We start from the raw sequence: 139,018 nt of genomic DNA on the forward strand, positions 1-139,018 counted from the left end.
CGATAAATCTTCATCAGGCGGCGGCGGGGGGGCCATTAGGCGCTAATGGGAAGATGGAGGGGCCTGTCGGCCGCGCGGGCCGGGCCTCATTTGTCCTGCTTCCCGCTCCATTGGCCGCCGCCCCCGCCCCGCCCCTCCCCCGCCGCCGCAGCCGCCGCCCCTCCCCCGCCGCGCGCCCCATTTCCGCTTCCAACCTTTGGAAGCGGTGGGTGGGGAGAGGGGGTGCAGAAAATATGGGGGGAGAGTGGGGTTGAAGAAGGAGGGAGTTGTACTGCAGGGGAAGAGTTAGGAAAGGAGGAGGGGGCGTCGGAGGCGGAGGGGAGGGGGGTTAGGCCGCAGAGGCAGAGTTTAGAAAGTGGGCGACGCGGCTAGAAAGCAGGCGGAGGACGCGGGGAGAAGGTGCCGCGCCCAGGGGTCAGGAGGTGGAGAAAGTAAACAGAATTCCCTGGAGGGAGGGAGAGCTCGGGAGGGGCACAGGGGACTCGAGAGGGGACCTGGATCCCGGGAACCTGGAGGGGCGCGGGGTTGGAATTAGGGGAGGGGTCGGGTCACCGGCTCCAGCCTCCAGGGCGGGGGTCCCCGGGAAGGCGCGCGGGCGGCGTCCCCCGAGGCAGAGGCGCGGCCCCCGCCCGCCGCCGCCGCCGCCGGCTCCCGGACTCGCGCCCCCCGCGCGTCCACTCTGATTTCTCGGCCCATTTTTCTTCCTCTCCTGTCACTCCGGCGCTCGCCCTCCCGCCGCCGGCTGCCCCGCCGCGCTCTGCTTCCCGCGGGAACCCCCGCCGCAGCCAGCCCCCGGGGCCGCAGCCAGGCTCTGCGCCTCAGCGCCCCCACGCCCGCCCGCCCGGGCCGCCTCTGCCGCTCCAGACCCACGTATATCGGGCGTGGGACCCCCAAATCAGTCACCCCAGAAATGGATCAGCCCGCAAGATCCACAGGAGGGGCCCAGCCTTGGGGGCAGCACTGAAGCTGGAGTTCCTCAGACCTGGGGATGGCTGGGATCTTTAGCACTTCTGGGCCCCAGTCTCCAATTCCCCCAAAGGAGGCGGCTGCAAACCCACAAACCAGGCACGAGTCCCCACCATCTCTCAGAAACCCCCAAGCAGACTAGAGACCCCTATGATCAGACCCATACCTTGAGCTGAGTCACCCCAGGCCATGTAAAGTTACTCAAACTCAGACACCCACTCTACTCACAGCCCAGCCCCAGACACCCCTAGACGAGGCTTCTGGACCCCAGCTCCATTCACTCCAAACCTCCATCCCAAGACACTGAGAAGATAAGGGAGCTGGACCTCAGATCATTCACCCACAAATAAGTCAATAACTCCACATGTCACCCCTAAAGTGGACACGTATTCCCTCAGACTCAGTCACCCCAGAGTTAGGCATCAGAGGCCCTAAAGTTGGCACACCTAAACTAGACTTTCCTCACTGAGCCCTAGGCAAACATCAGGACCTTGAGCTAAGTCACCAGGAGCTAGACAAACGGGCCCCCAGCTGCTCTCACCCCACGCAGGGTGTGACTGCTGTTGTCAACACAAACTAGGAAGTGGGGCTGAGACTCAGTCACCCCAGAACTGAGCAACTCCAGTCTTGACAACTGGGGCCCCAGACTCACTCCAAACGGGTTCGGGGCCCCACCCCGCTTAAGATTCCCCCAAACTAGAAAGTTGGCTGGCTCCTCAGTTTCCACTAAGACAAGGTCAGGAACCCCGTAGCAACTTGACATTAGTCATCTAGTTACCCCGACAGACTCAGACACCCACTCTCCCCACAGCCCAGCCTTGCATCTGGACCCAATCACTGGTAACTCTAACTAAGGCATTTGAACAACCAGCTTGACTAACTCCCCAACTTGTCGTATGGAACTCCATCATCAGTTATCCTTAAAATGCACATCTGCGCTCCCTCCCCCATTACCTCCCCTAAGACTTGGGAACTTAATAAGTTAACCCACGAACTAGGCAGCTAGCCTGCCAACCTCAGGCATCCCCAAAGACAGGACTCTGAAGCTTAGTGATCCCCAAATTGGCTCCCCTGGTAGCTCAGCTGGTAAGGAATCTGCCTGCAGTTCAGGAGACCCTGGTTCGATTCCTGGGCTGGGAAGATCCCCCTGGAGAAGGGGATAGGCTACCCACTCCAATATTCTTGGGCTTCCCTGGTGGCTCAGCTGGTAAAGAATCTGCCTGCAATGCAGAAGACCTAGGTTTGATCCCTGGGTTGGGATGATCCCTTGGAGAAGGGAATGGCTACCCACTCCAGTATTCTGGCTTGGAGAATTCCATGGACTGTTATAGTCCATGGGGTTGCAAAGAGTTGGACACGACTGAGCGACTACAAACTACAGTCCCCAAACTATACCTCTGGCCCCCAACCTTCAGTTACTCCTACACTAACTGTTAATATCTCACAGGCTGTTATCCTAAAAGTAGGCACATCAAGCCAGGAACCTCCAAATCAGGTATGTGCAGCTGACCCTCAAGGTCAGTCATCCTAAAATAAATTCTGGGAACGTCATAATCAGAGAAACTCAAACTCAGGATGTAAGGTGCCTTCCTCAAACACCCCTGTGGTGGGTTGCAGTGGTCCCCCAAAGATGCCCATGTCCTAACCTGCTAATGTGACATTATTGGATAAAGAGTCTTTGAAGATGTCATTAAGTGGAAGCTTCCCCGGTGGCTCCATGGTAAAGAATCCACCTGCCAACGCAGGAGACATGGGTTTGATCCCTGGTCCAGGAAGATTCCATATGCGTGGAGCAACTGAGGCCATGCACCACAACTGTTGAGCCTGCACTCCAGAGTTGGGGATCAGCAGCTACTGAAACCCCTATACCCTAGAACCCATGATCTGCAACAAGAGAAGCCACTGCAATGAGAAGCCTGCATGCCGCAATTAAAGAGTAGCCCCTGCTCGCTGCAAACTAGAGAAAAGCCCATGGAGCAACGAAGACCCAGCACAGTAAAAAAAAATTAATAAATAAATTTTAAAAAATATTTAAGTTAAAAAAAAAAAGGATATCATTAAGTGATGGATCTCAGGATGAGACCATCCTGCATTAGCTAGGGAGAGGTCCTAAATCCAATGACAGTGATGATGTCCTTATAAGAGACGGAAGAGAAGCAAACTGCAGATGCAGAGAAGGCCATGTGAGGACCGAGGCAGGAAGAGACCGGGAAGTATCCTCCCCTGGAGACTTTGCAGGGATGGCAGCCCTGCTGACATCTTCATTTGGGGCTTCTGGCCTCCAGAACTGGGAGAGAATAAATTTCCCCTGTTTTAAGCCACTTGGTTTGTTACTGGCCACAGGAGACTAATTCAAGCCCTCCCCAAAGCCAAACCTCTGTATCCCTAAGCTCAGTGATTTCCCCCAGACTAGAAATGTGAACCCCCACAGTCAGGTGCCTCAAACTAGCCTCAATTCCCTGGCTCAGACTTCTGGATCTCAGCCCAGTTACCCACCATCATGACACTGGGGATCCACAGTCACCCCCAAATTTGTTAACTAAGTCCCGAGGCTCATCCAGCCCCCAAGTGTGTACCTGGATTCAGAACCACTGTCACCACTGAAATAAATGATGGGGACTTCCCTGGTGGTCCATTGGTTGGGGCTCCATGTTTCCATTGTGGGGGTTGTGGGTTCAGTCCCTGGTCAGGGAACTGGGATCCCACGTGCCAAGTGTCGTGGCCAAAAAATAAAAATAAAAGAATTTAAAAAGAATTTAAAAAATAAAATAAGCAGTGGGACCCCCACAGGCAGTAATCTCCAACCTCTTCATCACCACAGTCTAAACAACACTTGATGCTGAGACACCTCAAAAAGAGACCGCTGGACCCTTGGTCTCAGCACCCCCAAAGTAAAATAAGCACTAGGAACCCACTAGTTGGCAAACTTAGACTCAGCAGCTGGGCTCGAAGGTCGGCTCACCCCAAACTAGGTATTAAGACCCCCACATTAAGCCACTCCTAAACCAGGCGTCTAGGTCCTCCAAGGTCTAAGCCTCCGTGTGAATCACCCCTTAACTAGGTACCTGGGTGATTAAGTTCAGACACCACCCTGGGCTGTGCTCAGTCGCTCAGGCCTGTCCACCTCTGTGCAACCCCATGGACTATAGCCCACCAGTCTCCTCTGTCCATGGGGATTTTCCAGGCAAGAGTACTAGAGTGGGTTGCCATCTCCTCCAACCCTCACAACAGGCAAATCTAAACTCCATCACCCCTGAACTGGATATAAGGAAGCCCAGTGACAGTCACTTCAAACTTTGGCTACTAGGCCTCAAGGCTCAGTGAACCCCAAATTGTATGTATTAATTGGTAATCCCCAGCTAGTCAAGCATTCCACCCTCTCAAATGCCCCCAAAACTAGTCCTCTGATACACAAGAATGACCCCCCCCCCCGGCAAGGAGGCATTTGAAGACAGAGTCAACTGCAGGTAACAAGGAGGGTCACCGTCAAACTTGATATCTAGGCCCCAGCTGTCATCCTGGCCTGGAACATGGACTCTCTGTTGGTCATCTCAACCTCAGCATCTGGAAAGCCCATGTTCGGCCCCCCAAAACTAGACATTGGGGCTTCCCTGATAGCTCAGCTGGTAAAGAATCCGCCTGCAATGCAAGAGACCCTGGTTCAATCCCTGGGTCGGGAAGATCCCCTGGAGGAGGGCACAGCAAGCCACTCGAGTATTCTTGCCTGGACAATTCCATGGACAGAGCAACCTGGTGGGCCACAGTCCATGGGATTGCAAAGTGTTGGACAAGACTGAGCAACTAAGCACAGCAAAACTAGACATCTGAGCAGCTTGCCTCAGCTATCCCCAAACTAGGGCTCTGGGGTCCCAGAACCTCCCATCTGGACGCCAGGGTAAGTCACCTCTACTTCAGCATTTAGGGCCCCAGCATTAGTCCTCAAATTAGAATGCAAAGACGGGACTGATGAATCTGTTTGCAGGGCAGCAATGGAGACACAGCCACAGAGAACAGACTTGCGGACACAGTGGGGCAGAGACAAGGTAGGGTGATCTGGGAGGAGCATCGAAACATATACATCACCCATGTAAGATAGGCAACTACACATCACCATGTAAGACGGCCAACTACACATCACCATGTAAGACGGGCGACACAGGCATCACCATGTTAGACGGGCAACAATAGACATCACCATGTAAGACAGGCAATATACACATCACCATGTAAGACAGGCAGCTACACATTACCATGTAAGACGGGTGACACACGCATCACCATTTAGACGGGCAACATACACATCACCCATGTGAGATAGGTAACATATGGTTGGACTGTAGCCTACCAGGTCCCTCTGCCCATAGGATTTTCCAGGCAAGAGTACTGGAGTGGCTTGCCATTTCCTTCTCCAGGGGATCTTCCCCACCCAGGGATCGAACCCAGGTCTCACGTTGCAGGCAGATATGCTTTACCACCTGAGCCACCAGGGAAGTTGTAAGATAGATTGCCAGTGGGAACCCCAAACTGGTGCTGTGTGACAACCTAGAGGGGTGGGATGGGGAGGGAGGTGGGAAGGAGGGTCAAGAGGGAGGGTGCATATGTATACTTATGGCTGAGTCATGTTGGTGTATGGCAGACACCATCACAATATTGTACTTATCTTCCAATTAAAAATAAAATTAGAATGCAGACCACAGTCTCACTCACCCCTAAAAATACCAGACTTCAGAGCCCCACAGTCAAGTAAAGCCACAGCAAGCCCCTCTCAGAATACGCAACTGAAACCCATATAGCAGGTCACCCACAAGCTTGGCATCTGGGCGCCCAGGGTCAGATACCCCCTAAACCAGGGTGTGGGACACCTGGGCTTAGCGAGCCCCAAACTTCAGTCAGTCCTAAAGTAATCAATAGGACCCCTAAATGAACTTGTTGTTGTTTAGTCACTAGGTCGTGTCTGACTCTTTTGTGACCTGTGGACTGGAGCCCTCCAGGCTCCTCTGTCCATGGGATTTCCCAGGCAAGAATACTGGAGTGGGTTGCCATTTTCTTTTCCCAGGGATCTTCCCGACCCAGGGATCAAACTCATGTCTCCTGCATTGGCAAGCGGCTTCTTTACCACTGAGCCATCTGGGAAGCTCCCAAATGAGCAAAGGGGCTGCCAAATGTGGTCATCAGTAAACCCCAAGCCAGTCAGTCTCAACTGGGCAGCTGAGTCCCCAGGCTCACCCAGTCTTGACAGGGGAAGCGGCCCAGGAGGCCCCTGCAGTCTTACCATCCAGGCTGTCTCCAGCACTAACGCAAGGCTCAGTGGCCCCCTCCGGTCCTCATGGAAGTCCACTGTCACAGATATAGAACCTAAGCACCCAAACCAGGAACGTGGGCTCATGAGCAGCAAAACTTGGCAGGAGGGACTCCAGTCACCCCAAATTCAGGATTTTCCCCAAGTAGGGATCTGAGTCCCCGGTTTTCATCACCTGCAACAATGCACCTCAACCACCACAGCCGTGTGTCCCCAGACTCGACTTTGACCTTCAGGATGCAGTTGTGTTTGATGAAGGCAGTTGAACCAGCCTGATCCCTGAGCCAGAAAGCTCCACAGCCCCCTGTGCCCCTGCCTCAGAGGCCCGCTCCTCCCCCAAGGCCTGAGTTTGGGTCTCGTCCTCCATCTTCCCCACGCTGGGTATCTCTGCTGTGCCCACCACCTCCACATTCATGTGCGGACGTGTCCCTACCTTGAAAGCCCCCGGCCTTCCGTGTTGTAGACATCCCCAGACCCAATCAAGAACCCCTCAAGTGGATCCTGGGCCCTGGGGTCCCAACCTCTCCTGTTCCACTGTTTTTTTTTTGCCTCATCACACGACATGCGGGATCTTAGTTCCTCAACTGGGGATTGTACCTGAGCCCTCGGCAGTGGAAGCAAAACCACCGGTCTGCCAGGGAATTTCTTCTCTGGTTTCAACAGCCCAGACTCTTCAGCTTCAGTAACCCTCAAACAGGGCTCCACACCTAGGCCACGCTTACTCAGGGACCCCACCCCTGGGTGCAGGAGACCCCTGACTCAGTCCACCCCAGGGATATTCAGGCACCAGCATTCTCAGATTCAGCATTTGGAAGGCACCAGGTCCCCAGGCTCTGCACCCCAAACTGGAGGACTCAAGTGACAGTTTCTGCCTCCTCAGACTAAAACTGATGGTCCTCAGTCTGACCAACTGCACAACCACACCCCCAGTCTCTTCGTCCCAAGCTAGACAGCTGCGGCTAAGTCTCTTCAGTCGTGTCCGACTCTGTGTGACTCCATAGACTGCAGCCCACCAGGCTCCCCCATCCCTGGGACTCTCACGGCAAGAACCCATAAGGAGTGGGTTGCCATTTCCTTCTCCAATGCATGAGAGTGAAAAGTGAAGTGAAGTCGCTCAGTCGTGTCTGACTTTTAGCGACCCCATGGACTGTAGCCCACCAGGCTCCTCCATCCATGGGATTTTCCAGGCAGGAGTACTGGAGTAGGGTGCCATTGCCTTCTCCGCCCCAAACTATACCCTGAACCTTAATCTCTGTCATAAGAAACTAGGTCCCCCCACCAACTGTCACGCCACCCTAAATGGAGCACCAGACCCTTGGTATGGAAACATAACCCGTCTCCACAATGCCATGTGTCATCCTGAATCGGGTCACTGGATCCCCAGGGTGCGTCTCCCCAAGCCAGGCAATTGAGTGCTCATCTGTCACTCCAAAGTCGACTAGCAGAACCCCAGTCTCTGACACCCCAACAGGGTACTTGGTCTCTGTCACCCACAGGAAGCAAGCTAGCCCCCATCTCAGTTCCTCCCAACTCTCCACCGGCACCCCACTCTCAGTCACCCCATCCATCACCCCAGATATACTTTGAGAACCCCAGTTCTATCATTCCAAAGTAAATGATTGGCCTCACAATTTCACCCTCAACTGAACCACTGTTCACAACATACGTGCATGCTGAGTCGCTTCAGTCGTGTCTGACTCTTTGCAACCCCGTGGACTGTAGCCCACCAGGCTCCTCTGTCCAAGGGATTCTCCAGGCAAGGATACTGGAGTGGGTTGCTGTCCCTTCCTCCAGGGGATCTCCCCGACCCAGGGATCGACCTTGGCGTCTCTTACGTCTGTTGCGTTGGTGGGTGGGTTATTTACAGCTAGCACCGTTCTTCACATGAATTGGCTCCTGATCCAGGGACAAGCAGTCACCTGGAAGGGAGAGACGCTGTCCCCCACCTATGCTGCCTTAGACACCTGGTTTCATCACCTCAAACTAGACAGTTGATCTCAGTACCAGTCTCCCCCAAATGGACAACTGAATCCTGATCACTGTCAACCCAAACTAGACAAAAGATGCCAGTCATCATCCCAGATTAGAAAGCAAGACAGTTACCCCCAACACCCTGGATGCCAGTCTCTCAGCCCCACAGCACAGACAGCCACATCCCAGGCTCTCTCACCCCAGATGCTCCCTGGGACCTCAGTCTCTGTCATGTGAAGTTAGACTCTGACCCCAACCTCTGTCACCCCAAATATGCTCTGGGGCCTGAGTGTTTATTCCACAAAACTAGACAGACTTCAACCTCTGCCGCCCCAAATACACTCTGAGATCCCAGTCACTGTCCTAACAAACGAGACAACCAGACCCCATTCTCTGTCTCCTCAAATATACCGTGGGACCCCAGTCTCTGATCCCCCAAATGAGACAACCTTTCTATCACCCCCAATATACCCGGGACCATGGACTCTGTCTCCCCAAAGCCACACAGCCATACCTCTGGTCTCTCACCCCAAATACACCTTGGAACCCAATATTATGATCCCCAAAACTAGATAACAGACCCACAGCCAAACCCCCAAATATTCCTTGGTACCCCCAGTTTGACCCTCAACAGCCAGATTCCATCTGTCACTCCATATACAACCAGGACCCTAAGCTCTGTCCCACAGAAGTAGGCAAACAGACCTCCAGATTCTGTCAACTGAATGTCCTGGAATCCAGTCTAACCCTCAGTCTCTGACACCCCAAATATGCCCCGGGACTCAGTCTCTGTCCCCCCTAAACAAGACAATGGTACCCCCAGGCTCTGTCACTCCACACAGGGCACCTGGTTACATGAATGTCGCCTCCAACTAGAGACCTGGCCCCCAGCCCCTGCAGCCTTCATCATATCAGTCAAACTCTGGTCTGTCATCCTAAACTGGACAACCAGAACCCTGGTCTCACTTCTGCCAAACTAGACAAGCAAACTTCCATTCTACATCACTCTAAATGCAACCCTTAAGTCACAATCATTTCATCCCCAAATGAACAACTGATCCCTAATCTCCAAACTAGGCAACTAACCTGCTAGTCTCTGTTGCCCTAAATCAGGTTCTGAATCCCAGAACCTCTGGTCTCTGACACCTCAGTCTAGACACATGAATCCCCGTTTCTTTCTTTGTTTTTTTTTTTTTCTGGTTGCCCTGGGCCTTCACTGCTCGCGCTGTGTGGGCTTTCTCTAGTTTTGGTGAGCAGGGACTTTCTCTAGTTGCGATGCCCAGGCTTCCCACTGCAGTGGTTTCTCTTCTTGTGGAGCACAGGCTCCTGAGTGCACAGGCTCCTGAGCGCATGGGCTCAATAACTGTGGCGCACTGGCTTAGTTGCCCTGCAGCCTGTGGGATCTTCCAAGACCAGGGATCAGACCCACGTCCCCTGCACTGGCAGGTGGATTCTCAGCCACTGGGCCACCAGGGAAGTCCTGAATTGCCACTTCTCTTTTTTTTTAAAATATATTTTTAATTTATCTGGCTGTGTCAGGTCTTAGTTCCAGCATGCAGATCTTTTTTTTTTTTTTTTAAGTTGCGAAGGATATAGTTACTTGACCAGGGACTGGACCCAGGCCCCCTGCAATGGAAGCATGGCACCTTAGCCACTGGACCACCAGGGAAGCCCCCGAGCCCCCACTTCTGGTGTCCCAAGTCAGACATCTGGACCCCCAGGCTCTGGCACTTCACACTAGACAAAGAAACCCCACAGCCCTCTGAAATCTCATGATGACGGTCATCCTGGTCTCTGCCTCTCAAGACAGACAGGAGGAGTCCAGTTGGTCTGTCACCCCAACGAGGCAACCAGACCTGTAGTGTCTGCCTCTTCATACTATCCAGGGGGTCACCCCAACATCTTTCACCCAAACTAACACCCTTATGCCCAGTGCCATCACCCTAAACTAAATAACCAGACCTTTGGCCTCTATAATCCCGAGTCAGACAACCAGCCTTGTGTCTCTGAACCCCAAAAGGAATAATCAGACTACAAGTCTCAGACACCCCAGTGGAGCCCACTAGACCCCCAGTTTCTAGAGCTCCAAACTAGAAACTGAATCTTCAATTTGGCATCCCAAACCTTAGAAGTTTGGCATCTCAACCTAACAACTAGACTACCATTCTGTCACCCTCAAAAAGATAGACCCCAACTCTGACACCCCCAAAGAAACTCCAGAGCCCAGTCTTGGTCACCAAAACCTAGACAATAAGACCCTCAGTCTGTCACCCCAGACTAAACTAGTCCCCATCACCCCAACCTTGACAAGAACCCCAGTGCCTAACACCTCCCACAACTCTGGTCTCGATCACTCCCAACCAGATAAAAGAGTCCCTAATCTGTCAGTTAAGCTTTGAGAACTAGAGACTTCCCTGGAAGTCCAGTGGTTAAGACTTCACGTCTCCACTGCAAGGGGTGCAGGTTCGATCCCTGGTTGGGGAACTAAGATCCTGCATGCAGCTTGCAGCATGTCAAAAAAGAGAAAAACTTGAGAACAAGATCCAGTGTTTTAATCTCGAACTAGACAAGCAGACATTCTTCAAACTAAAAAAAAAAAAAAAGATCTCCTGGGGAGTTCCCTGGTAATCTAGTGGTTAGGATTCAGCACTTTCACTGCCATGGCCTGAGGGTTCAATCCCTGACTGGGGAACTGATACTCTGCAAGCCATGTGGCAGAGCCAAAAAAAAAAAAAACACGGCAAATGTTGTTTAAAAAAAAATCTCTCATTTGCTGTCCACTTCACACTGGGCAGAGAGCCCCCAACCCCTGGTGTCCTAAATGACACAAGGGCACCCCCATGCTCTGTCACCACCAACCAGACAGTATTGCCTGTCTCTGCCACCTCAAGGAAACAACCAGCCCCCCATCAGGGTGCTCCCAGTGCAGGGGGGCCCCTACCTTGTCATCCCAAGCTAGGGCCCTGGACTCCCAGTGTCATCAGGACTCCCAGTCTGTCACCCCAAGCCAGATAAGTGACCTAAGAGTTGACAACAGATCCTCAGTTTTCGGGGCTTTTCAGGCAGTGCTAGTGGTAAAGAATTCGCCTGATAATGCAAGAGACCTGGGTTCGATCCCTGGGTCAGGAAGATTCCCTGGAGAAGGAGGTGGCAACCCACTACCCACTCCAGTGTTCTTGCCCGGAGAATGGACAGAGGAGCCTGGTGGGCTACAGTCCATGGGGTCACAAAGAGTCAGACACAGCTGAGGAACTAAACACCCCAATTTCTATTACCCCCAAATCAGGGACTGGACTCCAAGCTGTCACCCCAAACAAGACAATCAGATGCCCAGTCTGACACCCCAGGTGAAGGGCAAGCACTCCCTGGTCCTGTCACTCTACACTGGACAAGTAGGTCCACTGACCCTGTCACCCCAAACCTGAGCCCACGAGCTCTTCAATCATGAAATTGACAGCCAGATCCTCAGTCTGTCAACCCAACCAGCCAGCTGGACCCCCAACCTCCATCACCAAAATAGACAACCAGACTTTTGGTTCTTGGTGAGACACCAAGTCCTCCAGTTTCTGTTACCCCAAAACAAACCTTTCAACTCCAATTCAGGAAGGGATAGATGGGGAAGTGACCCCCTACTCATGAACAACCCCGTGGAAGCTGCTGGTCTTAATATCAGAGTTAGGGACCGGGAGTCAGTCACCTCCAGGTTAGGCCTCTGGCCTGAGTCCCATCCTCCCGCTCCCAGACCCAGGCTTTGATCCTTTGCTCCAGTGATCTCAGTCCCCTGGCCTCAGGCCGCGGGCCTCAGTCACCTTCAAGCGAGGCAGTCTGACCACATTCACTCCAGGCCCAGCAACGGAAACTGGGCAGAGTGACCACCCACGCCGATGGCAGTCTCCCCTGGGAATACTGGCATCTGGATTAACAAACGGAAAACTTGCAGCCATCCTCACGCTGGGAACTTGGCCTCTGATTAGACCCAGGAGCCTGACCCGACTCTGCCAGAACAAGCCCATCCCTGGCGCCCTCCGGGGACAAAGGCTGGAGGAAGCGCTTTTCCGCCCTCTAGTGGCAACCACTGGAACTGCGCCCCCAGTGACTGGGAACACTGTGAACCCGGACAAACAAGCCCCCTGGTCTCCCCATTTTGCCAAAAGCCTGGGGGTTCCCCTTGCCTACTCCCTCCCACACAGGCCAGTCACCAAGCCCCCACCTTCATCTTCCTGAATCTGCTTTTCCTGTACGTCCTTTCTATTTCACAGTCCCTGCCTCATCTTCCCCAGCTTGGCTCATCCTCCATGGTCTTACTGCCTTCAGCCCATCTCGCGCAGGACCCCAAAGGATAGTTGTTTGTTTGTTTGTTTGTTTTTGGCCACATTGCGCGGCTTGTGGGATCTTAGTTCCCCACTAGGGATCGAACCTGTGCCCCCTGCAGAGGAAGCACAGAGTCTTAACCACTAGACCTCCAAGGGAAGTTGCCTGGGGATATTTCTGACATTCATACCTGACCTTCTCCGTTCCTTGCTCAAAAGCCTTCCATAGTTTCACATTGCCTCAAGCTATAGTTCAAAACCTCCGCGTGGCTCCCGGGTCCTGCCTGGTCCGGGCCCTGCCGTCCTCCCCACTGTCGTCTCCTTTGTCACCCCCTTCACCCCAGCCACAGCGGGGCCTTGTCGTTGAGCAAGGCCTACCTCAGGGCCTGTGCACTCGCAATTCCCTCCAGCCGGGACACTCTTCCCCGAGACCTCTGAGAGGCAAGCTCCTCCGCATTGCCCAGCAAATCCCTGCCCCTCCACTCTAATCGAGCCCTGCCTTCCACAGTCACCCGCTAGTCATATCCAGCCTCCTGTTTCATAGTCTTGGCTGTCTGAGGCCTTCCTATTCGTTGGTTGGTTGGTTCATGAATATGAGTTCCAAGAAGGCAGGGCCTCAACTGTGGCGCTGTTCTTCCTTCAGCATTTAAGCCAGCATGTCTAGTAGAAACAGGATAGGAGCTACAGATGTAATGTTGTATTATTTACCTAATCATATATATATATATATATATTTGGCTGTGCTGTCTGTGCGGTATGGGGGATCTTAGTTCCTCGACCAGGGATCGAACCCCGGCCGCTGCAGTGAGAGTGCCAAGTCCTAATCACTGGACCACCAGGGAATTCCCTCACATTTTAAAAAGTAAAGAAAAAAGTGAAAATACTAATTTACCCTAACATATCTAACCCTAGCATATTCAACAGATACCCAACATATCCACCAGCTTCCCAGGTGGCTTAGTGGTAAAGAATCCGCCTGCAATGCAGGAGACTCCAGTTCGAACCCTAGGTTGGGAAGATCCCTTGGAGAAGGAAATGGCAACCCACTCTAGTATTCTTACCTGGAGAATCCCATAGATAGAAGAGCCTGGTGGGCTACAGTCCATAGGGATTGCAAGAGTTGGACGTGATTTAGTGACTAAACAACAACATCCAATAGATTATCCTTCCAATACATAACCAATAAAAAAATTATTAATGAGATATTTTATACTCTTTTCCTACTGTCTTTGAAATCTGGTGTGTATTTTATACTTACAGCGCATCTCAATCCAGATCTGCCATGTTTCAAGTAGCTAGTAGCCATATATGGCTATGAAGTCACTCAGTCATGTCTGACTCTCTTGCAGCCCCAGGGGCTGTAGCCCACCAGGCTTCTCCGTCCATGGGATTTCCCAGGCAAGGATACTGGAGTGGGTTGCCATTTCCTTCTCCAGGCGATCTTCCCGACCCAGGAATGGATCTCCCGCATTGTGGGCAGACTCCTTACCGTCTGAGCCACCGGGGAAACCTGCCATGCATGGCTGATGGCCACCATATGTGACAGAATTCCAGAGCAGTACTGGGCACTCAGCGGGCCCTCAATAAACACTTACTGAAAAGAACAGTGAGCGAGTGGATTTTGATGAGACCGGAGGGTGGGGAGGCCAGCCTCCCCTGGCTGAGTGGGGTGCTGTGCCTCTGCCGGGCCACTTTGCCCGCAGGTCTTCCTGGGGCCGGCTGTGTGTTCCTCCGAACTCGCGGAAGCGTCGCCTCCTCAGCGAGCCCCCTCTGCAGGCCCTATCTCTCGCCTCACTGGTCATTACACCTGCCAACTGCTTTCCCTACCACCCGCCTTTCTGTTTAGTCAGTGGCCTTAGCACTACAGCAAAGAGCCAGGGGTGCCTCTCTCACCTCACTCAGGAAAACCAATGCCTCTTCCCCGCCAAAGGGGGGTCTCCCACCCACCCGCCCCATCTGCTCCACCCGCCCACCCCATCTGCTCCAGCTGTCCTGCCTCCAGGCCCACTGCTGTCTCCCGCATTTCACCTACTCTTTCCTCTCACCAGAACATTCTCCCTCTGGGAAGGAGGGATCTGGGGCTGCTCCCACTCTCACGGTATGATTATTTAGGGGCTTCTCTGATAGCTCAGTTGGTAAAGAACCTGCCTGCAATGCAGGAGACCTGGGTTCAATCCCTGGGTTGGGAAGACCTCCTGGAGAAGGGTAAGTCTACCCACTCCAGTATTCTGGCCTGGAGAATTCCATGGGCTATATAGTCCATGGAGTTGCAAAGAGTTGGACATGACTGAGTGGCTTTCACTTGCTTCACAAACTAAAGGTTTGTTAATTAATATCTAAGTGTGAAAGCTAGTAGGTCTTTTTTCAAAAAAAATTTCTTTTCCACACCACATGGCTTATGAGAGCTTAATTCCAGGAATTAAGGAATTTCAGGAATTGAACCTGGATCCCTGGCAGTGAGAGTATGCACTCCTAACCACTGGACCACCAGGGAATTCCCTCCCTCACTCAATTTTTAAAAATTGTTTGGCTGTGCTGGTCTTCCTTGCTGTGCACGGGGCAGGGTCGGGGGGCTTCTCTTGTTTCAGAGTGGGGGCTCTAGGTACGTGGGCTCAGTAGTTGTGGCACATGGGCTTAGCTGGCCCGCAACATGTGGAATCTTTCTGGTGTAGGGATCAAACCCGTGCTCCCTGGATTGGCAGGCAGATTCTTAATCACTGGAACCACCAGGGAAGTCTGCCTCACTCAATTTAAGTCTTCACTGAACATCACCTCAGGGAAGCTTCTTACACCTATCACTCATTTCCAGAACTTTCTCTGTGAGGAGTTGACATGGCGCTGGCCAGCCTTCGAGAGGCGTGCTTGTGCAGTGGCCCTTGTCTGGCCTCTGGAAACCTGGATTTCAGCAGGGTTCTTGCTGCTCCCTGAAAGAATGGCTCTTGTGTCTACACTGTTTGTGCAAACCATGTTGTTTATGCTGAAGACTTGCTTTCTTTCCGGGTACTGAGTCTGTGGTGAACTTCTCTGCAGACAGCATTTCACTGTTGCGTGACTGCACCCAGCTTGGGGGCCCCACTGGGAGAGGGCTCTGGGAAGCTTTCGTCTGGTTTCTTCTGGACTTCGCCCCACGTACCTTTTCTCTTTGCTGATTTTGCTTCATAGGTAACAGTGCCTGCAATGCGGGAGAACTGGGTTCAATCCCTTTATCAGGAAGATTCCCTGGAGAAGGGCATGGCAACCCACTGCAGTGTTCTTGCCTGGAGAATTCCATGGACAGAGGAGCCTGGTGGGCTACAGTCCATGGAGTCACAAAGAGTCAGACACGACTGAGTGACATTTTGCTTCATAACCTTCATGATAATAAATCGCAGCTGGGAATACGGCTGGTGCCCGAGTCCTGAGTCCCCCTAGCAAATCCTGAAACATAGGGGTGATCTCAGGGACCCCGACATACTCTTTTCTCCTCCTTAGAACTTGTCGCCACTGACCATCCTATCGCATTTGCTATTTATCTTGCTTATTGTCCACTCCCCACCCCCACCTCCATCCACCGCCCACCCCAACCTTCTTGGTCTCTGCAGGAGCCCAGCATCAGTGACACAGACCACAGAAAACGGAGAATATTTGCTGAACAACTGTAACAGTTTTATTTCCAAAGCTGGCGTCCCTCCCTGGTCTTGACGTGGGAAGGGGGCCTTTGGCCAGAGCCAAGTAGGACCGGGGTGAACAGGGGAGCTAGCTCAAGAGGCTGGGGGCTCTCACGAAGCCACCTCACACGGGTTCCATCTGCAGCTCCTCCCCGTCCACAGCCTCCATCTGGTGGAAGGCGGCATGGGAGCCGATGACTACGAGAGTGGCTCCTGCAGGAAAATGGGCAGTTCAGGGCCTGGTGGCCTCACCTGGCCCCCACCGCCCACACCGCTGCCCAGACCCTGTACTCACCCAGGACCCAGAAGACAGCAGAGCCCGCGCCAGCCAGCCAGAAGAAGGGAAAGGAGACGCCCCCGGCCAGAGCATACTGATGGGCAGGGCTCACCTCCCGGCCTGCAGGGCAGAGGGCATTGGGACATCTGTTCTGACTCGTGCCTCCTCCCGGAGTAACCCCTGATGCTCTCCCAAACCTCGCAAGCTCTGGGAGCCTCAGGGTCTAATCTAAATTCGTGCCAAGGCCCTCTAGCCCTTGGCCCCACCCACTGACCATGGGAACATAGAGTGCCTTCCTCAGCCCCCTGCCCTCTGCCCTTCAACCCCACTTCTGCTAGGAAGCTCCCAGCCTCCCTCTCCTGACTAGTTCTCCTGCTCCAACCTGCACTTGTGCAGATCTGGAACCTCCGACTGGCAGCCCAAGAGCCAAATCTGACCTGGGGATGTGTCTTTTGAGTCTGCACATTATTCCATCAGAACTTGGTTTGTGGCTGCCTGAAAAACTGTATAATTTCACATAACGATAGGCCGGCCCTCTGCATCCACGGATGGAAACCCGTGGATCGTTGTACTACATCATTTTTCATAAGGGACTCGAGCATCGGTGGACTTTGCCATCCAGGGGGGCTCCTGGAACAATCCCCTATGGACACCAAGGGGCAGCTGTACAGATGTCTGGCTTCTCGTGGTGGATTGGAAGGTCGGATCTGCAGGTACTGGTGGCAGCTGTGGCTGAAGCCAAGTCGTGTCTATACTCCAAGCGCTCCCTCCATGCCCTGGGCTAGCCCGACGCGCCCCTCCACCCAGCCTACCTACATGACTGGCAGGCTTCTGAAGCATTCTGTCTTAGGTCTACCTGTTCATCTGAGCCCAACTCCCCCTTATCCCCACTCCAAAGCCCTTGAGCACCCCCTAGTTGGGAACTCAGGGCCCTCTGTTTTAGTTTTAAATCTTCTGCCAGCACCACACATAATGTGTGACTTAGTTCCCTGATGCGGGATGGAACCCATGCCCGCTGCGTTGGAAACATGGTCTTAACCACTGAACCACCAGGGAAGTCCTCAGGCCTATCTTTCTTCTCAATGGTGTTTCCGGTGCCAGTCTGGGACCACCTGAGCCACAGGGCTCAGCCTCCCTCTCTGAGAAATCCAAGATTTCCACTTCCCCCGCAGGAAGCAGGAAAGGGGGAGCACCTGGTGGCCGATGGGGGTACGTGCAGCTGACGTTAGCAGGAGGTTAGGCAGAAGGGAGAGTGAAGGAGGAGGTTTAAGGAGTCAGGCGGAGGTGGGTTCTGGGGTATCTTCTGGACTTGGGGGATAGCAACTTGGGGGCGCTGAGAGTGGGTGGGAGCATCAGGTGTGTCTGAGACTTTAAGGGACCGAGTTTGGGGGAATCTAGTGTAGATAGAGGGTTGGGCAGACGTGGGTTCGAAAGGACTTGGGTTTGGTTGTCAAAAGGTTTGGGTTCCAAGAGAGCAGGATGTGAACAGTCTGGGCAAGGGATTTCTCACCGAAGAGCACAAACTTGGACTGCAACGTGCGCAGATAGAGGATGTAACAGGCGCCAAAGAAGACAGCCAAGGCCACCAGCAGCATGGGAGACGTCGCCCTGGAAGGGGGCAGGGAGCCATGCGTCAGGGAGCTGGGACTAGGCCCGACAAGGAGGCCCTGACCTTCCCGTTGACGAATGGCAGGAGATCCGCTTGGGGCCGGGGAAGTCTAGGTCACATTTGGTCACACTGTATCCTGGCCAGGTTGATGGGGGGGCTAGGGACCTGGCCCTTCGGTGAAAACTTCCGGCAGAACATCCCATGGGAATGGGGCCCGGGCAGTGAGAGGTGGGGCCGGATGCTGAGGGCGCGGTCGGCCAGCGCGGGCCACGCAGCCTGGAGGGGGTGGGGACCGGGGCGCCGACGGGCCGAAGAGGCACTCACACACAGTACAGGATGAGGCCCAGAAACACGAACACATAGTTGCTCTGGTAGTACTCCACGTTGCGTACGAGGCGCTGGCACAGCTCGCCCAGGTTGCGGGGCCGCGAGAAGCGCCGCTGGTCCACGAAGGAGCCCCAGGACCGGATGGTCGCACGGCGCCGCTCCAGCCACTCGCGGCCCGCGCCAGATGGAATCAGTTTCGGCAGCAGGGTCCTGATGGGTGAGGGGTCACGTCAGCAATCGACCGACCGGGATGGAGTCCGGACCCTCCAGCAAGAAGAGGACCGAGGGGGGCCGGACTCCGGGGTTCTGGGGTGGATAATGGTCCCAGGCTCCTGGATCTCAGGGGAGAAAGGGGCTGAGGGCCCAGGCTCCAGAGTCCTCGAAGAGGACAACAGAGGCCCAAACTCATGTCTAGAGGCCGGGATTCCTAGGACCCCCCAGGGGGGAGGGGTCGGGGGACCAGGACTCCCGGGTCTCGGTTGCTCACGCGGCGCTCAGTCCTTCCGCCTCGGCATCCTTCTGCTGGTCCTTCTCGGCCGCCATGTCTGTGTTGTCTGGGGAAGAACTAAAGAGCCCAGGGCTCTGCAGACCCCGCGGGCCCCGCCCGACAACGGCCTCACCCAGCAGAGCTGGAGCGGACGTGTAGTCGTTCTGGAGCCGCTGGGGAACGGTAGTTCTGCTGCCGAGCATTGTGGGAGTTGTAGTCCTGACGGTGCCGGGAAGACTGGGCACCATGATGGTGGCATGACTCGCGAAGCACCTTGGGAGTTGTAGTCGTGTAAAAAGAACCAAGCGCCCCTCTGGGCATTGTGGGAGTTGTAGTTTCCGAATTAGGACTTGTGGAGTCCTGGAAGGTGGGTTGTCAGGAGTCAGGGCGGTAGGCAAGCTCTAAAGGCAAGAAGACGCTGTGTAGTCCCCCGTGCAGGCTACAATTGGGACCGTGTAGAGCTGTCATTCTGTCTCTAGGAGGTTTAAAAAAACACTTAATAAAACACTCAGATGTTCTGATTCAGCAGATCTAGGGCGAGACCCTTCATCTGTGTTTCTAACAAGTTTCTAGGTGATGTTGATGCTTCTGGTCCATGGCCCACATTTTGAATAGCGAGACGGTAAAGAGTTAGTGGGAGTCTACTCCTTCCTTCTTTAACAGGCTAGTGATGGAGCCATGGTTGCTGGAGGGGGTATCTAAGGTGGGGAGCAAAGCTCCACCCCCACCTTTGGGCTCCCAAGGATGAATGGGTTAGGATTAGGGACCTAGGCATGCCCCTGCCTTGGTTAGGGTGAAGGGAAGTGGGGGGAAAGGTTGAGATTTTATTTTTTCATTTATCATTTTTTTGTCCAATTTTATCGAAGGGGTGAGAATTTTTTTAAAGATGTAGATGTCATAACTGAAAGAGCTGGGATTCTGGGGTCAGAGGTCAAACTTCAAGCTGTGTTGAGCTCATCACCTCCCTGAACCTCAGTGTCTTCATCTGGACAGTGAAGATCCTGGGAGTACCACACTCATGGGATTGAGATTGGGTTGAATGATCCATGTAAAGTGCTTGAAAGAGTCTTGATATTTCATAATTGTTTGATAAACAGTAGTCCATGCTATTGCCACTACATTATCATGGCTGTTATAATTATTTCTAGAGTTCAGCCTTCTAAAAATTTTTTAAAATGTTATTTGTTTATTTTTGGCTATATCAAGTCTTAGTTACAACACATGGTGCTTAGTTACTTTGTGGCATGTGGGATCTTGGTTCCCAGACCAGGGATCGAACCCAGGTCCCCTGCATGCAAGGTGGATTCTTAAGCACTATATCACCAGGGAAGTCCCAGCCTTCTCACTGGCCCCTTGGATGTCCCAAAGAGTGGCTGGTGTCTGAGACATGGGCCTTTCTTTCCCCTGGTTCCCAGAATCTTAGCTCTCTCAATCTGCCCCTGCTGCAGGGTGAGTTGTAGAAAACCAGCTGGAGTTCTAAGGGGATGCACCAGAATGGCCTCAAGAAATGTGTAGAAGTTTTGGGAAGCCTGGGCTCCCTTACACAGACTGAGAACCTCATTTTCCGAGGCTGGATGGGGCTAAAGGAGAATACCCAGTGAGATATTTGGTGGCTCAGATGGTAAAGAATCTGCCTGCAATGCGGGAGACCTGGGTTCGATCCCTGGGTTGGGAAGATCTCCTGGAGATGGGAATGGCTACCCACTCTAGTTTTCTTGCCTGGAGAATTCCATGGACAGAGGATCCTTACAGGCTACAGTCCATGGGGTCAAGTGAGCAACTGACATTTTCACTTTTCCTCTTTGTCAGCCCCAGGCTTTTAGTAGAAGCTTGTTCAGGCTTCCCACTTGGGTCAAGCTGGGCTTCAGGAAATTGGGGTAGGGGGTTTCCTGTGAGTCCACAGTTAGTCCAGAGCATTAATAGGGGAGCAGCCACCTGATTTCAAAGTAACGGGAGCAGTGGAGGTAACTGGAAGAGCCCCCAAGCGAAAGATGAATCTTGAGGAGCAGAGGGTTGGAGGCAGAGACCCAGCTGCCTTCTTCCAGGGCCAACCTTGGGGAAATGGGATTTGACTTTTGTTATGAGAGCTCTGGGGCTTCCTCATACAACACAAATAAAAGTCATTCACTCATAACTCATGTTTGTGTTCCTGTGAGTACTCGCTCTGAGCAGAGGACATAACAAGCAAAGGCCTGGAGGTGTCAAAAAGCACGGGCTGTGGACGGTGGGGTCGAGAGGCGAGGACATTGTGGGTAGGGACCCTCTGAGTGCGGCAGGTGGTGACTTGACATAAGGGCAATGGGAAGGAGGAGCCCCTTGAAACAGGGATTGTGGGAGGAAGCCTTAAGGCAGAGATATTGTGAGAGATGGGCAGATCCCCAAGACAGGGGGATGAGGGGAGACCAGGGAAAACGGGCCTATGGCAAGTGAGCCATGAATTAGGGGGATGGCCGGAGATAAGGGGTCCCTCCAGCCTGAGGCCACCTTCCTGCCTCTTGGATCCCTGGAAGAAATGGAGCTGGGAGGGTAGGAAGACAGACAATCAGAAACCTGGGTTATGTATCTGCTGTGTGACGTCAAGAAGTCCCTGCCTTCTCTGGGCCTCAGATTGCCCACCTGTCTATGGGAGTATTCCTCACCCTGTACCCAATGAATAAAGTAGGCTCTCTGGCCTCCCTAGGGGCCAGACTCTTACCAGGACCAGGCTCTGCCCTGGGCACCACAGGCGGTGTCTGGCATCATGACCCTTGCCCTCTGACTGTCGTCCCCTTCAGATTAAGGCACTCTTCCTCAGCACTGTCTTGCGCAGTGGGCATGCGCACACACTCACGCTCATATGGACTCTCAGCATCCCAGACATTTGAGCTGGGAGGCAGGTAGGCCAAGGACCAGCCCCAGGCCTTCCTCTCACTGCCATCTCTGTTAGAAAGGCTGCCTCAAGGGAAGTGGTAGGGTTGCCCAACCAGAAGGGCTAAAATTCAAAAGACTGACAATAGCAAGTGTTTGCAAGGATGTGGAACAACTGGAAATTTGATACATTGTGGCAATACCAGTGACACAAGAGCTTTGGAAAGGGCCGGGCTATTTCTATGAAAGGTAAACACAGTCTATCCCCAATCAGCAATTCCATTTCTAGGCATGTACCCAGCAGAGATGCCCACATGTGTCATCAGAGGATGTTACTAGAATGTTCCTAGAGGGAAACAACAAATCCATCAACAGGAGAATGGATTGACAAATAGCATAATAGTCACACACTGGAAATCCCTGCAGTGAAAAAGTGTTGGCTACCAATACCTGAGATACCATGGAAGACCCTCATAGACCTGATGTTGAGGATAAGAAGGACCTACGGCAGCACACCATCAGATTTCATTCTACAGAGTCCAAGAACAGGCACAACCAAAAGATGGTAAGAGACAGCAGACCAGTGGTTGCCTGTGGAGGGGCTGCTGAGTGGGAAGGGGCCTGAAGGAACTTTCTGGGTAGATGTAAATGTTCTACAGCTCAATATGGATGGTGGCTACATGGACATAATTATTTAAATCATTGAGCTATGCCTTTGAGATCTGTGCAAGTCTCCGTATGGAAGCTTATCTCAACAAGAGAAGAACATGGTGACTTAGAGCTTGGACATCCTAGGTTTGTCATCCAGATTTGTCCCCTCGCAGCTGTGTGACCTTGAGCAGGTTAGTTTCCCTCTCTATGCTTTGTGAGAATTAAGTGAACTAATAGAGGTAGAATGTTTAGAAGAGGGCAGAGCACAGAGTGGAAGCTCAGTGAACCATTGTATCATCATGGCCCCCCAGAGTCCTCTCCAATATGAGAGGATCCAGAGTCTGACCCCCTCTCCCGTGTTCTGATCCCAGGATCCCATCACCTGGCGAATTCAGTGTTCTCACACTAATCCTTGTTGGGTCTAAAACTCCGTGATTTGATGACTTTGAGATTCCATGACTCCCACGTTTATGCCAGGCTAAATTTCTGGGCTTCTGTGAATCACCCAGTCATGGGTGCCAGCACAGGGAACGCTGTCCCGCCACACACCCCTACTCCCCCTGCCCCTCAATAAAGCAAAGCACGACACACACGGCTTCTCTCTCCCCACTGATATATTTGATAACTGTCCAGAACCAGAGCCGGCATCAGCCAGGGGGCGACGGGGAGTAAAAAAGAGTCCAGGGAGGGGTCTGGGAGGCAGGGGTGAGGAGGAAAGGAACAGACACACACAAAAGAGAGGGAGGGGAGAGAGGCAGAGGGCGGGGGCGGGGCCGGGAAGAGAAGCCAGCCAGGGGGCGGGGCGAGGGGGGAGGGAGGCGGGAGATCACTTGAGGGGGCGGGGCCACGGGGAGAGAGGGCCCCTCCCCCCAGAATACAAAATGAGGGGCACTGGAGTGGGCGGTCCTGGGCTCGCGGGGGCGGGAAAGAGACTCGAGACGTGGTGGGGCTGAGGTCAGTAGTAGGTTTCCTTCTCCACCCAACCTGAAGAGACAAAGGAGGAAAGAGACAGAGACGGGAGAGACGGGCGCGGAGAGACGCACAAGCAGAGACAGAGAGACAACGTCACAGAAAGAAGCCCAAAGGGGCAGAGATACAGGGACAGACACAGAAAGGAGGAGGCCCGGAGAGAAGGGGAGAGGGAAGAGGTGCCAAGGGGATGGAGAGACAGCGCGGAAGGGAGGAGGGGGGATGGGAGGGGCGGGAGGAGGGGGCAGACAGAGAGGTCAGCATCGTCACCAGGCGGCGCTCTCCCGCCTCCCCCTCCAGCTGCCCGGCCCCGTTCCCCGCAGCCTCCCACCTCTACCCCCGTTAGCCCCTCACCCCCGGGGTTCCTGCGCAGGATGAGTTTGCGGATTTCGTCGTAGACGAAGATGAGGAAACTGTAGGGGAAGGCACAGAACCACCAGCTGGGCCTGCGGAGAAGCGAGAGGAGGAGCGAGTCAGCGCCGGGCAACTCGGAGGAAAGGAGGCGCCACGCCCAGCGCACTGCCCCCTGATCCTTCGTGCCCAGGGTGACGGGGGCTCTGGCCATGGCTCTGGGCCGGGGTCTGCACAGCCCCACCCCACCCCCGACCCATGACGGTGTTCCACTGCAAAGGCTCCTGGGAGGGCCCTGGAGCAGGTGGTACCTGGAGGGGGAAAGGCACTCACTTGAGAGGGTACATGCGAAGGGCCACGTCCATGCCTGGGCAGTAGGACAGGAAGGCTGCCAGGGCCGTCTCCTCAAACAAGCCAAAGATCAGGATCTTGTTCCTGCAGGCACAGTCAGGGCTGGACCCAGAGAAGCCCACCCAGCATCTCCACCCCATAGACACAGAGGCACAGACGGGTCCAAGGAGATGGCGACGGTGAAATATGAAGACACAGACACACAGAGAGGCCGGGGTATAAAAAGGTAAAACAGATCTGGAGAGGGACGCAGGAACGTCCCAGCAGTGCACGCACACACACAGGCAGACAGGGAATCCAAGATAGATGTGACCACTGGAGAGAAAATCAACTCAGAGGCAAAACCAGAACAGACAGACATGGGGCGGGACGGAAAACAGCCACAGCGACACGACCCTCACTTCATGCCCTGCTGGAAGACAGAGTTCCTCCGGGTCTTGCAGATGATCAGGTCAGCCCACTGCACGACCACTATGCTCACGAAGAAAGCTGTGTGGCACGTGAACTCCACCACCTTCCTCTGCTCGTAGGTCTGCGAGGGTGACGATGCACGTGTCAATCAGTGGTCAGTGTGGCCGCAGCCCTGGCCCCCACTCCTTGCCCACGTGCTCCTTGCATGCAGGTAGATCCCCAGGCAAAGCGGGGACTCTGTCCAGATGGGGTCCCCTGGGGGGACATGTCTGCCCTCTGTAGCTCAGAGCCCCTCGGGAAGAGTCAGGAAATGGACAAGGAAGGAGAGGGCATACTGGTGACCTTAGTTGTGGACCAGAGGACCTGGGGGCCTCCTGGGGGGACACTGGCTGGGCTGTGAAGGGAAGACAGAGACTGGGAAGGGGGTCACAAAGCCTCCCCGCCTGGCTGGGCAGAGAGCCTGGCCAGTGGACAGGACCACGATGGGTTGGGGCAGCAGCTCCAGGAGACCCCTTGTGTCTGAGGGAGGGTCTTGCTGACCCCCAGGGCAGTGGGGCCATCACAGGAAGCCACCCGTGCATGGATAGGACAGCTCACCGTGGCCCAGGATGCTGTGGGCAGAGACCCCGCCTGGGAGGCCCACGGCCACGCTGTGGGACCCGGCCCTACGCACCCACTGCTGTCCGTAACTGTCCTCCAGGTCGTTAACCGTGCGGTCATCCCAGTTCAGCCGGATGCCCACCAGGTTGCTAGGCAAGAAGCCATTTTCTGCCAGGATCACGAAGTAGGAGAAGAAGCCACCGAGAGCCTGGATCATTCCTGGGGGAGGAGAGTAGGGAGATGAGGAGAGGCTCAGGTGGGGCGGGCAGCCAGCCCAGGGCACCTCTAGGGCCCCTTGAGACTCGGTCCTCTGCCTGAGCATCCTCCTGGCTGGGCTCCCGGAGGACGACCTGAGGGCGCCACCTGGTGGCGAGCACCTGAAATGGGCTCCCTGGAGCAGCAGACTTGGGGAGGGGGCTCCCAGAGATGGAGAACCTGGAGTCCCTCCCACTTGACCCAGGCCACCTGGACATCAGGAAGTCCCTGAGGACCCCCATGCAAGAATGACTTTCCCAGGCCTCTGACCACCACCACCAGGCCTCTGCTGGGACACCTGTAAAGCTCTGCACCCTCCCCTCCAGCAGCAGAGGAGGAGGCAGGAAGGGGTGGGGCTCGCCCCTGGAGGTGGAGCAGTGGCATGGCCCTCCTGGGGCCGCTCAGTATCCCACACGCACCCCGGGGAGGCCTTTCCTCCACCCTCGATCTCTAAGTCACTCCTTCCAAACTTGTGGAGTCCCACACCAAGGTCACAGGTGTGAGACCTGGCACCCAGGCCACAGAAGGGGAGCCCAGAACCAAGGTCACCTCTGGAATGACTGAACCGCACTGTAACTGTTGCCAACCCCCCCCCCCCCCCACACACTGCAATCCTTCCTGGCCAGCTTCCTGACCCCATATTAGGTAAAAATGCCCACCCCAGTACTCACCCTCTAGCGCCCTAACCAGTCACCTAATGCCACCCTTCTAGCAGTTTTCTTCATCTTGAGGCTAAAAAACTGGCTACTAACCCATAAAAAGCATTGACTCTCCCCCACCCACTACGTTTGCAGTATCTTCATTATCTCTGCTCCTTGCTCTCAATACACTCACTCCTTTCTGAAATGCTCTGTGTCTGGAGATTCTTCAGCCCACGTTTGGACTGCCACAACTAGACCTATGGCAGCATGTCCTGCTTTTCACTCCACTCATTCAACACGAGGTTCCCGAGTGCCCAGGGTGGGCTAGGCGCTGGGCATTCAGTCGTAAGCCAGGCGGGGGCCCCAGGTCCTCACCGATCTGTCCGTAGGCCATACTGATGAGTCTCTCATTGACCAGCTTGTCGGTGCGTGGGTTCCTGGGCTGTCTCTTCATGATGTCACTCTCGGCAGCCTCGTATGCCAATGAGATGGCAGGGACCTGGGCAGGAGAAGCCAGTGAATTGGGGTGGTGGTGGGGTACCCTGCCCTTCTGGAGCCTGGGGGTGGCCGGGGCTCACCATGTCGGTGCCCAGGTCGATGCAGAGGATGGTGATGGTGCCCAGAGGCAGTGGGATGTTGGCCATGATGAACAGCAGGAAGGGTGTGATCTCTGGGATGTTGCTGGTCAGGGTGTATGCAATGGACTTCTTCAGGTTGTCGAAGATCAGGCGGCCTGTTGGCAGGGTGGGCTCAGACCTCAGCACCCACGCCAGGGCACCCTAGTCCCGCTGCTCCTTCCTACCCAGTCTAGGTGTCCTTCCTAATCCATCCCTTCACCACCCGTCTTTCCATTCAGACATCCAACCAGGTTGCCTCTGTTCAAACAGTCTCAAAATACAACCACTTAGGAAGACTGCGTAGCAGTTTCTTTTCTTTTTTTCCCCCCTTTTTGGGCCATGCTGCATGGCTTGCGGGATCTTAGTTGCCCCAACCAGTGATTGAACCCGTGCCCCCAGCAGCGAAAGTGCAGTCTTAACCACTAGACCGCCAGGGAATTCCCAGTCTTTTTTGTTAAAGTTAAGCATCCCTGCCTTATTGACCCAGCAATCCTCATCATAGGTTTATAGGATGAGTATTTATGTCCACCAAAATGCAAGTACAAGAATGTTCACCATCGCATTGAAAGTCAAAGTCACTCAGTTGCATCCGACTCTTTGCAACCTCATGGACTATATATTTCATGGAACTTTCCAGGCAGAATACTGGACTGGGTAGCCTCTCCCTTCTCCAGCAGATCTTCTCAACCCAAGAATCAAACCAGGGTCTCTTGCATTGCAGGTGGATTCTTTACCAACTTTATCTTTATCAGGGAAGCCTCACCATAGCATTATAATAGCCGAAAAAGAAGAACTTCCCTGGTTGCCTATTGGTTAAGACTCCCTGCTTCCACTGCAGGGGCGTAAGTTTGATCCCTGGTCAAAGAACTAAGATTCCACAAGCCAAATGGCACAGCAAAATAAATAAATAAATAAGGGAATTGCCATACTTATTTTTTTAAAAGGCACAGACAGGCAGGCTGTTCTGTGGGAGATGGCATAGATGGTATGATCCCCTTTGTGTAAAAAATAAGGCACCTAGTTGCTCACACCTGCTGTTGCCTATCCCCGCAAGGTGTGGCTCTCCACAAACTACCGGGGTCTTACCCTAAGCACTTATGGGTGCTGATTTAAGTGTACTTCAGCATAGCCCATTGTGTGTGCTGAGCCGGGCGATGTGACGTGGGGGCTCACTGTGCCACTTGCTCTGCTTGGGGGTGTATCCGGACTTCCCCCTGCTGAAGGTTAAACTGCGCTGCTTCTTTCACTTCAGAGAGGCCTTCCTTGCCCCTCCTTATCTAGGTAGGACCCCTGCTTGGACTTCCCTGGGGGTCCAGTGGTTAGGACTCCGTGGTTCCAAGGCAGGAGGCGCGAGCTCAGTCCCTGGTGGGGAGCTAGGATCCCCAACTCCATGCAGTGCAGCCAAAAAAATTTTTTAAAAGGTAGGTCCCCTGTTGTCATCTGTCATAGCACCCTGCTGGTTTTCTTCTTAGCACTTGTCACCATAAGTAATTATGTTTGGGTTTTTTGTTTTGGCTGTGCTGCATGAAATGTGGGATCTTAGTTCTCCGACCAGGAATAGAACCCAGGCCTCCTGCATTGGAAGCATGGAGTCTTAACTACTGGACTTCCAGGCAAGTCCCTGTAATTACGTTTGTTATGTTAGAATTTGTTAACTTGGGGAAGGCCCCCCACTTCCTGGAGGGCAGGGACCCTCCAGGGCTGCAGCAGGTACATGACGGAGACCCTCCAGGAGTCTGCTTTGCTCATAGCTGATTCTCCAGTCCCCAGTGTGATGCACAAGGTAGGAGCCCAGGAAGTATCTGGGAGGCGTGAACTAGAGCATCCGTGAGTGTGTGCCCTGCACATGCGTGGAACATGTTTTGGGGGGGGCAGTGAGAAAGGGTTAACCATGTGTCCACTGGGCCATAGGAGACAAGGGCTCAGGGCATTTAACCTGAGGCTATAGGCTCAGCTCTACTGTTTGAATTCTCTCTTATCACGGGTTATTTTTTACACTGGGCGCTTTTGAAATGTGAGAGAGAGACTGGAAGAAAATGCAACCATAGTGTGAACTGTGAATATTTCTGGATGGTGAGGTTGTGGGCGATGCCAATGTGCTTCTTAATGCTTTTCTGCATTTTCTATAATTATCATGCATTACTTGGATGATCAGAATAAAACTGAACATGAACAAGCCCCATCTGTGGCCGAATCCAGGCCCTTCAGGAAGTGGTGCCCAGGGGACCCTGAGGTCTGGGCTCTTGGCTGCCCAGCCTCACCAGCCAGCGCCCCCACACGGCCGTGCCTCTGCCTGCAACTCCCTTCGCTGGCATTTCTCTGTGTGAAAATTTCCAGTGGCCCTGGGGACTTGGCACAGTGACTGCTGCCCACTCGGGGAAGCTTCCTTGGCCCCCAAATGCAGGCTGGGGGAGAGGCTTCCTCAGGGCCCCTCTGCTGGACCCTCTGCCTCCCTGAGGTTGTACTTCTGAGTATCTTTTAAATATTTCCACCTCTGCCTTACCCAACAGACTGGGTCCTCGCTGGGCAACACGGGGACCCTCAAGTGTATCAGCTCAGTCCTGCCCCCAGGGAGCCCCCAACACTGTGGGGGGAAGAAAATTGAAAAGGAAAAGCTCAGGCTGTACTGGGGGCCTGGTGGGATTCCATGATATCCCTGTCGTGTACCTGCTGCAGCCCTGGCCTAGTCCCCTTGCCCTTCTCAGGCTTCACACAGGGACCCCAGTCTCCAGGGCCACCTGGGCCGACTCACTCACCCTCCTCCACACCCGTGACAATGGAGGCAAAGTTGTCGTCCAGAAGAATCATGTCAGCTGCCTGTTTGGAGACGTCAGAGCCGGCAATGCCCATGGCCACCCCGATGTCGGCCTTCTTCAGGGCCGGGGAGTCGTTCACGCCGTCCCCGGTCACGGCCACAATGGCGCCCTGGAGGGGGAGAGGGTGAGCGCGGCACCCAGAGGGCTGGCACCAACCCTCTGCTCATCCCGGACCCCGGAGTCCTGGCCCCCAGCCCCCTTCCCCCGAGGGACCCCAGCCTCAGCCCACCTGTCTCTGACAGCCCTCCACGATGATGAGCTTCTGCTGGGGGGAGGTGCGGGCGAAGACGATCTCGGTGTGGTTCTGCAGGATCTCATCAATTTGCTCGGAGGTGAAGTCCTTGAGGTCAGTGCCATGGATCACGCAGGCCTTGGCGTCCCTGCAGAGAGCGGAGAGTGGTCAGGGCATGCGGACAGACCCACAGACAGGGGGAATGGACCAGGCTCTGAGAGAGGGACAAAGGGCTTTGCGGGGGTGGGGGTGGGGGCATCAGAGATGAAGGGAAATGGGGGGCAGGGGCTGCCGGAGGGATGGAGGGCAGACCTCAGGAAGAACTTTGGGACCCTGGACTCAGAGGAACAGAGATATGCAGACAAGCAGGAAATGGAAACAGACACAGAGAGAGACATGAGGATGGGAAAGCTGAGGGAGTCAGAACAGAGATGAGAGAGACAACAACGTAAAGGACAGGCAGGAAGAGAGACTGATGGACACAGGAATGAGGGACATCATAGAATCCTCTCAGATGGGAATTACTAGCAGCCCATTTTAGAGAGGAGGAAACTGGGGCTCAGAGAGGCTAAATGACTCACCCAAGGCCACACAGCTCACGCGTGGCCAAGCTGGGATGTGAGCCTACCCCTTGCCAGCCTCACGCAGCTGGAACACCAGGCTGCCCATCATTAAGACAGAAGAGGAACGGGGCCCAGATGCTGAGTCAACAGAGGAGACCCTGGAGGAAGGGGACCCACTGTCCCAGAGGGACCTGAGTCGGGCTGGGCGGGGCTCACCGGGGGTTGACCTGGCTGACGGGAATGTTGAGCCGCGCAGCGATGTCCTCCACAGTCTCGTTGCCCTCGGAGATGATGCCCACGCCCTTGGCAATGGCCTTGGCCGTGATGGGGTGGTCGCCGGTGACCATGATGACCTGCGGGCATTGTGTGCAAATGGTCCAGCCTCACCACTGGCCCCTGGAGCCCTGGCCCTGCCTCCCCCGCTGCCCCCCGGGCCACACCTTGATGCCTGCACTGCGGCACTTGCCCACCGCGTCGGGGACAGCTGCTCGGGGCGGGTCGATCATGGACATGAGGCCCACAAAGCAGAGGCTGTCGGTGGTGAAGTTTACATCGTCACAGTCGAAGGCAAAGCCCTTGGGGAACTGCTCCTCGGGCAGGTAGTAGTGGCAGAAACCTGGTGCGGGGAGAAAGGAGGAGGGGCTCCAGCCTCAGTCCCCCCTGCCTCCTGCCCACAGCTCCCGTGGCAGCAGTCAAACTCCCCAGCTGGCCACAGTCAGTCCACGCTCATTTCTGAAAGATGGCTTCCCCTGTCATTCATTCAATCAATCACGGTGCATTCTGGGAGATCCTATTCTGAGCCAGGCTCTGGGCAGCACCACACCCCTCCTTACCCTCCGGCCCCTGCCCCGACTTGGCCCCACCCCTGGTGCCCACCAAGCACGCGCTCGCCCAGGCCGCCGAGCTCGAGGTAGGCGTTCTGGAAGGCCTCCTTCATCTCTTCATCCAGTGGCTGCTCCTTGCCGTGCAGCAGGATGGTGGAGCATCGGTCCAGGATACGCTCGGGGGCGCCCTTCATCACCAGCAGGTACCGGTTGTCATTGGGGTCCTCGGTCTCGTGGATGGAGAGCTGCAGACAGAGCAGAGGGTGGCCGTGCCTGGGCCTCGCAGGGACCTGGAGGCTATCTGCACCCAGCCGGGGGGAAGAGGACTCCCCGCCATCCCCTCGGGTGCCAGGATGCCACGGATGCCAGGACAGACCTCAGCCGGGCTCGCCAGAGGGCACTGCCTGAATCTCTCTACCTGTTGTCATCTGTTTCTCAGACTCTCTCACAGAGATCTCTGCTCATCCCTGCCCGTTTCTGTCTCTTTGACGAATATTTCTTCTCCTCTGTGTCTCTCTCACAGAAATCTCAAGGGTCCTGAGGATACATGCATTTCTCTCTGCCTCGCCCGATGATCTCTCATCTCACATTAGACCCCATTACCCAATCTGTTCAGCTCACCTCTGAAGTACCCAGATTCTGACCTCTTCTCACCCCCACTGCCTTCCCATTCAGCCACCAGCATCTCTCATATGAAATGTCACAGCAGCACCCCCACATCAAATCCCTGAGTCTGTCCTCCCCTCCCGACTGTATTTTATTTTCTCCCCATGGTAGGCAGAAGGAGACTTTAAAATATGAGAGTCAGTGAAAAATGGTGCAGCCACTTTGGAAAACAGCCTGGCTATCCCCACAAAGCTTAAACATAGGGTTATGACGTAAGCCTGCAGTCCCCGGGTACACACCCGAGAGGCGTGCGGACGATGTCCACACAGAAACTTGTAGGCGGATGTTCACAGCAGTATTATTCATAGTAGCCAAAGGGTGCAAATAACCCAAATGTCCGTTGACAGATGAATGGATCAACAAAATGTGATCTCGCTATATAACGCAAAGCCATTCAGCCGTAAAAAGGAATGGAGTGCTGATATGTGCTACAACGTGGAAGGGAAGGGAAGTGAGAGTCACTCAGCCGTGTCCGACCCTGTGACCCCATGGACTCCACAGGCCATGGGATTCTCCAGGCCAGAATACTGGAGTGGGTAGCCGTTCCCTTCTCCAGGGGATCTTCCCAACCCAGGGATCAAAACCAGGTCTCCCGCATTGCAGGTGGATTCTTTACTGTCTGAGCTGCCAGGGGAGCCCTGAGGAGCCTGGAAAACACGATGCTGAGTGAGAGAACTCAGACACTCAAAAACACGTATTGTAGGATTCTCTTTACATGGAGGGTCAAGAATAAGCAAGGGCATAGAGACAGGACGTAGATTAGTAGTTGCTTAGGGCATGAGGAGACGGGGGAGGTAGGGGAATAAAGCCAGAGAGTGTGAGGGTGTTTTTTGAGATGATGGAAATTCTCTAAAACTGACTGAGTAGATGCTAGCTATACTATGTTGTATATACTATACTATATACTGTGTGTGACTATACTGAAACTCTTGAATTATGTACTACGTGGGTGATCTATGATGGTGTATGAACTAGATCTCAATAAAACAGTTTTTAAAAATGTGAGTCAGGTCCTGTCTCTACCCTGCTCCTTGGCTCATGCCCCCTGCCAGGGTCACACCCAAGTTGTGTCCACAGCCCATGAGGCCTGATGGGACCTGGCCCAGCACACACAGCCCTCATCTCCCACCATGCTTCCTGGCTCCACAACCCCTGACTATTGATCAGACACCTCAACACATTCCTGCCTCAGGACCTTTGCACATACTATGCCCACTGCCCCCAGATACCCACAGGGCTTCCTCCCTCAGCACGGTGACTTCCTGACATATTCCAAATTTCCTCCAGTCCTCATGCCTCTGTCATCGTCTGTCTCCTGGCACAGGAGCATAAGTTCCCCAAGAGGAGGAACTTCACTGTTTCACTCACTGCTGTTACGTCTTCCCAGCACCTAACACGAGCGTCCCAGACATATGGTGGCTGCTTAAAAATATCTGCTGAATGAATGAATGAGATCGCTGGCTGGTTCCCACTCTGCTGCAGGAAATCTTTACTCCTCTGCCTCCCACTCACTCTCACTCCCATCTCTGTTCCTCTCTCCACTATCAGTCCCATTTTACAGATGGGGAAACTGAGGCTCCGGGAAAGTTAATAGCTTGCCCAAAGCAGGAGGGCAGTGGGGCAGAGCTGACTGCTTTTGGGGCATCACAAAGAAAGTGGAGAGCCCCACGGTACCTGGTACTTGTTAGTGGAGTTGAAGGGGATCTCGGCCACTTTCTTATTACGTTCACGCATCAGCTTCACAGAGCCAGAGGACAATTCGATGCACTTGAGCAGAGCAGATTCGGAAGCATCCCCAGCCACATCCCGCTGTAGGGCGGAGAGAGGGCTGTCAGAGCAGAGAAGCACGGGGTGGGCAAGAGCCAGGCTGAGGCCAGTGGGGGGTGGGACCCACCTTGAGCACGGGGACATTGTCCTGACCCCCCTTGAAGACAGCACGGTTGCAGAGTCCAGCGATGTGGGACAGGGCCACCCAGGTGTGCGAGCTCTTGTCGAATGAAGTCCCTGAAAAAGCCACCAGTCAGGGCAAGGGGTAGCCGGGGGGCAGGGCGGGCACCTGGGGGGCGGGGCAAGCACCCTCCTGTCTGGGCTCCACCGTCACCTGACTGGTCCTCAGTGGTGTCAGCCTCGTGGATCTGGTTGTCAAACCACATGTGGGCGACTGTCATGCGGTTCTGGGTGAGGGTCCCTGTCTTGTCTGAGCAGATGGTGGATGTGGAGCCCAGGGTCTCTACAGCCTCTAGATTTTTCACAAGGCAGTTCTTCCGAGCCATGCGCTTGGCAGTCAGTGTCAGACACACCTGGGTCATGTGCAAGGACAGGTGAGTTACAGCTCGAGTCAGTGGCGGGGCTGGGCCGGCAACACGACTGTCCAACAACCTGACTGCTTAGCCCAAAGAGAATCCTGAGCAAAGAATCACCCAGAGACTCCACCCAAGGCACAGACTCATAGAAATGGGCTCAGATGTACCCCCCAAAATATACTAGAATGTTCACGGCAGCAACATAATAGTCCCAAACTGAAACAACCAAAATGTTCTCTAACAGCAAAAGAGAAAATTGGAGAAATAAAAGACGGGAATACTATACAGAGATGAAAAAGTAAAAGAGATCAGTGCCTACAACATCGTGGGTGAAGCTCAAAAACAATGTTCAGCAAAGAAGAGCCAGAAACGAGTTGCTGCTGAATGATTCCACTGATGTGAAGTGAAAAACTACAGTTGGAAACCAGGCTATCCTAGGGGTAATCCTGGGGTTGCGGGGGAAGGGCTGAACAAGGTCTTGAGAGGGCCTCTAGGGAGCTCCGTCTGGGTGCAGCTAACCTAGGGTGTGTTCAACCGACTCCAGCTAATCAGGTTGTATGTTCATACGTGTGTACAGTGTAGGTCAATAAAAGGCCTTGACCTTGACCTAGAGTAGCTTTGAGTATGCTAATATGGAAAAGTTTGCAGGATCTATTGATTCTAAAAGAATCAAGGAGCAGAACAGTATTCCCAGGATGGTCCCTTCTGTGTACGCTGAAAACAGTTACTACATATGTGTGAATATGCCCATCTTTGCTGGGAATAGTGCAGTGAGCCTGCTTCTGAAGGGAGGTTGATGGCTAGGCTAGGCAGTGGGTCCAGACCGTTATTTTACTATTTAACTATTTTAATGTATTCTTTTGATTTTTTACCACGAGGGTGTGCTTCTTAATTTTGTAAGTTAACTTCAAAAATGATGGGGTGGTTAGCTTGCGGGATCTTAGTTCCCCGACCAGGGATCAAACCCAGGCCCTTGGCAGTGAAAAAACGAAGTCCTAACCACTGGACAGCCAGGGAAATCCCTGTTGGTTTGTTTTGCTCATGAGGCCTGCTGAGTCCCAGGACCCTCCTTCTTCAATGTCTGGGAGGATTTGGCCCTTGATGTCTTGATTGCAATTCGGTCCCCCAAGTTGCAATCAAGATCATTGCCATTGGTCTTCAGTGGTTAAGAATTCGCCTTCTAATGCAGGGGGCACAAGTTTGACTCCTGGTCTGGGCACTAAGATCCCACATGCTGTGTGGTGCAGCCAAAAAATAAACAAGTAAATAAAATAAGATCATTGCCTAAGGGTTCTGTATGCGACAACTAAGACCCAGTGCAGCCAAATAAACTTTTTAAAAGAAAAGATGTTTGCCATCAGGCCGCCAGCCCCCTCCTCCCTCAGACCCAGGGGTCTGGGCCTTACGGTGACAGTGGCCAGCAGGCCCTCTGGGACATTGGCCACGATGATGCCGATGAGGAAGATGACAGCCTCGAGCCAGGTGTACCCAAGAATGAGGGACAGGATGAAGAAGGAGACGCCCAGGAAGACAGCCACGCCGGTGATGAGCTGGATGAAGTGCTCGATTTCGATGGCGATGGGTGTCTTGCCCACCTCCAGCCCCGAAGCCAGAGTGGCGATGCGGCCCATGACGGTGCGGTCACCCGTGGCCACGACCACGCCCCGAGCAGTGCCTGTGCGGCCAGAGGGGACGGGGCTAAGGCTCAGCGAGGTGCAGAGGGACCCCGAGCCCCTGAGGTGCGTCTGTCTGTCTGGACCAGCCTGGCCCCACCCGGGTGCCCGCCCCACCCTGACCGTCTCACCTTCCACGCAGTTGGTGGAAAAGAAGGTGATGTTCCGGGTCTCCAGGGGGTTGTCGTGCGTGCAGTCGGGGGAGCGGGTCTGGGGCTCTGATTCGCCGGTCAGGGAAGAGTTGTCCACCTGGGGTGGGGCACAGGGGACAGAGCTCAACCCCAGGTGTGGGGTCAACTGGCATTTGCTCAGAGGAGATTTCAAGATTTTTGTTTGTTCATTTGTTTTGTTAATGAGGCAGAAATCTCATTAATTAAGGAAACCTGTGTCTCTGGAGGTCACAGCTAGAGACCTAGAAGTCTGGGTGTCTGTCTGGAGGACAGAGGTTGGGCTCTTGAAGGTGGAGAGGGTGCAACTTCTAGGCAAGGTCAAAGGTACTTGCAGGTCTGATGGAGGAGGAGGGGGCCTGAACTCCTGGGTCTGAGGGAGGAGGGGCTGGGGGTCTGGACTCCTGGGCTGCTCCAGGAAGGGCAGAGCTGGGCCCCACGCGCACCTTGCAGCCGTGGGCTGAGATGATGCGCAGGTCGGCTGGGACTCGGTCTCCACCCTTGATCTCCACCAGGTCCCCGACCACCACCTCCTCAGCGTTCACCTGCATCTTCTCACCTTCCCGGATGACCAGGGCTTGCTGCGAGTGGGATGGAGAGGCGTCACCTCCCTGACGCTCTCTGCCTGAGGTCACTGGGCACAGCCTCGGCAGCTGTCCATGCCCCACCTGGCCCCTTCCTGGGCACCCCTCACCTGAGGAACCATGTTTTTGAAGGATTCCATGATCTTGGAGCTCTTGGCTTCCTGGTAGTAGGAGAAGCAGCCAGTGATGATGACCACAGCCGCCAGCACGATGCCCAGGTACAGCTGTGGGGAGACTCAAGGTCACAGCCCGCCCACAGCGACTCCCACCAGCCCTACCCTGAGATGTGTGCGTCTGGGGAGAGAGCTTTGAGTAAATGGGCTTCTGCAATTGTATGTCTGACCTCAGGTTGTATCTATTTGAGGGTCTGTGTCTCTCTGGCTGTCCATGTTTGAGTCTCTCTTTCTTTCTCTTTTTTAAAAAAATGTTTGCTCTATTTATTTATTGGCCTCGCCATACAGCTTATGGGATCTTAGTTCTCTGACCAGGGATCAAACCCAGGCCCTGAGCAGTGAAAGCACGGAGTTCTAACCATTGGACCACCAGGGAATTCGCTTGAATCTCTCTTCCTGAACAAAAGTGTGTCTGAGCCCCTGCTCTGTCCATCTCTCTATTTTGTGGGTCTTTCAGCCTGTGTTAGAGAATCAGTGTGTATGCTGTTGTCCATGTGCCTGTCTGTCTGACTGAATGCCTGACTTTACATGTAGGAGACTGTGTTTGACTCTCTCTAGGTGGATCTCTGTCTCTGTCTCCCTCTGCTGGCCTGCATAGGTCTGAGACTCTGGGTCTGCTCACCTGTTCGGGTTTTAATTTCTGAGCATCCTGCCTGCGCTCGACTCTCACACCGCTCTGTCCGCCACCAGGTTATGCCTGCCACTCTGTGTTTGGGTGCTTGTGTCTGTCTATCTATCAGTCCATGTCTGTGCCTGTGCCTGTGTGTCTGAACTAGGTGGCCGCGCTTGAATCTACGTGTTAGTGTGACTGCCTGCACTGACTCTCTGCACTGGTGTGTGCATGCGCATGTGTGGCTGCGTGCGTGCAAGGCTCTCCATGTAGTCAGAATACAGGTCTATGTTTGTGAGTATCGTGTCTGTTGAGACTGTGTGTGTGTGTGTCCCCTGTGCTGAGTGAAGAGGACCTGATAAATCAGCGTGTGGGTGTGCCTGGGTCTCTACGTGAGCCCATTCACCGAGCATCTTTCAGGCCATGACCACCTGCTTGTGTCTACCCTCAAGGCCAGTGGTGTCACAACACAGCTTTGGGATGGAGCCCCGGCTCATACTTCCTACTGTGTGACCTTGAACAAGCAACTTGGTCTTTTTTTTTTTTTTCTTTGACTGTACCATGTGGCTTGCAGGATCTTAGTTCCCAAGCAGGAATCGAACCCAGGCCCCCTGCAGTGGAAGCACCAAGCCTTAACCACTGGATCGCCAAGAAGTCCCATCTTTGTCCTTTCTGAGCCCGTTTTCCTCCTTGCATCTCTGGTTCTCTCACTGAGTGATTGTGAAAGTTAGATGGGAAGAAGTCGGAGGCGGGGCTTTGAAAAGTCCAAGGGGAGAAGTGAGACACGCATGTCTCTCTGCAGAGGAGCTCCTGGGCGGGGCCGGGTGGAGGGCACTCACATTGTCTCCAGAAGGGTCGTCCTCTGTGCCCGCCTGGATGCCGTAGGCCAGGAAGCAGAGGATGGCCCCAATCCACAGCAGGATCGAGAAGCCCCCGAAGAGCTGGCGGCAGAACTTGACCCACTCTGGGGTGGTTGGCGGTGGTGTGAGTGCGTTGGGCCCATCTCGGGCCAGGATCTCCTGGGCTTTGCTGTGGGTCAGACCCTGGGGGACACAGGACTCACATAGGACCCTCCCGGAGAAACCCTGGCACCCCAACACTACATAGTACCCTCAGGCATTGGGGGGTCGCGCCTCCCCCACCCCCACCCCGGGCACCCCTGTCCCTCCAGCCCAGCCGCACCTGCACACAGTCGGTGTTATATTTCCGGCAGACCTCTTCCACGGACATCTTGTGCTCTGTCTAAGGAACAGGAGTTTGGGGAACATCGGGTGAGCGTGGTGGCCTGGCGGTGGGGGGGTCGTTGGGGGAGGGGCCTGCTCTGGGCGGGCGCAGAGGGTGGGACTCACCATAGCCACCTCCTTCTTGAGGTCGTCCAGGTCCCGGCGGTCTTTGGTGCCCTTGGCCTTCTTGGGCGAGCCCTTGTCATCTTTCTTGTCCTGCGAGGTGGCGACACGATAGCTGTCAGAACCACCAGACTGCGGGCGAGAAGGGGTTACAGGGGGGCACCGGCCCTGCGGCTGTGCAGCTGCGTCTCCGGACAGGGCCTGCTCTGGGGGCTTCGTCTGTCCCTGCCCTGCGGCCTGGGTGTCTCTCAGAACTCCCGAGGCTTGTCCCCTCCTATTGCTTCCAACCCCCTACCCCCACCCCCCACCTCTGGCTCCTTGGATCTCTGTGCCAGCGAGTCTCCATCTGGGTCTGTCTATGCCTCTGTCTCTCTCTGTGTCTAGGTCTCTCCCCTTCAGTCTCCATGTGCCCTTTTCCCCCTCTGTGTGTCTCTTTCTGTCTCTTACTCCCTCTCCCTGGGCTTGCCCAAGCCCCCCACCCCTCCAGGTGTCTGTCTCCCGCTGTGCCTGTTGGTCTGTCTCTCTTGATCTGCCTCTCCGGGTCTCTGTTTGTGCCGCCTTATTCCCTTTTGTCTCTCTGTCTCCTGCTGCCGCTTTGCCTCTCCACCTCTCCATCTGTGGCTGTCTCCATCTCTCTGCAGTTCTTTCTCTGATCTCACTCTCTGTCTCTGCATCTTTATGCGTGTCTCTCTGAGACTTATGTCTCTCTCTGATCTCCGGCTCTTTACGTTTTCCGTCTCAGACAATATCTGTCACCATCTCTTGAACTCTCTCCCTGAGTCTGGCTGAGTCAGTCTGTGTTCTCCCTGGGTTTCTATCTCTTTCCAAGGTGGTGTATGGGGATCTTAGATTGTCCCTGAGTGTCAGTATTTTCTGTCCATCCTCATCTCTCCTTCTTTCTGTCTTCATCTCTCAAGGCACCTGCTTTTCTGTAACGCTCGGTGCGTCTCTCCCTGTCTCAACTGTTCCAACCATCTTGTCTGTCTGTGTCTCACTGTCTCGCTCTGCTGTCTTCCTCTCTACCCCCGTATCTTTCACTCTCTCTCTTTCGTCCATCTTGGCATCTCTGTGCTTCCAGCTCCAGGCCTCCCCCATAGAACTCCCCCAGGTCTCTCTCTGTCTTTTATTCTTGGCTCTTTTCTTGGGTCTCTTCCCCCAACTCCGTGGATGTCTCTTTCAGAGGACCCAGTTGGGACAAATGCCCAGGAGGTCGCCTGTTGGGCCCAGGGACGGTGGCCTGGCTGGACGTGCAGTTGGTCCTGAGGGGCTTGACTGAAAAGCTGAGGCCTAGCCTCTCTCCTGGGGGCTGGCGGGAGCCATGAATATGTTTGAACAGGGGTGGGCATGTTTAGGTCTCTGAAGGACAGACTAGCTGCTGGCTGGGATTCGGGGTGCAGAAGAGCAAGAGGCAGAAGTCCCCCAGGGCTGGCGTGAACTGGATGTAGTGTGGGGGGAGTGACGGAAGTTCTAGTTTGGGGGCTTGGGCTCATGGGGAAGCCAGCGTCCTCAGAGGCTGGCAGGAGGTGTGGGGTGAGGCTGGGTGCTGATACAGGACCGCTGACAGATCTTACGGGCCCAGAGCCAAGCTGGGATCCCAGGCTCAGCGCGGCTCAGCGCTAATCCCCTCGTGACCTTGTAGAGGGTTGAGCTGCCTGCTGTCTGCCCCCAGACCCAGAGGCTGAGCCCGGGGGGCTACTGTATCCTAGAGGCCTGGGAGCCTGGATTTCAGGGGGCAGGAGGGTGGCTTGGCCCTGCGCCAGCCCTGCAGCAGCGCTGCGTCTGACACGGAGCATGGAGATTCAGGCGGGCAGGGAGGACCCTCCTCCGCTCCCGCTTCAGGAGGGGTCTCAGCCTCCACAAGGGGCAGACCCAAGGACGGAGAGAGTGGAGATACAAGGTCGTGGGCACAAGTTAGAGAAATGAGGGGCAGGCAAGAGAGGAGAGAGAGGGGCCTGGGGGGAGGTGGGCGGAAAACTAGCTACCCACCCCTGAAGCCTTAGGGAAGGCCAGGGAGCTGATGTTTGGGTCCCTGTGAGACCCAGGGGTAGAGTCCCAGACTCCCCCATCTGAGAGAGGAGAGGCTGGGGGTCTGGACTCCTGGGTCTGGGGGAGGAGGGGCTGGGGGCCTGGATCCTGGGTCTGGGGGAGGAGGGGCTGGGGGTCTGGACTCCTGGGTCTGAGGGAGGAGGGGCTGGGGTACCCCAGTCCCTGGCAGGCGAGCCTTGGCTCCTGGTTGCCCTTGCCATGACCAGACTCCCTTGGGGGCGGGCTTCCATCTGTTGGAGAGGGAGCCGAGGCTTTCCCAGTCAAGGCAGGAGGCCCAGATGGGCGCACTGCGGGGCGGGAGCACCTCGGAGGGTGGGGGACACGCTTGTCTGGCCGCTGCAGCCGCCTCTGCAGCTCCTTGCCATTTTCCATGCCAGCCGAGCTCAGGCAGGCTCTGCCCCTAGGCCCGCCCCTTCCTCTCCTTTTCAAGGTGTCTGAGGCCTCATCTCCCCGTCTCTCGGTTGACCTCCCATTGTGCCTCTGTCCCCTTTTCCTGTCATCCAGGCTGCCTCTGGCTGTCTCTGGATGGGATATGTCTGTCCTTGGGTCTCCTCATCTCAGCCTCAGTTTCTCTCTTTGTCTCTCCATGTCTATCTGTATCTTGTCTGTATCTCTCTCTCTTTCCATATCCTCCTGCCCGCGTCTGTCTCTTTCTTTGTCTCTATGTCTCTTTTTCTCTGTCTCTTTGTCTCTATGTCTCTTTTTCTCTCTTTGTCTCTCTCTTTGTCTCTTTCAGAGCATCTCTCTCTGTGTCCGCCCATTTCTCTCTGTCTTTCCATGTCTCTGTCTCCCATGTCTAAAGCGCTCACTTCTCCTGTCCCAGGTCTTTTCCTAAGACCCGCCCCCAATTTCTTATCTAAGGCATTTAGCCTCAGTCCTCTCTTCCAATCTGCCCATGGCTTCCCTTCCGTTCCCACTTACCTGGAAGCCATCACTGACTCCCACCTGCCCCTTCTCTCTCCCAGTCCTCTCCCCATCCAATTCTTCCTCCCCTCCTGCCTCGCCCACCCCCATCCACCCATCTGCAGCCCCATCCCCCACCTCTGTCCCTGGACCCACAGCCTTCCTCCGCCATCTTTCTCCCCATCCCCCTCATATTTGCTCTCCCATCCCAACCCCCTCTCTCTTCACCCACCCAGCCCAGCCCACCAGCCTCCTTCCCCCCACCCCCTCCCTGTGGCCCCGCCCCAGACACTCAGGGAGGGATCCAGGGCTGCAGCTGGGGGGTCAGGTGGTCAGCCAGGGAAAGAGGCGGCATCTGCTGGAGAAACTCACAGACAAGGACACACGGACACGGAGGAAAGGGCATAGCCGGGCATGCACAATACCTCCACAACACGCATTTGCACACATAGCCCTCAGCAAGGCACTCAGTCTCCCTGCCGTGGCTCTCCTGCTCTCCCCAGCCCCCACGTCTGCTCCCCCAGATTAGGAGGTAGACACACGCTGCAGACCCAGGCTGCTCCGCAGTGCGGAGCAACCCCATGAGGGCCTGGAAGGAGAAAGGGAGGTCACTGGGTGTGCATCTCATAGTCTGGACCTATGCCCGCCTGGCCACGGAAGCAGACGGGCTTCAACACCCCCAGACACAAACACTGGCGTTCAGACACACCCAGACACGGGTGCAGGCATTCAGACACGACCCGGGCCACACAATCGCAGGCGAACGGTGCTGCCAGGCCTGACAGAACCAGGAACGCATACACGCACACGCACATCTTCGGCTGAGCAGGGAACCACACCAGGTCAGACAGAGAGGCCGAAGGCCGGTCCGTGCCCCGCGGACCCCGCACACAAAGGACACGCCAACATGCGCCACAGACTCCCGCCGACCCAGGTGGCCCCGGGGCACACACTCAACCAGCGACACAACCACACGGACGGGCAGGGTCAGCTGGCTCCCAGGGTCCTGCACCCGGGTCTCGGAAAGCAGAGGTCCCAGAGTCCTCGTCCCCCCCTCTCCGCAGACACCCAATGTCACTGGACCCACAATGTCACACACACAGGCACACACACACACACACACACACACACACGCACGCACACAGGCATTGCCTGGCTGGCCGGAGCACCTACCCCCATCTTGGCGACTCCGGGGGACAGGGGCACGCGGGCGGGGCAGGGGCCGAGACAGGGGGCCTCAGGGTGGGCTCAGGCGCGGGCTCGGGCTGGGGGCCTCTGCAGCGCCCGCGCCTCGGTCCGCGCGTGGGTCCGGCGGTCAGCCCTACCGCACAGAGTCTGCGGCGCCCGCCGCCTCCTCCGCCTCCTCATATGCCCGCGCCCGCGGGGGGGCCAGCGCCGGCCAATCAGGGGCGCCGCCGCCCTGATGGATGGCCCGCGGCCCCGCCCCCGGTACTGCAGCTGTTCTCCCCGCCCCCCAGCCTCCGCAAAGTGGCGGCTCGGCGGCGAAGGGGGAGCGCTGCGGGAAGCGGAGAACCCGGAGACGACCCCCGCAATGAGGGACCTAAAAACCCCCGCAGTGTGGGGTGTCGCCTCCAAGGAGGGGGCGCTGAGGGTGGGAGAGCCCCGGAATCCCCCCTCATTGTGTGCCACCAGAGGGAGGGGTGCGCTGTGGAAGGTGAACACGGGGCGGGGGGTTGGCGGGGGAAGCCCCGTAAGCCACTGCAATAAGGCACAAGGGCCAGAGCACCCTTCTCTGCAATGAGGCAGGGGGAGCCCTGGAGACTGTGGGGTGCTGTTCAGGAGGGGAGAGGGAGGGAACCCAAGAGGCGAGAAAGACACCCCCCAATGAGCAGGGACGCTGGAAGGGGGGGCGGGGCCCTGAGGCCCCGCACTGTGTGACCTCCCCCCACCCACTATGGCATGGCAGTTATCCAAGGAGACACAACTGCACAGGTACACAGGAGACACATCACAGCCAGAGAATCCCACCAAGCATCGGGCGCACACCCGACCACCCAGAGAGCAAAGATGCTGGGGACGCCCACCAACACCACAGCACACACCGCAAATTCACAACCACACTCCGTCACACACCAGCTTATCACCTCCCACACATCCCAGAGGACCCCATCAAAACAAGCCCAGAGACTCACAAACACACAGCAAGGAAAACACACGGAACACACACACACACTGCACACCCCATCACACCACAACAGAATCACACAGGCATGAAATGCCATGCAGAGGAACACACACCTTTAAAACACCACCTCACAGACACACATGTCATAACCGGCCTTAAACCGTCTCTCACAGGACCAGTAAACATTTCACCCATGGGCCCATGAACCAGTACACATCCACACTCAGCAGCATCACACAGACACAGGCCTCACACTGCCCCAGACCCCACTTGAACCTTTGTGGGCTCTGCTGTGTAGTCACACAACATCACACACGCTCCTCCCCAATGTATCTGGGCACAAGCAAAGACCCTCCATGCCAAACTGCCAAAGTATTGCTAATTGTGAATGACAGACAAAGGGTGCACTCGGACTCATGCACGGCACAATGATTCACAGACACAGATCACACAACACCATCCCACACACCTCACACACTACACTCATCATGTAATGCAGTGCTCTCCTATACAGTTGTATTGTAGCTGCAAACACCCCCAAGGCCCACACCCCCACGCCGTGCACATCCCAGCTTGGTGTATATTGATACACACACACAGACGCACAGCTGGCACTCACACCCCAGGCCTGCCACAATACACACGACACCCCATCGGCCACCCACTGGAGCCTGAGGAGTTACAGCCTCCCACCCATACCTCTCTGCTCTATGAGGAACACTCCCAGACTCTGTGGGGATGGCAGAAAGGGCAGGGAGCAGGCAAGAGCCTGTCTCTGTAGCTTTTTCAGAATGTGGGTATCCTCCCACCTATGGAAGTTGAGATGTGGGAGACAGGCAAGGGGCATGAAGGTTAAGGACCAGGTCACTGATATGTATGAAACACTGAAGGCTGGAGTGAGACACACAAAAATGGGAGATTCAAAATCACAGAACCACAAGGACAGGGAGACTGGGCCAGAGAGTAAAAGGCGGCAGGCAGGTGGGCTCCTTCCTTCCTCCAGCACCCAGAGCCTCAGCCCAATCCTGTACTCTGACCCGTCCCCATCCTTCCCTGCTGTCCTTTGTTGCCATAGTAACAGGGAGGCAGCGAATGCAGCAAAGGAGGCTGGGCTTACAGATCTGGCCTGTCTCCATGGAGACTGGGGGGGGGGGCACATCTTCTAGCCCTGGTAGTTGGCCCCTCTGCGGAACTCTGTCCCCTTCCAAGAGGAGGATGGGAGAGAAGGAGGGAGGCTCTGTCAACATACTATCTTTTTCCTCTCCACCTTATCCTGCAGGGATGAGCCTGGACCATGGCAGAGAGATTGGGGGGATGGAGAAGCCTGGGGGGTTTCAGGATCCCAGGAGATTTCTGGCCTTCTCTCCTCCTGCTCACCAGCTGGGCTGGGGGAGACTGCACCCCAGACAGGCTCCTGTCCCCCCTCATGCACGCCCTCCTCAGTCTGGGGAGACTGATGACTGTGCATAGTGTTCCCAGCGTGAGGCTTTGCGGAAGTTGGGTGGGGGAGGAGGAAGATTTACGAAGGTCACAGGGATGGATGGGGACAAGGGAACTCGGCAAGAGAGATGGAAGGAGAGACTAAGCGGAGGAATGGACACATAGAGTTCAAAACCAGAGAGATGCAAATAGGAAAGGAAAAACAGAAAGACAGACAAAGACAGACAGACTGGCAAAGACAGAAATGAGGAAACAGATGGAGGAGACAGATCAACTACATTACTTAGTGAAGATGACAGAGAGACACGGGGCCACAGAGAGCCAGGCAGACATGTTTGGCAAACTGGGGAGACAGAGATAAGACTGATGAGACAGAGCAGAAATGGGGGTGGGGGAGACTCAGAAGTGGGAGACCTGATGCTTGGCATTGGGACAGAGAATGGGAGAGACCACAAATGTCTGCAGCCAGATTCTATCACCTTGACGGACTGACATTCCCGCTCAAGGGCAGAGACATTGATTAGTCTCTGAGATGTGGAAACAAGAAACATCCTGAGACACAAGCTCGCCCCCACACCCGCCTCTAAAGGGCACACATGTGGCAAGTGTCTGAGACACGGAAAAGGCCAGGTTGAGACGGAGTGCTGCGTGACAGGCGGGGTCCCCCGGATGTAGCGTGCCCAAGCACTGCGAGGGCTGGCAGGTCCTGTCGGGGAGACAGGGCGATGCCGCGCGCCAGGCCGGTGCTGAACGGACAGCTCCCGAGCTCTGGGCCGCCTGCCCGAGGGGCGGGGCCCAGCCTCGCTCCTTTCCCTCGCTTGATCTCTAGCATTTCCACGGCTCGGCCCCGTAACGTCTACATCTAGTTTTCCAAGGCTTCTTGTTTCTCACCTATCTCTGCTCCACTTCAGTCTCTGCTTCTCTCAGCCCCAACAACCCCAAGTCTCTTAACCTGTTTTCTCTGTCTACCCCTCCTCTCTCCCATTCTGTCTCACCCTTCTCCCAACTCATTATGGCTTGTCTCCCTGCGTCTTCCTCTTTGGCCTATTTCCCCATCCCTCTCTGCTCCCCTCCGTGGTCTCTCCCTATCGTTACTCCATTTGTCTCTTCCTCATTCCTGTCCCATCTCTTTCTCTCCACCTCTCCATATCTCCCCTTTCCAACTCGGCCTCGTTTTGGCTCTGGCTGTGTGACCTTCACTCGTCCTTTCTCAGCGGCAGTTTCCACAGAAACCTCCAGCGGGGCGGGGGAGGGCGGGTACAGAAAGCAGACCCACCCTTTTCCCTGCTCCACCGGCCCTTCGGCCTCCCCCCGCCCCCCCCCCGCACCTCCCCCTCCACCGGGATTTCTCACTTCCTCTCTTGGGGGCTGGGGAGTTACGTTTTCAGCAGAAACACAGGGTCAGGGACACAGACAACTGAAGGTGGTCTCAGGGAAGTACACACATGCACACGATTACAAAGCCAACAAATCACCCTGGCCCAGGCACACACCTGTCCCCGTCGGGCCAGCCGGGGCACCACCACGCTGAACTGTTCACTCGCCCTCCCCTCCCCCAGCCCCATCTGCTTTCTGTCATTCTATGTCTCCTTTTCCTGGTGTCTCCGCCTCTCCAGATCCCTGCATCTCTCCATCTGTCTTAGGGAGAGCTGCCTCCTTCTGTCCTGGGAGAAGGTCAGTGGAGAAGGGCCAGCTGCCCGGACCTGCTGTCTGAGGGCAGGGAGGAGACTCGAGAGAGTGAAGGGGTGACCATCCAGTCTGTGGTTAAGCAGACTCCCTGGGGGGTGGGGAGGGGAAGCCCAAGCCTTTGGTGCCCTCACACCTCCAGGAAATGAGACCCGCGTATCCCCAGCTTTGGGGTTTTGTTCTTTTTTTTATTCCAACAGGGACTGGGCTGTGGCAGGGGGAGGGATGGAGGCCCAACTGACCCTCTCCCTGTGGGGGTCTCATAGAAATTCGGAGGTTTCTCCCCAAAAAAAAGAGAGAAAGAGAAGAGTCGAGGGGCGCCAGGGGACACCCATCTGCCCAGAGGCTTCCCACTTCTCCAGAAGTGGGGAGGGCTGCGTCAAGTCTTGGGGAGCCTGAGCAGTCCCAGGAAAGTGTTCTCCCCGCGGACTGCTTTCCGCTTCCGGGAACGACCCCTGCAGTCCCGGCCCCCGGAGTTCTCGGTCCCTGCGCTCCTCTTTGTCCGCAGTCGGGGGCGAAGTGCGGGCGTCCGCGGCTCCCTCCGCCGAGTCCACTAGGGGGCGCAGGCGGGCTCTGGAGCCGAGCCTCGGACTTCACCCGGAACCGAAGGCAAAATCGCGGCGTCCGGCGCGCGGCGGGCGCAAGTCCCGTCCCTCGCCCACTGGGGAAGGGAGGGCGACCGGGGCCTGGGGCGGGCCCGGCCCCTGCGTCAGTCCGGGCGCCCGCCCCTGGTCACTCGTGCTCGGCCAGCTCGCGGGGGCCGGCGGGGCGGGGCCGGGGCGGGCTGGTGGCTTCGGCAGGGGCGCCCAGGCCCCGCGGGGGCGCGCCGGCCCCGGACGCCCGCAGCGCCTGGATGCGCCGGCACTCCTGGCAGACGCGCACGTGGGTACAGGGCGTGGGGGCGGGGGGCCGGGCCCCGCCTGGCGGCCCGGGATCGTCCAGGAGACGCTGGGGGCCCCCGTGCGCGCTGCCCGCATCCGCGCCAGCAGAGTAGAGCTTGCCGTTGCTAAGGCGCATCTCACGGACGGCGCGCAGCGAGAGCAGGGCCCGGCTGGGGCCGCCGGGCCGCCGGCGCCGGCGGGAACGCGACGTCTTGCGGCAGGACACGGCGTGGCGCAGCTCCTGCAGCATCTCCTGGCACACCGACACCTGGGGGCGGCGCGGGGCGGCGGTCACGGTCTGCGCCCTCCCTGCCGCGCGCCTCCTCCCTCTCTGCCCCCTGGTCCTCCAGGCCACGCTCTTCACATCCTCCTGCTCTCCCCGCCCTACCGCTGTGTTCACCTCTCTTCCTCTTTCCCACCTGCGCTCTCGCCCTCTCCCTTCCTTCCATCCTCTCCTCACTTCCTGGTCTCTTCCCTCGCAGGTCCCTTTTCTCCGCGTGCTCTTCCTTCTCGCCTCTCAACTCCTGTCTGTCCTCCACTTCTCTCTCCCGTCTTCCTCATTCTCTGGATTTATTCTTAAATCGGCCCTTCACCTCCGAGCCATGCTCCTCTCTTCCTACTATCCCGCCTCTTGTCTTTTCACTGTGAACTTTCTAACTGCTTCTAGTCCTTCCCTCCTACTTGTTCTCCATCCTGTCACTGATTCCTGTGCTCAGTACTGACCGCCTACTGGTGGCTCAGATGGTAAAGAATCTGCCTGCATAGCAGGAGACACAGGTTTGATCCCTGCGTGGGGAAGATCCCTGGGGAAGGCAATGGCTACTTACTCCAGTACTCTTGCCTAGAAAATCCCACGGACAGAGGAACCTGGAGAGCTACAGCCCATGGGGTCGCAAAGAGTAGGACACAACTGAGTGACTAACACTTTCACAACATACTGGCAGACCACCTACAGTGTCCCAGGCACTGTCTTGGAGCATTAGGGCCACATCGAGAACAGGTGGAAGGCCCTGCCCTCCTGGAGGTTATATGCCAGCATACAGAGACAAAACCTAAAGACATAGTATGTTCGATGGTGATGAGTGCTTTGGAGAAAAATTAAATTCGGAAAAGAGATAGGGGTGTGGGTGGGGAGCAAGGTTGAATGTTGAGATGAGACCTTAGGGGAGACTCGTTGAGAAAAGGGCCTGCAAGTAGACAAAGGCAGGGCGGGATGCTCTGCAGGGGACCCGGCAGGAGGGAGGGCAGACAGTTCAGCTGGATACAGGTGTGGAGCTGCTGGAAGGGTGGTTGGGGTGGGTAGGCCAGGGGGCATGGGAGGAGATGAGGTCATAGGAGCAATTCTGGCTGGCTTGTTTAAGGCCCAGAGTCCACTGTAAGCATTTGGCTTTTCAGTTCAGTTCAGTTCAGTCGCTCAGTCGTGTCCGACTCTTTGCGACCCCATGAATCACAGCACACCAGGCCTCCTTGTCCATCACCAACTCCCGGAGTTCACTCAGACTCACACCCATCGAGTCAGTAATGCCATCCAGCCATCTCATCCTCTGTCGTCCCCTTTTCCTCCTGCCCCCAATCCCTCCCAGCATCAGTCTTTTCCAAAGTCAACTCTTCACATGAGGTGGCCAAAGTATTGGAGTTTCAGCTTTAGCATCATTCCCTCCAAGAAATCCCTTCTGATCTCCTTCAGAATGGACTGGTTGGATCTCCTTGCAGTCCAAGGGACTCTCAAGAGTCTTCTCCAACACCACAGTTCAAAAGCATCAATTCTTCGGCGCTCAGCCTTCTTCACAGTCCAACTCTCACATCCATACATGACCACAGGAAAAACCACAGCCTTGATTAGATGGACCTTAGTCGGCAAAGTAATATTTCTGCTTTTGAATATACTATCTAGGTTGGTCATAACTTTTCTTCCAAGGAGTAAGCGTCTTTTAATTTCATGGCTGCAGTCACCATCTGCAGTGATTTTGGAGCCCCCAAAAATAAAGTCTGACACTGTTTCTACTGTTTCCCCATCTATTTCCCATGAAGTGATGGGACTGGATGCCATGATCTTCATTTTCTGAATGTTGAGCTTTAGGCCTCTGAGTCAGATGAGCCAACTCACTGGAAAAGACCCTGATGCTGGGAAAGATTGAAGGCAGAAGGGGACGACAGAGGACGAGATGGTTGGATGGCATCACTGACTCAACGGACATGAGTTTGAGCAAGCTCCAGGAGATGGTGAAGGATAGGCAAGCCTGGCGTGGTGCAGTCCATAGGGTCCCAAAGAGTCGGACACAACTGAGCGCCTGAACAACAACTGAGGCAGAAGAGTTTTAGATATAGGACTGCTGTGCTTCAGATCACTCTGAAGCTGTGCTGAGAAGACTGTAGGGAGGCCAAGGGCAAGAGCAGAGAGCCCCCTAGGAAACCACTCTGATCACCAGGCAAGAGATGGCAGTGCCTGGACCAGTGTGGTGGTGGCCAAGGAGGTGAGAAGAATTTGAATTCTGGGTGTGTTTCAAAGGTGGAGCCCACAGTTTTTGCTGAGATCAGGTAGAGGGTGTGAGGAAGAGGGAGGGGTGAAGGGTGACTCCACATATTTTGGCCCTAGCAACTGGAATGACAGTGTTGCCTGACGGGTGGGCAGAGCTCCGTGTTGGCCATATGACGTCATGCACCGCCTGGTGGACATCCACGTGGAGGTGCAGAGTACAGGGAGCTGAATTTACAAACCGTGGGTTCAGGGAGAGGTCCCTGGAAGGGATACACACCTGGGGGTTATGGTAGTCAGCCTCCAAGATCCTGCCCCCAGGATGTTCACACCCTTGTGTAATCCCCTTTGCCTGTGTAGGAGAGTCACTGTGTGATCCACAGAATAAGGCTAGGTCGGCTGACATTTCAGCTCTCTCTTGGATCCCTTGCTCTGGGACAAGTCGGCTGCCACGGCCTGAGGACACTCAAGCAGCCCTATGGAGAAGTCTCTGAGTGAGGAACTGAGGCCTCCTGCCTGCTGCCATGTCAATGAGTGTATTTTTATTCTATCTCAGGATGTTTTGACATCTTAAACATCTTGCTAGCCAGGGAGAGACCACCCTCCCAGAGCTAGCCGATTCTTAGGGACAGCGAAGGGTTGGGAACCTGCCTTTCATACGAAAACCCAACCAGTTCTGAATCTATACTCCCTCTTTATCTGACTCACACACCAAACCCTAAAACAACCCAGGGCAGGTACCAGCCAAGTAGAGACGACCCCTCTAGCCCACAGCCTGCTAACAGCGTTCACATCAGTTCAGTTCAGTTGCTCAGCTGTGTCCGACTCTTTGCAACCCCATGAATCGCAGCACACCAGGCCTCCCTGTTCATCACCAACTCCCGGAGTTCACTCAAACTCACGCCCATTGAGTCAGTGATGCCATCCAGCCATCTCATCCTCTGTCGTCCCCTTCTCCTCCTGCCCCCAATCCCTCCCAGCATCAGAGTCTTTTCCAATGAGTCAACTCTTCGCATGAGGTGGCCAAAGTACTGGAGCTTCATCTTTAGCATCATTCCCTCCAAAGAAATCCCTTCTGATCTCCTTCAGAATGGACTGGTTGGATCTCCTTGCAGTCCAAGGGACTCTCAAGAGTCTTCTCCAACACCACAGTTCAAACGCATCAATTCTTCAGCACTCAGCTTTCTTCACAGTCCAACTCTCACATCCATACATGACCACAGGAAAAACCACAGCCTTGACTAGATGGACCTTAGTCGGCAAAGTAATGTTTCTGCTTTTGTATATGCTATCTAGGTTGGTCATAACTTTTCTTCCAAGGAATAAGCGTCTTTTAATTTCATGGTTGCAGTCATCATCTGCAGTGATTTTGGAGCCCCCCAAAATAAAGTCTGACACTGTTTCCACTGTTTCCCCATCTATTTCCCATGAAGTGATGGCGTTCACATGGCCGAGTACTAAGCCATTTCCCCACGTGCCTTGCCTTTCCCAATGAAGCCTCTGCCCTAGGTTTCTCTCTCCCTTCTGCTTCCTGACCAAAGCTGGTGCATTCCTTGTGGCCCTAGTGGCGTTGGTGATGGGGGGAGCATGGGCTTCTGTTAGGTGATGTAAGTACTAAATTCTTCTTTCCCTGGCACTGGCATCTCGTGTCATCACCCAGGCACTCTCATAAATTAAAACCCCAAGTACACCCTGAGACAGGGAGCCACCCTGGAAGTAGATCCTCTAGCCGCAGTGGGGCCTCTGTGCGTGTGTGCCAAGTTGCTTCAGTCGTGTCCGACTCTGTGTGACCCTATGGACTGTAGCTGCCAGGCTCTTCTGTTCATGGGATTCTCCAGGCAAGAATACTGGAGTGGGTTGCCATGCCCCCTCCTCCAGGGGATCTTCCTGACCCAGGAATCGAACCCACATCTCTTACATATCCTGGATTGGCAGGCAGGTTCTTTACCACTAGCGCCACCTGGGAAGCCCCCAGACAACAGCAACTCCCCATGACATCATGCACGTGACCTTAGCAGAGACGCTGAGCTGCCAGGACCACCCAGCTAAGCTGCTCCCAGATTCCTGACGTATGCAAACTATGAACTGCTATCTGTTGTTGGAAGTTGCTAAAATGGGGGATAGCTTGTTACGTGGCACAAGATGAATAATGCAGGAGTCATCAGCATACAGTCTTGCAAACCATTTGGCTAGAAGAGATCACCGAGGGAGGGGAGGAAGAGAAGAGAAGTCCTAGGCCCGAGCCCTAGGGCCTCCCAACGAGAATGTCAGAGAGGTAGGAGGAAGATGACACAGGAGCAGGGACCAGAGAGGGCTGAGGAGATGGTGACCGGCTGTGTGGGAGCCCTGGGCTACCTCACCGTGATGAGGCTGGAGACTCAGGCACTGGATTTCAGATGTGAAGGTCATGGATGGCGAGACTGGCTTCAGCAGAGGGGCGGGGACAGAAGGTGGATGGGAGTGTGTCCAAGAATGAATGGAAGGACAGAAACTAGAAACACCCTGTCAAGGCTGCCGCAGAAGGGGAGGAATGGGCTGGTGACCAGGAGGGGAATCTGGGTCGAGAGAGAGGATTCCTTGAAGACGGGAGAAACGATAGTGAATCTGCCAGCCACCGGCTTGATCCAACAGAGAGGAAAACTGATGGTGCCGGAGGGAAGGAAGGCTGAGGAATGTCCTTGGGAAGGCGAGAGGGTACTGGGGACAGGTGGAGTGTCCGCGAGGAGGAGTGTGGATGCGCATTTGGAATAACTAACGGGGCGAGTGGGGAAGGCAGGCGGGTGGCGGGATGTGGAGGTGAGGGCTGGCAGGCTCTCAGACTCCTCTGCTTTTCTCAGGCGAGCAGAAGCAAGGTCAAGGGCTCACAGCAGGAGGGGGAGGAGGGGCTGGAGGCTGGCAGAGGGAAGGTGGGAATTGCGGAGGAGGAGCGAGGGGGCGGGCCGCGGGGTTATGATGGAGTGTGGGTGGGCAGCTGGCGCCGGCACAGGGCTGAGAGCCACCAGCACGCCTGCTCCCTTGCTGCCGCATACAGCTGCATTCTCCTTGCCCCACTGTCTCTCCTGCTATTTCTTCCTTATCCACCACCTCGTCCTCTCCCCGAGCCTTCCCTCGGTGCCCCTCCTCACTCCTTTCCCGCATCCTCACCGCTGCCTGCGCCCTCTTCCTGCTCTATCCTTCCTCACGTCCGTGGACCCTCTCTCTCCTCTTCCTTCTGCCCTCGCCTCTTTTTTTAAAATTTGGCTGCCCTGCAGCTTGTGGGATCTTAGTTCCCCGACCAGGGATTGAACCAGGACCCTCTGCCTTGAGACCACCAAGTCCTAACCACTGGACCACCAGCGAAATCCCTGCTCTCACGTCTTTGTGGAGCTCTGGGACCCCTGGAGGATCGTCTCTTCCCTCCCTGGCTCCCACCCCTTTCCCCGCATTCCTCCAGGAATGGCCCCCAATACCACAGTCGTCACAAGCCCCCACCACCGCCGGGGTCCCACTTCTCCCCTCACGCCCTTCATCAGCTTCCTTACCTCTTCCGACTCTGCCGACCTCCGCGTGGACCATATGAACTCCATGACTGCCACGAAGACAGCGATGATGAGGCCACAGATGAGCACGACAAAAATGCCCCCGATGTTCTCCATGCCCAAGCCTGGGGTGGAGGGGGAGAGCCAGGGGTCGGGCCTTGCGGGCGGGGGAGGAGCGGGCCAGTGAGGGGCCTCCGGGAAGGGCAGGGCACATGGGGGCAGCTGACCTTTGGCTCGGTGGTCCTCCTCCTTGGGGCAGCGGCCCCCCTCCCACCACTTGCGCTTCAGGATCTCCAGCCGATTGTTCTCCTGAAGCTGAAGGATGGCCAGCGTGATCTCATCCCGGAACGGGGAGCCTGGACCAGGCACACAGCAGGGGCAGGTCATCGGGACCCTGGAGCCCTGCCCCCCAAGGCCCTCCTCTCCTCCCGGTTCTGCCGTGTGCCCAGCATCTTCCCTGTCCACCCTCTGTCCGACTACTGCTCACCAGCCCCCCTTAACCACCCTTGGGCCAAGCCCCCAACCGGTCACATCTGTCACCATTTCCCCCTCCTTGGACAGCAAGGAGATCAAACCAGTCAATCCTAAAGGAAATCAACCCTGAATAGTCATTGGAAAAACTGGTGCTGAAGCTGAAGCTCCAATGCTTTGGCCACCTGATGCAAAGAGCTGACTCATTGGAAAAGACCCCTGATGTTGAGAAAGACTGAAGGCAGGAGGAGAAGAGGGGTACAGAGGATGAGATGGTTGGATGGCATCATCATCCCAATGGACGGGAGTCTGAGCAGACTCCGGGAGATAGTGAAGGACAGTGAAGCCTGGCGTGCTGCAGTCCATGGGACTGCAAAGAGTCAGACACAACTGAGCGACTGAACACCACCACTGCCTTCCTTGTGGCCCCTCCCTCACTCCTCACTGAAGCTCTTCGCAACACAGCAGCCAGAGAGACAATTTCAGAAACACAGCCATAGATCACACCTCTCTGGTGCTTAAAACTCTCCAGTGACTTCTGTTTGCAGCTAGAAAAAAAATGTTCACAGGTTCAACAAGATCCTGCAGTCACTGGCCCTGCCACCTGGGGCTCCCTTAGGACCTTGGCTTCTGCCTGGAGTGTTCGCTTCCTTACTTCACCCATGGTGCAGCTCACATGGTGCCTCAGAAAGGTCTTTGCTAACTCTGTTTAAAATGCCAGGGACTTCCCCAGCAGTCCTGTGGTTAGGGGTCTGTGCTTTCACTATGGGGGGCCTGGGTTCAATCCCTGGTTGGTAAACTAAGATATGAAGCAGCTAGCTCCCTGCTGTGGCCTCTGAGTACCCAGCACAGTCCTGGCACACAGTAGGGCGTCAGACCTGCCACATGAATGAGTCCCCAGCCACACCTCTCTTCTGTCAGACCTGGACCACCTCTCTCTTCCCTGCCCTCAGATCCTTCCCTTAAACTATCCTTGGGTCCCACCCACATCCTACCCTGTACTAATTATGGTCATTCTTTTTTAAAAAATATTTTTTTCGTGGACCACTTTTAAGGTCTTTATTGAATCTGTTACAATATTGCTTCAGTTTTATGTTGCGGTTTTTTGACTGTAAGGCATCTTAGCTTCCCGACCAGGGATCAAACCTGCGCCCCCCTGCACTGAAAGGTGGAGTCTTTACCGCTGGACCACCAGAGGAGTCCTCACTGGGATGATTCTTGAGCATCTCCCAGGTGCCAGAAACTAGGGCTAGTGTGGTGATGGGTATTTAGCAGACACCTACTGTGTGCTAGACCCTTGGTCTACAGAAATGTATTCAGGTCTCACAGTGATCCTGTGAGGCACGTACTGTGGCTGTTCAGTTGCTAAGTTGTGTCCGACCCTTTGGGACCCCATGGACTGTAATCACCAGGCACCCCCATCCAAGGGGTTTTCCCGGCAAGAATACTGGAGTGGGTTGCCATTCCTTCTCCAGGGCATCTTCCCCACTCAGGGGCTGAACCCGCATCTCCTGAGTTGGCAGGTGGATTCTTTACCACTGAGCCACCAGGGAAGCCCGAGGTAGGTATTACCACCCTCGTTATCTGAAGGAGGCAGATGACATTGTCGCCTGAGTCAGGGAGGAAGCTGGGATTGCAATCCAGGTTGGTGTGACTCCGGATCCTGTCTCTCAGAGCACCAGGCGCCACAGTTTCCCCGATAACAGCACTGACCCTACTGCAAAGCTGCTAAAATTTGGGCTCGTTTGTTATGCAGTCACAGGGAAGTGGTGCAGCAATCATCAGAACAGAGGTAGGTTTAAAAGCCAAAACTGGGTGACAAAATAGGTGGTGAGTTTCCAGCACCAGCCCTGGAAAAACACGTCCAGGTCTCCCTGGCAGATCCATCCATCATTCTTCCTCCCTTCCACCCATCCAACAACATCCACTGTCATTTCCTGAGCACCTGCACTGAGCCAGGCTGTGGGTTTGGTGCAGAGAATGTGAAGTCAGCAAAACCATGCCCTCCCCCTGGGGGGCCCCTGGGGCCAATGGGAGAAGGTGGCGAGCCTCACAGGGTTCTCCCAGCCGCCCTGCAGGGCTGGAGTGGATGGCTTCTAGGCCTGTGTATCTGGGTGGAGGGGGCAGAGGCTCAGGGAGGTGGCGACACCTGCCCAAGGCCACACAGGCAGGAAGCCACACACAGCACACCCAGCCTGCTCAGGGAGGGTCTAGCCCACCGCGTGGCCTGCTCACACGGCTTGGTTCCGGCTGCCCGGGGCCCCAGGGCCGCCATACCCAGCGGCATGCCGATGCCGTAGCCCTTGGTGTCGAGGAGGCCCCCGATCTGGGTGAGGTTGCAGTTGAGGCGCCGGTGGTACTCGTTCATGGTGGACTCGAGCAGGAAGGCGTAGCGGGAGTTGAGGACGCGGGCGATGCCCTCCTCCGTGCTCTTGACAAACACGCTGGGCTGCTTGGACTGCATGTAGTTCCACATCCGCTGGTACGTCTGGTACCGTGAATTCTGGGCCAGGGGAGCGTGGGGGGCACGGGTGAGGGTCTTTCCACTCCCGCCTTTCCCCGTGCCCTCTGCCCTCCAGGAGGTCCCCCTCAAGCCGAGAGAGAGAGGAGACCAGAGGAAGGCAGAGCCAAGGACAGAGAGAGACGAGACAGACAGACTGCTCAAGGCCAGGTCCAAACCTTCCCCACACCCACCAGCCCAGCGAGGACCCCGAGGACTGAAGGCTTGGGAAGGAGGGGGCATGACCTGTTTTCTAACCCTTTTTCTCTCTCCCACCCTTGGGTCTTGGCACAGCTTAATGCTCAGCCGTCTTCCCAGTGTTCCCAGGGTATATCCAGAGAAGCAGAGGCTCCACCCCCATTATCTCTCCTGGGCCCAGCCTGTTCCAGGGAGACCTCCAATCCAGGCCAAACAGGACAGCTTTCCTCCTCCAGGCCCTGCGGGGACCTTCTGAGGAATGCCCTGCCCTACCCTAAGCTGCTGTGCATGGCGGTGACCCCGACCCCAAGCCAGGGTGGCGCCGGGGGCCCCACCTGAAAGAAGGTCATGGTGGAGCCGGCGTGGATGGTGCCGTACTCGATGTTGGTCTGGTCTGCCAGGTCATCGGCCGACTCCACGGGCACCTCCATGCGCTGCACGGTGAGGAAGGCGGCCAGGTTGGCCGTGTAGGAGGAGATGATGATCAAGGTGAAGGCCCACCTGAGGGGTGGGAGGGGTGAGCTACGGGCTGGAGCCATCCCTGCCACTTTGCCCCTGTGGCCATGCACCCCCTTGGTGGTGCCCCCCTCAGTGACCCCAGCATCTAGAAGGCTGACTGCTGACTGGGATAATGGAATCTGGGATCACAGAATCCCATGGACAGAAGAGCCTGGCCGCCTACAGTCCAGGGCATCACAAAGAGTTGGGAGGGGCTGGGATCATAGAATCTGGAGTCCAGATCCCTGGGTTTACAGTTTTTAAAAGATTTTATTTATTTATTTGGCCGCACCAGGTCTTAGTTGAGCATGTGGGATCTAGTTCCCTGAGCAGGGATTGAACAAGGGTCCCCTCCATTGGGAGCACAGAGTTGAAGCCATTGGACCACCAGGAAAGTCCCTTCCCTGGGTTTAAGTATTATTTCCAGAGACTTCCTGGTAGCTCAGACAGTAAAGACTCCATCTGCAATGCAGAAGACCCGGATTTGATCCCAGGGTTGGGAAGATCCCCTGGAGGAGGGCATGGCAACGCACTCCAGTATTCTTTGCTGGAGAATCCCATGGACAGAGGAGCCTGGTGCCCTACAGTCCATGGTGTCACAAAGAGTTGGACACAACTGAGCAACTAACACTTTATTTCCAGTGACTTCCACTGTCAGAAACACAAGAGAATAAGATGGTCTGGAAATACCCTCTCACTGTGAACTACTAATAGAAAACTGGACAGGGTATAGGAAATGACCTTAGACAAAGGACAACAGGCATTACAGGCCCAGGATCCCTGAGGAAAGAGAAATCATGAAGTAAGACTTGCTTGCCATTACCCAGCTGGACTTAATTTATAGACGGCTGTGCCAGGAAGGAAAACCCAGAGTCTGGCAAACTCACTGAGCTGTAGAGATGGAGATCAGAGATCAAGAAGGCCAAGAGATGGCTGGCATTCATGAGACAGAATGCCCAAGAGGAAGAAGCAGAATGCTCAGAGTTCTAGTAATCTGCATAGCTTCTCTTTTGAATCTTTGGCTGAATGTCAGCCTGTGTATGCACTGGATAAAACTCCAAGGGGTCAGATAAGAACGTTCAAAGGGAGAACAATTTCCAGGGCTCATACAGGGATGAGAATCTTTTGAGCTCCTAACCAGAGTAGAGAGATTTCTTTGAATGCATAAGACATTCAAAGAGATAAAGGATAACATTAGAATTAGAGTTAAGTTAGCCCAAGAATATGTTATGCTAGACCTACCCTGCTGCTGCTAAGTCACTTCAGTCATGTCCGACTCTATGCGACCCCATAGATAGCAGCCCACCAAGCTCCCCCGTCCCTGGGATTCTCCAGGCAAGAACACTGGAGTGGGTTGCCATTTCCTTCTCCAATGCATGAAACTGAAAAGTGAAAGTGAAGTCGCTCAGTCGTGTCTGACTCTTAGCGACCCCATGGACTGCAGCCCACCAGGCTCCTCCATCCATGGGATTTTCCAGGCAAGATTACTGGAGTGGGGTGCCATTGCCTTCTCTGAGACCTACTCTAAAAGAACTTAAAAACAGGCCTGGAAAGACTCAAGAGAATCCACAAGTAACAGTCTTGCAGGGAAAAAACACAACAACAAACCCAGAGATTCTTTAATACATGCGACAATGTAAAGAACATAAAATCCACAATGTCTCGTCATCCAATAAAAAAAACCAGATACACAACGTGCAGGAAACGGACTTACAGCTAGGAAAGAAAGTTGCTCAATGGAAGCGGAACTAGAATTGGCAGAGATGAGGGAATTAGCAGCAAGGACATTAAGCAGCGAAGACATTCAGAATGATCAAGGATGTAAAGAAAAACATGAACACATTGCAGACAGAAATGGAAGAAAGGACTAGAAAGCTCTATATGAAATACACAGCATCAAAAAGGAAATTTTTACTGGAAGGATCTACACAGATTAGACACTGCACAGAAAAGAAAACAGATTTTACACCAAGTTTATAAAGTCTGAATTTTTTCTGAATGAATGCAACTAATTTTTATAAGTATATGCTAGGTTTTCTGAGCTTTCCAGGTGGCTCAGTGGTGAAGAATCCATCTGCAATGCAGGAGACATGGAGACTCAGGTTTGATCCCTGGGTCAGGAAGATCCCCTAGAGAAGGAAATGGCAACCCAGTCTAGTATTCCTGCCTGGGGAATCCCACAGACAGGGAAGTCTGGTGGGCTACAGTCCATGGGGACGAAAAAATATTAGCAATTAAACAACATCAAACAAATACCAATAATTATACTGCAGGTAACTGGTCTCAGCCTGGGGTTGGCAAACTATGGCCCACAGGCAAGATCTGACTTACTGTTTTTGTGCAGCCCACAGGCTAAGAATGGCTTTCACATTTTAAAATGCTTAAGAAGAAACTGAAGGAAGAGTAACAGCTCATGACACGCGACACATAAAATTCAAATTTCACTGTCAGTGTCCATAAAGTTTTATTGGGGGAATTCCCTGGCGATGCAGCGGTTAGGACTCTGAGCTTCCAATGTGGGGGGTAGGGCGTGGGATGGATCCCTGGTTGGGGAACTAAGATCCCACGTGCCCTGCTGTGCAGCCAAAAAAAAAGTTTAATTGGAACACAATCACACTCATTCAATCAAGGCTGCTTCTGTACCATAATCAGGGTTAAGTAGATGCAACAGATACCATATGACCAGCAAAGCCTGAAATATTTATAATTTGGCCCAATACTCAAAAAAGAAGTTTGCCAATCCCTGGTCCAAGGCCTAAGTACATGCTGTCTATAAGAAAACCACTTTAAATATAACAGTGTAGGTAAGCTGACAATGAAAGGATAGGGAAAAGATATACTATGAAACACTGCACTAAAAAAGTTGGGGATGGCCCTGGTTGGTCCAGTGGCTAAGACTCCATGATACAGTGATTGAACAGGGGGCCCTGGTTCAATCCCTGGTCAGGGAAATAGATCCCACACATTGCAACTAAGACGCAGTGCAGCCAAATAAATAAATACTTTTTTTAAAAAGCTGGGATGGCTATATGAATATCAAAAAAGGTAACCCCAAAACAAGGAATTTATCAGGAATAAAGAGGAAGTGAAAGTGAAAGTCACTTAGTCATGTCCGACTCTGAGACCCCATGGACTATATAGTCCATGGAATTCTCTAGGCCAGAATACTGTAGTAGGTAGCCTTTCCCTTCTCCAGGGGATCTTCCCAACCCAGAGACTGAACCCAGGTCTCCTGCATTGCAGGTGGGTTCTTTACCAACTGAGCTACATAATAGCAAAGGGGTCAATTCATCAAAAAGACACAACAGTCCCAAACATTGATGCACCTAATTACACGGCTTCCAAATTCATAAAGCAAAACCTGATAGAACTGAAAAGAGAAACATGAAATTTCTCCACAATTACAAGTGGTGATCTCAACACTCTCTTCTCAGTAACTGACAGAATCAGTAAACAGAAAGTCAGTAACCATATGAAGACAAGAGTAGCCTACTGGTCCTAGTTGCCATTTACAAAACATTGCACCCACCAACAGCAAAACACACATTCTATGCATGTGGATGTAGAATATTTACCAGGATAGACTCTACACTGAGTCATAAAACAAGTGTCAATAAATGACACAGGATTAAAATCCTACAGAGAATATTCACTGACCACAGTGGAAATAAAGTAGAAATCGAGGTCCCTGGAAAATCCCCAAATCCTGGCTCCGTCACTGATGAGCTGTGAGACCATGGATTCACCCGTGAGGTTAAGTATAATCGTAGGCCCCCATAGGAACTCCCTCACAGGCCAATGGTTAGGACTCCATGCTTTCAATGTCAAGCAGGTGGGTTCAATCCCTGGTGGAGGAACTAAGATCCCATAAGCCTCAGAGTGTGGCCAAAATAACAGTATTTATAATAATAGTAATAATGATGATAATAATTGTAGGTCGCTCCTCACAGGGCTGTTCTAAGAGTGAGTTACAACACAGACCAAGGGCCATGCACGTGTGTGCTTTCGTGGTCCTGTGACTCAGGACGGACTTGGGAAAAGAAGCACCCACTGGCCTGGCTCTAGACCCAAAGGCAGTCACCTGCCTTGGCCCGGCCCTCTGTCCTCCCACCAGGCAGATGAGAGGGGCTAGGCTCCCTGCCGAAGTACATATACAGATCTGCGGGGCCTGAAGACAGGAAAGATGCTGAGAGGTCCTTCCAGAGCACCCCCTCCTCCAGCAGATAATGAAGAAAAGGGCAGCTGTCCTCTGCTGAGCACGCATGCACACTCCTGTGCTGGGTGCTGGGATGCTGGTGGAGCGTAGGATAAACGGATGAATAATACGCCTTTTCCAAAAGCAACCCAAACTCAACTCATACAAAGATCCCCGGTCCCCCATAATCTTTCTGGAAGCCAAGTCTCTTCAAACCTACCCCACGGATCAATGCTGTCATTCACTCAAGACAAAACTATTCAGTGCCTGATACACCCCAGGCACCCCGAAACCCCAGGGACACCATGGCAGAGGGGCGGTGGCAATGGCGGGGGTGATGGGGCCATTCACCAAGACAGAACCTGGGGACCAATTTGGGAGTAAGGATGTGAGCTCCATTTTGGGCAAGCTGAGTTTGAGGGTGCCTCGTGGAGGGATCTGCAGTTGAGGACTTGGGAAGTATACAGAGTGGTGGTTCCTGGGCAGGGCGTGGGCCCAGGGTTGTTTGAGGAAAGTGCTTGGTGAGGTGTGGGGCACTCTGGTGACCAAAGTAATCGTGTGGGGTCCTGATGTCAGTGGGTGGGGACAGGTGTCGACCAGACAGCCCAGTCTAAACATGGAAAATCCTGTACTTGATTATCTGACTCTTAACTCTCTGATACATAAAAACCAGGGCTTCCCAGGTGGCGCTAGTGGTAAAGAATCTGCTTGCCAACACAGGAGACTCAGGTTCAGTCCTTGGGTCAGGAAGATCCCCTGGAGGCGGAAACGGCAACCCACCCCAGTGTTCCCGCCTGGAGAATCCCATGGACCGAGGAGCCTGGTGGGCGACAGTCCGTGGGGTTGCAAAGAGTCGGACATGACTGAGCATGCACGGACATAAAAACAGAAATATTTTTGGCATGGCTAGAATAGAAACCAACATTTCTAGAAAGGTACCTATTGTCCATGGGGTCACTAAGAGTCAGACATGACTGAGCGACTTCACTTTCACTTTTCACTTTTATGCATTGGAGAAGGAAATGGCAACCCACTCCAGTGTTCTTGCCTGGAGAATCCCAGGGACCGGGGAGGCTGGTGGGCTGCCGTCTATGGGGTCTATTAGAGTCAGACACGACTGAAGCGACTTAGCAACAACAACCTATTGTTTAGATTGAGGAACAAAGCTGGATGCTGTTTTGTTTGAAACCGTGCCAAGAACTGCTCACGATTTGGGGAAATCACGTCTCTGACAGCAGTCCTGCTTGTGGTATTTGAGTCACTATGTGAAGAAACTTGGACCGGCTGTGTTGATGAGTCTCACATTCATGGTGATTTGTATTTGTACAGATACACTTATCTGCCAATGATTTCAAAGCGTCATGCCTCAGGTATTGACATCATTCTATTAAACGGTCTGTCTTCTCATAATTGCAATGGTATCTACTACCTGTAGGTGTGGCCACCTGACTGCTGCAATCTGTCTTGGAGCACAGTCCCGCCCAAGCATTTAAGTATTGCTTTCCTACCGTTTCATCGTCAATCACTTCTCCTTTTCTCCTTTGTATTGAAATCAGGGCATTATATTGATTTGTTCTGAATCATGAGTGTAGGCTGATGTATTACCTTTGAATTTCATTAGGGCGGAAAAGAGATGTTACCACATATTTGTTGTAAAAACAGGGCACTGGGTTCCTTGGTGGCTAAGTGGTAAAGAATCTGCTTGCCAATGCAGAAGACACATGTTTGATCCCTGATCCGGGAAGATCCTACATGCTACAGAGCAACTGAGCCCGTGTACCACGACTATCGATCCTGCGCTCCAGAGCCTATGAACTGCGACTACTGAAGCCCAGGCACGCTAGGGCCCGTGCTCCGCCACTGGAGAGGCCACTGCAGTGCGAAGCCTGTGCACTCCAGCTCGAGAGCAGCCTCCACTCGCCACAACTAGAGGGAAGGCCATGCAGCAACGAAGAGCCGGCACAGCCACAAATAAATAATTTTTTTTTTAAAAGAAGGCATTGAAGGAGTTCCCTAGTGGTCCAGTGGTTAAGGGAGGCTTCCCAGGTGGCACCAGTGGTAAAGAACCCACCTGCCAATGCAGGAGGCTTAAGAGACATGGGTTCGATCCCTGGGTCGGGAAGATCCCCTGGAGAAGGGCATGGCAACCCACTCCAGTATTCTTGCCTGGAGAATCCCATGGACAGAGAAGCCTGCTGGGCTCGCAAAGGGTCAGACAAGACTGAAGTGACTTAGCATGTGCACAGGCTAGTGGTTAGGAGTCTGCATTTTCACTGCTGTGGCCTGCATTCAAGCGCTGGTCAGGGACTGAGATCCCACACACTGTGTGGAGTGGTCAAAATAAACAAGTAAATAGCGTTTTGTTTGTTTTTTAAAGAGCGCATTGAGTCTGTGAGCACTGAAGAGTCACTGGTGTGGAGTGAGAGAACAAGGGCCAAAGGAGCCCATGATGAAATGGGACAGAGGATCCAGAGGTCGTAGGGAACCAGGAAGACACAGCAGCCTAGGAGCAAAGGGTTTCTAGAAAGAGGATGGCTGACAGGGGGTGCTGGCCATATCAATAAAGGCGGCCATGTGACCCTGGTGGAGCGTGGGGAAGGGAGCAGAGCGAGACCCGAGGTTGGGGGGCTTTCTTTACCAGGAGGGCGTGACAAGAGGGTGACCTGGCCCGAGATGTGGACAACGGCAAAGGAGGTGTAAGGACTGATTTCAAGGGAGTGATGGGGAGCCCAGGAGGGACAGGGCTGGGGTCAGAGTGTGAACTCGGATATACTGATTTTCAAGGCAGAACTGGGGCCTCCCTGGCGGTCCAGTGGCTAAGACTCGGGGCTTCCAGTGCAGGGGGTTCAAGTTCAATCCCTGTTTGGGGAACTAAGATCCCACAGGCCACGGGGCATGGCCAAAAATAATAAAGAATCAAGGCAGAACTGTCCCAAATGAAGATGCGCTCTTGGGTGTGGCTGCAGGAGGCTGTGGCCCGGGTGGACATGAGATGAGGGGCCCAGGAGGTGGGCTCTGGGTGGGGGCAGCTGCTGCTGTTCCTGTGGCAACCAGGTCTCTGGGGCATAGAACACCCACCTGGGGAAGAGGGTCCCTGACTGAGGAGCAGAAGGGATGGCGACAGAGAGGTGGTCACTGGTCCCCCACCTGACTTGGGGACTCAGCCAGATTTGTCACGGCGCGTCCCTCCCTGCCCTTGCAGCCACCTCCTCACACAGGCCGCCCTCTCCTGCCTGGCTGAATGCGCCTCCCTCTCCTTGGCAGGCCTGCCTCTGTTTGCACCTCCCTCAGAGGTGCCTTTCCTAAGCATCTTCATTCTCCACTGTTCTTTTTCACTGCACCCTGTTGGGTTCTTCAGTAGCTCAGCTTATGTACATCTGATACATCATTACATTTAAAATGCTAATAAAATTCACTTCGGATGTGTGGTGGGCAGAAAAAAGCCTTGCCCCTAAGACATCTATATACACATCCCTGGAACTTGTATGTTCCTTCATAGAGTAAGAGGCTCTTTACAGGGGACTTCCCTAGTGGTCCAGTGGCTTAAGACTCTGCCCTCCCAGTGCAGGGGGCCCAGATTCGATCCTTGATCAAGAAGCTTGATTTCATACGCCGTAACTAGGATTTAGCATGCTGCAACTGAAGACCCAGCATGTCACAATGAAGATCAAAGATTCTGAGTGTCAGAACTAAAACCCAGTGCAGCCAAATAAATAATTTTTTTTTTCTTACAAAAAGTCTTTGAAGATAAAATTAAGTTAAGCATCCTGAGATTGGGAGATTGACCTGGAGTACCCAGGTGGGCCCATAGAATCACAGGGGTCCTTATAAGGGAAAGAAGGAGATCAGAGTCAGAGAGAGATTTGAAGATACTGTGCTGCTGGCTCTGAAGCTGGAGGCAGCGGCCACGAGCCCAGGAATACAGGAAGCTTCTAAAAGCTGGAAAAGGCAAAGAAATGGATTCTCCCCTAGAGCCTTCAGAATTGGCCCTGCCAACACCTTGACTTTAGCCCAGTGATATCTATCCTGCACTTCTGACTTCCAGAGCTATAAGAGAATAAACTTACATTGTTTTTAAACCACTAAGTTTATGGTAATTTGTTGCAACAGCAACAGAAAACGAAGGCAGGGTGTAACTCCTGAAATGATGCCAATTCCAAAATGTTTAAAAGAAATCATTGAGATTCAAAAGTTTCAAAGCCAGTGGGCCAAGCAAATTGCAAACAACTGCCAGATGGTAGGTAGTCCCACTTAGTTGAGAGAGAGAAAAACCTGCCACCATTATGGTTGGTCTTGAATGAACAAGTTTTGAATCAGACAATATCACTGGGATACATTCCTGGCATAAAATATGACCTCCTTGTGTTTATTTATCTGTTTACTTATTTATTCTCAACTCCTTTGCCTCTTAATTTTTCACCTGAGTACTTGGCACATGGAAAGGGCTCAGAAGCACTTTGTGCTGAATGACTATTGATGCATTGACTGTAACAGACGGGGACGAGGCCCAACCTCTTGGGCTGCCCTGGAGAGGTCACCAAGGGCCTGGGGAGCAGAGCCAGGCTCAGGCAGCACCCAGGGACTTGGGGGGTGGGTGGCACTGGGACGGGAAGCTGGCTCAGCCCCACCCTGCCTCTAGCCAAATGCACTCTCTCTAGGAAACCACTTCCTCTCTCTGGGTCTCGGCCTCCTAATCCATAAAACTGGGAGACTGTTCCTTGTTCTAGGCATGCTCCTCAGCTTTCTGTGGTTCTAAGGAGGAAAAGGAGCTGAGAAGAGTTACACGAGCTGCAACCGAGCCCATCTGCTATTTAAAAGACAGGATGGGGACTTCCCTGGCGGTCCAGTGGTTAAGACTCTGCACTCCTAATCAGGGGGCACAGGCTCCATCCCTGGTTGGAGAACTAAGGTCCCACATGCCACGGGGCTAAATGAATCAAAGACAGAGTGGCAGACATGAGCGCTTACGGAAGCGAGGCCAGAAAGGGGCCGGAGGAGGCAGAGGGCCTGGGGCCAACAGAGCGGCGTTGACACCAGGTGGGAGTGCCAGCTGCGCAATACCTGAGCTCCCAAAGCTTGGAGAAAAGTGAGAACTCTGAATGTGGGGAGTTCCCTGGTGGCCTCGTGGTTAGGACAGCGGGCTCTCACTGCCGAGGCCCGGGGTTCAATCCCTGGTTGGGAAACAGATTTCTGCAAGCCGTGTGGCATAGCCAAAACAAAACAGAAAAAGACAGAAGCCTGGCACTCCCCTGGTAGTCCAGTGGTTAAGAATATCCGAGCTCCTAGTGCCGGGGCCATGGCTTCGATCCCTATAGAATCTGGGGAACTAAGCTTCTACATGCCATTAAACTAATTTAATTAAGTATTTTTCTTTTAAGAAGAAATAAATCTGAATTTGTAAGTAAATTTGCCCAATTTTTAAATGCCAACTAATCCAAAAAATGTAAAGCTATGAGCCAGACACCACCGGTTGTCAGTGTCTGCTCTCTGGCATGAAGCTTCTCAGAGCTTGTCTCAGGGTCAAAATAAGCTCTGTTCAAGGTACTGGGTCCCCGTGGGGCTCTGAGGGAGCAGGTCTCTGACTGGGCCTCAGCCCTGGCCTCTGGACAGTGAAGGCTGTCGTGGCTCAAGGATTCTAGTCTCTATGATTGCCTGGGGCAATGTCTCGGACAATGACTACCACACCCATGCTGTCCTGATTATATGAGACGTGGGCATTTTAACTCCCATTTCTCGGATGAGGAGACTGAGGCATGGAGAGGGTTGTACAGCCAGTGAGCTGCAGAGCTGGGGCTCAGCTCACCCTACCCTGTGTCCCATCACATGGCTGGCGTGGGGAATAGGAATGGGCCCAGGTCTCAGGAGGGTCCCCCCAAAAAGTCCCACCCACCCCGATTGGGGCGGGCAGACAGCCTCTCACCAGACTCCGCTGACGCAGCGCGTGGACAGCGCCCGGGGCATGATCTCCGAGCCCTGCTGCATGAAGCCCCCCACGGGGAACCAGAGGCTGTTGCCCAGCGTGTACTGGTTCTCCAGGATGTGGGGGCGCGCCCGCAGGCACGGGTGCGGGTTGTACCACTCGTAGGGGCTCAGCCTGTGGAGAGACACAGCGGGTGGGAAGAAAGAAAACAGGAGAGAGAGAGAGTCACGGTGATCAGAAGGGACGGGGAGACACACATGGAGAGGAAGAGAGACACAGATGAACAGGGAGAGGCACACATACACACACACAGAGACAGTGGAAGAGGAAGGGGACAGAAGAACGAGAAGGGGAGAGGCCTGGAGAGGACCACCGAGCAGAAGCCAGAGACACAGGGAGGAAACACAGAGACAGGGCCAGAAAGGGAGAAGGGAGGGCGGCTGCAGGGAACCCAAGGCTCCGAGCGGAGCCGAGACAGCCAGGACAGACAGCCGTGGAGAGCCCGGCTCCTGCCTCTGCCCTGCCCCCTCCCTCCCAGGCAGCAGGTAGTGGGCTCACCTGGCGGCCAGGAACAGGACGCAACTGACGGCCAGATAGGCAAGAAGCATGAAGAGCCACACGGCCGGAGAGAAAGGGTCCAGGAAGGAAAAGTAGCCGGGCTTGCGGCCCTGGTGGGGGAGGGAGTGAGAGCAGAGTCCCCGCCAGCCCCTCCCAAAGCCCCGGGGCCCACAGGCCCCACCGTGGCAGGCAAGGTCCAGCCCGCAGCCTCCGTCTCCCTCGGGCCTCAGTGCCCCTCCCGCCCCAGCCCCAGCCAGGTCTCCAGGGGAAACGTACCATATGCACCCGGTAGAGGATGCTGATCCCCAGGGTCATGAAGGGCTTGGAGAAGTCGATGACCTTCTCCCGCTCGGCTGTGATGGTGAACGCAGCCACAGCCAGGTCTGCCTTCTGCTGGAGGGGAGGCGGGGCGGGGGCAGAGGGGTGGGCCGGGGAGACAGACGCGCAGTTAGAGAGAGCTGTGCCGAGGGAGCGATTTGGAGTATCAGAAGCCAAGAGAGAGATACACACGGAGCAGGACGGCAGGAGGAGCCAGGGGACTAGACTGGCTCCAGGAGTGTTCCCTGGGCCCCGTATTGGACCCCTGTCATCTCATGTCCTCCTTCCTCCCAGCGGCCCCACCTCATCCAATCTCTCCCGCTCCTCTCCCCCGATGTCAAGCTCATCATTTAAGCTCCTGCTTTATAAAACCTACCACTGACCCCCTGCCACTCCCACCACGCTGGGGTCCTGAGATTGGAGTCAAGATGCCCGGACACTGACCCACTCAGGACCCTCCGGGAGCCTTGGTTTCTCTTTGGTATGAACAGTTAACAACAGGTAACATTTATCAAGCTTACTACGTGCCAGGCTTCGAGCTAGATGCCACTTTATAGGGTTTATCTTGTATAATCTTCTCAACAGCTCCCTGGGGCTACTACTAGCCCCATTATACAGCTGGGGAGACTGAGTCTCAGAGACATCAAGGCACTGGGGAATAAAGGCACAACAGCTGGGGATCATAACACAGATGTGTGACCTCCACTCTCTTGCCCCTGGCAGGTGCTAGGGACCTGGGTGTATGCACCCAGGCATCCCAAGACACAGGACTACGCCCAGCTCCGTTGAGAGAATAACCTTGAGAGGAGCTGCATGTGGTCTTGAGTCAGGGAGGGGTGGATGGCTGGGGTCCAGGTCTGACGGGGTGAAGGGTGGGGAGGGAGAAAAGGGTGTGCTGGGTCTGGCTGGCACACCAGGATGCCTGATCCAAAGAGGCCATCTTGCTCAAGTGGACATCAGTCAGTCATTAGCTGTGGGCAGGACCCAGGCTGGGGAAAAACCTGGCACTTCACACACACATATACACACCCTGGAGACACACACACACACACATACACTGCACATGTGAGCACTATACACAGTTAAGTCTATACCAGCAACATGTGTGTACCACGCCAAATCCACACACAAGTGCCCAGACACAAGCTACCCACGTGGACTCAGGCAGACAGACACGTGCCCAGTACACGAGTGCAGGGCGGAGCGGTGATGCGGTGTTGGGGGGCATCCCCTAGAGGCACAGGGCACACACGTGAACACGTGGCCTCACACGCACACATACATGACAGAGGAGGCAGGGAGCTGGTAAGGGCCGGGTGCGGGAGGAGGGAGCCCTGGCTCTGACCAGCTCGCTGGGTAACTGGGGACAGGGGCTTCCATGTCTCTGAGCCTCAGGCTGCTGCTGCTGCTGCTGCTGCTAAGTCACTTCAGTCATGTCCAACTCTGTGCGACCCCACAGATGGAAGCCCACCAGGCTCTGCTGTGCCTGGGATTCTCCAGGCAGGAACACTGGAGTGGGCTGCCATTTCCTTCTCCAATGCATGAAACTGAAAAGTGAAAGTGAAGTCTCTCAGTCGTGTCTGACTCTGTTTGACCCCATGGACTGCAGCCTACCAGGCTCCTCTGTCCATGGGATTTTCCAGGCAAGAGTACTGGAGTGGGTTGCCATTGCCTTTTTGGGAGCCTCAGTTTGCTCCTCTGTAAAATGGGGGCAATATGTGTGGGCGAGACGTCTCCTGGGTTGGGACCCGGCTCCCAGGGTGCCTCTCCATGAATACCGGCTCCGCCCCAACGGCCTCAACTGGACCCAGCATTGACTCCCAATTCAAGCATAGACCTTCAACCCTGGGGCTGAAACAGAAGAGTCAAGGTCCTAGCTCACTGGCCTGGGAGGAGGGACATGCTCACCTCCCCGGGGCACTGAGACTGACAGCATGGGAAGTAACAGAGGCTGGGGCAGAACTGGGGAAAGGGAGAGAGGGCTCAGGCCTCAAAGGAGAGAGGGGTGGCACAGGCTGAAAACAGAACCAGGGCCGCAGAGAGATCACGTGGGGCCCAAATGAAACCCATGATCGGGGGAGAAGAGACAAATCTGAAAGATAACTCGATGTCAGGGAAAGAGGACAGACCCGAAAGACAAACCAAGAGAAGAGGGAGATGACTCAGGCGAAACGATTCCTGCAAGGTGGGGGACAGATGACATGGCCCCGTGAGACTTGGGAGCAGCGATGGTGAAGCCAGAGGCTTCGACGTGTGGCAAGGGCCCAGAACACACTGGGTTCACAGCCCACCCTCGGGAATTTCTGCATGCTGAGAGTAAGGAGTGGTTCCCTCTGTTTTTTTTTTTTTTTGGCTCACAACTTGCAGATTCTCAGTTCTGTGACCAGGGATGGAACCTGTGCCCCCAGCAGTGAAAGCACCAAGTCTTAACCACTGGACCACCAGGGAATTCTGGTTTTCTCCTTTGTTGTGCACTTGCCCCTCTTATGACTAATATGTGAATTGCCAGGAACAATGCCAGCAAATACAGGAATCTTTATTATATTTTACGCACCCCAGGAGGTCTGTCTTGGCAAAGGTCCTCTGTGATAACCCATCAGCCTCCTCATTGCCACACCCCCCGCCTCCACTAGTAACACCCCCAATCCAAAGTGATAATCATCACCTGTTTAAAACCCAGGGGTGGGTGGCTTCCCCACTGCACCCAAGACAGTGTCCGGGGTGGCTGGAGCAGAAAGGGAGGGGTAGGGGACCTCCCTGGTGGTCCAGTGGCTAAGACTGTGCTCCCAAAGCAGGGATCCAGGTTCGACCCCTGGTCTTGCCACAACTGAGATTGAAGATCCTGTGTGTTCCAACTAAAGCTGGTGCAGCCAAATAAATAAATATTAAAAAAAAAGAAGAAAAAGAAAGCGAGGGGTGGGAAATCCAGTGGAGTGGGGACCAGAGCCCTGCAGGGTCTTGCAGGCCTGGGTGAGGCGGCCAGTTCTGCTCCAAGGACAGTGGAGGACATCACATCAGAGGGTGTGAGCAGGAGGTGACTGATCTGGTTGCCTTGAGAACAGACCACAGGGGCAAGAGTGGAAGCAGGCATAGGGGTGAGATGGGCAGGGAGAAGGCTGACTAAAGGTGTCCATGCAGATGCCGGGGGTGGGCAAAGTGGTGGCGGTCAGATTCAGGTTTCATTCTGAACAGAGGACAGATAGATCCTTAGAGGCTGAAAGTTCCTTCTAGACTCCTCTCAGAGACTTAAAACTCCCCCTCCCTTTCCACCTCCTCCTCCCCACCTCTTCATTTCCCCAAAGAGACACCTATTCCTTCGAGAAGACTTCCCTCCCCAAGGGGACCCTGACAGTTTCATCCCTGGGATGAAATCGAGAAGAAGCCTAATGATAAGCCACCTGTAGAAATGACGGAGGTGGGGGTTGTCTAAATGCCTAAAAACCAACCGTTTGTGACTGTCCTGCTGCCCCCAACCCGCCCTGTGCACCAGCTCTGCGCAAACCACCGGTGCTGTGCCATCGGCTCCCTGGCAGGCTCTGCCAATAGGGGGCGCCAGAGGAAGGCTGCAGGCTGCAGGAATGCAAGTAACCTGCACTTCCCAGTGGGCTCTCAGGTCCCCAGCCTTCTTTCTGCAACAAAGGCAGCCACGGTTCTTCCCAGGACAGCAGACAAATCCAGTCTGCAGCTTCCTAGCACTTGCAGCAGGCTTCCCCGATTCTTCCCCTAAAGAATCCGCCTGCCAATGCAGGAGACAGGGATTCGATCCCTGGGCCGGGACGATCCCCTGGGTACGGAAATGGCAACCCACTCCAGCATTCTTGCCTGGAAAATCCCATGGACAGAGGAGCCTGGCAGGCTAAAATGACTTAGCGACTAAGAACAAAAAGCACTTGCAAAACGAGCCTCACAGAGCCCTTCCTCAAAGTTTCCAATAGGGTCAGCTCCTCTCTGTTCCTTCGGAACTTGAGACAGAGTGGCTTCCTGACTTGCTGCCTCCGTGCCTGAGAGGAAGGGTGTGTGAACCACGGCCAGGTCTAGTGCATCTGCCCAATTTTGTAAATAAAGTTTTATTGGAACCCAGCCAGCCTCATTTGTTTAGCTATCATTTGCAACTGCTTTCCAGACAAAAGAAGAGTTGAGTAGTGACAGGATGACCTGGAAGCCAGGACTATTTACATCCTGCCCCTTGCAGAAAAAGTTGACCTCGGACTTCAACTTTTACCCTCCCAGTTACCTAGTTAGCAACTTCATTCCTAGTGAATACGTCTCTTCATTCAGATATTTGGAGTGACCTGTTTCCTGGTAGGACCCTGAATGGTGCACAAATGACAATACTCAGATCACACGAGTGCTCAGGTCACATGGTCACTACTCATGGGCAGGTGTTCAAACTCTGTGGGGGCCCAGTAATGAGCAGTTTCTCAAACTGAAAAAAATAGTATCTGCCAAAAAGAGCCTGATTTGCTTCAAAACCCTGGCGGTCTGCAGTGAGTGACCTCCTGCTGCCTGCATCCCTATTTGCCGCCAGCACTCTGCACATCCCTGGATCCTCCGGGTCATCAGGTCTGGGTGTCAGTCAGGTCAGATTACATGAAGCCAGCACCTGCTTCAGAGTCCTTGTACTCTGGGCCTCCCTCAAAATGAAAAGTCTTACGAATTGTTTGGTAAAAGCCTAAAGCAGCACACACAGTGAGACTCAGGGACAAGTTGCTGCTCAAATCCAAAAGTCCCACCAAACATCCGCAGTACCAGACCAACAGCATCTCCACCTCAAAGGTCTGAGTCTCAGCTCTATTGGGCCTCTCGAGTTTCTAAGTTTCAGTCTTTCCAACTTCTTCTCCTTTTCCCTTAGCCCTCAGGGTGGTGGGTGCTTCCTGCAGCTGCTACCCTCAGGATCCCTTACTTTCTTTTTTACTCTTTTCATTAGCAGGTTCACAATTTTCATTTTGTTATTTAGTTGTTAAATTGTGCCCCAACTTTTTTGCAGCCCCATGGACTGTAGCCCGCCAGGCTCCTTTGTTTGTGGGGTTCTCCTGGCAGGAATACCGGAGTGGGTTGCCATTCCCTTCTCCAGGGGATCTTCCCGATCCAGGGATAGAATCCTTGTCTCTGCATTGGCAGGTGGTTTCTTTCCCACTGAGACAACAGGGAAGCCCTCTAACAACTTTACATCTAATTAACAATTCTTTTTTTTGGGGGGGGGGTGCTACACCGTGAAGCCTGCAGGATCTGCCCGGACACTGAGTAGAGGAAGCATGGAGTCTCAACGCTGGACTGCCAGGGATTTCCCAAGCTAACAATTATTTTTTAAAGAGATTTGTCTATTTTTGGCTATGCTGGGTCTTTGTTGCTGCACAAGGACTTTCTGTAGTTGTGGTAAGCAGGGACTCCTCTCTAGTTGTGGCTCACAGGCTCCAGAGCAGGGGCTCAGTAGTTGTGGCACAGACTCAGTTGCCTCAAGCACATAGGATCTTCCCAGAACAGGGATCAAATCCATGTCCCCTGCATTGGCAGGTGGATTCTTAACCACTGGACTACCAAGGAAGCGCAACAAATAGCTATATTAAATTATCTCTGTTCCAATAGCTGATAGGAAGAAAAATCCCTGGCGGTCCAGTGGTTAAGACTGATATGGATGGGACTTCCCTGGTGGCCCCAAGGGTTAAGAATCCACCCTGCAATGCAGAGGATGTGGGTTCGATCCCTGGTCAAGGAACTAAGATCCCACATACCTCGGGGCAACTAAGCCCGCGGCTCACAATGAGAAAGTCCAGGCATCACAAGGAAAGATCCCGCAAGATTCAGTGAAGATATCACATGTTCTAACTAAGAACTGATGCGGCCAAATAAATATTTAAAAATAAAATTTAAAAAACTGATAGGGATAAAAATAGATAGTTACACAGATGGCTGTAGAAGTCCCAGTAGGGGATTGTAGATAAGAGGAAAACCTAGGGAACTTCAAGAGACCATTCTAAGATAAAGTGAAGTCGCTTAGTCATGTCCAACTCTTTGTGATCGCGTGGACTGTAGCCTACAAGGCTCCTCTGTCCATGGTGCTTTCCAGGCAAGAACACTGGAGTGGGTTGCCATTTCCTTCTCCAGGTGATCTTCCCATCCCAGGGATCAAACCCAGGTCTCCGGCACTGCAGGCAGCCTCATTACCATCTGAGCCACCAGGGAAGCCCTACTCTAAGGTAAGGGTCACTCAAGAAAGTTATTACAACATCCTGGGATGAAGCAGGTTTGCTTAACTACAAAGCCATGAGTAAAAGCATGAGATATGCCCCAGGTCATTAAGTGAAAGGAAAAAAAAAAAATGCAGCTTGCATTGTGCTGGTCGAGATCAGCAAAATAGTAATCCTTAGGATTAAGGACAGATTTAAGGGAAAGGTTGACATTTCAAAGGAGGAGACTGTCATTACATGGAAACTGAGATGATTCAACATATTTTAGGACATGTTACCACCCTTCTGCTGATTTCAATAAGCTCTGTGACAGTCCTAGTTTGACCTCATAGGGTCAAACACTCTCCTATCCAAAAGAAAAGAGAAACTAGAGATGTAAGCCTGACATCAACTGGAAGAAAAAGGAAGAAGGCCGTCCTTTCCCCCCTCCTCCACTTTCCTTTGATTATAAGCGTTAGTGTTCAGTCAACTGATAAGGGTATAAGTTGCTCGGTCGTGTCCTCTTTGTAACCCCATAGACTGTAGCCCACCAGGCTCCTCTGTCCATGGGATTTCCCAGCCAAAAATACTGGAGCAGGTAGCCATTTCCCCTTCCAGGGAATCTTCCCAACCCAGGGATCGAACCTAGGTCTCCTGCATTGCAGGCAGATTCTTTCCCTTCTGAGATACCAGTTAAGCCCAAAATGTAGTTTTGGGACACAGCCCCCTCACCTGCCCACTTGCATCCCACACAAGCAAGTAGAATATTAGTAATTCTACTTCTTGCCTATCACTTTGCCTCTCCCTGAATTCCTTCTGTGCTGAGACTCAAAGAACCCAAGTTCAGACACCAGGTGAGTGATTCTAATTAAGAGACAGTCGATTCAGAACTTTCCTGGTGGTCCAGTGGTTATGAATCCACCTTGCAGTGCAGAGAACTCGGGTTCGATCCCTGGTGGGGGAACTGAGATCCTACAAGCTGCAGAGCAACGATGCCCATGTGCTGCAGCCACGGAGCCTGCCTGCGAGCTCTGGAGCCGGTACACTGCAACTAGAGAGTCCGTATGCTACAACAAAAGATCCCCTATGATGCAATGAAGATGCTTCAAGCCACAGCTAAGATCCGACGCAGCCGAAGAAATAAATATTAACAAATAAAATAAAAAGGACCGTGGGTTCAAGTCCCAATCTGAGTTTTGGTTGGCTTTGAATCCTCACACATGGGTTCATCAGAGGTGCACAGTTTTAGCACTCAGAGCTTCCAATGCAGTGGGCACAGGTCCAACCCTGGTCAGGGAACTAAGATCCTGCATGCACACTGCAACCAAAAATAAAATAAAAACAAACATACAAAAATAGCTGATATGATTCTGCAAGGAGATCAAACCAGTCAATCCTAAAGGAAACCAACCCTGAGTATTTATTGGAAGGACTGAAGCTGAAGCTGAAGCGCCAATACTTTGGCCACCTGATGCGAACAGACAACTCATTAGAGAAGACCCTGATGCTGGGAAAGACTGAAGGTAAAAGAAGAGGGCGGGAGAGGATGAGATGGTTAGATAGCATCACCGACTCAACGAACGTGACTTTGAATAAACTGCGGGAGATAGTGGAGGACAGAGGAGCCTGGCATGCTGCAGTCCGTAGGGTTGCAAAGAGTCAGACACAACTGAGTGACATAATTCTGTTTAAGTAACTGGCGTTGTTTTGTCTCCAGATTGGACCATAACTGACTGATACCAGCAGTAGGTTTACTGCCAACCTCCTTACTAAATCCTATTTCCTCCTCTTAAGATCGGATCAGCAGAATGTTGCCAATGTGACGGACGAGTGCAACACTGTCTCAGTGGCCTGCTGCTGCTGCTGCTAAGTCACTTGAGGCGTGTCCGACTCTGTGCGACCCCATAGATGGCAGCCCACCAGGCTCCCCCTTCCCTGGGATTCTCCAGGCAAGAATACTTGAGTGGGTTGCCATTTCCTTCTCCAATGCATGAAAGTGAAAAGTGAAGTCGCTCAGTCATGTCCGACTCTTAGCGACCCCATGGACTGCAGCCCACCAGGCTCCTCCATCTATGGGATTTTCCAGGCAAGAGTGCTGGAGTGGGGTGCCACTGCCTTCTCAGTGGTCTAGATGATGGCAAAACGCAACAGAGTTGATGTCAGCCTTCAGCAAGACTGAAGGTTTGTACTCCTGGCTTCTGGTGCTCCTTGGAAAGTGGTATGGAGACAAAAGCATTTGCCAGGTCAGTCAGTAGCTCACAACAGCTGCCAAGGGCTGTGCTGACGTGCTCCAGTAAAGACACTTCATTTGGGCCAGCAACTGCAACTGCAATCACCACCTGACTGCATTTACAGTAATCCACAGTCATTCTCCGAGATCCATCTGCCTTCCACACAAGCCAAACAGGTCAGTCATTTTTTATCCATTTGTTTTGTGGCTGTGCCTCGTGGCATGCAGGATCTTAGTTCCCTGACCAGGGATCAAACTCATGTCCCCTGCACTGGAAGCACAGTCTTAGCCACTGGACTGCTAGGGAAGTCCCCAAACAGATCAGTGGAACAAAGATGAGATCACCACCCCAGCTTCTTTTGAGCCATTAGTGGCGGCACTAATCTGCAGTTCCTCCAAAGGCAGTAGAATTGCTTTTGGATTTCCATCCTGGGAAATGTGGGGCATTCTGGGGGCTTCCACTGGCTCTTGCTACAACAATGATCCTGACTCTATGGGTCAAAACACCAGTGTGGGATTCTGCCAGCTGCCACATACATCTGTCCCAATTATACAACCCAGACCTGGGGAAACACAGAGGGAGTCCACAGATCCATCGGGCCCTCCTGAGTGGAACTTGGGCTCAGACTGCATCGATCACATGGCCACAGAACCCTTATGGTGGTCCACCAGTAAAAGCAGGAAAACCCAAAATGCCTTGCCATCTATGAAAATGATAGGAGGTTGTCTGAAAATCTAAAAACCCATCAAATCCTCACTGCTGAACAAAGCTGGTGTTAAAAGAAACTGGGCTTAAAAAAAGAGAAAAGAAGGGATTTCGTTAGTGGTCCAGTGTTTCAGACTTCGAGCTTGTACCGCAAGAGTCATGGGTTTGATCCCTGGTCAGGGTATTAAGGGGCTTTCCAAGTGGCTCAGTGGTAAAGAACCTGCCTGCCAATGCAGGAGATTCGGGTTCCATCCCTGGTCCACTGGAGAAGGAAATGGCAACCCACTCCAGTATTCTTGGCAGGGAAATCCTAGGGACAGAGGAGCCTGGTGGGCTACAGTCCACCGAGTCGCAAAGAGTCAGACACAATTTAGTGACTGACCAAGCGTGCACACAGGGAACTAAGATATTTTATGCCATGTGGCACAGCCAAAAAAAAAAAAAAGAAAAGAAAGAAGAACCTGGTACAGTCTTTCCAGAAAGCAGTTCCACAATATATAACAAAAGCCATACAAAGGGTTTTCCTCTTTCAGCTGGTAATTCTATTGAGAGTCAATTCTAAGCAGCTACAATGCAGGCTAAGCTTTGTGCATGAAGATGTTTGCTTATGGTTGTTTATAACAGCACAAACAAATGGATAAAAATACCTGGAAACAACTAAAAAACGCTTCAGTAAAGTACAGTACATCCACATGGGGGTTAATGTGCAGCTGTGTGACATTGTGTTTAGGTTAAAACGCTAAGATTATTTTTAGCCTTTCGGGTTGGCAAAGATTTTTTAAAAAGATTGATAATACCCATTGTTGGCAAGAGTGTGGGAAATTTGACATTCTCGTGCACTTTGGGTGGGAATATAAATTGGTGGAACCTTTTTGAAGGGCCATTTGGCAGTATGTACTTAAAAAATATTCATACCCTTTGACCCAATGCTTCCACTGCTTGGAATTTATCCCTCAGGAACACCCCCACCAGTCCACAGGCCCAGTTGATGGTAGCATTGTCTATGCCTGCAAAAACTGGAAACCATCCAAATATCCATCAATAGGGGATGAGTTAAATAATTCATGCTCAGTCGCACAAGGAAATCCTTTTGTCTCCACTTGAATTTCAAGTAGGCATCTCCAATGATCCACGCCCAGAGATAACTCTCATCCTCCCCACTCAGAGACTGCCCCTCCTATATCCTCCCCACCATGGAAACTGGCTTTACCAGTTTTGCCCAGCTGTTTAGCCAAACCCTGCAATTACTTGACTCCTCTTGGCCTCTGGCACACACCCTACCTGGCGGTACAGCTGACATAGCTACCACCCCAGCACAAGGCGGCATCTTCTCTCTTCCACACCTTCCAACGACCTCTGAAGTGGACCGGCCTGCCTCTACTCTTGGACCATTACAGTTACTTCTCAGCCACCAATGCACGCATGCTCAGTCATTCAGTCACGTCCGACTCTTTGCCACCCTGTGGACTGTAGCCCGCCAGGCTCCTCTGTCCAGGGGATTCTCCGGGCAGGAATAACTGAAGTCGGTTGCCATTCCCTTCAGCAGGTGGGTTCTTTACCACTAGCGACACCAGAGAAGCCCTGCCCAGAGTAATCATTTTCAAATGTTTTTGAAATTAAATCAAGGCCCTATATCCATGTAATGGAATATTATTCAGCCGAAAAAAGGAAGGGAGGGGACTTCCCTGGTGGTGCAGCAGTTAAGACTCCACACTTGCAATGCAGGGGGTGCAGGTTGCATCCCTGGTCAGGGAACTAAGATCCCGCATGCTGCACGGGGTAGCCTAATAATAATAATAATAGTAATAACGTGTATGTGTGTGTGTGTGTGCACGCTCAGTAGCTCAGTGGTGTCAGACTCTTTGTGACCCCATGGACTGTAGCCGGCCAGGCGCCTCCGTCCATGGGATTTTCCAGGCAAGAATATTGGAGTGGGTTGCCATCCCCTCCTCCAGAATAATAATAATACTTTTTTAAAAAGGAAGGCAGTACTCATCACGCTATAATGTGGATGAACCTCAAGCACACTGTGCTGTGTGAAAGAAGCCAGGCTCAAAAGGCCACATATTGGCTGGTTCCATTTACACAAAATGTCTAGAATAAGTAAATCACGGAGACAGAGAGCAGAGTGGTAACTGCCAGATGCTGGGGAAAGGGGCAGATGGCAGTGACTGCTGTTGGGTTTGGGTTTTCTTTGGGGGTCATGAAAATGTCTTGAAACCAGAGAGAGGCAATGGTTATACAATATTGTGAATATACTAAATGCCACTGAATTGTATACTTTAAAATGGTTAATTTTATATGAACTTCACCTCAATAAAAAAAGAATAAAGAAATTAGATCATGCCACCTTCCCTGCTTGAAACCTTCCAGTGGCTCCACAACACAGTAAAAATAAAATCCAAAAAGAGAGAGAGAGGAAAAAAAAAAGGAATTCCCTGGTGGTCCAGTGGTTGGGAATCAAGTGCTTTCACTCACGGGGCCCGGGTTCCATCCCTGTTTGGGGAACTAGGATCCTCAAGCCATGTATTGAGGTCAAAAAGAATAACAAAAAACAAACAAAAACACACCCAAATTTCATACCTGCAAGATCCCAGTGACCCAGGCTCTGTCCTGGGACCTTGAATCCCCCCTTGCCCACTCCCCCAAATCTGTGACAGAGGGAACATCATTCCCATTTCAAGAGGGGAAACTGAGATCAGAGGGATGAAGTGGCTTGTCAGAGATCACGTGGGAACACTTCCAATCTGAGGCCGGCTCCATCTGGGGTCTGACCAGCTCACAGCTGTGGACACAGTGGTGGCCGCCTGGACCCTTCTTCAGGATGGGATACTCATGGCCCTAGGTGTTGGTGGCTGTTTGCTCTGTAGGTGGAAGAAGCCCCTTGACGTCCCCTGAGGACAGCCCCTCTCCAGTGATTTGTCCGTGGGGGGCATAAAAGCCTGGCCCCTTCCTTCAGGGGGACATCTTTAATGGCCACCCCAGCTCCAGAGCTGCCCGCAGGATGGTCATGACTGCCTCACAGCTCAACTCCTCTCTGCCCAAGCCTGCTCCTCCCCTCCCTCGTGCCAAGTCACTTCAGTCATGTCTGACTCTTTGCGACCCCATGGACTGTAGCCAACCAGGCTCCTCTGTCCATGCAGCTCTCCAGGCAAGAATCCTGGAGTGGGTTGCCATGCCCTCCTCCAGGGGACCTTCCCCACCCGGGGATGGCACCTGGGCCTCCTGTGTCTCCTGCACTGGCAGATGGGTTCTTTCCCACACGCCACCTCACAAGGCAGGTTTCTAAGGGCGCCCCCACACACCTCCTGCCTGCTAATTTCCACCTGGAAATTCGCTTCCTGATCTCTTAAGTGCCAGACCAAAGTGCACAGAGTTTACCCTGCAGGCCTGGGGAGGTGACAACTAAAGTGTGTTACTCGCTCGGTTGTGTCTGACTCTGCCACCCCATGGACTGTAGCCTGCCAAGCTCCTCTGTCCATGGGATTCTCCAGGCAAGAATACTGGAGTGGGTTGCCATTTCCTCCTCCAGGGGATCTTCCCAACCCAGGGATTAAACCCAGGTCTCCGGCACTGCAGGCAGCCTCATTACCATCTGAGCCACCAGGGAAGCCCCTAGAAAGATCCTGCTGCTGCTGCTAAGTTGCTTCAGTAGTGTCTGACTCTAGAGGACAAACTGGAATGGAGAGAGATGGGAAGCCCAGAGGAGGCGGGTGAGGGGCGGGGCTGAGTTCACAGCGTGGCAGTGACAGCAGGGATAAACCCAATTCCAGCAGTGGCCACTGGGTGGAATAAATGGACCATAACTGGAGCCTGGTGTCTGAGCCCTGCACCTGGCCCAGGGGTGGTTGGGGGGCTGCTGGTGCCCCGGGCTGTTTTCCCTCTGGAAGTCAGTCGTCAGCTCTGGGCCAGCCTGCCAGCGTGCCAGCCCTGGCTCTGCCTGTCACCAGCCATGTGCCCTGGGCATGGTATCTGAGTGCCTCACTCTGTCCATTATAGAAATCTGAGCTAACACCAGTCCTTCCTCAAAGGGGTGGCTGGCCGTGAGGAGTCAAGGAGTTGTGTTAAGTTCATAAAGTTCAGACAAGGGCCTGGCATGGCGTGAGCTTCACCCTGACCACTCCAGGCTTCCCAAGGACCTGCCAGGTGTCTGGAAAGGCCTCGGGTCAGACATACCCATCTGCAGCCTTGCGTGTTGGGGGCCAGTCCCTTCACTGTTGAGCCCCTGATCTCGCATCAGCAGGAGGGCAGTGATCATCTGGGCCAGGAAGGATTGTCAGAAGTAAGTGACACTTGCAAGGTTCCTGACACGTGGTGTGAAGTTCACTAACATCAGCTGCCACCGCCAGGAAGACAGTGGGAAGTGTCTGTGTGAGGCTTGGTGTGCTTGGCCTCCCACAGCAGGCAGATGAGCCTTGGCGAGGCCAAATCCTGCCCATCCTTTGCACAGTCTGCTGCTCCAGTGTTCTTCCCCTAAATGTCGTCGCTGGTGCCCAGTTGCCCAAATCAGAAACAGGAGGAGTGCTCATGTCCTCTCTCCTCCGTCTCTCACCCCAGGCAGTCACAAAGTCCAGGCCCTGTCCAGCCTCCCCTTCCATCCCTACACACCCTCTGGCAGCCCCTGCCACTCCCCACCCCACGACCGTCTCCTCATTTAAGCCAGCTCAACCCTTTGTGTGCAGGGGGTGCATCCCATGGGCCGCCAGCTGAGGACCAAAGTCTTTAACCCTAAGAGCAAAGCCAGGCCACTGAATCCCCAGGGTGTACCACAGGACCTGGTATACAGTTGCTGTTGTTGTTCAGTTGCTAAGTCATGTCTGACTCTTTGCAACCCCGTGGACTGGAGCCCACCAGGCTTCCCTGTCCCCCACTATCTCCCACTCAAGTTCACGTCCATAGAGTCAATGAGGCTATCTAACCATCTCATCCTCTGCCGCCCTCTTTTCCTTTTGCCTTCAATCTTTGCCAGCATCAGGGGATTTTTCCTACTGGTATACAGCAGGCACTCAATAAATGCTAGCTGGTTGGAGGGCAGATGAATGCATGAATGGATGTCCATGCTGGCAGGAATGACACTAACAACGATAGAAAGAGCGCTCAGCACACAGCACCCACTACTTGCAGGGCCCTGTTCCAAGCCCCTACACGGATTAACTCATTTTACACTCACAACGACCCTAATGTGCCAGCAGCTGTTATTTCTTCAGTTTTACAGGGAGATTAAATAACTCACCCAATGTCACACAACAAATACTCTGCAGAGATTCAAACAAGACCCAGGACCCAGGAGCATAAACTTTTCTGATTAGCAGCCACCAATCAGCAAAGTTTCCAGTCCTGCTCCGCTCACTCCAGGCACCTTCACACCAAGTCCTAAGGCACAGGGAGTTAAACTCTTGCCCAAGGTCATACAGTTATAAATAGGACTTCTTCCTTGATGAATGGACAGGCGTCCAGTTGACGGTGACTTTGGTTCGGGGGTGGAGGGTGGGGGGCGGTTGTTACTCTCCTGGAATCTTATTTCTGGGGGCCCTGATGAACAGAAAGTTCTGAGTTTACATGACTGGGGACCAGGCTATGGCAATGAGGTCACAGGTAAGGCTGCCAGTGAGGTGAGCATTAAGGCACCAGCTTCTGCCTCTGGGCTCCTCAGGTCCTGGCTTCAGACTTTCAACCAGCTGGTGCCTGCAGAACAGTGCCTCGGGCCTGCCAGTTGGAATTGGTGGGAGTTGGTGGGGGAGACTGAGTCACCAGGACCCCGAGGGACACCCCCACCTCCTTCTCCACCAGAGCAGCTGTTTTGTCCAGGGTTCTGAGGGCCCTTTCAATTGGAAAAAAGGTTCTGCAGTCAAAACAACTTTTGAAAATCAGTGCCCTAAGGGATCAACGTCCTTGTCAAGCAAAGTGGCCTTTTTGAGTTTACCCTGGTGACTTTCAGGGGCTTGCATGCAATGAATTCTGGATGAGAGAGACATGAAAATGACAGTCTCCAATGCCCTCCGGCAAGCCCAATGTCAAGGCCACCCTGACTGTTTATGGCCAAAGGTCCCTGCTCCACACACCTGCCCTGGGCATGCCCTAAGCCAGGGGCCTGTTTGTCTTTTCTGGGCATTTGCCCATGCAGCTTCTAGTGTCTGGGAGAAAAAGGAACTACAGGGTAGTCCCAGTAGTTCCCTGGTGTTCCAGTGATTAGGACTCCACACCTTCACTGCTGGGGCCCTGGGTTCAATCCCTGATTGAGGAACCCGGATCGTTCAAGCCTCACAGGGCAACCAGAAACAAAGAGGAACTCAGGAATCACACATGACCAGCAACATGCGTGGTGTGTCTGTAACCCCCATTACAGACCTGTCAGCTATCATTAGCCCCCCTCCTAGGAAGGGGAAACTGAGGTGCGGAGGACAGAAATGACTCACCACAGCACTCACAACCAGGGTTGGCCTGACTCCAAAATAGTCTTTCCACTGCACCCTCGCCTACCACCTCCCACCTGCCCTTCCTCTCCCCTCCTCACCTACCCTCACATCCTGCCCACACTCAGGTCCCAGCTGCTCTTCTGATAACATCCCTCTCTCTTACACACACCCCACCCAGCTGTTTGTAAATGCCATTTCTTCTCCTTCGAATAAGTTCTCCTCCTCACAAATCCCACTTCACCCAGCTGACTATTTCACACTCTTTGGGAATCTGCTAGGGTGTCACCTCTTCCAGGAAGCCCTCCCTGGATCCTCAGCTGGGTCAGGAGCCTCTAGATCCCTCCTCTGAGTTTTTCCCCTCGAAGTATGGAAGGTTCTGTCTTGTGGTCATTTGTTTTTCTACATCTCAATGGGGCCCTGAGCTCTCGGAAGCAGGGTCCAGGTCCCCTAGGCTCCTCACTATACCCTAGGCCTAGCAAGGTGCAAGGCACACACTAGATGTTCAATAAACATCTACTGGAAGAGTGGACTTGTGAGAGCAACGGGCAGCCTCGAAGCCCACCTCCCGGCAAGTGCTGGGGCACAGTGCACCTGAGGTGCAGTCCCCGGCTGCCCCTCCGAGCTCCGCCTCCCACAGGAAGCCTTCTCCACCTCCTCCAGTTGTCCAGTCCCTCCGGTTCCGATTCCTTGTCTCCTTCATTCACTCAAGTCTTTGTTAGTCGCTCAATCCTGTCCGACTCTTCGAAACCCCATGGACTGTAGCCTCTGTCCATGGGGTTTTCCAGGCAAGAATATTGGAGTGGATAGCCATTCCCTTCTCCAGGGGATCTCCCATATCGCGGGTAGATTCTTTCCCGTCTGAGCTTTGAGCAAAGACAAAGCCGAGGCGGCATGAGGGAAGCATCTGGAAGCCGGACACAGGAAGTGATGTGCATGGCCTTTGACACCGGAAATGATGCACTGTCCCCTTCCCGTCTGGGCTGGCCCCGTGGTGCTCACCAGCCACAAAGGCACAGCACACCATGGGCTGGCGCCTAGTGTACATGCCACGCTGGTCCTGAGGCCCCATTGGCTGCCCTCCCTCCCTCCTCACCCGGTCCACGCCCCTTACACAGCCCCAGCCCCACCGTACCCGGTTGATGAGCTCGCCCACCATGCCCGTCCAGGAGCCGTTGGGCTCGGGCGCCCCGTACAGCCCGTCCTCCACCAACCGCAGGCGGTACCGGAAGCGCAGCAGCTCGGCCAGCTCCCGCAGCATGTCCACGCAGAAGCCCTCGAAGCGCTCGTTCCCGGACAGAGCCTGGAAGTTGGGCCGGCGCATGACGTACGGGTTCTCCTGGGGAAGCAGGAGAGAAGAGGGGGTGGGGTCAGAGACTGGGCATCGAGAGGACGTCTGGGTCCCGGAGTCCACGCCAGGCAGCTAGCTCCAGAACCTGCTCGCACAGCAGGGATGACGGAGTCCTGGCCTACCTACATCCCCTGTTTACTAATGCTCAGAGCTGGGGCAGGGCTGGGGAGGGGTGGGATAAATTAGGAGGTTGGGATTAACATGTTGTTGTTTAGTCACTAAGTGGTGTCCAACTCTTTGCCACCCCATGGACTGCAGTACTCCAGGCTCCTATGTCCTTCACCGTCTCCTGGAGTTTGCTCAAACTCAATGTTACTGAGTCCATAATGCCATCCAACCATCTCATCCTCTGTCGCCCCCTTCTCCTTTGGCCTTCAGTCTTTCCCAGCATCAGGGCAGGGTCTTTTCCAGTGAGTCAGCTCTTCCCATCAGGTGACCAAAGTATTGGAGTTTCAGCTTCAGCATCAGTCTGCTCAATAAATATTCAGGGTTGATTTCCTTTAGGATTGACTAATTTGATTTCCTTGCAGTCCAAGGGACTCTGAAGAGTCTTCTCCAGCACCACAAATGGATAATCAACAAGGACCTACTGTGCAGCCCAGGGAACTATACTCATATTTTGTAATAACCTATAAGGGAGAAGAAGCTGAAAAAAAGAATATATATGTGTGTGTGTGTGTGTGTAAAACGTGATCACCGAATTATAGACCTGAAACTTAACAACACTGTAGATCAACTATACCTCAAAAAAATATAAATAACTACTAAAAAACATAAATACTCAGAGCCAAGGAAAAAACACAGGGAACCTGCCAGCCCCTAGCAGATCCCAGGGAGCTGGTTTGATCTCCAACAGCCAAGTTAACATTCACTCATCTCAAGTTCAAATGGGAACTTCCCTGGCAGTCTGGTGGTTAGGACTCAGCACCTTCACTGCTATAGCCCTGGGTTCAATCCCTGGTCAAGGAAATAAGATTCCACAAGCCAAGGAATAAAAGGAATAAAAGGAGTTATGACTTAGGAACCAGCCAGAAGCTCAAATGGCTATGAGGAAGGCAGGTAACCCGAGTGAATCAGTCTGCATGGCGTGCACGCATGCTCAGTTGTTGCGACCTCATGGATTGTAGCCCACCAGGCTCCTCTGTTCATGGGATTCTCCAGGCAAGAATACTGGAGTGGGTTGCCATGCCCTCCTCCAGGGATCTTCCTGACCCAGGGATGGAACCCACATTTCTTGTGTCCCCTAGGTTCTTTACCACTAGTGCCACGTGGGATGCCCCTTGAGATATATTACTTGTAATCCAAGTCATACACATATACGCCTGTGTGACTGCAGCTGCATGTGGGTCACTACACTTAGTTCCACAAAGCAGTCCTTCTTACAACTATGGCAAAATATCCTGATATTTTCTGTCCTGCTCTGTTTCATTTGTCTACACAATTGGTAGCGACCCACTAAACTGACTTCACGAGCCACCAAGGGATCCAAGAGGATCTGCCCCACCGGGATTTAGCTCCAGCCCAATGCTGTCATGAGAGTAGCAGGCCTGAGATGCCAGATGGTCCAATGTTAAGAGAATTTGGAAACCCAGGTTGTTTTGTAAAATCTCCTGATTATAAAGGTTAGCAACAATTCAAATGCTAATACCATCTTTTTTTTATGCTTTGCAAGCTAAACAAACACCTAACAGTTTGCAATCTTTGGCCTACAGCCCATTTGCTATGCTGATGCTTATTTCTGAGGGGTTTGAGCAGACTTTACTGACTCTTATTGTGCCAAATGAGACAAAAGCAGAGAGAATATTCCAAGTGTTACTAAGATGAGGTATAGGAAGATGATGGTAACAAAAGGGAAATTTATCTGTGCAGTTATTGTCTAAATGGTTGTACAGTGTCACCTTGGACTTAGGAATAAAAGGAGTTATGACTTAGGAACCAGCCAGAAGAACCTTGGCCAATAATATCCACAATGGTTACCATATGGACTGAACACCTGCTGAGTACCAGCTCCTGCACTGAGTGTGTTCTCTGGATTTTATCACTTTATTTCCTCACAGCGACCTGACATGGGTGGTATTCTTAGACTCACTCTACATATGTGGAAACTAGGGCTTGGACTTCCCTGGTGGTCTAATGGTCAGGAATCCACCTGCCAATGCAGTGGACTAGGGTTCGATCCCTGGTCCAGGAAGATCCCACATGCCCTGGGGCAACGAAGCCTGTGCTCTGCAACTACTGACCCGTACTCTAGAGCCCGTGCTCTGTAACAAGAAAAGTCGCCACAATGAGAAGCCTGTGCACTGCAACTAGAGAGTAGCCCTGGCTCGCTGCAGCTAGAGAAAGCCCACATATGTGCAGCAGTGAAGACCCAGCACAGCCAAAAAGTAATGAATGAATGAATTTTTTTAAAAAAGAAAGAAACTGAGGTTCACAGAGGTCATCCTGCTGCCTCTCATCCAACACAGAATTCCTGAGCTCTGGGGTAGACGCATAGTATTCTGCAGCTCCTCCCGTCAAGAGGTAGAGTGGATTTCCTCACTTCTTGGGTCTGAGCTGGCCTCAAGACTTGCTTTGACCAACAGAGTGTGGTGGAAGTAGTGCTGTGTGACTTTCAGCGCCTGGGTCCTCAGACAGACCTCTTGGGACCTCAGTGTGAGGAAGCCTGGGCCAGCCTGCTGAAGGATGAGTAGGGATGAATGGACCGAGGTATGCTGGCCAACAGCCCAGCCTAGACACCAGTTGCACGCAACCGCAGTGAGCGCAGCGGAACTGCTCAGGGAATTCCCTGGTGGTCCAGTGGTTAGGGCTCTGCACTCTCCCTGCCAAGGGTCTGGGTTCGATCCCTGGTTGGGGAACAAAGATGCCACAAGCGTTGAGATGCAGTCAAAAATAATTAAGTAAATCAATACATCACTTTTAGGGACTCCACTGGGGGTCAAGTGCTTAGGATTCTGTGTTTTCACCACCGAGGGTGCTGGCTCAATTCCTGGTCGGAAAACTAATATCCCACAAGCTGCATGCTGTGGCCACATTAGAAAAACAAAACTGTTCAGTTGACCCATAGCATTGTGAGAAATAATAATCATTATTGTTGGAAGCCTCCAGGTTTGGGGGCAGTTTGTTATACAGTAGTAGATACTATAGTGTTAGTCACTCAGTCACGCCTGACTCTTCTTGACCCAAAGGACTGTAGCCCACCAGGCTCCTCTGTCTATGGGATTCTCCAGGCAAGAATACTGGAGTGTGTAGCCATTTCCTTCTCCAGGGGATCTTCCCTACCCAGAGATCGAACCTGCGTCTTCTGCATCGCAGGCGGACTCTTTACCATCTGAACCACCGGGGAAGCCCGACAGGTACTAGAAGGTACCTATAAGATACTACAGACTGGATTCCTGGACCCCAGCAAAGCCCCTGAGCTGAGGGGAGATGGGGTGGAGGGAAGTCAGTACTTTTCTCTCTCCAAAGCCACATTTCTAAATCCAAACTTGTGGAACTGAGAGTAGGGATAAGATAATGCTAATAATAGCAGCGGCAGCTAGCATTTCTTGTGGGCTTGCTGTATGACAGCTATTCTGTCAGCGTAGGAGGTCGGTATTATTACCTCTATTTGAGAGATGAGGACACAGGTCCCTAGAAGTGAAGTAGTAAGTGGTTGAGATGGACAAGTCAGGCTGAGTCCACAGCTCTGCTCTTAAGCTCTGTGCCAGACTAAACTCAAGTGGACAGAATCAGAGAGGAGACCTGTGAGTAGCCAGATACAGAGACGGGGGTGAGGGAAGGGAAGGCCAGGTATCGAAGCCAGAGAATCAGAAATTAGGAATTCTCTAGACAAGCAAGTGTTAGAGCTGGAAGGCTCTGGTACAGACCTCTTGACATACAGAGGAGAAAACTGAAGTTCAGAGAAGTCAAGTGCCTTGCCCAAGGTCACATAGCTGAAGCAGGGCAGTGGCAAGGGGAGATGGGGCAGAGGCTGGATTTGAAACCCACTGCTGTACTAGCCAAAGCCCTCATTCCTTCCATCAGGCCACTCTCCCAATTCAAGACTGGGGCATCTGGGCTGTAGATCTGGGTTCAAAGCCTCAGGATCAGGGTGGGAACTGACAGAGCCAAAAATAAGGGCTGAGGCCTGGGAACAGAACTCAGGGTCAGAAAACAGTGATCCAGCATTCAAGCTGCAGTCCCAGACCATCAGAGCTAGGGGCCTGAAGGAGCCTCTAATCCAAGGCTTTCAGACTCCTTCAAAAAAGAACCTGCAGAAAACCCAGCATTGCAGACAGTGGGATGTTGCTAAGTCCGATTCTAAGAATTCATCCGAGTGGCTATGCACGTGCACACAAAAATGCAGGTCCAGGGGAGTCATGGCAGCGTTTCTTGTAGCGGGAACAAAGACTGAGACAGCCTAATTTGGAACAGGTTAAAAAGATTATTGATGTCATCAAAGAATCCCAGGCAACTACTGAAATAACAAGTTCTATAAGATATATTAAGAGGAAAAAAACAAGCTACAGAACAACGTGTACAATATGCTATTCTCTGTGAAGGCAAAGTGGGGATGTGCTTGTATATGCTCAGATATTTCTGGGAGGATGGGGGGAAAATGGGGACTGGAGAGGGAAAGAGACAGATTTTTTTCACTCTTTACCCACCCTGCAAGCCTTGAATTCAATTTAATGGAGAATTAAATTGAATGCTATTTAATTCTATTTAATTAACTTCTGTCCCGCCCCCAGTTTAACATTTTTAATTTTAAAATATTTAAAACATCTTAAAGATGATATGTAAATGTATATGGAAATGCAAAAGATCAAAAGAACCAAAGCAATCCTAAAGTAGAATATGAGGACTGAAGGATTTACCACAGCTTTAACACAACTTAAAGCTGTGGTGTTTTAAGGCAATGTGGTAGTAGAGCAAAGACAAACAGACAGTAGAATGAAGAATTTGTACATCCACAGGTAAATGTATACTTGATTTAGGTGGCGCTAGTGGTAACGTGCCTGCCAGTGCAGGAGACCTAAGAGTCGTGGGTTCAATCCCCAGGTCTGGAAGATGCCCTGGAGGAAGGCATGGCAACCCACTCCCCTATTCTTGCCTGGAGAATCTCATGGACAGAGGAGCCTGGCGGGTTACAGTCCATAGGGTCACACAGAGTCAGACGCAACTGAAGCAACTTAGCATGCAAGCATGCATGATTTATGACAAGGGTAAGACTGTAGCAAAAAGAGAAAGAATGAACATTTTGATAAATGATGCCTTTGAATAAAACATCCATATGGAAAAAAAGTATTCTGATCACTCCTCCTCACTTGATACATAAAAATCAATTCTAGGTGGACTGTAGATCTAAATGTAAAAGACAAAATTATTACAAAGAAACATGCAGGAAAATAGCTTTATGATCTTGGGGTAGGCAGAGAATTCTTTTTTTTTTTTGCCCATGCCTTACCACATGTTGGCTCTTAGTTCCCCAGGGATCAAACCCACACCCTCTACAGTGGAAATGCAGGGTCTTAATCACTGGACCACCAGGGAAGTCCCAAGAATTCTTAAACTCTAAAAGCATTAAGCAGAAAAGGGGAAAAAATGGATAAAATGGACTTTAGGAAAATTAAAAATCTTTTCCTCAAAAGATACCATTGAGGAGAATTTCCTGGTGGTTGAGTGGTTAGGACTCCACGCTTTCACTGCCAAGGGCCCAGGTTTGATCTCTGGTCAGGGAACTAAGATTCCAAAAGCCACACAAGTGCGGCTGAAAAAAAGAAAAAACAAACCTCTGAGAGTGAAAAGGAAAGTCACAAAGTGGGAGAAGGTCTCTGCAATGCATCTTCCGACAAAGAACTTATATCCAGAATACACAAATACATTACAAATCAATAAAAAGGTCAGATATCTCAAATTTCTGAATATACAGAAAGCTTTGAGCAGGGACCTCCCAAAAGGAGATTCCAAATAGGCAGTAAATGAAAAGTGGTCAACTTCCCTGACCATTAAGGAAATGTACATGAAAATCACAATAGGGTCCGCAGCTTTCTGCAGTCAGCACCGGCAGAAGAGAGTAGCGACTGGAATCCTCCTTCATACACCATGGGTCGGAATGGAGATGGGTACCATGGCTTAGGAAGATGCTTTGTTAGTATCTGTAGAAGCTACAAACCCCAACAACTCTTCTGCCTATACACTCAACAGGAATCCCCATCCGTTCACCAAAAGGCATGTGGCAGAGTATCCACAGCAAGACTATTCACAGCAGCTAGAACTAGAAACAGCTCCAACACCCATCAATTCGGGGGGTAACTAAATCGAGGTTTGTTCATGTAACACAACATGTAACAACACTAGGCTTCCCTGGTGGTTCAGCGGTAAAGAATGTGCCTGCCAAGCAGGAGACATTGTTCCCTGGTCCAGGAAGATCCCCTGGAGAAGAAAATGGCAACCCACTCCAGTATTCTTGCCTGGAGAATCCCATGGACAGAGGAGCCTGGCGGGCTGCAGTCCATGGGGTCGCAATGAGTCGGACATGACTTTGCAACTGGACCACAACGAGACTAAGCCATCTGCAGCAAAGTTGGTGAATCTCACCAACGTATGCACAAGAGAGAATATAGAATATGATGCCATTTATGTGAAATTCAAAGCAGGCAAATCTACTCTGTGGTGATGAAAGCTGAGGCCGTGGCAGCAGTTAGAGACGATGGGGCATGTGGAAGGCTGGCCCCACAATGTGCTCAGTTATTGAAAATTCACTGATCAGTACACTCATGATTTGTGAAAGTTTCTGTACACATGTTACACTGCTAGGGGAAAAAATCCCTTGAAACTAAAACCAAAAATGTTAAAGTAGGATGGGTTCTGGAAAATTCTTCACAAGCTGCTTGCCTCGACCCTTTCATGAAGCCAGGACCCAACTCCATATCCATGACTTCCTGGAGCTCAGTTTAAAGAACCTTGATCTAGTCCACCACCCTTCACTCTGTCATGAATATTTTAATTCCCTCATTTTACAAGAGGAAGCTGAGAACAGAGAGAAGAGACCCACCCTGGTCACCAAGTGTAGAGACAGCTGGGCCAGATCTAGAACAGAAGTGAAGGCTTGGAAAGAAGCAGAAATCGACGTGTTGTGGTTCAAGGTAGAGACACATGGGCCCTGCCATCTTCTAGTTGGGCCACTCATGTCCCCTAACCCTCCTGTGCCTTATTTTTGTCTGAAAATTGGGAGTCACCATGGTACCAGCCTCAGGACTGCCATGAACACAGAGGAACACCAGCAAAGGACTCAGCACACAGCTCAAAGAGTCTGGGCACGATGATTGCTACCCTTTTTTGGGGAGGAGCCATGCCATGTGGCTTGTTTGAGCTGGGATCCTAGTTCCCTCACTAGGGATTGAACCCATGCCTCTTGCAATGGAAGTTTGGAGTCATAACCACTGAACCGCCAGGGAAGTCTCAGTTGCTATTCTTATTGAGGATACCAGATCAGGAGAAAAAAGGGATTCCCACGTGCTCAGCACGTTTTGCCAGCAGGACACTCTGCCAGGGGGTCCTCTGATCTCACGCAATCCTCCCATAGCCTTTCAAGGTGGGACTATTAGACCCATTTACTGATGAAGGTATGGAACCTAGAGAATCGGACACTGAGGTCCAGGTGAAGTCAGGAATGCAAGTGAGACCTGTCTGACCCCAGAAAACCAAAGAGCAAGATAAGATGTCATGCCTTAATGAAAAGGAACGCCAGGAAAGGAGAAAACTCTCTGGGATGGCCCAGCACGGCATCATCCCCTGGGACCTGTCCCACACCCCCAGCTTCCCTGTGGGACCTCCTTCAGTCTTGGCACCAGCCTGATCTCTCAGCTTCAGACATGTGGGCCCCACCTTGGGGATAACCCCAGCCTCCACCCCCATCGAGGACCTCCTCCTGCTCCTTCCCTCAGCCCAGCCCATCAGCACCCCACATCAGGTCCCTCCCTCTCCACAGCCCCAGCCCAGCTCAAGCCTCATCCTCCCATCTGACCTGGATCATCTCTCTCCTGCAGTCTCCCTCAGGGCCCAGCTTTTCCGAACATCCAGATCTGGCCCCGTCCCTTCCAGTTTAACAGTCTCTAAGGTCCATGCCAGCCACTTCAGTCACATTGGACTCTGTAGCCTGCCAGGCTCCTCTGTCCATGGGATTCTCCAAGCAAGAATCCTGGAGTGGGTTACTGTGCCCTCCTCAAGGGGATCTTCCCAACCCAGGAATCAAACCTGCATCTCCTGCATTACAGGCGGATTCTTGACCGCTGAGCCACCAGGGCAACCCCTCCAAGGTACAGAATGAGCATGACTAAGCTCTTCAGAGGCCCCTCCCCACCTGTCAGTGTTCACCACTCCTCCATGTCCATCCCAAGCCCTGGGGACCAGAGCGGGAAATAAGACAGGTCCTGACAACTTCGTGCCCCTCCTGCCGGCACCCAAGCTGACTCATGTCTGTGTTGCCAAGTGCCCGGCACAGGCCCTGCCCAGAAACATAAGTCTGAGAAAGTTCGTGAATGAAGGGGCACACTGAGGCTGCTGCCTCCACATCCAACCTGGCAAACACTTCCTGAGGCCCCTCCTCCTGGGAGTTCCTGCTGCCTGGGAGGCCAGGCCCCCTCCTCTGTGCACCCAACTCCTACACAGCTTCTAAAGCCCCATCTAATGCCAGCTCCTCTGTGAAGCCTTCCTTCCTCAGGCTTTTGAAAGTTCAGGCAGCCCCTCCTTTCTGTGGGGCCCCCTTAGCACCCTGGCTGGGAATGATTGTGTCCAGGTTCACCTCCTTCATCAGACTGGGATCCCCACCCCGGGGCCACTTGAGGACAGAGAGACCACGAGACCACCTGTGACTCATCCCAGTGCCTCCGGGATTTGTATCAGATCTGGTGCAGCTTCAGTAAATATTTGTAGAATGAATGAGTGAATGAATGACTCCATCACAAGAAAAATGAAGGTTAGGGAGAGGGCAACACGGGCTCAGGGGGCCTGGGGAAAAGGGGAGACAAGTGTGGGAAGAGGCCGGAAGCCCCCCAGGTCATGGCTGCGCTCTCCTGACATCCCCGCCCTGACGTCTGCCCTTGCTGCCCACCCAGAACCCCAGGCAGCCTCTGGAGTGCATTCTGCTTCCACGTGTGCAAGGAAGTGCTCCTTCTCCCAGTCAGCCTGGCCTGGCCCTCAGGGCCCCTCGGTGAGGCTGTTAGGAAGCGTCTGGTTTCCCGTCTGCAGGCCATCTGTCCCTCCCCAGCAGGCTCTCTGGCCCTTCTCCAGAGGGACGCAAGGCCCACACTAGGTCAGGAGTTCCCCAGGGACCAAGGGAATGGCTCAGCATGCGACGCACTGCTTTAGGGGCCTCTGCCATCCTGTGGAACCCGTGTAATCCTCCCAAGCACAGCGTCCCTAGCTATCGGCCGGCCCAGCTCACAGTGATTGGGGGGCTCCCCCGAGACAACAGATACCACCCGGCCAGGGACCCGGATGCTCCAAAGCCCAGCGGCTCGGGGCACCCTCCTGCTCCCCAGGACCTGAGCATCTCCCCTCCCTGACCTCCTGGCAGGAGGCAGAGGGTTCAGGGGACAGGGCAGGGATTCCAAGTATGTCCCTCAGCTCCAGCCAGGACCCAGCCTGTAAACTGCTTCCTGACTGTCAAAAGGAGAAAGACAGGACAGACCTCACCGAGCAGCTGAGAGGTTTAAAGAGTGACACCTGCCAGGGCCTAGCATGGTGCCTGATGTGAAAGCAGGTTCAGAAACCCTCACTGACACACAAAGGCTCCCTGGTCTGTGTCTCCCTGGTCTCTGACCTGGCAAAACATAGGACTAGCACCCCAGGGGCTACAGGACCATGATCGTGCCAGGGCTCAGGAAGGGGAGGACTGGACCCTCAGAGTACAGTGCTTAAGACCCAGGCTGCGGAGATTCAGAGACGTGGCATCCGTCTTTGCCATGCCTTACACTTGCTGTGTGACCTGGCCAAGTTGCTTCACCTCTCTGAGCCTCTTAAAGATGGATATCAAATAAGCTGGTGTGTGTCAATATGCTCAGAAGGCAAATGTGGCAAAATGACCTCTCCTGCGATGGTGATTCACGGGGACCCACCCTGGGCCGGGCACCGTGCGAGGCCCTGCCTGTGGTGCCAGTGGAATGCTCGTGCTGACAGCGGTTCCCGTCTTCGCCAGGCATTGGCAGGCTGGCAGCTCCTGGGGCTGGACCTGGCTCTAAGGTCAAAGTCTGTGCCTGCTGAGGCTCCAGCAGCAATTAGGAGGGTGACATCTTGTCCACAATCAGGGGTCATCGGGTGCCCGGCTGACACCTCCCCTGTTCTGGGTGCTGGGCCAGCCCTGGCAATGCATCCCGCCTCCTCACTAGGACTGGGCGGGGGCACCGCTCAGCAGAGGCTGCTGTATCCACGGCCCACCCCCACAAGGGCCACTCACCAGGATGGTCGTAACCACCAGCGTCTTGTTGGCCAGTGTCTGCGACAGGTTGATGTCCAGGGTGGTAGCGTTCATGGCCAGCGTCCGGTTAGAGTACCACACCCCGATCTGAGGCAGAGAGGGCGCTGTCAGCACGGGCACCCCCCTCCTGAGGATGCCTCAGCCCTCAGGCCCTGCCCTACCCTCGCCCCTGACCCCATTGAGGCCCCCCAGCATTGCCCTGGGGAAGCTCACCTCCCGGTGGCCCTGCCGAGACTTCTCCAAGATGCGCAGCGTGTAGTTGGTCCTCTGCCCTTTGCTGTTGAACTCGACCCGCCCGGTCAGCCCGTCATACTCTACCTAGCAGGGCGGGAGGAGGGCAGAGGGAGGGGTGGCAGGGGCCCAGAGGGAGGAGACGACAGAGAGATAGAGAGGGAGAGGGACCAGGAAGGACCACAGGTGAACGGAGAGGAGGCGGGACAGAGAGACAGGGCAAGAACGAGAAAGAGAACAGCACAGAGGGAGGAAGGCGGGGCCAGAGGGAGCAAGGAGGTGGGGCGCGGGTTGGAGGCGCAGGGAGCGGGGCGCGGGGGGACACAGTAAGTGCCCCCGCGCCCGAGGCAGGCTGCCGCCCCCGCGGCCCACCCCGCTCCGGGCTCACCATGCGCAGGTAGTTCATGAGGCTGGTCCCGTGGGGCCAAATGTTGGCCGATGTACAGGCCAGCGGCTTCACGCCGATCTCCTGGCTGCGGTTCAGCTCCCGGACGGCGCTCACCACCACATGCACGGCGTCAAACATCAGGGCAGCCGATAGCTGGGGAACAGAGGGATGGGAAAGACGGAGTTCAGCCAAGGGAGGCGCGAAGCTCCGTGGTGTTTATCCCCAAGCCCTCAGACATTGCTCTCTCCAGGAATGTAAAATCAATGAGGTCAGGAGCGAGGAGGGGTTTCTCGGGGGTCGGAGATTGCAGGGGGAAGGGCAAGCAGGCTGCCCAAGCCGTTGTCAGGGCGGCTTGTCCTGTGTGGCATGTGTCTTGGGAAGGGCACATCCAAGAGGGTTTGCCTGGACGGCCAGCTGTCACCCCCACAGCGGGGAGGTTCGTGGGCACAGGAATCCATCCATCTGTGTGGCTGACACGGGGTCATGGAGGAGGGGAAGGGAGACAGCCACAGCCCCTGTCTGAGTGTGTCCAGGGACACACTTATGTGGGCGGGGCTGGACAAACGTGCATATCTGTCTATAGGTGAGGGGAGGGGCGTCATGTGCAGGAAAACAGGAGGGCATAAAGGTCATGAGCCCGGGGCCGGGTGGCAGGCGCTCCGAGCTAGAGGTCTGGCTCTGCTATTAACATTTCCTGCAGAGAGCTGAGTCCATACCCCTCCCCAAATCTCCACTTCCTCCCTGGTAAAAGTAAAGGTAACCAGTGCTTATGTGGGGTTCCAGGGAGAGAACGCATGCAAAGAGCTCAAAACAGTGCCTGGCACTCAGTGAGGGCTCGACACGCAGAGGCCGCTGAGCTGTGTCCGTGAGCTCAGGGGGTGTGTCTGGGAGAACCTGGGAGAATGTGTCTCAGCGGGCTGGGTGTGACGGTCTGAGCAGCCGTGTGGTGTCGGTAGGTGCAGGGTGCGGACGGATGCGCGTCTGTCCATGTATGTGCGTGAGGGCCCTGCATGCACATGTCTGAACGCGTGGCTTGGGGTCTGTGTGAGTTTCTGTGCACAGAGGTGTGTCTTCTCGGCACCCTGGTGTCTGACTAGATGTCTGCGAACAAACACACGTTAAGTATGCATCTTTTGTGTGTCTGCATTTATTCAGCACGTTTTCGGACATCTACCCTGAACCTGGTTTTACGTGTGGGGATACAATAATGAACAAAACAGACAGAAACCCCTGCCCTCATAGAACTTACAATCTAAATCCCTATAAATACATCTAAGCACAACATACAGCAAGCCACAGGGTGGTTAGATAAGCAAAGACAGGTGCTATGGAGAAAAACCCAGCAGGGAAGGGGGCTAAACAATGGGTGTGTGTTAGTCACTCAGTCGTGTCCGACTCTCTGCGACCCCATGGAATGTAGCCCTCCAGGCTCTTCTGTCCATGGGATTCTCCAGGCAAGAATACTGGAGTGGGTTGCCATTTCCTTCTCCAGGGGATCTTCCCAACCCAGAGATGGAACCCAGGTCTCTCGCATTGCAAATAGCGGGTAGTTGGCCATTTTTAAAATCGGGGAGCATTTGAGCAGTAACTTGGTGATGAGGGAGTGAATCACTAGCTCCCTGAGGATGTGCACGCAGAGCAGCAGGAAGAGCAAGTGCAAAGGCCCTGGGGTGTGTGTATGCTGGGGCACCTGGAGGTGTGGCTGGAGCAGGTGGAGAGGAAGAAATGTGTCAGACCTAACCCCAGGGCTGCACCGTGAGGCCTCCTGAATAAACTCAGAAAGCAAGAGGGGTACTGGGGGTTCTGAGCATGATCAGCCAAAGCCTGAAGGGGCCCCAGAAGTGTCTGTGTGCTGAGAGGAAGGTGCGAGCTCACCGCAGGGCCAGGGTAGGTGCTGGCTTCACAGTTCTCCCTCCAGGACATGTTGAGGCTGCGTACGAACTCAGGATAGAAGGGGTGCGAGGTGTTGAACATGGAGAAGCCCAGGATGTTGGAGGAGTCCTCCACGACCCCGTCCAAGTGCAGGATGGGGAAGTCCTGGGGCCAAGAAAAGGGCGTGAGGCTGGAGCGGGCCCGCCTGGGGCAGAGGCAGGTGGGGGCTGCAGGGGATACGCACCATGGTGGTGAGGATGTACTTGTAAAATGCTGAGGTCATTCCCAGCTCTGAGGCCTGGAGAACAGAGGAGGCAGAAATGGGAAGAAGCTGAGAGACACCCCGTGGGAAACAGTAAGAGACACCCAGGGACAGAGACAGACAGGAAAAGGGTGGAGGCGGGGTAGGTAACCTTAACTTTAACCCCCAGGTTGCCCCAAAGCCAAGTTTGGGGCTGCTAAAGTGTAGGGCTCAGCCTGGTCACAGGTCAGAAAAACTACACCTTGCCATCTTTAGGAGCACTTTGCCATGAAAGGATGCCCATTTAAATCTCAAGATTTGGGGGAATTCCCTAGAGGTCCAGTGGTCGGGACTTTGCGCTTCCACTGCAGGGGCGCATCTAAGAGCCCCCCTGCCTCGCAGCCTGGCCAAAAAAGAAAAAAATTAGAAAATAAAAAATAAATAAGTAACTCTCAAGAGTCACGTTGTGAGCCCCCTTTCTCACAGTCCTCAAGCAGAACAAAGTTAGAAGACATCTCAAGCCAGCAGTGCCCAGTTCTGTCCCGCTCCGATCATTAGAACAGGAAATGGCACCAGCCTGCATTTCCTGCATGGCAGGAGCTGTTAGCGCGTGGTTACAGCCCCTTCCAGGACAGGAAAGTGCGGGCCGGAGAGGAAGGTGATCACTGGTCACCTGGCTCACACAGGAGGGGCTGGGACCCCGGACCAGGCCTGCCCTGCCTGCCTTGAGAACCCAAAATCTTTTCTCTCAGACGCCTGCCTCAAGAGCCCCCTGGATTCTGTCACACTTCTTTCCTAGAAGCTACACTCAGCAATGACATATGGTTTTAATTTTTTAAAAGCTGGAGAAAAATAAATAATACAGATTAGATTATAAGGAAAATTAAGAGCAGGGAACAATGAATGATTAATGAATGTGGGTCACTGGTGGGTGGAACGTGGAGGGCCCTGGGGTAGGAGGGGAAGGTCCTGGGGCTGGCCCATCCTGGGTGGCCTTGAGCCAGTCCATCTCTGCCCCCGAACCCCTGCTTCTTCATTCACAAAATGGTATCATACTTGCCCTGCAGGGTACGACGAGAGCCGGATATATATATATATATATGTTGTGCTATGCTAAGTCCCTTCAGTCATGTTCATCTCCGTGTGACCCCATGGACTGTAGCCCATCAGGCTCCTCTGTTCATGGGTTTCTCCAGGCAAGAATACTGGACTGGGTTGCCATACCCTCCTCCAGGGGATCTTCCTGACCCAGGGATTAAACCCACCTTTCTTACACCTCTTGCATTGCCAGGGGGGTTCTTTACCACTAGTGCCACCTAGGAAACCTACGTAATTTTTTTTTTTTGGCTGAGCTGTGCAGCTGGTGGCATACTAATTCTCCGACCAGAGATCGAACCCATGTTCCATACGGTGGAAGTGTGGAACCTTAACCACTGGACCACCAGCTAATTCCCAAGAGCCAAATTAAAGAAGACATGCAAACACCCCAACACAGAGCAGGACAAGCACTCAGTAAAGACCACAGGGCACTGCCAGTATGCCAACATCTACCCTGGGCCAGGGGCCATCCGGGTGCCTCCCCACCATTCCCTCATTAACCCTAGTGGCAACCCATTGAGGTAGGAAGTACTCTCAAAAAGGGGAGGCAACTGTCCAGGATCCAACCAGGGGTGCAAGCGGGAAGAGACAGAACTTCCTGGTTGGTGTTTGCACGTGGGAAGCGGGGCTCCGGACCACCGCGCAACCACCGAGAGCCTCAGCTGACTTCCTCTGTCACCCCGTTTCTGCTCCTGACCCTGCAGGGAATCAGAGATGGGGCAGGGAGGGACCCACCTTACGGAGAATGAGGTGGGAGATGGATGCATTGGCGTCGATGATGATGGTGGACACTTTGTCGTCACGGATCTCCTTGAGCAGCGGCGTGGGGTCCCGGCTGTCATCCAGCATCCTCACAGACAGTGTCTCCTTGGAAATGAGGAAGCCACGCACCAGCTCCTCCAATCGCAGCAGGCCTGAGGGAGGGAAGGGGCCCTGGGTTAGAGCCTCTCCATGCGCCCAGATGGGAGCGGCTGCTCCCTCCTCCCTGGCACGGGATAGCTAGGAAAAGGACGCAGGGCAGCTGTCCAGAGCGCAGCTGGCTCTCTTGGGGCACTGGGCCAGGACCTCCCCTGACCTCCACATGCCCGTCTCCTGCCACCTTTCTGCCCCCAAGGGGCTGCGTCCCAGGCACGCACACTTCACACGTGCGGAGCCGCAATCTGCTCTTCTCGCCAAACCACCAGTCTCTCGGGGTCAGCGCACAAACTCCAGCAGGCCAGGCGCTCAGGCCAAAACGTTTGATGGCAGCCTGGCTTCCTCTCCGTCTCACGTCAGCGCCCAATCCACCCAGGCTCAAGTTTCAAAGCATACCCCGTGGCGCCGAGCCACCATCACCGCTCTGGCCCAGGCCGCTGCCATCTCCTGCCTGTTACAAAGGCCGCACCCGGTCCGCACCCCCGGGAGAGCCTGTTCCCCTGGCAGCAGCCAGAACTGCTGTGAGCAGGTGTGTCCCCGTCTGTTCCAAACCCTCTGACGCCTTCTCATGTGTTCAGAGTGAAGGCCAAAGTCCTCACCGCCTCCAAGGCCCCACTCCATCTGCCCACGTGCCTCATCTCCCTGACCTCAGCTCCTCTCACTCACTCTCAGCCATGCTGGCCTCCTTGTTCACACGCACACGCACACACACGTGCACACACACACACACACCCACCCACCCAGTGGCCTCCTTGCTTGCTGTCCCCTCTGCATGGAATGCTCTTCTCCAGATCCCCACTCAGCTCCCTCCCTCACCACCTTCAGATCTCTACTCAAATGTCATCTCCTCAACAAGGCCCAAGCCCACCAGCCCATTTCAAATACCACCCCCTGCCCCAGCTCTCCCAGTTCCTGTCATCTTCCTCTATTTATCCACAGGACTTTATATACACACACACATATACTTTTTTTTTGGCTCTGCTGTGCAACATGGGGTCCCAGTTCCCCAATCAGGGATCGAACCCACAGATGCTGTATTGGAAACTCGAGTCTTAGCCACTGGACCGCCAGGGAAGCTCCTGTCCACAGGACTCAACACTGCTGACTGGACTACGTCTTCTCTAAGTTCACCGCCTGGCTCCTCTCATTAGCTCTGACAAGGGTGGGGACCCCTGGCCTGGCTCATGCACAGCCTGATCCCTAAGACCAAGAAGAATGTCTGGACCACGGCAAGTGTGCAGGAAATACTTTACGAAAGAGGACTTCCTGGAGGTGACTGAGTGTGGTCCTCTCTCTCCAGCTGCACACCCACAGGCCCACCAGCCCCCTAGACATCCGCACTTGACTGTCTCAAGAACACCTCAAACCCACCGTGTGCCCCAGAACTGACCGTCCCTTCCTCCTCGGGCAGGACCTGGTCACCGTCCATGACCCCTCTGGCCTTCCCTCACGATGCTCCTCAGATCCATTCTGGCCCCTTCAGCCCCTGCCACCACCTGAGCGTAAACAAGACCATCCCTCCCCACCTCTGGGGGGTCTCCCTGCCACATCTCCTGTCACTCTCCAAGTCTGCTCTCTAGGCAGCCAAAGGGCCCAGAGCACCCTTCCTGTGACATACTCCCCTGCCTGGCATGGGTCCTTTCCCCACTCTCCATCACTGGGCTTCCCTGATGTCTCAACGGGTGAAGAATCCACCTGCAATGCAGGAGACACGTCTGTGCTCCATCCCTGGGTGGGGATGATCCCCCGGAGGAGGAAATGGCAACCCACTCCGGTATTCTTGCCTGGGAAATCCCATGGACAGAGGAGCCTGGCGGGCTACAGCCCATGGGGTCACAAAAGAGTCAGACACGACTGAGCGATTTAGCACATCATCTTCAGGATAAAACACAGGCCCGGAGCGACAGAGCCCCACCTCCGGGTCCTGCTTCATTACTTCCGCACAGGAGGCATCTTTGAGCCTCTCTGGGCCTTGCCTCTGCCTTGCTTTCTACTCAGTACCCATGCCTTCCCTCCTCTCCCACCTCAACTCATCCCCACCCTTCAGGTCCAGCATAGAGGTCACTTTCTCTGGGAGGAGGACTCTGAGGCTCTCAGACCAGGGTAGGATCACTGCCCGCTCAACTCCTGAGAGCTCGCATCACTCTGAATCACAACCGCTCGACCACCGTGCGGCCCAGTGGCCCCGGAGCTCCGGGAAGTCAGGGACGGAGCCTAGCACTGCTCACCGAGGAAACACTGGGACCTACAGGGGCCCTGCTCTGAGCCATGCCTAGTGATTATCTGCGCATTAGATGGTCTCTTTGGGGGTGGGGGAGTGAGAAGCTCTATGGAACCAGAGATCTGGGTTCCTAAAGGGAAAGGGATGCAAGGACAAGGAGAGACTGTGTCTGACTCCCCCAGACCTTACAACCAGGGGGCACCAATGACTGTGAGATACTAGATCTCTTGGGAAGAGGAGTATGGGGAAACAGAAAACAAAGCCTCCCGTCCTCCTCCCTCGTGGGAATTCCCTGGCAGTCCAGCAGCTAGGGCTCCGCATTCTCACCGCCAAGGGCCCAGGTTTGACCCCTGGTCGGGGAACTAAGATCCCTCAAGGCTCAAGGCGTGGCCAACAAAATCAAATAAGTGAAAATGAAATAAAAAAAAAACGTTCTCCCTCACACTCGGCCTTGGCGCAGATGAGGCTGGCCGAGGGGTAGTTGAAGGACTTGAGGATCCGGGAGACAGCCAGGCTGACGTCCTCGTTACTGGGGTACAAGCTGACAGACGCGAAGCGGAGGTACTGAAGGCGGGGCGTCTCCTCGGGACCCACCTTGATGTGGGGGATCTAAAGAGAGAAGAGCTTGTGCTTCCATCCTGCTCCCCCTTCCAGGCCCTCAGCCTCCAGGGACCCGCCCCCCACCCCAGGCTCGCCTCTCACCTCCTTCTCTCCACAGATATGGCTCACAGTGGAGGCAGACGCAGGGCTGGAGGAGGGTCCCAGGACAGACACAACCCCCTTGGGCAGGATCTGACACACTGTGAGGGGCAGGAGGAGATCGCAGATTCAGGCACTTGCTTCCTCCTCTCTGTTCCCACCCTTGGGGACCCTTTCCTGGCCCAGGAGAGAACCCCACACTCCACATAGGGCTGCCTGATCCTCCTCCTCGTGCCAGGCACCCAGAGGCCCGATCCCTGACCTGGCCCATCACAGGGGAAAAATATCAGAGGGACCACGAGACAGAGGGAGACACGGAGACATGGCAACTGAGGGCCAGGCCAGAGCAAGAGAGAAATAAAGAGGGGAAGAGAAGACACCAAGGACCTCCTTCTGGCTGCAAATCCAGTGTCTGGTTTCTCAGCCTTTGGCTTTCTCAATCTTTTTAACCACACAAAACCTAAGGTACGGGGCTCCCCAGGCGACTCAGTGGTAAAAGAATCCACCTGCAATGCAGGTGACACAGGAGCCACGTCTGTGTTCCATCCCCGGGTGGGGAAGATCCCCTGGAGAAGGAAATGGTAACCTGCTCTAGTGTTCTTGCCCGGAGGATCCCATGGACAGAGGACGCTGGTGGGCTGCAGCGCATAGGGGCGACAGCCAAGGTCCCCTCTACACTCTACACCCCAAACACCATTCCTCTGTTGCATTTACTGGCTCTCTTTCTTTCCTTTTCTTTCTCCTTATACACATGTGCGTCTCTAGGCTGGGAGGCAGGCAGAGTCTTGTTTTCACCTGCCCAGTGCCCATCCCCATGGCAGAACTTGAACTTTCCCTCGGGGAACCACATGGTTCCCAGAACTGATTGATTCCTGACCCAGGATCAAAGAACCACATCATCCTGGCCACAGGGATCGGTTCAGAGATGGGGACGGGCTCAAACTAGGCCATTGAGAGCCTTCCCCAGGTCCCCTGCTAAAATTATCCCTGGCTTTGCTAAACTGGAGAGATGTAAGGTTTTGACCAGTTGTGGCCATCCTGACACCAGCTGGGGAGGGCATTCCGGAAAACAAAACCAACTGAGAGGAAAGTAGGGCCCAGAGATGAAGACACAGAGCTCCCTGGAACATCACTTGAGTATCTGTATTAAGCCATGCCAGAAACAATCCAGGGATATCATTCAAGTACCTGGATCCAAGCAAGCCCCAAATTAATTTTTAGGTTATTTTGCTGCTGTTCAGTCACCAAGTCGTGTCTGACTCTTTGCAACCCCATGGACTGCACCATGCCAGGCTCCCTTGTCCTCCACTGTCTCCCAGAGGTTTGCTCAGATTCATGTCCATTGAGTCAGTGATGCTATCTGACCATCTCATCTTCTGCTGCCCCCTTCTCCTTTTGCCTTCATTCTTTCCCAGCATCAGGACCTTTAGTGACATGACCTGATAAGTTGTTTTTCTTAAGTCAGCCTGAGTTGGGTTTCTGCCACCCAACAAAGAGCATTGTAACTAAACATCTCGTTTTCCTCCAAATGTACTTCCCTGCACGCCTTCCGTGTTGGTGAGGGGGGCAGGGTCACCACTCACATCCCTGGAGATGATCCTCAGCTTTGATCTCTCTCCGAATGGTCAAGTCACCAAGTCCTGTCTCTTTTTTGTCCTCAGATTTTCTCACATTTTCCCCCCTCTCTTCAACTCCTCCTTCCCTGTCCTATCTCAGGGCTGTCAACTCAGGCACTCACCGGCCTCCTTATCAGCCACCCAAGTCTAGCCTCTACATTCTACTTTCACCAGCTCCCTGCTCCAAATCCATCAATGACTCCCTGCTGCCTGCAAGTGAAGATGGCATCTTTCAGCCTCCTCGAGCTGACCTGTCAACCTGCCCAGCCTCACCGCCCATCACCCAGCTATACTCTAGTCTCTCACGATCCCTGCAAACAGGTCCTGAGCCCAGGTGGTCAGGCTGAGTGCAACCCCACATCATGTTCCTTGGCTCCAAACACTCAGTCGTCCCCTTTGCCCCAGCTCCAGACTACAGGCACATGCCTGGAACACCATCTGCCTCCACACCCTCCAATCCAGTCTCTCAATTTGTGTTCTGTGCTACTCCAGCCAAAAAAGTCCAGGAGTCACTGGAACCCATTTGGCTTCTCAAAGATCTGAAACAAACGTGAACAAAATAAAGGTTCTGATGAGGTCTGCAAGGAAGAAATCTAAAACTCGTTTGAAGGCCACATCTCCCACATGTCTGTGTCCCCAGCACGTCTGTTCAAGGGACATTCGCTCAGTCTGTGAGTATTCAATAGACTCGTGCACCCCTACTAGAGGGCTGGTTGTGTTTCACAGCTGGATCTTGAGCAATGCCTCTCCTTCTAGATCCTGCTCATGTTTCAGAGCTCAGCTTCAGGTTAGTCTCCTCCAGAACACCTTTGCTGTCCCTGCCCGTGAGGCCCCCAGCCCCACTGTCTCGGCCCCTCATTACTTAGCTCTGGGGGTTAAGCATCCCCAGCTAGTCATGAAGCTTGTCTTTCAAATGAGGCCCTCGGGTCCTCCAGGGTAACACCCAGAATAGGGCAGGCTGAGGGAGGGATGGAGGCAGCAGCCCAGCCTGCCTCACCCCCACCCCCCCGTGGCCCTGCTCACTGGTGTCCGTGGTCTCGTACTGGCTGTCCCGCTGCAGCTCAAAGATGTCCACTTCCACGCGGGCCTTGGCTGGGACCTCGATGATCCCGTTGATCTGCTCCCGGGCCAGGGCCAGGGCCAGACGTTCGCCACGGCCACACACGGTTTGGTCGTCCAGAATGGCAGCTGAGGGAACACAGGAGTCGGGGACCGTACTCTTGGGTCCTGAGGGAGGAGGGGCTGTGCTCCTGGACTCCTTGGCTCTGAGGTAGGGCTGGAGGTGAGGTGAAGGGGTCCAGATTCCTGAATCTGAGCTTGGAGAGACCTGGGATGCCGACTCCTAGGCTCAGGGGGAGGAAGGAGCTGGGCAGGGGCTGCCAGACTGCGGCCCAGATCCTGGGGTTCCTGAGGGACCGGCATGGTCAGAGAAGAGCCCCAGGGCCCAGTGGGAGGGTCTGTGGGGAGGCAGGGCGGAGGGGGGCTTCAGGGCCTCACCCATGCGCAGTGATGAGAGCACCTGGCGGCTGGGGCTGGCGAAGGCGACAATCAGCAGCAGCAGCAGCTCAGCCGGCATCTTCCTCCCCTCCTCATGGGGACGCAGCTGCCGCGGCCCCCACTTGCCACCTGCAGGGAGACCCCCCCCGCCCACGGGGAGATTGCCAAAATGGGGGCTTCTGAGCCCCTCTGTGGACTGCCAGATGGGGGGGTGACCACAGAGCCTGGGACGCAGTTGCTGAGCTCTGAAGGACCCTGCCCTCATTAGAGCTGACAGTGCTGAAGCCATCGCTGAGGGCGCCGAGCCTCAGGAGACTAGCAGTGGTGGGGAGCGAGGCTCACAGCACCCTGGCACCGAGGGGGAGAAGCACTGATGGAGGATGTTCACAGCTACCCAAGCAGGAGGGAGATATGAAGAGGATCTCAGGTAAGAGCAGATTCCAGGGACTATCTCCACCCCAAGAGGAAACCAGGAAGTGCCACCCCCCACCCAGTTCCGCCCCTGTCTCTGGGCAGGCAGCCGTTACTAGGCAACAGAAACCGGCTGGAGAGGATGCAGTGGTTGCTAGGCAACCCCATCCCAGGCCTCTCTTGCCACCTTCCTGACGTCCCTGGTTCCCACAATCCCATGGGGAGAGGGGCCTGGACATCCGGGGTCTGGAGGGGAAAGTATCCGGGAGTTAAGAAACTTGGGAAGAGAAAGACACATGGAGACACACAGATGGAGACAGATGGGAAGATCCAAGGCACCTAAGGGGCTAAAAAAGAAAAAAGGATTAAAAAAAAAGGAGTAATGAGAGAGAAAGACAAAAATGGACAGAGAGAAAGAAGAGAGGCTGGGGGTGGCAGAGATATGAAGAAACTCAGGAAAGGAAAGAGGGAAAATGGGCCAAAATATGAGGGAACAGAGATGATGCGAAGACAAGAGAATTGGGAGAAACAATGGAGAGAAACATCTCTCTCACAAAGGGGAGAAACAGAGAAGGAGAGTTGTAGGGAGAAGAGGATAGGACTAGGAAAGAGAAAGAAGGAGAAGCCAGAAGACAGGGAGACGTGGAGACAGAGAGAGAAAGGGCAGGGCAGGGAGAGGAAGAGAGTGGGCAGGTAGAAGAGAGGGAAATCAAGACACAGGAGGGGACTTCCCTGGTGGTCCAGTGGTTAGGACTCCAGGCTCCCAGTGTAAGGGGCGCAGGTTCAATCCCTGGCAGGGGAACTAAGATTCCACATGCCAAGCAGTGTGACACACACACAAAAAGACACAGGAGGGACACAGCATAGAACACGAAGACAGAATGGAGAGAAGACACAAATCTACTCGAGACGCCACCAGTAAGCTGGATGGAAGCAGTGAATAAAGCTGGGGGGGCACTATCTGCTGAATCGGATGCCAAACTACGGCCCCCCCCACCCTGCTCTAGGGAGCTGAAGACGAGTGGGAGCCAGTGAGCCTCTGCTTCCCACAATTACTCCCAGTGCCCTCTGCAGGGGGACCACTGGGCAGGGATGAGTCTGGCCAACTGCATGGCTCCCCCTGGTCAAGGGCCGGGCCCCATGGGAAGGGACACTTGGGTTTCCATGGGAAAGGGTTCCTAAGAGGCCTGGAGTGGGGTGATGTGAGCCTGGGGGACTCGCCACACCCCACTCATTCCCATGGGAGGAGGGCTTAGGCTGGGGAGATGACAGAATGAGACCCACCGATGGAGGAGGCAGAAGCACACGGCAACACTTCACATCATCCCTTGTAGCCAGAAAAACCTAGGCCAGGGCCGCCAGAGACTCCCGGGGTCCCTGCTCTGCCGCCACCTCCCAGGTGACCTTGAACAGGTCCCTCTCTCCCAGGACCTCTGGGAAAGACAGGCTGGGGGTAGGAGGGCCTGCTGGACTGCCTGGGGCCTCTGGACTGTAATCTGCATCGAAGGTGAAGGCCTATCAAGGGTGCAGGACGGAAGGAGGCAGGGCGAACCCAGAAGGAGAACTCACAGGGACAGGGGTGTGCAGGGCGGGGCTAGGAGAGCGGTGCGAGTGAGGGGTCATCCTGAGCTCCAGGGGCTTCTGGGGACAAATCAGGGAGGAGACTAGAAACATAAAGACCAAGAAAGAGACAGGGGCTGGAAGGGCGGGGACCCGCAGGTGGCAGATACCGGTGCCAGCTGAAAGAGACAGTCCAGGGACTGGGCTGGGGTACCAGATGGACACAGAGGCACAGGAAGGCACAGACAGAAAGACAGACAAACCAAAGGGAAGTAAGTGGGGCTCAATGAGCGAGAAGGACACACAGACATTACCTAGAAGTGAGACACCAAAAGGGACAGAGACAAGAGAGAGAGCGCAGAGAGGAGGGCAGGGAATCAGGCCCAGAGACTTAAGCAGAGCCAGATAAAGATGGAAACACAGCAGCTGAGTGAGCGGAACGGGCCCTGCCAGGAGAGGAAGACAGACAAGTGGGCAAGTGAGAAATATCGCAAAGGAGAGAGGGCAAATGGGGTGAGGGATAGAGAGAAAAGATGAACAGATACAGGAACGGAGGGGAGGAGAGAAATCACCAAACTTTGACAAGGAGGGCTAGTCGGAAAGAGAGAGATGGAGAGAAAAGGTCTATGAGCCACACAGCTTCTCTAGAGAGGAGGAAAGACCAAGCGGGAGAGATAGACACAAGATTGAGAGACAGACTCCCCAACATGGAGAGAGGAGAAAGGAGAGTCAAGGAGGGAAACTGATGGAAGGAAAGAAGAGTGAGTGGCCTGGAGGGGCACAGGCAGGAGACAAGCAGCCACACACAGAAGCATCCATCCATCCATCCATCTGCACAGAGCAGCATCTTGGAAGCAGGTCAACCCTAGAGACTGCAAGCCCCAAGGCAAGGGGAGGAATGGGAACCAGAAGCCAGGAGGGGGGACACAGAAGAGGAAGAGAGAATAGGGGGCCCAGGAGATCACCACGGAAAAGACAAAGCAGGGCAGTGGTTAAGGAGTGAGGGATGGAGGAGACAGGATGAGGAGTGGATCTGGGGGAAGAAAGCAGAAGTAAGAGAAGGAAGACGGCCTCCAAGCCCAGAGGTGGACAGAGAGGCAGACAGGTGAGCAGAGGCCCAGGCAAAGTGAACAGTGGACAGAGGGCAGTGGGGAGAGGGTGAGACCAGGCAGAGGATCCTCCCAGACAGAGAGGAGACAGGAGAGTTTTGAGAGACGGCGAGAGGGGAGGGAGACCGGGAGATCCATAGGGACACACCAAGAAAGGGCTGGGCTCACCGCAAAGAGAAAGAAGTTGGACAGAGTCAGACAGAGGTCCAACAGACACATGAAATGGGAGATTCAAAAACGGAGAAAAGACACTTCCAGGAGACAGACCGGCTGGGATGGGGCCCACGGTAGGTGGCGAGGATGAGGCTCAGGGGAAAGGAGAGAGACTGGAACAGAGTGAGAGAGCACAGCCAGCCGCCGAGGACCCAGGCTGGAGCTAGCAGGGGCGGAGACCAGCCAGGAGTCCCGGAGGCGGAGTGAGGCCGCAAGTCAGAGCCAAATCAGCCCCTCAGGAGCCCAGCAGCTGGGGCTGGGGGGCACGGCTGAGCTGGGTAATGAGAAGAAGGGGTGAGGAAAGGCTGAGGGGAAAGGAGGTGGGGAGATGGAGGGTGCAGGGCAGGCCCTTGGTGGGGGAGGGTGTCTGCCGGTCCGGGGCAATCAGGGGGATGTGGGCCCCCCACCAGCCGGCAGTGAGCCCAGCCTTCCAGGCCCAGGCCCAACCCGCACCCTGCAGACACTCACGGATCCTGGTGGGACGGAGGGCTGGGCTCCCTCGAGGCCCGAGGATCGGATCGACAAGGGGGAGATGCTCCGGCGCTGGGCGGTGTGGCTGGGGCGGGGGGAGAGGGCAGTCCACAGGGCCCCCTCCCCCGCCTCCGGCGGTGGCCCCCAACTAATCCCAAACAGGGGGCTCCCCGGGGGGCAGGGAGGAAGGACAGGTGGAAGAGAAGAGGGCGGGCCAGGGAAAGGAGGAAGGGGAAAGGAGAAAATGGAGGAGGGAAGGGGAGAGAGGAGAGGGGGAGGAGGAAGGTGAAAACGCAAGGGAGGGGGCACAGGCAGAGCCGGGGGAGGGGGAAGCCGGCCCAGGCAAGGGCCCCCGCCCCCTCCCCTAGCCAGGCCGGCCTGGGGGGGCCACGGGGGGCGAGGACTGGGTGGCGACAAGGAAGCCGGCCATCAGGAGAGGTGGGGGAGGGGAGGGCTGAATGGGGGGGGAGGGGGCCACCCCTTCCCCCCTCCCCCCTGGAGCCCGGGCCGGCCCTGGATGAGGAGGCTGGGGCCTGGAGTCCTCAAGCCCTCAGCCCGCGCCGGGAATGCATGCTGGGGGCGGGGAGAGGCGGACAAGTGGCGGGGCTGGGGGAGGAGGGGGTGCTGGAAGACCCCGAGAAGAGCCGCCGCCGACGAGCAGGGCCGGAGAGGTGGAGAGATGAAGAGGGAGAGGAGGAGGGAGGGGAGGATGGAGAGGAGCAGGTGGAAGAGGAAGGCGGAGGAGGGTGGGGTGTCCCAGGGCGCCCAGCGCAGGGCCTCGGGCGGGAGGGCCTGGCCACGGACTCCTGGTCCCTTGCGAGGAGCAGCCGCCGGCTCCGGGCTCCCAGCTGGGCCTCCCTCCCCGCCGCCACCGCCGCCGCCGCCACTTCTCCCCTCTGAGGCCGCCGCCTGCCTGCCCGCCTGCCGCCCGCGCTGGGTCCTGGAGCGCAGGGGGGCGGGGGGAGAGAGGAGCGAGGGAGGGAGACAGGGAGGAGAGCGGGCAGGAGGAAGGGAGGGAGGCAGGCGGAGATAGAGAGAGAGGAAGACAGAGAGAGAGGGAGAGATCGGAGGGAGGGGAGTCGGGGGAGGGGGAGCCCGTTGGTCCGGCTGGGGGGCCCCCGCGAGGAGAATGCTGATGAGGGCAAGGAGCTGCATTGGACAGAGGGCCCACCCCTCGGGCCACCTCCTCCACCACACCATGCCACCGCCCTGCCCGGGCAGCCCTTGGGCACAGGCGCCCACAGGAGACAGAGACTGAGAGGCAGGGAGACCTGGGGAGAAGGCCGTGCAGCTGGGGGAGAGGGAGAAAAATGCAGAGAAACGGCAAGACAGCCATCAAGAGCCACAGAGGTGGACCAGGGTCCACAAAGCCCACAAGGACAAGGACAGGAAGAAGCCCAGCGCAAGAAAGGGCCGTCGAGACAAGGGAGCAGACCACAGAGAAAAGCTAAGGACCTCAGAGGCGAGGGCAGCTGGTGGACCCAGAGAGCCCCTCGTGAAGAGGGGACAGAGGGAAGCTGGTGGACTGAGGCCCTCGGGCACAGAAGACATGGGGAGCGGTCTGGGGTGACCGGAGGAGAGGCCCACAGAGACTGGAACAAGGGTGCACATCACGGAGACTGGGAGGAGGGCCAGGGAAAGGGGGAGCCGGCCATGAACCTGGAGGGGGCCCCACAGAGGCCAGAAAATCCAGAGAGGCAGAATGAGGACCCAAAGGACCCGCTGAGGCAGGCACAGTGGCCCTGTGGGAAAGAGGGAGTAGCCCCGAGAAACAGAAATAGCCCCCATAGAGATGCAGGAATGGGTGGTGAGTAGGGGAATTCTCCATGAAGCAGAGCAATCCCGGGGACCTGAGTGGGTGGGGAGGAGAGTCACCCACCCGAGCATAGAGGCAGTGGGAAAGGGCAGGGAGCTGGAGGGCAGAGCCCACAGAAGTGGGAGACTCCCTCCCTCCCGGAGAGAGCTGAGCAGGGCAGGGGGATGGCAGAGAGAAGCAGGAGTGGGGGTGGGTGGTGCACGGCTGGGTGGGGGGTGAAATTTGGGGGGAAGGAACATGACAGTTGGTGCTGAAGGCTGAGTCCGTGACTCACCACCACCCCCAATGCTCGTGATGGGGAGGAGACACTAAAGCACTCACGTGCAGCCCCCAGCACACGTGACTGCATGCCTCGCAAGAAGGCACACAGTTGGCACGTGGCAACTCTCACACCGGCCTGGCACATAAGTCCCTCTGCAGCTGGCATATGGGGTGACCCCAACATACATCTGACACGTATATTTGACCCTGAAGGACCTCTGACTTTGCATACCCCTCCCCACAGGATTTAAGGAAGCCCCAACACCCACTCTCAGCTCCAGCTAGGTCTGAAAGCCCGGATTTACAGTGGCCTCCAGGCCGTTGCTTATGCAGGGATCCCAGCACAGAATGGTATTCTCTTTAAGCTGATCCTGTCCCAGACACCCTAGTCCTGTGCCACCACCTCCAGAAGAACTGATGCGGGCCTCAGCTTACTCCTGCATCATCTGAAGTGAAGGGACCTAGTCAATCCAGATAAACTGGGAATTCCAAGCTGAAGGTATAAGCAGAAAGATAAGTCAAGCTGGACCCTTCCGTTTTCAAGTGGGGAAAGGAGGCCTCTGCAAGAGTGAGAATCTGCCCAAGAGCATGGAACCCCAAAGGCTGAGTCTAGCTTCCAGGTTATCTGGTTCCTGCCCCTGATGATTTCACCCTGAAGGCAATAATGCATTCATCTGGACTTTCCAGATGGCGCTAGTGGTAAAGAACTCACCTGCCAATGCAGGAGATGTAAGAGACGTTGGTTCGAGTCCTGGTTCGGGATGATCCCCTGGAGGAGGTGCATGGCAACCCACTCCAGTATCTTGCCTGGGAAATGCCATGGACAGAGGAGCCTGGTGGGCTACAGTCCATAGGATCACAAGAGTCTGATACGACTTAGTGTCTAAACAACCACCACCTAGGGTTCATCCAACATCCCTTCTACCCTGAATCCACAGCCAAGGTTCCCTCTACGCTCTACACCCCAAACACTGTTCCTCTGTTGCATTAACTGGCTCTCTTTATTCCCTTTTCTTTCTCCTTATACATGCATGTATCTCCAGGCTGGGAGGCGGACAGAGTCTTGTTTTCACCTGGCCAGTGCCCATCCCCAAGGCAGAACTTGAACTTTCCCTCAGAGAACCATATGGTTCCCAGGACTGATTGATTCCTGACCCAGGATCAAAGAACCACATCATCCTGGCCACAGGGATTGGTTCAGAGATGGGGATGGGCTCAAATAGGGTGGCAGAGTCAGACACAACTGAAGTGACTTAGCATGCGTGCAATGCATTCATCCATTTGGTATGATGCTTTGGATGTCCCACCTGAGTGGGAGCTAAGAGTGTAGATCTTGGAGTGAACTCCTGGGTTAGAATTCTGGTTGGGTCTCTTCCTAATGATGAGACATGTTATTTAATTTCTCCGAGCCTCGCTTTCTCTCTAGAGTGAGAACATTAGTTCCTCCTTTCTAGAGTTATTGAGAGGATTATGTCGGAAAATGCACGGAAAGCACGGAGCATAGGGACTTCCCTAGTGGTCTAGTGGTTAAGGCTCAATGCTTCTAATGCATGGGGTATTAGTTCTATCCCTACGTTGATAACTAAGTTCCTGCATGCTGCACAGCCAAAATTGTTTTAAAAAGGAAGCACTTGAGATCCTAATAAAAATAACTCTTAGACTAACTTTTTTGAAGTTGATTTACAATGTTAATTTTTTCTGTACAGCAAAGTGATTCAGATATACATATATATGCTTTAATATCCTTAACATTTTATTATTATATATTTGGCTATGTTGGGTTTTAGTTGCAGCATGCAGGATCTTTCATTTGCAGTGTATGGACTCTATAGTTGTGGTGCATGGGCTTAGATGCCCCAAGGTGTGTGGGATCTTAACTCCCTGACCAGGGATTGAACCTGCATCCCCTGCATTGGAAGGCAGATCTTAACCCCTGGCCTACCAGGGAAGTCCCCTCATATTTTTTTCCATTATGGTTTATCACAGGCTATTGAATGGAATTCCCTGTGCTATACAGTAGGTCCTTGTTGCTTATCCATCCTATATATAATAGTTTTTATCTGCTAATTCCAGGCTCCCAATCTTTCACTCCCCCACCCCACCTGCTTGGCAACCACAGGTCTGTTCTCTGTATCTGTGAGCCTGTTTGCTTCATGGATATCTTCTGTTGTGTCATGTTTTAGATTCTATGTATAAGTTATATCATATGGCATTTGTCTTCCTCTTAGTTGACTTACTATGATAAACTCTAATTCCATACATATTGCTGCAAATTTACATTGTTTCATATTTTATGGCTGAGTAGTATTCCATTGTGTATATATACCACATCTTCTTTATCCATTCACCTGTTGGTGGACATTTAGCCATGGGGGGAGGGGAAGCAATTAGAACAACTGAATCTCTTGCAGGTCCCCTCCTGTCCTTGGGGAGTAGAGCAGCTCTGGCAACTGCAGGGCTGGGTGGGCGGCAACTTGCTTCCAAGGCCCTGAGGGCCATCCATAAGGGGATGTCAGTAGTCCAGAGCTCCTCAAACATATGGGGATTCCAGCCTTCCTGAGCTTCTGGGCCATCAGCCTGGAAAAAGAGCACCCTAGAAGAAAGTGGAATACAGTCCAGACACTATAGGGTCACCAGCTTCAGGTTCTCACCCTGGCTGTCTTTCAGGTCATCTACCCCCTACACATGGAACTGCCAGAACTAGCTGGCCTGGCCTGAGACCTTAGTGACTCTTCAGTATATGAGATTTCCCAAAAGGTAGGAATTCAGACCTCTGGCCTGGGCTAGAGGAAGCCTAGGGATATCATGGCAGGGAGAGAAGGGGCCTGGGAGATTCCCATTGCCATCTCCTCTCTCCTAGCTCTGAAAGCCTTGATAATGAAGGCAGGAATGTCACTGTCCTGGACTTGGTTTACTTTGAAAGTCTCCTGGACCAGAGCCTGAGTTGAAAGGGGTTTGGGGAAAAATGAGGATCCATCTGGGTACCTTCCCCACTCCCACAGCAGTTTCCTTCCTGTCATTCCTCAGCGACCTCAGAGAGACCCTCCCTGCCATCCAAGATCAGTCCATGTCCTCTGTCCCTCTGCTTTATTTTTACAACTACTGTCACTGGCTGTCTACAGATCTTTTCTTAAAATATTTATTTTTGGCTGCACTTGGCCTTGCTATATGTGGGCTTTCTCTAGTTGTAGGGAGCAGGGGCTACTCCCTATTTGCGGTACACAGGCGTCTCTTTGTGGTAGCTTCTCTTGAGTCAGAGCACAGGCTCAGTAGTTATTGTCCTCTGGTCTACCTGCCCCTATGCATGTGGGATATTCTCAGATCAGGAATGCAACGGGTGCCTCCTGCACTGGCAGGCGGATTCTTAACCCCTGGATGAGCCACCAGGGAAGCCCTGAACCTGATAACTTTTATATTCTCAGAAATTAAAATCCAGGAGGGCACACACTTTTCCTGTTCCTTCTCTATCCCTACAAAGATTAACCTTGACTTGGCATATTGCAGCCGCTTATTAAATATTCACGATAGGAAACAAAACAAATGCCCCTCCTGGGTTTTACTGTTTCTCCTTCCAACTTCCATTTCCTCCCTTATCCTTCAGATCTTTCTTGCTCGCTCAGACTCCCTATCCGTGCTTTTCCTCCGACATTTCTTCCTCCCCCTTCCCTCAAGGGTCCCTCGGTTTTTCTTCCCTTCTTTCTTTCTGCCTTTATTCTTCTCTAACAAAGTAAGTCTAGAGCCTTGATTTCCTCTTTTTCTCCTTCCATGCAGTTAGTGTTACAGCTTCCTCTTCGCGCTGACCAGAGCTTCGCTCTCTCCCTTCGCTCTTCAGGGATTCCTAAGCCTCAGCTCCCCGCCTCCGCCGCCCTCCTGGTGTTTGTGCCTCAACTTCCCCTACTTTCCCCTTGGAGAACGACCCGCCTCCCGCCCAGCGGCCCCAAGATGGCGCCAGAAGCGTCGCTCCGCCACCTGACGTCATCGCGCCGCCCTCCCTTCTCGAGCCGTCAAGAGGGGTCGAGGAGGAGGTGGAGGAGGAACATCCTTCAGAGGGCGTAAGGAGGCGGGCCCTATCAGTCGGGGGCGGGCCAGTGAGAAAACGTCGCTGGAGGATTGGTTGGGTGCTGCGGAGAGAGCCCAATGCCCGATACTATTGGTCCAGGGCTCGGAGACGTGAGCGTCGATTGGCCCAACGGCAGAGGCCAGACGGACGACGATTGGGCGTACTCGCCATCCGCGCGGCGTCCAAGGAGGAAGGTGGGCGGGGCGTTGCTGCGGGCGATCGGGGGCGAGAGCGAGGCTGCGGAGCAGGCGAGAGGTGACGGCGGGAGCTAGAGAGGGCGCAGTGGTAGGGTGGCCGCGCAAGGGGAGCTGCGGCCCGGGTCCGGGTCCGGCCCCGGGGCGTGCGAGACGGCGGAGGCGGGTACGTGCGAGCGGGCGCGTGGAGGGCCGGTCGGGCTCCACACCCTGCCCGTGCGGCCTTCTCTCGCCACCTCGCCTGCGCACTGAGGACCGGAGCGGGGCCGCGCGCCGGGAGGTGGGGCGGAGCGGTACCAACGGCCCGCAGGGTGCGCGGGAGACCGGGCCGGGGCGGCGGGTGGGAAGGGGGCGAGGAGTCGTGGGAAGGGCTGAGTGAGGAGGGACGGGGCTCGGGCTGGGCGCTATCGGGGACTTGGGTGCGAAGGGAGGCGTTCGAGTGTCCCCGGGAGGGTCTCTAAGGCTCCAGGGAGTGCGCGGCTAAGGGCTTGGCTGTGGGACAACCCAGGACGAAGGCTGGACGGTTAGAGGACAGCTGGGTGCCCCGGGAGGGGTTCCGGCCGTGAGAACGGAGGTGGTTAAATTGACGTAAAGCGAAAATTTAGTTATGGCTGGAGAGTTGGGCTCATGAGTTAGGTCTTAAGTGTGAAAAGGTACCAGGAAATGGATATGCCTAGAAGGGAGATCTAGGGCGAGGTGGAGGTCCCAGTGTGAAGGATGGGGATGAGTTACATTAATGTGAAGAGTTAAACCAAAGTATGTGGGGAGTGAGGACGAGTGGGGAGCGTTGAGCACTCTTGGAATGGGTTGAGACCTGAGAATGGGTCTCTGTGTAAAGAAGTTTTATGTTATATGAAAGTGTGGTCTTCTTGTTTATCGAATAACTTGAGAAGTAGTCTTTTTGGAAACTACAGGAATTAGGTCAAGGTGAAGAGTAGGAATTGGGCGTCCCTGGAGGACTTTAGGGTGGTGAGAGTGATCTGTGTGTCTAGGGTGGGACAGGGGGTCTGGGTAGCCCCAGGGTTAATAGGCTGATGAGAGGGGCTTGGGTTGTTAGGAAGGAGGATCTGGCTGGTTGTCAGGGTTAGGGTGCTGATGCAAGGTTTAGGTATTCTTAATGAGAGTTGGACAGTGGGAGGAGTATGTGGGAAAGGAATCTAAGCCATTATGAAGAGTAGTCTGGATATTCTTGGATTGGATAGAGTATGTGTGGGATCTTTTTGCAGAAAAGAGGAATTTGGGTATCAAGAGGGGATCTGAGCATCCCTGCAGTGGGTTAGGGTGGGGTTGGGTCTTTCTGTGGATAAGAGGGGCTTAGATTGATAGGAAGAAGGGTGTCTGGGCGTCCCTAGAATGGGTTAGGGTGGGAGGAATGGGGTCTTTCTGCGAGGAAGAAAAGGTTAGATTAGTAATGTGTGTGTGTGGGGGGGGGGGTCTGTCCCTGGAAGGATTAGGGTGAGGGTGGGTCTTTTTTAAAGAAGGATCTGGGTATCCCAAGAATAAGTTAGGATGGGAAGGGTCTTTCTTGCGAAGAAGAATATGTGGAGAGAGGTTCTGGGAATCCCTCAATTGTCCAGGGTGGTTGTCTATGAAGAAGGGGGGCTTAAGTCAGTACGAAGAGGGGGCTGGGTACCCCAGAGGGACTTAGAATTGTGGATGAGGTCTCAGTGCACAGAAGAGGTAGAGGATTAATGCGAAGAGTGTCTGGGTGCTCTGGAGAATGAGTTAGGGTGGTGGGAGGGGTCTAAGTGTGGAGAAAGTTCGGGCTGTCTTTTGTGAAAATGAGTCCAGAAGTTCTGGGTAGGCTATTAGGGTTGTGGGCAAGGGCCTTAATGTGTAGAGGGAGTTAAGTAATTTGAAGAGAGGGACCTGGGAGTCGTGGGAAAGTGGTTAAGGTGGGCAACGTCGGTGTGGAGATGGGTTAGGCCAATGTGAGAAAAGTTTATTGATGTGAGGAACCTGGACACCAAAGGGAGAAGGTTAGTGGGTGATGGGCTATGTGCAGAGGAGCGGGGTTGAACCATGAAAAGGTGCTGAAAGTGGCCGGGCATTGGGACAGTCTGAGTGGTTGGGGTGTAAAGAGAGAGAGAACCTGGGGGTGGAAGCAGAGGAGGAGCGAGCTGTGAGAAGTGGGTGGTCCATGCCGGTGTGAGGACTCTCCTGGGCATGTGGGGTAGGGATGGGGTAGTGTGTTGGTAAGGAGTCAGTAGAGGAAGCACTGACTGAAGAGGTTCCTGTGTGGTAGGTTGGGGCCTTGGGCCAGCTGTGCATCAGGAGAATGAAGAGTCAACAGGTTGCAAGGATCTGGTGGTGGGAATTTAATGCGAGTTGATTCAGAGATGAGATTTAGGTAGATTGACTGGGAAGGGACGGGGGGAAAGGTTTTGTGCTTGGTGTTCTTGTGTGTTCCGGAGAGGAAGGGTTGTTAGGGAGTGAGGTGGGGGTAGAAATAATGGAAGCAAAAAGTTAGAGGGGGAAATACATCTAGGGTTTTGGTAGAGGAATGATAAAGGGAAAGAGTTGTCTGTGGGAAGGACTGAGGAAGCAGTGACTTAGATGTGATCTGTCCCCACATCCCCCAGCCCAGGGTGTTGCCACCGTCATGACTGAGGAGTCAGAGGAAACGGTCCTGTACATTGAGCACCGCTATGTCTGCTCCGAGTGCAACCAGCTCTATGGATCCCTGGAGGAGGTGCTCATGCATCAGAACTCCCACGTGCCCCAGCAGCACTTTGAGCTGGTGGGTGTGGCTGACCCCGGAGTCACTGTGGCTGCAGAGGCAGCTTCTGGCACGGGCCTCTATCAGACCCTCGTCCAGGAGAGCCAGTACCAGTGCTTGGAGTGTGGGCAGCTGCTCATGTCACCCAGCCAGCTCCTGGAGCACCAGGAGCTGCACCTGAAGATGATGGCACCCCAGGAGGCAGTGCCAGCTGAGCCAGCACCCAAGGCGCCTGCCCTGAGCTCCAGTACCATCCACTATGAGTGTGTGGATTGCAAGGCTCTCTTTGCCAGCCAGGAGCTCTGGCTGAACCACCGGCAGACGCACCTCCGGGCCACTCCCACCAAGCCTCCGACTCCAGTTGTCCTGGGGTCTCCAGTTGTCGTGGGGTCCCCTGTGGGCCAGACCCGCGTGGCTGTGGAGCACTCGTACCGCAAAGCAGAAGAGGGGGGGGAAGGGGCAGCTGTCCCGTCTGCCGCTGCCACCACCACTGAGGTGGTGACCGAGGTGGAGCTGCTCCTCTACAAGTGTTCGGAGTGCTCGCAGCTCTTCCAGCTGCCAGCTGACTTCCTGGAGCATCAGGCCACCCACTTCCCTGCTCCTGCCCCGGAGTCTGAGGAGCCCGTCTTGCAGCAGGAGACTCTGACCCCAGCGCCGGTGGAGGTGCCTGTGTCTCAGCCTGAGCCCGTGCCCTCCTCTGACCACAGTTATGAGCTGCGCAACGGGGAAGCCCTCGGGCGCGATCGCCGGGGGCGCAGGGCGCGGAGGAACAACAGTGGAGAGCCAGGCGGGGCAGCCACCCAGGAGCTCTTTTGCTCAGCCTGTGACCAGCTCTTTCTCTCACCTCACCAGCTACAGCAGCACCTGCGGAGTCACCGGGAGGGTGTCTTCAAGTGCCCCCTGTGCAGTCGAGTCTTCCCCAGCCCTTCCAGTCTGGACCAGCACCTTGGAGACCACAGCAGTGAGTCTCATTTCCTGTGCGTGGACTGTGGCCTGGCCTTTGGCACGGAGGCCCTCCTCCTGGCCCACCGGCGAGCCCACACCCCCAATCCTCTGCATTCGTGTCCGTGTGGAAAGACCTTTGTCAACCTCACCAAATTCCTTTATCACCGGCGTACCCACGGGGTTGGGGGTGTCCCTCTGCCCACAACACCAGTCCCCCCAGAGGAGCCCGTCCTTGGCTTTCCTGAGCCAGCCCCAGCAGAGACTGGAGAGCCGGAGGCCCCGGAGCCCCCCGTGGCCGAGGAGAGCTCAGCCGAGCCCACCGCCCCAGGCACCTACCGCTGCCTCCTCTGCAGTCGCGAGTTTGGCAAGGCGCTGCAGCTGACCCGGCACCAGCGTTTTGTGCACCGGCTGGAACGGCGCCATAAGTGTAGCATCTGCGGCAAGATGTTCAAGAAGAAGTCGCACGTGCGTAACCACCTGCGCACGCACACGGGCGAGCGGCCCTTCCCCTGCCCGGACTGCTCCAAGCCCTTCAACTCTCCCGCCAACCTGGCCCGCCACCGCCTCACCCACACCGGGGAGCGGCCCTACCGCTGTGGGGACTGCGGCAAGGCCTTCACCCAGAGCTCCACGCTGCGGCAGCACCGGCTGGTGCACGCCCAGCACTTCCCGTACCGCTGCCAGGAGTGCGGGGTGCGCTTCCACCGGCCCTACCGCCTGCTCATGCACCGCTACCACCACACGGGCGAGTACCCCTACAAGTGTCGCGAGTGCCCCCGCTCCTTCTTGCTGCGCCGGCTGCTGGAGGTGCACCAGCTGGTGGCCCACGCTGGCCGCCAGCCCCACCGCTGCTCGTCCTGTGGCGCTGCCTTCCCCTCCTCGCTGCGCCTGCGGGAGCACCGCTGTGCAGCTGCTGCCGCCCAGGCCCCGCGGCGCTTCGAGTGCGGCACGTGTGGCAAGAAGGTGGGCTCGGCCGCTCGGCTGCAGGCGCACGAGGCTGCCCACGCGGCAGCTGGGCCAGGCGAGGTCCTGGCTAAGGAGCCCCCAGCCCCTCGGGCCCCGCGGGCTGCGCGCACACCCATTGCCTCCCCGCCGCCCCTCGGGAGCGCGGCCCCCGCCACCCCTGCAGCCCCCGCCCGACGTCGCGGCCTGGAGTGCAGCGAGTGCAAGAAGCTGTTCAGCACGGAGACGTCGCTGCAGGTGCACCGGCGCATCCACACCGGCGAGCGGCCATACCCCTGTCCGGACTGTGGCAAGGCCTTCCGCCAGAGCACCCACCTGAAGGACCACCGCCGCCTGCACACCGGCGAGCGGCCGTTCGCCTGTGAAGTGTGTGGCAAGGCCTTCGCCATCTCCATGCGCTTGGCAGAACATCGCCGCATCCACACGGGTGAACGGCCCTACTCGTGCCCCGACTGCGGCAAGAGCTACCGCTCCTTCTCCAACCTGTGGAAGCACCGCAAGACCCACCAGCAGCAGCACCAGGCAGCTGTGAGGCAGCAGCTGGCAGAGGCTGAAGCCGCTGTCGGCCTGGCTGTGATGGAGACTGCAGTGGAGGCTCTGCCCCTGGTGGAGGCCATCGAGATCTACCCTCTGGCTGAGGCCGAGGGGGTCCAGATCAGTGGCTGACGCACCTTGTTTCCCTCTTCAGCACCACCAGGCCCGGTTGCTGAAGAACCTCCACCGTCCCCTTAGGTCTCTGTACATACTGTGCCCCTTTCCACTCCTCCCAGCTGCCATGTAAGTTCTGTAACTGGATTTGTTGTCTTCTGAGGGGGGTGCTCTAGGGTCCTTGACCTGAATAAAGGTGGGCCCCCCCACAACTGTTAGCACTGGTGGCCCCAAGGTAAAGCAGTCAATAAAGACTGAGTTGGACATTTACGTGCTTTTGTCTGGCCTGACTATGGGATAGTGGAACTTGGGTCTGACTTGTCATGGCTGCATCCCCAGCGCCTAGAGCAGAGCCTGGCAAGCAGTGGAGCTCAGTAAACGGGAACGCAGAACCCAAGAGGAGGACTTGGAGTCCCTGGGCTCTTGGAGCAGGGACTTCCCTCTGGTCATAGGTAGGGGCAGTGTGGTTCTCTGACCACTAGAGGTCCCCAAAGCCCCATGGAAAAACTTGAAGCTGTTTCTGCTGTGGGGCAGGAACCTTTAGGAAAGTCTCCAGGTTGTTCTTACCATGCTGTCGCCCCTGCTCTGGCCTGATGTGAGCGGTCTCCTCCAAGGCCATCTGGTGTTCTCACCATGGACCCCTGAGGGCAAACGCACGTCTTGGAAAGGTATGACCTCAGGGGCAGTGGAGGAGGTGGTTTCTGGGACAAGATCCAGCTGTGGGGCTGGAGAAGATGAACAGTTTCTGGGGGTAGGAAAGTGCTCTGACACCCACCTGGAGTTAGCCAACAGTTGCTTGTTGTGGCGGGAGAGATGGTTGGGGTGGCTGGCTGATGTTTGAATGCCTAATTTGTCTCAAGTGTTTTCCTACATTTTTTGGAATCTTCACCCTGGTCCTGTGAAGAGAACATTTTGTAGGAAAGGAATCTGAAGTCAAAAGTAGTGAGACTTACCCAAGGTCATTCAACCCACACAGGGCAGAGCTTGAATTTCAGCGTAGTTTCATTTGACTTAATTGCCTCTGTGCTTTCTCTACATTCTTCTGCTTTCTACATCCTTGAGGGGGAGGGCGGTGGAGAAGAGATGGTGAGTGTGTGACTGGAAGTGCCTGGCTTCTATGCTAGTTTTTGTCTCTAAGAGCCCCACCCCCAGGGTTACTCCAGTCTTTCTGTTAGGATTCTTATTGGAACCCTAGGGAATGAGAGGTAAAGGGAGCTCTTTGCACTGAGACCAGTGGAAAGGGAGGCCTAAGAGCTGCCCTCTCAGCCTCTCCATTGCTCTTGATTGACTCCCTTCAGCAATCCTGTAGCCCTCTGTGGGCACTGGGGTTTAGGCTTAGGCTTCATTTTTTTAAAAAGGTAAAGCTCCCAGCCCTTTGAGATCTTGAAAGCTCCTAATGAAGAACAGCACTTATCTGTTAAGCTGTTGTTTTCGACCAGAGCGTGTTGATTGTGGGCTCCATCTTTTAGTAACCCCATACCCTACAGAAAGGACTAGAACCATCTTAGCCCAGCATACCAGAGCCCCTTCATCCACAAGTAAAGATTCATTCTCAGACTGCTTGCTTTCAAGAAGAGCTGTAAATTGAGAAAGTCATGTCAAATAAATACTTAGAACAATTAGAGGATTTCTCTTTGCAAAACCAGATAAAAGTCAGGCTGAATCAAGGGACAGGAATGGAGGGAAAAACCCTAAGGGTTCTGGTTGACTCTACAATAAAGATACTTTCAGCAGAGAAGCAAGCTCTGTGACAGTGCCGGGGGCAGGGGTCACCCTCTATTGTGGTTCCTTTCTAGAGCCTCTAGTGAGAACTTTTCAAGACTCCCTTCTTGAGAAAAGTTTATGTGCACAAACGTTTATTAACAAGAATCATTGTTTACCCCACTGAAACTTCCAGAGTCTTTAGTTGGACCATGGTCCTAAAGAGGATGTATTAATCAAACCCTTGTTGGATGCTGGAGTTTGAGTTGGATAGGCAAAGGCTCTTGACCTTTTTGTTTGGGAATTTCCCCAGAGATTTGGATACAGCAGCTTGTCTCGAGACCTAGGAATCTGCATTTTGAACACAGCAATTTTGGTGGTGGTGGCTTGAAGACCCCACAGAGAACCTTGCGTTGCTAGATTTTTCAGATATAGAAGGTGCTTCAGCAGAGCGCTCAAAGGAACAGAATGGTGATCCTCTAGTGATAGTGTGTTCTTCAAGGTGTGTGAGGCCCAAGAATGGCTGTGCAGGGGAGGCTGCTTAGAACAGTTGAGCACATTTGGGGGCCACAGGTGGATGCCGCCGAGTTCAGCTCTGGAGTGCCCTTGCATGTGCCTCTCCAACTGTCACAGACTGGCCTGGGAGACAGAGTCCTTTCAGGCCTACATGGTTCTGACTGCATCCCCCTACAGGCAGAGGACTGGGACAAAAGACCAGTCTTCCAGCCCAACGTGCCACTCTCCCATCCCTACTTACTTGGCTTGAGAGCTGGAGAAGCACTTTTCTGTCTTGCCGAAACAGTGCAGTGCTGATAATTTTTAATTTGTTGGCTGCACCATGTTGTCTGCGGGATTCTAGTTCCCTTACCAGGGATGGGACCTGTGCCTCCCTGCAGTGGGAGCGCAGAGCACAGAGTCCTAACCACTGGACCATCAGGGAATTCCCAAAGTGTTAATACTTCCTCTCTTTCAAAATGATCAAACCGTCTCTTACTCTTTTCCTTTCTCCTGTTCCCCTATCCATCGCTGTTGAGTTTTGCAGAATCCCAGCACCTCTGTGTCAGGCATACATCAGAGGGTAGAGATGGCAGGAAGACCTGAGGACAGTGAGACCACCCACTGACGATTTTCAGCGGCGAGATCTTAGGGATCAGCCCATGGTCTGGTGTGTGAAACAAGTCATTCCTGCTGAATGACAGGCACAAAAATTGAGTGAGAGCACTAATGTCATTCTGAAAAAGAAGTCAGGTGTGTATCTTGTATCACCAGACAACTTCAAAATCAACTCTTCTTAAATGGGCTCTTAAGTCCTCTGTGGATGGAAGTAGGGAACTGCTGACTTCCTGATTTTCTCATAGTACTCATTTATCGAAGTCTGTCTGCTGGAGATCATCTTGAATCCTTACCACCACCACAGGCTACATATTGTCCCTGTGTAATAGATGCCGACGTTGAAGCTCACATACTGAAGGTCACATATCTATAAAATGGCATAAGATTTATTTCTTTTGTTTGCATCACACGGGCATGTGGGATCTTAGTTCCCCAATGAGGGATCGAACCTGAGCACCCTGCAGTGGAAACACGGAGTCTTAACCACTGGATTGCAAGGGAGGTCCCCAGAAATGAGATTTGAATTCAGGAATTTGAATTCATTCTAAGATTCCAGACTTGTTTTTTTAATTGGTGAAAAAAAAAATTGCTCAGGACTTACTTCTGAACTAACAGAAGTAAAGCCTTCCCCTCCCAGGCACACACACGCCCACCCCACACCTTGACTTCCCTACCACCTTTCCCAAGATAGGAGACCAAGGAGAGCAGGCAGTGTTTCTCTCTGTACAGTTTTTCATTTTTTATTTTTTGATGTTGTTCAGATGAATGACACACTCAAGTTACAAAAATGGGGCCTTAAAAGAAGCACATTGTACAATGAACAAGCAGATTGGAGTTAAGAACACTGAAACGCTAACCCGCTATCACGAGAAGAGACAGGGAGGGGGGTCCAGGGTGGAAGGGGAGGGGCTACACAGGGGACAAACAGAACTGAAAGGGGGGCTAACTTGGTGAGGATGGAGGAGAGGCAGGCCTCCTCCAGGGCCTGCTCCATGTCTGGATGAGACTCCTTGGTCTCCCTTGCCCACTACTAGCCACCTCTTCCCCTCCCCATTCGAATCTGGTCTTTGAAAGGGGAGAGACACCCACCTCAGAAAGGGCTGAACCAGTTTCATCTTCACAGGGTGGGGTGGTCACCTTGGAACAGCCTTGGATTTGGGAGGTAAAGGTGGCAGCAGTGTCACGAGAAGCCAGAAAGGAGCCAGCAGAGAGCAACTGACCAAGATCAGGCTCCTTTTCTCCAGACTCCTCGCCCCTTCCCCGCCCTACCATGATCCAAAGGGCCTCTCCACAAGTGGCTGAGAGGCCCCCGTCACCCTGCAGTCATATAAATAAATAAATACTGAGCCCCTGGGCTTGGGGGGACAGGTTGGGGGAGGGACAGCAGGGACAGGAAAGGAGAGGAAGGGGAGGCAGAGGGGAGGGGTCACAGACATAGTAAATAGTTGTCTCCATCCCAGCAACGCTTCTCTCTGGATTTTTCTCTCCTTTTTGTGTTTGTTTAACAAGGAGCTAACATCTCAAGGACAAATACTTAAAAATATACATTATTTTTTCTTTCTTTTGTTCCCCTTTCTCATCGTCATCTTGCTTTGGAGACTGCTGAGGTCAAAGTTCAAACCGCATGAAGGAACTGCGGCTTGGAATTTTTGTGTATTTTTTTTTTATTTTTATTTTTTAATTTTTTTCACTTTTTTTTCCAACGTATAAAAAGGTAGCGGAGTTGTCTGTGGGTTTTTTTTTTTTTTTTTTTAATGGTTAAATCTTTGGTTTGTTTCTTTTTCTCTTGGAGGCCTTTATCTCTCGCACTTGCCTTTCCCACTCAGAGGCCAGTGGGGGCCCGCGTGTCTCAGTCTTGCTCAGTCCATCTCACTCTCTCTCTCACTCGGTTCCCCCTACCCTGGGCTAAAGGGAGAGAGGCACCCTGGGGTTTGGGTGGGGGAGGAGATCTAGCCAGGTCAAGAGGTGCCCTCGCCACATGGCTAGTCCCTTACCCCATCTTCCCAGGGTGCAGGGCTTGGAGAGCCTCTCTTGGCCTTCCCCAGGGAGGAGACCTGCGGGAAACTCAGAGCCTTACCCCTCCTCCTGGTCGTAGCCCCGGGTCATACAGAGCCTCGGTTCTTCACCGCCACTGACCCCGCCTCCCCTCCCCCAGTCTTTCCTCCCACTCCCAGCCCCTGCCTTCCCAGAAGAGGCCAGAGAGAGGTGTTTTACTTACTGGCATGTTTTTTTTTTTTGGCACAATTAAAAGGTCCACCGTTAGGTAGACCCAGTCTCTGTCCCTCCCTTGAGTAAGGAGGTCAGGGTTGGGGAGGAGAAATTCAGAGGGCTCCCACTTTCTCCAGTCCACTCATCCTTCTTCCTAGCCCAGGCCCCTGGCCCCCCACCTCAGACATCTCCCCTAGCCCAGAACCTGGCCTGGGGTCTCCTTCCCCAACCCCACATAAAGTTCCCCAGCCCCCCAACTCTCTCGCTCACACACAGACACACGGACACAGGCTCTGTACAGACCACAAAATAAAAACGATGAGATAGTTTTGTTTCCCGGAGTCAAGACGGGAGGCTGGAGTGCAAGGGGCAGAGGGAGGTGGGGGGCATGAATTCCCCCATCACCCTCCTAACCCTGGCTCCCTCAGCCCCCCAGCCCCTTGCCCTGGCTGGCCCCCAGCCAACGATATTTGGTTTCCATTTTTTAACATTAAAGTTCTATGAGGTATTTGGTGCCTTATCTCGAGTCCTCGGGGGAGGGGGGCCCAGGGGGGAGACCTGGGGCACACTTGCCCCTCCCTCCCTCCCACCCCCTTCCCAATATTTGGTTTCACAGCTGTAGTTAAAGCTTGGGATTTGGTTATTTTTTCCCCCTCCCAGGAATTTTCTTTTTCTCTTGTTTTTCCTTTTCCCAGATAATGGGGGTTGGATGGGGAGGGTCCCCACCACCCTGGCTGCACGGGGGTCCCTCCTCCAATGTCAGGGCGGCGGCCCGTCCCTGCCCCCTGCTTCCTCCTCTCCTCTCTGCCCGCTTCCTACTGGGGTGGAGGAGCAGTCCAGGAGGCAGGACTTGATGGGGAGGAAGCAGGATGAAGTGGGTGGTGGTGAGTCCTGGATTTTCTTTTTTTTCTTTTTTTTCTTTTTCTTTTTTTTTTCTATTTTTTGGTCTAGAATCATAGTTTATTGAGTCATCTCCACCATGCCTTCCATGCTGCCTGTCTTCTCGGAGGGGTTTTTGGTTGCAATTCCTTTCACTTGACTCTGCTCAAACGTCCTTCCTATCCGATCAGGAGCCCTTGGCCCCGTCTCCACCCTTGGGCTAGGGCCCAGGCCCACTAGCCAGTCCCTTCTCTTCAGGAAATAAAAACGGACAAACTCAGAGGTAGGGTAAGGGCAGAGAGTTGGTTCAGCGGAGATGCTGACATTCTGGCGAGGATGGGTCGACGGCATGCCAGGCCCCATCGGTGCCAGGGTGGGAGGGGCAACCGCTCCACCACTTCCCAGACAAGGCACCCTGAGACCTCTGAAACAGCCGAGTCTCTGCTGCCTCCATGGCCCAGCCCGAAAGTTTCATTTCCCAGGTGGGAGAAGGGAGACAAGAAAGAAAGTGAGAACGCTGAGGCCTCGGGGCCCAGGGTGGCATCCGAGGCTCCGTCTGCCTCTCCTGGGAGTGTCCGGCAGCCCCCGCCAGTCTCCTGGGGCTCTCCCCTCCCTCTGCGCCTGCCCAGTCAGGGGCGGGGGCCACTCTGATTTCAATGGCTCGCGTCCTTCACAGCAACACTTTGGTTTGAGGAGAGACACAGAAACAAGGAGATGGAGAGAGGTGAGAGAGGAGGGGAGGAAGAGGGAGGGACAGCCGAGAGAAAGGAGGAGAGGGGGAGAGAACAGAACTCAAAAGGAGGAATCAAACCACCCGAAAGTTTGTTAGTTTTCCTTCGTCCATTCCTTTTTGCTTTCTCATTTCTTTTTTCCTGTTTTGTTTTTCTTAAAGCTTTTTCAGTTGATTGGGGGGGGCGGGGAGCTTGGGGCTCTTCACCCCCGTCCCTGACACCCTCTCTCAGCCCTGCCCACCCGCTTCCATCCGCCCTGGCTGAGGGACAGGCCTGGCCCCAGCCGCCCCCTCCAGCTTTCCCGAAGACAACGTCCATGAGGTATTTGTGAAGAGAAAGAAGCATCCATCCTTCCATCCGCCTTGGGGACCAAAGGCCTGGACCACTGGTGCAGGGGCCTGGCTCCACCTCGCGGCTCCTTCTTATTCGTTGAAGAGTCCTCATCTTCTTTCCCTTAAATATATATATATCTATAAATTCTTTCTTTTTTCCTAGTTTTAATTTATTGTTTGGTTTTTTGTTTTTGTTTTTTTTTTGGTTCAAAACTTTGTTGGCTTCCCCAGTAGCAGGAGGGCAACGTGGCTCCCAGCAGCGACTCTCCTCTTCCATCGAGATGTGTCCGGGGCTGGGCAAACATGGGGTCCAGCCAAGACTCGAGGGAGGTCTCATGGGAGTGGTGGTCACCACAGCGCCCACTCGGATGGGGACCATGGGCCATGGCACTGTCCCTGCCACACTGACCCTGATGGGGACGCCATCTGGAGGAAGCCCACCACTGGGGTGCGTGCGTGTGTGCGTGTGGGGTGGAGGGGGTGGGAGAGGCATCTGCCAGGATCGGAGGGGCACAGGGCGGGAAGAGCGAGGTGAGTTCTCTTTTTGGTTTCTGGTCAAAAATGTCAAAGAACGTGAAGGATCCCACGGATAGGCACTGGAATATGAATTTTTTTTTTCAAGGGAAACTGACAGACGAGGATGGAAAAAAAGACAACTTGAATGCCCTCACCTTTTCCTCTCTTGCCTGAAACTTCCTCCTTCCCTTGGACCAGGGATAGTGGGAGGTTCCAGAACAGAGGAGGGTGACGGGTGGGCGGGGTGGGGTGTGGTAGGGGGAGATCTAGAGCTTGGCAAAATGGCCTAGCCCACCCTTCAAAGGGAAAGGGCCGGGGAGGTACAAGGGCTGAAAAGTCCTCCCAGGCCTGGCCTTGAACTCTCCCCTGGGTGGGGGAGGGAGGAGGTTAAAGCGAGACCCCCTGCCAGGGCGGGGAGAACTGGGGGCCGGGAGAGAGGGGGAGACACATGACAGGGACACATTCTGTTGAGCACAACGCTAAAAATTCTGTACATCCTTTGGATGAAGCTACTGAATATTTGGTGTAAGGTTGTTCAGGCCCTTTCTCTTTCACCTTCTGGAAAAGAATATTTGGTGGGTGGTTCTGAGCCCACCCCCTCCACCGCAGGCTGTGCCCTGTCTTGGCTGACCCAGGGCAGGGGGTACAGGCTGGGAGGCTGGCACATTCTCTTTTTCCTTCTCTGGCCCCCGCCCCCGAGGGGGGAGCCCTGGCCCTACAGCCAGGGGTCGTGTAAGGTTCGCACTGCTGAGGCTGCTCCGCCCCTGGCTGGGTTCTTATTTGGTGTCGTAGCAGTGAGGGTGAGCACACTGAGGTCTGGCTCCAGACTGGTATTTGGTTTGTTCAGTTTGGTGAGGAATTTTTTGTTTGTTTTTTGGTTTTTGTTTTTAATGTTTGTTTGTTTTTCACTTCTGGTTCCTTTGGGGCAGCTGGTTTCTTTGTGATTATTTTTGGTTTTCTTTTTTCTGTTGGTTGATTTCTTTTCTTTCTTTTTTTTTTCTTTTTGGTTTGTTGGTTGATCTTTTGTTTTTAATTTTTTGGTCTTTCCTCCCTTGTCACTCCTGCTCCGAGGACCCTCGGTGCCCCCACCGCCGGCCTCCTCACCTGCTTCCCAGGCGGGGAATGGAGCCGGGGGTGCTGGGGAGGTCAGAGGAGTCGGAGGGGAGGCATGGCGGGCCCTCACTCGGGCTTGGACCCTACCTCGGGTCCCCCTGGGCCTCCAGGGGTCTGTGCTGCCGTCTCACTGCAGGTAGAGGAGGACGAGGAGGAGGACGAGGAGGAGGACGAGGAGAGGCCAGGAGACTTGCTGGAGATGGAGGCTGCCACGGCCGCAGCAGCTGCTGAGACCAGGCCCACGGCAGGCGGGGCGCTGAGCAGGGGCAGCCCAGCGTGGTTCAAGAAGAGTGGTGAGGTCACCAGGCCTGGGCTCCCTGGGGCTGCGCCAGCCGCCCCCAGCACCAGGTTCCCGCTGCTGTCAAGGCTGGTAAGGGGCAGGGTTCCACCAGAGGCCAGGGCTGGGAGGGAGAGAGAGAGAGGCTGGGCTGGGCGTGCCTTCCAGCATCCCGCCCGCAGTGCCCTCTGTCCTCCCATCTGACCCATGGACCCCATCAGCACCCCTCACACCTTCCCCAGAGGTGAGATGGGTATGAAGAGATGAGCGATGCAGTGAGCGAGGGCAAGATGGCATGGCTGGAGCAGCAATGGGGGGGCTCCAGGCCCCGGGGGATGGGGCTGGTGACAATGGGAGTGACCTAAGGCAGCACGCACCTTGGATAGTGGCCAAAGGGTTGTTGCTCATGAGGGCTGGACTCAGCCCGGAGCTCAACCCCACCATTGTGCTTCTGCAAGAGGCAAAGCAGAGGCATTAGCGGGGCAGAGACCCTCCTGCGGGATCGGGGACGCAACTCCCCACCCTGGAAGCAGCAGCGACCCTGCTTCTCCCCACAGCCTCCTACCTGCTGCTGCCCACTTACCCCGTGCTGGGGCTCAGGCCCGACAAGCCGATGGCCGAGTGGCTGCCTTGAGGGCTGGGATTTGTGCTGTTGGTGGTGGCCGGGGGTGGGGGGGTGACAGAGGGGATGGAATTGAGGGGGGGTGCGGCCCCGCCCCCGGCCCCACCCCCTCCAGCTGTCCGGCTGGGGTGGAGTGTCCCCACAGCTGAGGATAAGGTAGTAACTGCCAGAGAGAGACAAAGAGATGGAGACTTCAGCTTCTACTCGTCCTCCACTGAGGTTGATGCCTACCCAGTCCCGCAACCTCTCCTCAGTCAGAACACATTTAGGCCTCCTGCCCTTTTGTCCCACAGCCTCTGCCACAGTGACAGTAATCCCAGCACAAGCAACAGCCACCCACTGGGCCTCTGCCCTGAGCCCAGAGTGCTTTCACACCCGGCTTATCCAGCCCTGAATCTCACCTCTGGGCCCCTTTGTACAAAGAACCAGGGGTGCCCAGAGGACAGACCCCAATGGCTCCCTCTAGGGGCCAGGAAGGGGGGTGCAGCTGAGGCTGAGAGCGCAGAGCGCAGACTCAGGTCAGACACCTGGGACAGCAATTGCCAGCTTTGCAACATCGCAGCTGTGCCCTTGGGTGAGTACCTTCACCTCTCTGGCCTTCAGTTCCCTCATCTGGAAAATGGGGAAGATAACAGAATCTATCTTATAAAATGGGTGTGAAGTCAACACTCATTATAAAGAGTTTAGACCTAGAACCAGGCACACCGTTACTACTTTATAAACTTCCACTTACTATTTCTTAACCTGAGGGGGGGCAATTTGGTGTTTGTTTTTATGTTATTTTTATATATGGTGTTAAACATGCCCTACCCCCAGGAAGGGGGCTTCCCAGGTGGCGCTAGCGGTGAAGAACCCACCTGCCAATGCAGGAGACCTAAGAGACGCCGGTTCGTTCTCTGGGTCGGGAAGATCCCTTGGAGGAGGGCAGGGCAACCCACTCCAGTATTCTTGCCTGGGAAATCCCATGGACAGAGGAACCTGGCGGGCTACAGTCCATGACGTCACACAGAGTTGGACACGACTGAAGCAACTTAGTACGCACGCGCCCCAGGAAGGAACAAAGGAAGGCTTTGGGTACAAAAGCGTGTATGTGCATACACACTTTTGTATGTCTATATTCATGGATGTAGCTTCTGTATATATGATACATTCATAATCGTTTTACAACTGAGACTCAGAGAGGTAGGGTTGCTTCTGGAGTTCACAGTTTCTAAATGCCAGAATCAGAACCCAGGCACATCACCTTTATCAGCCTCCTGCTTTTCTCCTATGAAACTATGGAGCAGATGAAGCCTGAGCTGCTCTGGCAGGTAGGGGTGAGTCTGTCCTCTTCCCCATCCCCCACCTCCAGGCTCCGTCTCGAGGCCCATAGATGCCCTGAGACACCGTGCCCTTGAGGACCTCAGGCTCGAGCCTGCCCTGCGTTCTCCCAGCACTCTGTCACCGTCCACCACCCCCTCTGACCTGTTGTGCTCAGACTGCTGGAAGCTTGGGACAATGGCAGGGTCCCGGCGCCCCCTTGCGGTGTGACCTGGGGAAAGAGGAGAGAAGGCATTGTCTTCCAGCATCCCCCGTGCTTCCTGTGGGTCCTGCACCTGTGCCTCCAGGGTGGGGAAAGGGGCTGTGGTTGCAAGGCTGTGTTTCTCTCATGCCAGGGGCTTTCCATCAGCTTTCACCACATTTGCCCTAGGTGATCCTAGGCCACCGACAGCCACTCCCTGCCTCTCCTCCGATGCTGTCCCACTGCAGGTCTGAAGTATGCGTGTCTCTGCACATGCTCATGTTGCGGTGCGGGTGGTTAGGAGCATAAGGCGTATCTCTGCATCACAGTGTTGTGATGTTATATTGCTTGATTTTGGGGGGACCATTCACCAGTCTCCTTCTTAGCCTCCCTGCCTCCAGTCTCATCCTAATTCCAGAAGCCTCACTATAAATGTGAGCCAGTCCCTCTAAGGCTCCAAACTCATCCTGAGTGCCTGTGGTTCAGGTTAAAGCTCCTTCAGCACTGGACTTGGTATCTGACCCTTGCCTATCCTCCACCCCTCCCCCACACTCATTCATAAACATTCCAGCTCCAACCACACTAAATTGCACTGGAGTTCGTCGAACTGGGCTCAGCACACTCTAGCTTCTAGGCCTTTGTGCACATAGATCCCTTTGCCTGTCCATCATGTGGCTGGCTCACTCTCTCTTGTCCTCATGACTCAGCTCAGATGGTCCCTCCCTCCTTCACATCCCTGGGTGGGGGGCTCCTCTGGGCCCCTTGCCCCTCTCTGTAGTGTCACACCTTCCACTCTAGGTGGGAAAAAGGGATGTCCTGTGCACAACCAGGGCTGTACTGACGCCCCTGCCAGGGTCTGAGTGGTGGTCAATCTGCGTGAGGGGGATCTCTACCTTGGGCCATCCCCGTGTGGCTGCACCTTGGGACAGCTGTGTGTGTGGCCATGCCAGTGTGCGCCGGTGGTGCCTGGGTCTCCAGCAGAGCAGTGTGTGCTGTGTGACTGTGTGACAGCCTGTCCCCAAGGGTGGCTCTCCCTGCCTCCACCCATTCTAGGAACACTGTGGACAACCAGGTAGGTTGTGCTTCACACGAGGTGCCAGCCAAGGGGTGAGGGTGTGCCAGAGCTTAGAGACCCCCTCCTCCCCGCGCGGGGCTCTTGGTACCAGGTGGGGGCTGTAGCTGGCCGGCTTGCCCGGGCTGGGCAGCATGGGGGCCGCGCTGCAGGGGTTGATGCGTTTCTCCTTCTGGCGCCGGTTGCAGAACCAGACGCGGATTACTTCCTTCTCCATGTGCAGCTGCTCTGCGATCAGCAGGATCTCCTCTGAGGTAGGCTTCTGGTTCTGCGGACAGAGGGCTCGTCAGCCCCGGACGCACCCTCCAGCCAGCCCTTGGGGCCACCCGGGGGTGGGACCTCACCGCTAGAAAACTCTTCTCTAAGGCGAAGCGGACGTTTGTCTCGATGCTGGTCCTCTTCTTGCGTCTCCGGCCGGGGAGCCCGTCGAAACCCAGGCTGGGGCTGCTCAGCTGGTTGGGGCTGGGCAGGCTTGAGTCCACAGACATAGTCTCTGTGTCCGGGAGAAGATGGGGGCGTGAGAGGGAGCCTCCCCTGGCCCGCCACCCGCAGAGGAACCCCAGCCCAAGTCCCACCTGCGTCATTGAGCCACTTCTCCAGGAGGGGCTTCAGTTTGCACATGTTCTTGAAGCTCAGGTTGAGGGCCTCGAAGCGGGAAATGGTCGTCTGGCTGAAGTCGTTGCCATAGAGCTTGCCCATGGCCAGGCCCACATCACCCTAGGCCGGTGGGGCGAGGAAGGGACGGCGGTCAGGGCTGGGCATAAAGCTCAGCCCCGCCCACCATCGAACCCCGCCCCAACCCCGCCCATTAGATGATTCTGCCCCCTTCACCCCGCCCACTAGACTCCTACGCTCCCTGCCCCTCACCCTGCCACCATCTGGCCACGCCCTCTACTCCGCCCACCAGATAATGAGGCCCCACCCCTCCCACCACCAGAGGGTCCCGCCGCCTCGTCTCCCCACGCCCACCGCCTGTCCTGGCGGGCAGCCTCAGACCTGTGTGAAACCCAGCTTAATGCGGCGTTGCTTGAAGGTGCGAGCAAACTGCTCCAGCTCCTCCAGATCACTGGGCTCCTCGGGATGGGATGGTGGCTCCAAGCATTTGGGGGGCTGCGGGTGTGAGAGGTGCGGGTCGGGCAGCGTGGGGCGGGTCACGGCCTGGTGGGGCGGGCAGGTGGGTGGGATGTAGGGCCGAGGACCAGGATGGGGCTCAGCCTTGGCTTCTGTCCCCTCCCTCCCTCCCTGCCATCCAGACTCTCCCTGCAGACTCCCCTCCACCCGCCCCAGGTGGCTCCTCCCCACTCATGGCCAATCAAGCTGACCTCTGCTGCCCCACAAGGGCGCTCTCACTGCCCGAAATTCTCTGCACATTCCCTCCTGGCCTGCAGACTCCCATAAGGAGCTGCCATCTCCTTCCACCAAAGGCTCTTTCCACGGGGGTTCACGGTTTTAGCCTCCTTTCAGGCAGGAAATCAAGGACTGGCTCTGCTATCCAGTTGATAGGGACTCAGGGAAATTTCTTAATCTCCCTGGGCCTCAGTTTCTCCCTCCGCGGAATGGGAACAATCATGGCTACCCTACCTACCCGACGGGGTTGTTGGGAGAATCAGGTTTAAAATGACTAGGCTGCAAATAAAGTAAAATTTTAAAAAAAAATAGGGAGGGACACTAGGGAGATTTACAAGGAAGCAGCAGTTCTCTCTGGAATGCTTCATTTCCCTAAAAATGAAACATCTAAACAGGTGATGGGTGCAGGGATGCTGGACACACAAGTCCTTGATCCATTATCCAAAAACCTCAGGGCCAGATGTGTTTTAGAATTCAGAAATGTTTCAGGTTTTAGAAAGCCTGCATGGGGCATATATCACAGATAATGTAAACTCTCCTCCGATTAGGGTTGAGGCATTACCCTATATTCAGACATATCAACAGCTGTCAGTTAAGGGTGAACATCACACAAGAGGGATAAAGAAGTCACACACTGCCTCAATTCAGGTTAAGACAGGTTTTGCAGCCAAATGACTTCCAGTGCCCACATTACAAGATCAACTTGATTTTCTGAGCATCTTGGATTCTAGTGTTGTAGCCAAGCCCTGTATTAGCATCTAAACTTTTCAGGTTTTCTGAAATAGTTTATATATTTTTTGAAAGGGCTGTTATGAAAAATAGGTAGGAGGGAACTTTGAAATTGTAATTATGAAAGAGTATTATCAAAGCTGGGGGCTTCCCGGGTGGCTCAGCGTCAAAGAATCTGCCTGTGATGCAAAAGACACAGGAGACGCGGGGAGTTCTATTCCTGGGTGGGGAAGATCCCCTGGAAGAGGGCATGGCAATCCACTCCAGTATTCTTGCCTGGAGAACCCATGGATGGAGGAGCCTGGCAGGCTATAGTTCATAGCGTCACACAGAGTCAGACACGGCGGAAGCAACTAAGCACGCACGCATGATCAAAGTTTAGAATGCAGGCAGCAAACTAAAAGGCCATGGGGACGAGTCGGCCTGGAGAGCTCACACCATGCGGGAAGGGGCCTGTGCTCCTACCCTCTGAATGCAGATCCAGCCTTCCCAAAGCTTCTGCTTTGTCAAAAGAAGCTGGGAATCTGGGAATTTTGTTGACAACTAACTCAATTTTTCAGTGAGGGTGGGCCACCGTTTGCAGTCTCTGGTCTGGAAAGGGGACATGAACCAACAGACGCCTTCCTCAGGGAACCACCCCCCCCCACCCTACTTGGAGTGCTGGAGGAGATCTGAAGCATTTGTGATCTAAAGGCTTGTGAACCCCCTGAAATTTTGTTTTGTGCACTTGTGCCTTTTTGGGGCAGTGAGAGGTCAGACTCAAATCTTCCATCAGATTCTCCAAGGAACCCATGTGCCTGCAAGGGTTAAGAGCCACTGGTCTGGCTGACTTCCCTCATTCTGTGGAGGAGCAAACCAGCTCAGACAGAGAGAGCAGCTTGCCTAGGGTCCCACAGCAAATCAGTGGCAGAACAGCGCTGGGCCCTGGGGCTCCCGACCCCCATCTTGGCCCCTGTGGCTGCGGGTGGGCCAAATGGGAAGCAGACCATCACTCCTCCGACTTCACACCTTTCACCCACACCCTGAAGTACTCAGAAGACCGCTTACCTGTGTGGGCAGCCCTGCCCGGGGCTGGGAGGTCAGAAGAGCTCCCTGGGTTTGCTGAGGTAGCTGGAATAGATTTGGCGTCGGTAGCAGGCCTGGGGAGACAAGAGGGACCACACGGGGTGACGGGGGACAGCGGGAGTCATGTGGAGGCATCGGGGGAGGCCGTCCAGGGTAGAGGGTCTTACCTGTCTGACTCTGCTGGGCCTGCGGCAGCAGGAACTGAGCAGGTGGCTGGAGGTGGTGGCCTGGCACAAGCACCAGCTGCTGGAGCTGGAGGAGCTGCTGGATGTCCTGGCAGGGAGGAGGGCGAACAGAAAGACAGCCTGAGTCCTGGCCCGCTTCCTCTCTTGGCATCCCCCAAACCCCAAGTGGTGCTCCACAGGGCAGGCTGGCACCAGTCATCAAGGGATGGAGCACGGGTTGCTGGACACATCCCTGAGCTGAAGGCACCAGGGAGGCCTGAGCATCCTACATGTGTCATCACAGGAGAGCTCACTCTTTATTTACCTTTTCTTTCTTGATGGGACATTTGCCTTGTCTTATATTCCCACAGAACAGATAGAATCGCTTAAAAATGTAAATCGGACAGAGTCTTCCTTCCTTTTAAAACACTCCCAAGGCATATGATATCATGTCTGGAACTAGCTTTAAAATACTCCAGCTCCTAGTGACCAGACTCTTGAGAGTCCCTTGGACTCCAAGGAGATCAAACCAATCAATTCTAAAGGAAATCAACCCTGAATATTCATTGGAAGGACTGGGTGCTGAAGCTGAAGCTTTGGCCACCTGATGCGGAGAGCTGACTCATTAGAAAAGACCCTGATGCTGGGAAAGCTTGAAGGCATGAGGAGAAGGGGGCTCAACAGAGGATGAGATGGTTGGATTGGTTGGATGGCATCACCAACTCAGTAGACATGAGTTTGAGCAAGCTCCAGGAGATAAGAGGACAGGGAAGACTGGCATGCAGTCCATGGAGTTGCAAAGAGCTGGACACAACTTAGCAACTGAACAAGTAGCTGATTAAATTGGTACAATCACTTAGGAAAACTCTTTGGCATTGTTATGAGTTGAATTGTGTCGTTCCCCCCTTACCCCCGAAAAAAAAGATATGTTCGAATCCTAACCTCCCCAGAACCCCAGAGGGTGATGTTATTTGGAAATAGAGTCTTTGCAGATGATCATGTTAATGTGAGGTCATTAGGGTGGGCACTGATCCAATGTGACTAGTATCCATATAATCTGGGGAGATTTGCAGACAAACATGGATAGAGGAAAGATGACATGAAGAGATGCAGGGAGAAGGTGGTCATCGGCAAGCCAAGCAGAGAGGCCTGGAACAAATCCTTTTCTTCAGCTCTCAGGAGGAACCAACCTTGGCTACACCTGGATTTTTAAGTTCCATTTGCATGTGTGGCTCAGAGCATATAGCATCTGCCTGCAGTGCAGGAGACCCAGGTTCGATCCCTGGGTCAGGAAGATCCCCTAGAGAAGGGAATGGCACCCAACTCCAGTATTCTTGCCTGGAGAATCTGATGGACAGAGGAGCCTGACAGCCTACAGTCCACGGGATCGCAAAGAGTTGAACACAACTGAGCCACTAACACTTTCACAGACCAAAAGGGATCTTTAGGAGCTTCTAGAGGCCTGGCCATATTCAGTTTCTTGATCTGAGTGCCTGTTAAATGGATGTGCTCGGTTTGTGAGTCTCATTGAGCTGTATACTTACGATCTGTGTACTTTTCAGTAGTTTTCATTTTATATTTATTTATTATTGTTTTGGCCATGCTGTGTGGCTCATGGGATCTCAGTTCCCCAACCAGGGAATGAACCCAGGCTCAAGGAAGTGAAAGCCTGGAATCCTAGCCACTGGGACACCAGAGAACTCCCTGTCCTCTTTTCCTTAAAAAGCCCGGTGGCTCAGCAGTAAAGAATCTGCCTGGAATGTAGGAGACCTGGATTCGATCCCTGGTTCGGGAAGATCTGCTGGAGAAGGAAATGGCAACCTACTCCAGTATTCTTGCCTGGGAAATCCCTGGGACAGAGGAACCTGGTGGGCTAC

The 139,018-nt window shown here is 54.2% G+C and overlaps 5 protein-coding genes across 11 annotated transcripts in view; 1 reads left to right on the top strand and 4 right to left on the bottom strand.

Moving 5' to 3' along the window:
- Positions 1–16,169: 16,169 nt before the first annotated feature.
- RABAC1 (Rab acceptor 1) lies at positions 16,170–19,153 on the bottom strand. The gene is made up of 5 exons (XM_040252812.1): positions 18,894–19,153; positions 18,404–18,616; positions 17,981–18,078; positions 16,489–16,590; positions 16,170–16,406 (listed from the first exon to the last, which is right to left on the bottom strand). Exons 1-5 carry the CDS (start codon positions 19,139–19,141, stop codon positions 16,318–16,320), a joined length of 750 nt encoding a protein of 249 aa, XP_040108746.1. The 5' UTR covers positions 19,142–19,153; the 3' UTR covers positions 16,170–16,317.
- Positions 19,154–22,987: 3,834 nt separating this feature from the next.
- ATP1A3 (ATPase Na+/K+ transporting subunit alpha 3) lies at positions 22,988–42,850 on the bottom strand. The gene is made up of 23 exons (XM_040252661.1): positions 42,666–42,850; positions 38,547–38,636; positions 38,380–38,439; positions 38,037–38,240; positions 36,525–36,638; positions 36,277–36,411; positions 35,795–35,912; positions 35,397–35,665; positions 33,789–33,987; positions 33,582–33,691; positions 33,362–33,496; positions 31,074–31,266; positions 30,638–30,813; positions 30,414–30,550; positions 29,632–29,782; positions 29,343–29,511; positions 26,548–26,702; positions 26,345–26,468; positions 25,147–25,292; positions 24,464–24,594; positions 24,045–24,146; positions 23,715–23,806; positions 22,988–23,375 (listed from the first exon to the last, which is right to left on the bottom strand). The coding sequence occupies exons 1-23, from the start codon at positions 42,669–42,671 to the stop codon at positions 23,347–23,349; spliced, it is 3,045 nt and encodes a 1,014-aa protein (XP_040108595.1). The 5' UTR covers positions 42,672–42,850; the 3' UTR covers positions 22,988–23,346.
- A 4,646-nt stretch (positions 42,851–47,496) lies between these two features.
- Positions 47,497–110,394, bottom strand: GRIK5 (glutamate ionotropic receptor kainate type subunit 5). 2 transcript variants are annotated; one of them, XM_040252662.1, is made up of 20 exons: positions 110,163–110,394; positions 106,402–106,530; positions 105,928–106,092; positions 103,292–103,389; positions 103,033–103,198; positions 100,189–100,367; positions 98,359–98,412; positions 98,118–98,279; positions 96,243–96,395; positions 95,837–95,941; positions 95,603–95,710; positions 84,949–85,152; positions 68,256–68,369; positions 67,980–68,089; positions 67,422–67,595; positions 57,144–57,309; positions 56,388–56,613; positions 53,867–53,995; positions 53,643–53,764; positions 47,497–47,913 (listed from the first exon to the last, which is right to left on the bottom strand). In XM_040252662.1, the coding sequence occupies exons 2-20, from the start codon at positions 106,478–106,480 to the stop codon at positions 47,497–47,499; spliced, it is 2,931 nt and encodes a 976-aa protein (XP_040108596.1). In that variant the 5' UTR covers positions 106,481–106,530; positions 110,163–110,394. The 2 variants fall into 2 exon arrangements, with proteins under 2 accessions (XP_040108596.1, XP_040108597.1); XM_040252663.1 differs by lacking the exons at positions 106,402–106,530; positions 110,163–110,394 and having other exon boundaries at positions 105,948–106,028.
- Positions 110,395–116,356: 5,962 nt separating this feature from the next.
- Positions 116,357–122,041, top strand: ZNF574 (zinc finger protein 574). 2 transcript variants are annotated; one of them, XM_040252670.1, is made up of 2 exons: positions 116,357–116,557; positions 119,079–122,041. In XM_040252670.1, the coding sequence occupies exons 1-2, from the start codon at positions 116,380–116,382 to the stop codon at positions 121,787–121,789; spliced, it is 2,889 nt and encodes a 962-aa protein (XP_040108604.1). In that variant the 5' UTR covers positions 116,357–116,379; the 3' UTR covers positions 121,790–122,041. The 2 variants fall into 2 exon arrangements, with proteins under 2 accessions (XP_040108604.1, XP_040108605.1); XM_040252671.1 differs by having other exon boundaries at positions 116,525–116,662.
- Positions 122,042–126,251: 4,210 nt separating this feature from the next.
- Positions 126,252–139,018, bottom strand: part of POU2F2 (POU class 2 homeobox 2) — a 34,740-nt gene continuing 21,973 nt past the window's right edge. The window contains exons 6-15 of one of the 5 annotated variants that reach the window (XM_040252705.1): positions 137,145–137,250; positions 136,960–137,051; positions 134,833–134,946; positions 134,412–134,553; positions 134,181–134,329; positions 133,928–134,104; positions 132,728–132,794; positions 131,225–131,426; positions 131,019–131,092; positions 126,252–130,765 (exon numbers count right to left, since the gene is read on the bottom strand). In XM_040252705.1, coding sequence (XP_040108639.1) covers positions 130,431–130,765; positions 131,019–131,092; positions 131,225–131,426; positions 132,728–132,794; positions 133,928–134,104; positions 134,181–134,329; positions 134,412–134,553; positions 134,833–134,946; positions 136,960–137,051; positions 137,145–137,250 — 1,458 coding nt within the window. In that variant the 3' untranslated portion in view covers positions 126,252–130,430. Of the gene's footprint in view, positions 130,766–131,018; positions 131,093–131,220; positions 131,427–132,727; positions 132,795–133,927; positions 134,105–134,180; positions 134,330–134,411; positions 134,554–134,832; positions 134,995–136,959; positions 137,052–137,144; positions 137,251–139,018 lie in introns of those variants that run through there. The other 4 variants (XM_040252704.1, XM_040252708.1, XM_040252706.1 and 1 more) reach the window with 4 other exon arrangements.

This window comes from Oryx dammah, unplaced genomic scaffold, assembly GCF_014754425.2.
Source record: "Oryx dammah isolate SB20612 unplaced genomic scaffold, SCBI_Odam_1.1 HiC_scaffold_13, whole genome shotgun sequence".
Classification (NCBI taxonomy): Eukaryota; Metazoa; Chordata; class Mammalia; order Artiodactyla; family Bovidae; genus Oryx; species Oryx dammah.

What these genes read in the sequence shown, in the direction of transcription:
- GRIK5 (XM_040252662.1), bottom strand. Translation starts at nt 106,480, where the DNA reads ATGCCGGCTGAGCTGCTGCTGCTGCTGATTGTCGCCTTCGCCAGCCCC. An exon ending in TCATGAACTACCTGCGCATG is followed by an intron (nt 95,942 to 96,242) that starts GTGAGCCCGGAG and finishes CCGCCCTGCTAG; the next exon opens with GTAGAGTATGACGGGCTGAC. An exon ending in TGGTGGTTACGACCATCCTG is followed by an intron (nt 85,153 to 95,602) that starts GTGAGTGGCCCT and finishes CTGCTTCCCCAG; the next exon opens with GAGAACCCGTACGTCATGCG.
- ATP1A3 (XM_040252661.1), bottom strand. An exon ending in TATGGCCTACGGACAGATCG is followed by an intron (nt 25,293 to 26,344) that starts GTGAGGACCTGG and finishes CTCCTCCCCCAG; the next exon opens with GAATGATCCAGGCTCTCGGT. An exon ending in CCTGCGCAGGAACCCCGGGG is followed by an intron (nt 23,376 to 23,714) that starts GTGAGGGGCTAA and finishes TTGTCTCTTCAG; the next exon opens with GTTGGGTGGAGAAGGAAACC.
- ZNF574 (XM_040252670.1), top strand. Translation starts at nt 116,380, where the DNA reads ATGCCCGATACTATTGGTCCAGGGCTCGGAGACGTGAGCGTCGATTGG. An exon ending in GGCTGCGGAGCAGGCGAGAG is followed by an intron (nt 116,558 to 119,078) that starts GTGACGGCGGGA and finishes CACATCCCCCAG; the next exon opens with CCCAGGGTGTTGCCACCGTC.
- RABAC1 (XM_040252812.1), bottom strand. Translation starts at nt 19,141, where the DNA reads ATGGTGCCCAGTCTTCCCGGCACCGTCAGGACTACAACTCCCACAATG. An exon ending in GCGGAAGGACTGAGCGCCGC is followed by an intron (nt 18,617 to 18,893) that starts GTGAGCAACCGA and finishes CTCACCCATCAG; the next exon opens with GACCCTGCTGCCGAAACTGA. An exon ending in TGCTGTCTTCTGGGTCCTGG is followed by an intron (nt 16,407 to 16,488) that starts GTGAGTACAGGG and finishes ATTTTCCTGCAG; the next exon opens with GAGCCACTCTCGTAGTCATC.